Genomic DNA, 144179 nt, shown 5'->3' with positions numbered 1-144179 from the left:
ATTTTACTCCGCTACTATTTTGCACAATGATGCAATTGCGTAGTACGCCACCAATTTTGATTTTAAGAAGTCCAACTATCACCACATAATGGTGACCAAGCTCATTTATTTTGGTGTCTGATAAGTTCATCTCATCAATGTGTGGTCCCTTGTAGAAGGCCTAAAACAATATAAATGCGAAAACATGGTATTATTGAGTATTAGCCTCGTAACAGCTATAAAGAATAATTTGGTATACCTTTTTAAGATTAAAAATGTCACGCCCGAAACTAAGGGTTGACACCGACGTTGTTTAACAATCACACAATCGAAAACAACCAGTCTCGTAGCACAGTATAAACCAAAACTAGTTTCTGTGTCATAATTTCAAACGAAATAACAATTGTTTTTACAGCCTCAAGAAACCCAAAAACGAGATAGTCTAATGCGGAAACGTTACAACTGAAAAATGATAAACTTGAACTTAAATATAAAATCTTGATAGTTCATCAGCCCCAAAACTGGTCCGACTCCTCATCCTCGAGTTCTTCCTCAGGTTTATCTGAGAAAGGGTTGTAAGGAGGGGTGAGTATTTTGAGAATACTCAGCAAGTGGGGACGTATGGAGCACAATATCACAACATGCATAATCTTCGAAACATGTGACTTTCATATATAATGCATCACACATGCATAACATTACTAGGCACTGAGATCATCTACTTTATATGGTTTACTGAACCACGGAAGAGATATGTGTAGCAACTCCTTGTTACGCGTTTTAAAGCCGTGAAGCCTCGGGCCAAAGCGGACAATATCACAAGTGGGCTGAGCCGTGACATTTGGTATCAGAGCCAGTGTGTGTGTGTGTGTGTGTGAAAGCCGCACGTAGTGTCGCGCCGTGAGGCCTCGGGCTAAAGCGGACATTATCTCAAGTGGGCTGAGCCGTGACATTTGGTATCAGAACGACTCCAGGTGAGTTTGGGATGGTGGGGGCAAATCTCAGCGAGGACGCTGAGTCCCGAAAGGGGGGGGTGAAGGCCCTTAGGTGAAATCTCACACCGCTAAACGACGAGAGAGATGCTGGGCATTTAAATGAGCGTGTAGCAACCCTTTGTGACGCGTTTTAAAGCCATGAGGCATCGGGCCAAAGCGGACAATATCACAGGTGGGCTAGGCCGTGACATTTCGTATCAGAGCGACTACGCGTCGGTTTGGGATGGTGGGGCAAACCTCAGCGAAGCCGCTGAGTCCCGGAAGGTGGGGGAAGTGAAGGCTCACCTCCAACACTGCTGAGCATAATATACAAGTGGGGGCGTATCGAGCACAATATCACAACATGCATAATTTTCGAAACACGTGACTTTCATATATAATTCATAACACATGCATAACATTAACAGGCACTGAAATTCATCTACTTTCTATGGTTTACTGATATCAGTCCCTAATTTTTACTCCTCTAAGGGGGCGAAGCCATATAGCGGTTATATCCCCACCGTGTACGGGTCATATCATGGTTGGGATTCCCACCTATATACAGTCGACTCCTCACGGTGCTCAAAACCGTATGACAACCAACACAAGAAAGGAGTAGGAGAAGAATTGTACTCGATGAATTTTCGTAAACAACATATGCATAATTCGAAATGTCAACTTTAAACCAAGCCCACTTATATTAGACCGGAAGAAAACGTGAAGAACTCGAAAACCATAGAATAATCGTGCAACCGACACTTCGAAAACGCAGCAGCACATCTATCGAAAAGTCAGCCGCCTTGTAAAATTCCACGCGCCTTATTGAACCGTTGGATCATGCTTATAATTTTACAGTACGTTCATAGGTACGTCAAATAATTTATGAACGGTGGAGATCGGGTTTGGAAGTTTTTGACCTGCTTATGGACAAAAAATGGTGGGTATGCTGTTCCCGCCTAAAATCTGAGCAGTTTTCTTACAAATGTATAAATGAAAACTAACAGTTGGATTTAGCTGAAATTTGGATATGTTATTTGAACATATGAAGTCATATTATGAACGGTGGAGATCGAATTCTAAGCACCTGACCGAGAGAAAAGAATTTCTGAACCTGGACAGAATTTTGATGACTCGTGCAGAATTTTTTTGGGAGAAAATTTCGAAAATATGAAGAGAATACGCGAAAATTGAGTTGTGAAATTTAAATGGGAGGGTTCTCATAGGGGTGATGTGAAAATCTTACCATAATTCGATTGATACCTTTCCATAATTTGGAGATGCTCATTCTATAATTATTGATATGCTTCCTTCTTGAGAAAAACTGCCTTGTATGTAATATTTTCTTCCAAATTTGATTGATATCCAGCCTTATTTTACTGTGTATCTTGCACTGGATTTCGATTTCCATGTATTTATTGGCTTGAAAGATTTTCTGCACACCATATATTATTTATATTTTCCAATTTATTATAACTCGAAAATAAATTCTTATACATGTCTATATTTAATTAATTACATGCCCAAAAATTTGGGTTCTCACAAAAAAAAAAATCTACGATAAGAAACCATTCGACCGATGACAGGACGGGAACGTAAATGGTTGATTGCCTCAGTTGATGTCAAAGTCCTGAATGATTGGATTGTATGTCTTTCCTGTTAAAAACACAAAAAACAAAAGCAATTGATAAAAAATTCAACCTATGTGTACGCACATGACAATAAATTCATACCCTTGGATCAAAAAGTGAATGTAGATTCCTCTCGAGCGGGCTAGTGCATATGGTGGACGACTTTAATCTGTAAGTCTTGATATACCATAAAACGTCTGATACTTCAGCTCCTAGTTCACATATGACATCCCGTCTGAATGTTTCGACATCATCGAGGAGTGGGGGCACCGAATATCAGTTGTCATAAACGTCAACAAAATCGAAAGAATAGCAGTCTGAATTCTTGTTGATGATATTCAGAATCCTGTAATGTATTTCGACACATGCAACGACATTCACAAATGCACATGACCCAACCTTTCCTTGGAAGCCGACGGGAGATAAAAAAGTGCTTAAGATGTTGTAATCCAATATATCAGTGAAACCTTCTCGCTGAAGATGAGAGTATAATTTACGGTCGAGTGCCCTGTGAACAAAAAAATAAAACATTTAACTGTCCCTCTACTATCTATCTTGCAAAGCACACACATTTCTAACCACATTGACTTAACAATAAACTGATTAATAAAACATGAAAAGTAAACTCAAGCCATTCTTCGACATTGTGTGTATTAATAGCTAGCTAGCTAGCTAAAATCTACCGGAGTAAAATCTCATATTATGGCAATGCGTATCTTAGTGAATCTGTTGCGTTTCTGAGATATATTAGAAACCCAATCTTTGACGATACTAATCCATGAACCCACTAAATTTTAACCACAATGACGTAGCAATAAACTGACTATTAAAACATGAAACGTAAACTCAAGTCATTCTTCGACATTGTGTGTATTGGACGCTAGCTAAAATCTACCGGAGTAAAATCCTATATTATGGCAATGCGTATCTTATTGAATCTGTTGTTTTTATGAGAGACATTAAAAACTCAATCTTTAATAATAAATCTATTACTGTTATTAAGAATCTTTCTAATAGAGCAAAAAATATTAGTCTGTTTTTGGATCTTCCAACTTTGCCCTTGGTCTGTTTTTTGCTTTCCTAATTTTGCTCTCATTTGGTATCAAAATTACATTTTTTTTTATTTTTTTTTATTTCAAAAAACATTTTTGCTTTTATTTTTTTAATTACAACTATTCAAATAGCACTTTAGTCCCTCCATAATTTGTCAAATTTCACTTTAGTCTATAAATATTTATAAAAAAAACTGTACACACGCACCGCGTGTGCAAAGTACCTAGTGTTGAATTAAAATCCCAGATGCCTGATGATCAAGATGATGTTCACATGAAACAAGAACCACACGACACGAGTTTTACTTTCAGACACAAAGTAGAACCACAAATCAACAGCGATATGAACTCAAATGTAGAATCAATCCGAAATGTAAAGAACACAAGGTTTACGTGGTTCGATCAAAAATGATCACGTCCACGGGAAGCGATCTCATTAGAATTGATCAACTCAGAGTACAAAGAATATTGAAAACAAGATGTTACTGCAAAAAAAAAAAAAAAACCCTACAACACACACTTGTTCTTATCTTATGCATTTCAAAAGAACTCTATCTGGTCTCTGTAGGCAGATGAGGTTGTTTATTATTTGAATGCCACATCCTTTGATTTTCTTTCAGCTTGATATTATATATCTTGATCAAATAAGAAGGAATCCCCTCTAATGCCTCTTGATCACCAAAAAGCCTTGGACTAATTCCATTCTCATCTCAACCAACTAACTAACTGTAGTTTCTTGACTCAAGATGCTTTTAATTTTCTTTGACTTTACTCCTTTAATTGTTGACACTGGAACTACAGATACTAATCCCATAAACCCACTAAATCTTAACCACATCGACTTAGCAATAAACTGAATAATAAAACATGAAACGTAAACTCAAGCCATTTTTCGACATTGTGTGTATTGGAAGCTAGCTTAAATCTACCGAAGTAAAATCTCATATTATGGCAATGCGTACCTTAGTAAATATGTTGTGATACTCACGGGAAATTTAGGGTCCGATTCCAGCAAATGTCACTAATCCAGACGCAGGTTCCAAAATTATCATGAGCCTGAAATCACAAATAAGATCGTTAGGAGGGGGCCAGGAGGGTGTCCTGGCGTAGCCCCTCTGACGCTCAAGTTAGAGACTGAGGATATATGGGAGGGAGCAGCTAAAGGTGCTGCTGAAAACCATATAATGAATCTATAATCATACGCTCAAACTTGGTATTTATAGGAGAATACCTGGGCTTGTCATGGGCCATTCACCTGGGCCATAGAGATGGGCCGGGAATTTGGGCCGGATCTTGATGGGTTCATCCATGGGGTATCACCAGTCTCCCCCTCCCGAGTCGAACTGAATCGTAGGTTCAAAGTTCGATTAATTGCGTTGTTCTAGGTTTACAACATGTGAGTTGTGTGTCCTTCTCGTCATCTGTTAGTCTCCAAAAATTTGGAAACAAATAAAATCGCAATCCTGCAGCGTCGCCCCCTCCCCACGCTCGCCGCTCACCCCTGCCGCGCACAACGCCCCAGCTGCACGCCACTCGCCCTGTCGACGCTCGCCGCCAGCGCACAATTCGCCAGCCTAGCCTCGCCAAGCGCCGCCCTCGCCTAGCCACACCACCCTACCCTCGCCGAGTCTACGTCCAGCCCTTACGCTCGCCTGCTCCGCCCTCGCCTGCCTATACACCTGCCGAGCTCGCCCCTCACCAGCCGCCAAGATGCTCGCCCTCGCCTGCCCATACACCTGCCTAGCTCGCCCCTCACCAGCCCTGCCAGCTCGCCCATCACCGCCTAGCCAGCTCGCCCAACCCCTCATCTCGCCTGTCACGCTCGCCCATCACCGAACAGCCAGCTCGCCCGGCCCCTCAACTCACCCCGACAGCACGCCCACACGCTCGCCCTCGCCTGGCCATACACCTGCCAAGCTCGCCCCTCGCGGCGTGATTGCCCACGCCGTGCCACGCTCGCCCCTCCCCACGCGAGCGTGTGGGCGTGTGTTTCGTTTTTCTATTTGAGCTCTCCAACTTTCAGATAATATTTGTAAACTGTTTACTGACTTTAGCGTCAGATTATCTATATTAGTAAACTTTCACACCTCTAATATTTGTTTGTGACATGTGTGAATAAAGTTTACTGCTTACTGGTCTAGGGCAACAAGGATCCATTTGCGCTACACCTACGCTACTCACTTTCGCTACTCCCTGCGCTATTCACTCATGCTAATCGCATACGCAGTCGTCTACGACTACTTGGACCCGTTTACGAGTCAGTCGGAGTAAAGATCTATGGCTACTTGAACCCATTTACGAGCAGGTAAGAGAGTAAGAACAATTACATTTTGTGGCTACATCAATGTTAAAAACAAAATCCAAGATATCCAACAACTTCCATATCACGATTTTGAACCAACAGTATTGCTTCAATTATCTTCATTTAATAGAACAGTTTACAACTTACAAGGGACAAAGCCTGTATGAGTCGCTGATTCAAATTGCATAAATTATTGCTTCAAGTCATCGAAAATAAAATAAAATAAAGAACCCCTCAATTTCAACAAAAATTTATGACATTTGTTATTTATCGTTGTATATAATTAAATTTTAAAATATTAAGTCGCATTTGGATAAATGTGTTTAAAGTTTGAGATTTCAAAATTTACTGGTATGTTTTGCAAAATCCATTTGATAATAAGTTTTAAATTCTAACTAATTATTTTTTAATCATTGTGATTGATTTCAAATTCGTTTAAATATATAATCATTTTAATTCATCTATTCAAATGTATAGACATTCCAAAACCTTTCATCATATTTCATTTCTTGGCGTATAAACATAGTTTACAAATTTCACTTTGCCTGTCCTAAAACGATTTCCCAATATTACACTCCACATTACGCATACTAATTTACGTAGTAACATGATTTTTCTTTAATATTCCAGTGGTAGACGTAAGATCTTTCGCCCCATACTTTGAGATGCTCGATCCCGCGATCAAGGACGTCCGGGCATTGATCCTTTTTAGTGTAAATAGAAAGGCGCGGAGTTGCTCCAGTTACGAATATAGGGGTGGTAACTCGACCGAACAAGAGGGTCAGCCATTGGGTTTAGGCGCACAACGCTTTTCACGACTTATTGCTCTTACGGTATATTGTCAAGGATGATACAAAAGATATGTGCTTGTTTATGGAGTACAATGATATTTTCAAGAAAATTGAACCGAAAATAGACAGAGGTAAAATGAAGAGCGTGCATTACAAAAGATGCAAGCCAGGTCTTGAAGAAAGTAAAAGGCTTTCTATCCAAAGGGAACAAGAAAATTTCACGAAATGCATTAGCAGAAGTACTGTCACGTCCTTTATTTCTCCATTTCTCATGAAATATAACTATCTTTTGGGATGTAAATAAACAAGAGAATAGATAAATCAAACGAGATTGCGGAATGAAGCAATTCAAATTACAGAGAAAGATCAGCCAAGTCAAAAGTTCTTGAAATTGCCTTGCACCAAGAATCCACCTTCTTCTTCCTCAATTCCTCATCCATGATGGGAACAAACTTGGTGTCTTTTTTTGCCTTCTCGCCCGAAGAAAATATTTCGTCTTCAGTCCAAACACCAACAGCTAATCCAGCAGCATAAGCCGCCCCAAGAGCAGTTGTCTCTATATCACCTGGTCTCACAACTGGGTTTCCTATCAAGTCCGCCTGTACATTTCAAAACCAGACTTCTAGGAATTGATTTCATAACTGTGTCCTAAAGAAACCGTTAGGAATAGCAAGAAAGTAATACCTGAATTTGCATCAGTAAATTGTTGACAGTGGCACCACCATCCACTCTAAGTAAAAACTCCCCTTTCTCATTCTCAGCCTTGCCCTTCTCTCCAGCGTCCTTGTTCATCGAATCCAAAACATCTTTCACTTGAAAACACATGCTCTCCAGCACGGCTCGAGCAATGTGGGATTTGTTTGTAAACCTAGTGATTCCTATACAAACCCCACGAGCATCATCACGCCACCATGGCGCAAATAAACCATTAAATGCAGGTACAAAATATACCCCCCCAGATGAGTCAACCTGCAAAGCCAACTCCTCAATCTCACTAGCAGTTTTGATTATGCCTAGACTGTCCCTAAGCCATTGAACTGCCGCACCAGCTATGGCAATCGAGCCCTCTAGTGCATAGTTAATAGGGGCATTTGGCCCGAGTTTATAAGCCAAGGTGGTCAGAAGCCCATGTTTCGACTGTACTATCTCTTCCCCGGTATTAAGAAGTATAAAAGCCCCGGTCCCATATGTGCTTTTAGCTTCACCTTTTCGGCATGCTTGCCCCACCATTGCTGCATGCTGATCACCGAGACATCCAGAAATCGGGATGCCAGGTATCGGCCATCCTTTGCTTATATCCCCGATTATCTCAGCATTACTGATAATTTTAGGCAAGATCTCAGCTGGGATCCCCAGAGTATTCAAAGTTTGTTTATCCCAATCTAGTGTTTTGAGGTTCATTAACATGGTTCTGGAAGCATTTGACACGTCAGTGACATGCAAACCATTTTCTTTTCCTCCTGTCAAATTCCAAATCAACCATGTATCTATGGTGCCAAACAATGCATCTCCTCGCTTCACCGCCTCCTTTACGGCTTCCACATTTTCCAACAACCACAACAGCTTCAAAGCACTGAAATAAGTGCTTATCGGCAAACCACATGTCTCTACAAAATGAGTTCTTCCACCTGGTAACTCTTTCTCCAATTTTCTAGAAGAAAAATACAAAAAAGAAATCCCACACCAGTGTCAGAAATGGAAATCTATTTGACACGAAAATATAAAAATATTTGACAAATCACACATGAACTTTTTCTTCAGGGTCACTTTCACGAGTCATGACCAGCCTCTTTGCACTCGGTTGTGCTTCATGATACAAAGTCCGCATATTGTAATTACTCAAATAAATGCTAGTGATGGAAATTTATGCTTTTTTCCCAATAAACGCTTCAGAACACAACTTCTCAACACCGAGATGACAGAAGTAATCATAGCCCAATTCGGATACAATCACTAAACAACAAAAGAGCACCAGGTAGGCTAAAAGTAGTTATGTCTTTGATCCAAAATTGAAGAATTACCTGCAGATAGAACTGGTACGTGCATCCATCCAAACAATAGCATTGTGGAGAGGGGAGCCGGTGGATTTGCTCCAAACAACAGTTGTTTCTCTCTGATTCGTAAGACCGATGGCTTTCAATCCACTGTCAACATTATAGCCTGCAGCTGTGGCTTTATCAACAGCCTTTGCAATACAGAGTCTCACGCTTTCGAGAATCTCCATTGGATCATGCTCAACCCATCTACAAAATACTCAAAATCAACCAAAATGGTACTTCCTACTCAAACAACACGGGTTCATTAATTTATTTTTAAATTTATATTAAACATATACTCTTACTAACAGGCCCCTGAAACTGGATTTGTTAGCTTAAAATACATCAGTTACCAAAACTGTTTAGTCATTGTGATAAATAATACACATATAAACCGAAAGAATCTTTTTTCTTTGGAAATTTAGACGAAAAATATATATGCTCTGAAAATAAATCAGTGTTCAGACAGTGAAAAACCCAAAGATAATCCAAAGAAGATTCAACCTTTTTGTTGATTCAAAGAAAAACACATACAACCCAGAAAACAAAACAGCTATAAACCACGAGAAAATAAAACTATATATGCAATCTTCAAACAGTTTAAAGTTTTTTTGTTTTTTTTTTAAAAAAAAGTTTACCCAGATTGAGGATAGAACTGGGTGAACTCGACTTGGTGAGATCCAATGGGCTGCGCGGCCCGATCATAAATGATGAATCTTGTGCTGGTGGTGCCTTGATCGATCGAACCCACGAATACATCTTCCCCGGACATTTTGGTAGCGGGTTCAGTTTCTTGGGAATGGCGATGGTGTGGAATGTTGATCCAAGGATTTGTCGAATAAATTTGCGCGATGATTTGATATCAATTATCAATGATTATTTAAAGATTGAATATTTGAACATCTGGATCTTCGTTGATTCCAATTTTCCATTTATATGGATTTTATCAGATTTTTGGGTTGACTTTGTAGAAGCATGACGTTCTGTTTGTTAAACAGTGGTTGGCTGAAATTAATATTCCTGTTATCCACCATTATGTATAAATCTATTAGAGGTTTTTTTTAAATGAGTAAGTATGTTGCGAGAGGTTTCAAGAATCTTTATCTGTGAGACGAATTAACTTTATCGATATTCATAATAAAAAGTAATACTCTTAGCATAAAAAGTAATATTTTTCATGAATGATCAAAATAAAATATATATCTCACAAAATACGACACGTGAAAATATTAGAGATATATTCATTCAAAAATTTTAAAAAAAAATAAATATTAAATTTAAAAATAAAAAATATATATAATAGATAATTATTAAGTTATTTGCATTTGCATTCTGACAGTTATATTCATTATCAAATATAAAAATTATAACATGTCAAAAATGATTATTGTCAGATATATAAAACATAAAGAAGGTAAACGAAAATTACTCGATAAATATTTATCACCTTGGAGGATCTTTAAAGGGTTTTTTTATTAATATTTTCACGTAATTAATATGAAAAAACAAAGGCTTATATTTTTTAATTTCGAGGAATCATAATTTTCGTGATCTTTTGGAGGAGATCACGCGAGGCCCGTGAATCCAATTTTCTGTATTTTTGGGGGAAAAAGTGCAAAAATCCACGATATTTTTTGTTTCTACTAATGATGACGTCATAAATATTTGGACTACTTATTAATTGTTTAATGTTGTGGTTGACTCGATTGTTCAAACTTACCTAATCCGATTTTGTGATACCAATTAATTTTTACGAAAATATTTTATTCATTTATAATATTAATATTTTTCATATAATTTACTGATAACTAGATCTATTAATGATCGTTATTCATATACATAATAATAAGAGTGAGTCTCATGTGAGATCGTCTCACAGATTAGTCTCACGGATCCTAATCTCTGAGACGGGTCAACCCTACCGATATTCACGATAGAAAGTAATACTCTTAGCATAAAAAGTAATACTTTTTCATGGATGACTCAAATAAGAGAGCTGTCTCACAAATACGACCCGTGAAACCGTCTCACACAAATTTTTGTCTTTTGTCTAATAATAATTATTTTGTTGTTTGCTAGTAGTTTTAATTCATATATATTGTATATAAAGATTGATAGTCTTGGTGGTTTGGCTTTATGCCCCTAATTAGTTTTTAAGAAAATAACTTATTTCATTTAGATAAGTAATATTTTCATATAATTTCCTTGTAACTATAATACATAATTCATTTTAAAAATTCACATGCTATTTTTACAAATCATCTATATTATCTATACTATATTATTAAGTGTGAGATCCTTAGAGTAACTATCTTAGAAGACACCAAAATATTTAATTTCAAAATTACTCTTCTTACCGTACAAAAACTTCCTTAAGTCATCCTATATTTTACACATCCTCAAGTCACTCCATATTTTATATAGAAATAAACAAAAATTCTCTTCTAAATCGAACAACTCTTCTAAATTGAAAATAATTTTGTATTAATTGTTTAGTATTATTTGATCAAATTAAAAATAATAATAACACATGCAACACATGTGTATCTTTTACTAGTATATATAATGATTGCATTATCTTCATGCAAATAATAATTAAAAACTATAACAAAATTTTATGAATTAACTCGATATATTAATAATAATAATAATTATTATTATCATCATGATTCATTACATATATTATTTTACATAGGCATTATATGTCGTTCACTAGTATTAATTAATGGTCCGTAGATATATATGATAATTAAATTTACGTAGATACTAAAATATATATTCACAATTAGATTTTATTTTCCTAAAGAGATATTTATATATGAAAGAGAAGATAAATTTCTCTATCATTGGGCCCTGACAGCGGGATCTTTTGATATGGTCGGGAAATCGGCTACAACCCATAAATCCAAATCAATTGGGCCCTCACATCGAGCCCTAGGTAGGTCAATCGTGGGGTTGGGTCGGGTTTCGGGTCAACCCGCGAAATTTTTTTTATTTTTTTTTCAACCCGAACCCGAAGCAACCCGAAAACCCCCAACCCGAACACGAACCCGTATAACCCAATTCAACCCTGCCTAACCCGAATTTTATTAATTTTTTGTAAATTTTTTAAAAAAATTAATGAAAAAAATCAAAAAAATAAAAAATAATAATAATATTTTAATTTAAACACATAATAACAAAATTTTCGATTTAAATTTGAAAGTTTAATCGGAGAAAATTAAAAGTATATTTACTAAATCAAATAAAAAATTGTTAAAAAATAAAAATATGCAAAATAAATATCAAATGATGAAAATTTAGCACATAAATATACAATAAATTTTGTTCAAACATACAATATATAAAAATATAGGTAATATTTTAAAAAAAAAAGTTTGTGGGTCAACCCGCGACCCAACCCGAAACCCGCCTAACATGACACTAACCCGAATCCACCCAACCCGAACCCAACCCGAACCTGATTTTTTTCGTGTTGGGTCGTGTCGGGTTGATGAGTCGTGTCGCATTTTGACACCCCTATCGAGCCCTATTTAATCGAAATTGTTTACAAACTTTGAACTTTTTTGTAACAACATTTATTTGAAGGGCAAGCAAACATATATAATTTATGTTAGTAAAAATGAAGATAATAATTATATTATATATTTTATATGCAAAGCAAAAGAAAAAAACATTTGGTGAAAGTAATTAACTTGAAATCATCTCTTCATTTTTAAAAAAGAAATAATAACCAAATTATGGTAAATTATTTTAATATAATTATTTATCTAATAAATCTTGCATAACCTTTTGTGAAATTATCTTCTTATATCTCAATTAAACTAGTGCACCAACGCACTTGTTACGTACTTGTAAAATAATTTTTATAATTCATTTGGTTTATATTCAAATAAAAATCAAAATATAATTATATAAAATAGTGAAAGACTACATTATAATTTTGATATATGAATTAAAAAATAAATTAAAAAAAAATAAAAAAAGACCAAATTAAGAATTGAACCTACTTGATGGGTGATGCCTAAAAAACAAAAAATCATATTCGCTGAACTACATGTGACTTACGTTAAAGTTTTAACACTTTATTAATATATATAATTATTTAAAAAAACTATGACATCAAAAGTTAATTACTTTAATTGTATCTAACTTAATTAATCAGTTTCATTGATATCTTACGTGTTTATTTATTTTTGTTTCATTTTTAATAATATAACAATATTTATTTTAAAAATATAAATACATATGGATCAATTTTTATTATTATTATAATTAGATTTCAAACACATAAAATCCGAATCTCTTCCCAACTTGAAATTTGGTGTTAACCACCTATAAATCACTATCATTGCGAGTCTCGTTGTTTTGAGTTTTCTTTCATTGTATATGATGTAACACACCAACAACACTTTCCCAATAAATGTGCATCCATATATTTAATAAAAATAATAATAATAATAATAATAATAATAATAATAATAATAATAATAATAATAATAATAATAATAATAAAAAATAAATAAATAAATAAATAAATAAGCAAATTGTACATCTCGCGTGAAAAAAATTTATGAATCAATTTCATTTCCCAGTAAATGAGTCATTGACATCAACATTTATAATTTACTTGGACATAGAAATACAATTTATTAAAATGTTTGGGGGTTATTTATAACGGGAACAAAAATAATCACGTATAAAATATATTTTTCTATTTAGTACCAGTAAAACATGTTTTAAACTTTGTAACTTATTCATAATTATCATATCTTATCCATCTTTTATTAAATTTCAAATTTATACATTCATATTAAATATATTTATATTATTCATAATTATCATATCTTATCCATCTTTTATTAAATTTCAAATTTATACATTCATATTAAATATATTAAATATATTTATATTATTATTTTTCTTAAAAAAACACACATTATCCAAAAATAATTATAAATTATAAAGAAATAATCACGAATATTTATGATATAATTATATGTGATTTCTAATAAAAACCAACTAAACTAAAAATACTATATCAACTATCTAAAAGAACCAACTGTATAAGCACGCTACACAACGAGTGATACTGATAGTAATAATTTTTAGAGATGCACGCTTAATCTTAGAGTTTTTATGTGAGGAACTATCAAAAAGAAGACGCACTTTTTTGATATGAGTAGTACCTATCAAATCTTTTAAGTCATTTTCAACTGCACAGTCTCATACATTAATAGTTTTGGAATCCGTCTCCTTCCGGTGTAAGATCCGTTCATTCATATTCTCTTCACTTAGAAGTCTACCAGGAGCCGCTCATTGTCAATGCAACCTCATGACATTGGCGATCATCCCCCACTCTCTTCGGCCCCAGGTCTCTCATGGCCACAGGTTTCGATTGGTTCGTCCCCGAACCACACTGTACTAGGAGAAGTCGACTCCGATACCAACTATAACACCACAGGTTCGACGATAGTCCCTACTGTATCAAGATGAGTCTTTCCAGCTTCCTTATGTCCTCATTCACACGCACTTTAGTAAACTTCCTTGGGGGTCACCTATCCCAGAATTGCCCCAAGTCAAGCACGCTTAACCTCGGAGTTTTTATGTGATGAACTACCGAAAAGAAGATGCACCTTCTTGATATGAGCAGTACATACTTAAGCCTCCATTCTATATACGAACACACACCTTCACCATTATACATATAGGCATAGACAATGTAAAGCTTATTTAAAACTCTAACTTAAAATCAACTATAATACATATATGCGGAAGCCATGATAGTAGTATGTCCTGGTTCTTGTCGAGATAAGACACTTCACAAGCATCCATTGGTAAACCGACATCTTACTCACCTTCATTACCTGATCATGTAATACATGAGCTACGTGAGTTTATAAAACTCAACAAGTTGTCACTTATACATATCAATATGCATAGAAGGAACATACATACCAAAATCGTGATCAACAATGAATTCTTAAATCATTTCATATCATAATTTCATTCATAACATGTAAACATGTTCTTTTTTGTACTTGAGCCCCATTAGTTGACATTTACTACCGTACTTGATTTATTATATAGCTACTATTGTGATGCCCGTCCGGGTGCCTTGTAACAACTCCACTATCCATGAATATATATTGGCCAATAGGGTTGGTGGACTTAAAACCACCCATGATGTCAACGAGCTCATATATCATATAATAACTTTTTGCATTCATTTTGTACCATTTTCATGTTCATGACATAGCACATCTCTTGAGCATTTCTCTTGAGCATTCATGATCTTTCATCTATAATACATAACAATGGCATATGGTGTTATGTTTTCATCAATAAACGTACTAAGAAAGTACTTATTAACAATAATCAATAGGAAACATTTGAAACCCATAATATTACTCACGTATTACTTCAAGAATATGCCAACTTACTTTCCAAGCGTAAGAACACTGGTGTAATAAAGTTCATCGGTCCTAAGCTGCAAAATACCTCGATAATTCAATCAATACCTTTATACTTGAGCAAATGGTTGAAAGTCACCCTATATGGTCCTCTACATATGAAAACAAACATTCAGTATGGGAATACTTACAACCCTAAGATGTTTTTGTGGTGGAAAATTCAATTATAGCTTCAATTTGAGGGAAAAAAAGAGGTGGAGGATCAATTGAAGGAAAAACTTGGCAAACCCTTGTTTTCTCCCTTGTTCCTGCCTTGATTTTTGAAGGTGAAATGATGAAAATGACTGAAAAAATCGATCATTATCCATTTAAATCACAAAAATCATGTTTCTAACTCATACGTTCGCACAAGGGCGCTAGGGCGGTTGAAAAAGACCGCCCAGCATAAGCATTTCTGTTAAAACATTTAAACTTTGGTACATGGGCACTAGGGCGGTTAAACTCGACCGCTGTGGCACGCCCTAAATGCAGCCTCATTAGTGTTTGCTAAAATCAAACATCTTCCTTTCATTATTTGAAAAAGTGGTCAACATAAAGTTGTAACCATATGTCTTAACTTGCATCTCCAATTGGCCTCATGTCATTTTAATATTTGAGTAAATAGTTATGCTCATTCTACCAAAATGTGTTAGTATAGGAATGACGATATATACGACACTCTTAGGGGTGATTTTGGCTTGTCTTCCACAATGATTTGGACAAAAACTCAAAACATAAAAGTTGTATCTCTACTCCTTGGCTTTCTAATGAAGTTGGCATCTTATCAATGTGATTCATATTCAGATAATTATGAGAAAAACCGTAATAACTACCATATCTTTCATCTCATTTCCTGCATTTCAATACCAACTTTTATTACACTACTTTATCTACATATCTTACTATCACTATTTAGACGCATATTCATTCTCAATACACCATGGACAATATATAAACCATATTCAATCTCAATATCAATCTATCAATCGATGTCAATAGATCCATATGCATAATACAAGGAGCACTAGCGGCATCATTCACGTAAATCATAATGAATCAGGTGAGTGCGGTTCGTTCGAGAAATTCCTACCTCGCGCATAACAAACGACATAAACATATTAATCATTTGTATGAGTAACCAGACATTATAATTCTCCCTTCCTTCAATGAATTTCGTCCTCGAAATTTGATGTACCATATAATTCAGGATATTTCTATTGGATTTCGTCTTCTTTTTTCGAGGTCTAGGGTTAATTATGGAAAATTATGCGTCTAGGGTAAAATGGTCATTTTACACCTAAAAATTGTTAGACGTCCTGGCAGTGCCCTGAATGCTGTAAATAAGGTTAAAACATTTATTTCAAATGTTTATGGAATTTTTATGATGAAACGTTAATGCTAAAAGATATGTTGCATGCTTGGTTTAAAAGAAAAATGATGTATATGTGCATGAATTTTTATAAGTGATGGAAATATAAAAATTTGAAGGAGGTGAATTGATTGTGACTAATACAATGATACGATAATATGTAAGGCCAATGCTCAGTTGATGGGTGAGAATGTCGCTGATGTCCTCGCCGTCCGGTACCGTGGTAATACGTAGATGGATCTATCGACCTACAGCTAATATAATAGTCACAATTGAGGATTTGAATTCAATAAAAAGGGAAACATATACGTATATGATGAAAAAAAAAGATAATATGATATGTCGAAAGAAAAATGTTAAAGTTTATATTCATTAAAAGCTATTTTAAGTAAAAATATTTTCACAGTTGCTTGTGAATATATATGTATTACTTGCTATCATGGTTAATGCTTGCTGAGTCAATAAATCACTAGGTATGATCGATGCAGGTGAACATGATATTGATGTTAATGGAGGTCTTGATGGTTGATCTTGCTAGACTGAATGTGCACACAATCCGATGACCGTCGCTAGTTTTTCACAATTAAAATAAGTTTATGATTTGTGATTACTTAAAGATTTTTATGACTTATGATGTTTTTGAGAGGTTTTTGAGAGAATGTTGGAGTTAAGTTATTTTTGAAATAATGTTATTTTAGGTTGCTTAACGTTTACGATTTTATGCTTTGAATTACTTTCTTTTGGTTTTTCAAAGAATAGTTGGTCAGTTTATTTTTAAAATATATTTATGTATAATGGTCGGGCGAAAGGAATGGATTAAAAAGGAAAAAAAATTAAAATATTTTAAAAAAACAAATAATAGACGTTTCACATATAATCATTCAAGCCCATGATATCTTAATAAATTAGAAGCTACATTTGCTGATACTAGCATTTTGGTATGTGCGATAATTTGCCGGCTATGGTCAATGGGTTTAGGGAGTTGGCATTTGTTCGTGCATTCACATTGAAAATATATGAAATAATATTACAAAAATGATAAGTTTATTTCAAGTTATTCGTAATTTTCTACAAATGTAGTACTAGTTTTTATTGCCAATTCCATGTCGTTTTAATTTAATATTATGAATTCGTTTGGAGTTGCAATCCATAGATATTACAAAAATGAAGTGATTGTTCGATAATAATACGATTGAATCTAGAAGTAAGTCTCTTTTAAGAATTATATATCATAGTACATATTTTAATATGATCATGTGTCACAATTGCCATATTTGATATTACACACATATATTATTTATTATTATTGTTGTATACACTATATATAAATGCTGATGTTCTTAGTGGCCCGACTTTTTGTCAACGATTATTTTTTACGAAAAATATCATATTCGTAAATAAGTAATATTTTTCATATAATTTACTCATAACTACATTATCTAATAATATACTTTAAATATTCACAATTTCACATATTATTTTTATAAAACTATAAAAAAAATTATAAATCAACTACAATGATTTAGTTATTATTTATTGTGACTCATGCTTTGATGTGAGCAAAAAGTTGTGTCACCCTTTTTCTATGGCATTCAAAAAATAACTTATTTATTTGTTGATCCACCAATCGAGAAGTTATCATTAAATTGGAGTCAAGATCCTGCATACTTTAATAATAATAATATTGTATAACTAAAGTCAAATATCTCTATAATATGATATTATTTAATTTTTTTTATCTAAATTCACATGAATATTTTTTGAACTCTATCCGATAGACTTCATATTAATGAAGATATAATTTCATCTTATTAATTATGATATTTTTCGTATATTTCTAATGTGAGACTTTGGTTGAACTCCAAATAATCATCTCTTCAAGCGAAGGACCACCACCATTCTTCTTAGTTCATCATCTCCACAATCCCATTTGTCCATCTTCAAGGCTAGTCCTCTCCAATGCGTTGGAAGCACACGTCTTACGTGAAACACTTGGTGCACCATTTCCTTCGTTTGAGTATCCGATGATTTCATTCACATGCATCGATCTTGACCATGACTCTGTATCACTTGTTGTACAATAGAAATCAAGTATCTACACAATGATATGATATTATCTACTTTGGACCTAAATCATCATACATTTACTTTTAGACTTTATTCAAAAAGTCTCATATCTTTCATTTTATTAACTCATTATTTTCATATGTATTTCGAAGAGAATTTGGTTGAATTCTTAACAAATAATAATAATAATAATAATAATTTACTTGGATCTACAACTAACAAAAATCAAATTAATTATTTTGAAATTTATATGATTGGGGGAACTTTATTATATTATTGAGAAATAACTAATGCGTTTGATTTCTTGTGTTGGAGATAAAACTCTTACTATAAATATCAAATCATAAAAAAAATTGCTGATCCTAATATTTTAAAACATTTAAAGATAGGCAGATCAGAGCATGCAATTATTATTATTATTATTATTGAAACAGAAAAATGTATGCTCATTAGATAAATCAAGAGAACCTACGTCCATTAATCAAGATTAGTAAATATCTTCGCCCCAAGTAAACGGTGAAGGATAAGACAAAGCAAAATTTGCTAAATAATGAGCGACTTCGTTCGAACTTCTACTAACATAACGAATTCTCATAAAATAAGCTGACTGGAGAATTAAAACTAGAAAAATTGCTGGCTTCAGTAGAAAGCAAAAAAAAGTAGAAATGGGAACTCCTGGACGTATTATATACATGGAACATAGTCCAATGTGAGTGTGCAAAGTTTAAACTTTTAGCCAGCTAAGCATTTCCTTTAACCTGGAAAACACTTTCACTGTTACTGTACATATCAATTTCTTTTAAGTCACCTGGTGGAAAAGCTAACCTTCTTTGTCTTCACGCAAACCCAGAGGCGGAGCTATGTAGCACGGTAGCCCAAAATTTTTCAAATTTTTATGTATTAATTTTATATTAGCCCGGGTATTTAAAACATTAAACAATTTCAGAGTTTAAAATTCCTCTCCGTGTAGCATAAAATTTATGGCTCCGCCACTCCGCAAACTTGTGTGGATGAAACCAATTTTTTTATCACCCATAAGGGCATGCAAAAATATTTCCATTCCTGGTCCGCATCAATTATTTGTGGATTTCTGTCTTTATTTTCCAAATTTGGACTATGTTCCATGTAAACCAGCCATAGGTATATGTAAACCAGGATCAGTGTTGGAGACAGAGCTCTCGGCTATTCATTTTGGTTTGATACTTGTTGTGAGAGGTAACTTTTCTGATGTTTGGGTCTTCTCGGACTCCTGTAATGCTGTTAAAGAGGCGACAGTCAAAGTTTGAGGCTCGCAACCATCAAGGACTGTTAGTCTTGAACATATTAAATATCTTAACTTCTGGTAGATTTAAAAAGTTAGATAATATTAGTAGAAATGCAAACAAATTAACACACTGTTTAACGTATTTTGCTTTAATAAAATGGATCCGATATGAGTAATTTTTTCTAATAAACAATCAATAAATTTTACCGTCTCATGAATTTAATCCCATCACGGCATTGAATTCTTGTTTTGTGTACGTGCCACTTCATTAGTGATATTTGTATTATTTTATCTCCTAATTATGAAAAATAATTTGTTTTACTATATTTTCCATGGATTTTGGGTCCCAATTAGTGCAATCTACCAACTAACGTGTCAAGAAACCATATTAACTAATAAATATAATATTTTGGAACGGATTATGTGAGGATAAGGGGTTTTTATTTTAGGAGAACTTTTAATTTTATTTTTTTATAAACATTTCGATCAAAATCCGATCGGTCGAATCCGTTAACTTCGTATATCGGATCATAATATATTTGACTTTATATTTGAATAGATCGAAATATGTATATATGTTTCATAATTTTTCGAATTGAATCTCCAATTTCGACAAACTTTGCTTATAGTCATCCCTATTTATATTTATTTATTTATTTTGATATCCTAGGGATAACTCCATCCAAATTGAGTTCACACTAGATCATGGGTCTCGACCCATCTCTAGCCAAGGTAGAAGGTCCATGATATGCCCATGTATTCTCTTATAAATATCAAGTTTGAGCATTCAATCAATTCATTCAATATATTTTTTCGACAACACCCTTAGCTGCTCTGATTTAAACGTCGGAAGTGTTATGCCGGGACACCTTCTTGGCCCCCTTCTAACTGTGTTATTTGTGATTTCAGGTTCAGTGCAATTTCAAACCTGCGTCTGGACTAGTGACATTTCCTGGAATCGGACACTAAATTTTTCGTGAGTATCATATATATTCAAACAATTATATATATATATATATATATATATATATATATGTTTAAACATTACGTTTTACAATATTCCAAAAACTTTTTAAAATATTTCTACAAAAAAACAATTTTAAAATATTTGCCATGGACTCGCACGCATGCTAAGATTCCTCGTTTCCTATAAATATTCCCTGGTCCGTCATTTCAGAACCTCCCCGAAGTCGTGACTCTCTGTGTTCCTTCATCTATACTCTCTCACTCTGCAATTATATATTTTTCGGTTTCTGGTGACTGTGGTTATTGCGGCGGTGAGAATGGTATCTTCGGCGTTGCTACCAGATCTGGGGACGGAGATATTTATTCCGGTTTGTGCTGTCATCGGCATAGCATTCTCGCTCATTCAGTGGGTCCTCGTGTCGCGTGTGAAGCTGTCCACTGAACGCGGCGGCGCGTCTGCTGCGAACAACGGGAAGAATGGGTATAATGACTACTTGATAGAGGAGGAGGACGGGATGAGCGACCAAAGCGTCGTAGCTAAGTGCGCCGAAATCCAGAGCGCCATCTCGGAGGGTCAGAATAGTTTTTCAGTGTTCCTGTGCAGCAAGATCTAATTTTAGTTATTTTGATATAAGTTTTCTATGTGTGCTTGTCAAGTTTCTTGCTCTTGTTATTGCTGATTGATTTTATCGCGACTTGACTGTGAAGAGCTGAAAAATTAAAGATTTAGAAAGGAACTTTTGAGTTCTTGATATAGATGATCATTAAAATTATAAGCTCGTCTTTGGTTATCAAGAAGCCTCCTTAAGCTTTTTGCTTGGCAGAGGTGATTCTGGGTAGCAGGATGACAGCTCTAGCTTTTATCTTTTTGTGTTTCAAATTTTGATTCTTGGAATCGTCATACTCCCTAAATTCCAAATCGAACTTTTTCAATATGAATAAATTGTCAAATGTATAGGTCTAGCAGTTTTATTAATTTACACAGTTTGTCAGAACGATCTTAAACTAATATAGTATTGCACTATTAGTGCCCTGCGGAGTAAGGATTAAGATATATTGTATAATACGCTTTTGGATTCAAAGAAATAATATTTCTTCAGGTTCTTTTATGTTCTCATAAGTTCTTAATCACATAAAATATGATGGATAAAATTTGTTTTTTTGGATTTTCTGGATGATGAGTTTTCAGTGTAATAGGGTTTAATTAGAAGGTTGGTGCAATGTGGTTGGAGTTGAATAATGTTATTGATTAGCTGGCACTGAGTAATGGTGAATAATTTGATTTTATTATGTTTCCTTCTAAGTGGCCTCATTCTTTAATTGCTAGTTGGTTTGTTTACCAAGGTTTTGGAAAGTGTATGATATTTTACTGACTATGCTACTTATTCAAGGAGAAACAACTGGGTTTGATGATTATTCAAATTATTTAGTTAGTTTATTAATGGCAGTATTATACTATATCTCTATATCGTAATCGTAATCGTAAATGATCAATGAGTAAGAATATCTTACTGCCCTGCCCCGCATGTGTACAAGATATGGTGCTGTGTGACGTCTCGTCCAACGAATTTGTTGTGTAGCTTTTTCTTTATTGCTACTAGTTTTTGTAGAAGACAGAATCACGTGACGTGGGTGTATTAAGTGCTTGCAGTTGGACATTAACTATTACAACATTTTTATATATCTGATTACGCCAAAATTATGTTTTTACTGTCCTCGACAGAAATGTTGGTTGGACTGGCATGAAGTTTTACATGAAAATTGAAAAGTAAATTATTTAAAATTCTTATATTTTGCCATTCAAGAGTGATTGCTAATCCATGGTGTTGCATCATTAATTACTAATTAATAAATTCTAAAATATGTGGAAAAAGAACATCATGTGAACTAATGAAAACATAAATAAGTGCATTTAAAAGGTTGCAGCTTTAGTAATTAGATAATTAAATGCTATGAAAATTGAGCATCTAGATAATATTGATTGTGAATGTCTTCTCTGGTAAAATTGATGTTGTTGCTGTGTCAATATTCTTTTTGAGGTATTTAAAGATGCTATATAATTCAAATATTTTATGCTGCTAATTTGGGATTACACTTGATTTGCATATAGATGTTATGAATTCCTGCTATTTGTTTCTATATGTCCTCACTCTTTAATTGCATTTTTATATGTTTACTAAGGTTTTGGAAATTGTATAGTATTTTATTGACTGTGCTACTTATTCAAGGAGAAACGACTGGATTTGTTGGTTTTTCAACTTATGCTTAGTGTGAGAAGTATTGTTAATACATTACTATACATCATATATGAATAATAATATTTTACTGTACTGCATGTGAACACGACCAGATATGGTGCTGTGTGACGTCTTATCCATCGGCTTTGTTATGTAGCTTTCTCTATATCGCGTCTACTTTTTCTGGAAGATGGAATCATATGACGTTGGTGTATTAAGTGCTTGCAGTTAAGCATTAACTATTTCAATATTTTTTGTGTATCTGATTACGCAAAAATTATAATTTTGTTGTCCCTAATAGAAATGCTTGTTGGATTGGCATGGAGTTTTACATTCGGCTTTGTTATGTAGCTTTCTCTATATCGCGTCTACTTTATTTGGATGATGGAATCATATGACGTTGGTGTATTAAGTGCTTGCAGTTAAGCATTAACTATTTCAATATTTTTTGTGTATCTGATTACGCAAAAATTATAATTTTGTGGTCCCTAATAGAAATGCTAGTTGGATTGGCATGGAGTTTTACACGAGACTCGAAAAGTTAATGATTTGAGTTCTTATATTTTGACATACAAGAGTGTTTGCAAGTCCATGGTGGTGCATCATAATTTCCAAATTCATATGAACTTAAAAACACTATTTAATCCTCTGAACATAAATAATTGCATTTAAAAGGGAGAAACTTTAGTAATTAAATAAATGTATGCTATAACAAAAGGCGAACTAGAGAACATAGTTGTGGATTACTTTTCTGGTAGCTGTGCTGTCACTGCCATATCTACTTTCTATATTGAAGTAGTTAAGATGCTATATGGTTAAATTTTTTGACACTACTAATTTGGGATCATACTTGATTTGCTTGCCATATACTTTTTATTTAATATTTGGACCTATATTCTCGTATGAGATTTTGTTGTTCATAATTGTTCACATTGTTTTGCATTTGATGTCATTGTCCTATTTAACATATTGCTTGTTATAGCTGAGATAGATATTATTCTTGTTTAACAGGTGCAACATCTTTCCTCTTTACCGAGTATCGATATGTCGGAATTTTCATGGTTGCTTTTGCAATCCTCATTTTCCTCTTCCTGGGCTCAGTTGAGGGCTTCAGCACAAAGAGCCAGTCTTGCACTTATGACAAGGAGAAGTTATGCAAGCCAGCTCTTGCAACCGCTGTCTTCAGTACTGTATCCTTCTTGCTTGGCGCTCTTACCTCCATCGCTTCTGGTTTTCTTGGGATGAAGATTGCAACCTATGCAAATGCGAGGACAACATTGGAAGCTAGGAAAGGCGTTGGGAAAGCTTTTATTGTGGCATTTAGATCTGGTGCAGTTATGGGTTTTCTCCTTGCTGCAAATGGCTTATTGGTTCTTTATATTGCTATAAATATTTTCAAGCTCTACTACGGGGATGATTGGGAAGGCCTTTTTGAGGCAATTACTGGATATGGTCTTGGAGGATCCTCCATGGCTTTGTTTGGGCGAGTTGGAGGTGGTATCTACACAAAGGCTGCTGATGTTGGTGCTGATCTAGTCGGAAAGGTTGAAAGGAACATACCTGAAGATGACCCCAGAAATCCTGCTGTAAGTTACTGTATTTATTCGAAATTACTATTTCAAAAGCAACATGTTGTGAACAGCTTAATTTTCCTTTGTCAGGTGATTGCTGATAATGTTGGTGATAATGTTGGAGATATTGCTGGAATGGGATCTGATCTTTTTGGTTCATATGCTGAATCATCATGTGCTGCTCTTGTTGTGGCCTCAATATCCTCCTTTGGAATAACTCATGACTTCACTGCAATGTGCTATCCTTTGCTTATAAGTTCCATGGGAATCCTTGTTTGCTTAATCACAACCCTTTTTGCTACTGACTTTTTTGAAATCAAGGCTGTCGAGGAAATCGAACCAGCACTGAAGAAGCAGCTTATCATCTCCACTGTTCTTATGACTGTGGGAATTGCAGTTATCACCTGGACTTGCCTGCCGTCATCCTTCACAATCTTCAACTTTGGTGCCCAAAAAGTAGTGAAGAACTGGTAAGGACTGATTCAGCTGTTGAAAAAAGGAAACTAGTAATACTTCTATCTTCAAATTTTCACTTGAATGAGCAATCTTGTATGGGTGTTTAATGGACATGGAATCCCTTTCTCCTTCATAGTTACAAATTTTCTTTTTGTTGCAATTAAATTGGGGGTCCATTTAGTTTCCTAGAATGTCAAAACATGTTTGAAGAACGTGATTTTGTCCCATCATATCTACTGATGGATCTGGTACTTTGTTTATCTTCACTTTGATAATCATATGCTGTGATTCAAATTTTTCTGACGTTACATTGCATTTTTTCCAGGCAACTGTTCCTCTGTGTTTGCGTTGGGCTATGGGCTGGACTTATTATTGGGTTTGTGACTGAATATTACACCAGCAATGCTTACAGGTGCACATAGGAATTCCTTTCCTTTTACATGTTTGACATATAGCAGATTGATAATTATTTTTCATCTTACTGGTTGGTTCTTTTATTTTTATAACTTGGTTTTCTAAATATATTTTTCAGTCCTGTGCAAGATGTTGCTGATTCCTGTAGAACTGGTGCTGCCACCAATGTTATATTTGGCCTTGCCTTGGGATACAAATCGGTTATAATTCCCATTTTTGCGATTGCTATAAGTATATTTGTAAGTTTCACGTTTGCTGCGATGTATGGTATTGCGGTAGCTGCCCTGGGAATGCTGAGCACAATTGCCACGGGGTTGGCCATTGATGCTTATGGTCCGATCAGTGATAATGCTGGAGGAATAGCTGAGATGGCTGGCATGAGCCATAGAATACGTGAGAGAACTGATGCCCTTGATGCTGCTGGTAACACCACTGCTGCAATCGGAAAGGTATTTATATCTTTCTTTTGTTGCTATATTGGATTGCACGATTTAATCCATTTATCAAGTATATTTCTGTGTGTAAAAACTGTACACACCCAGAATTTTTATGTTCAAGAGCGGCGAGAGATTGCTTTGTATTTATCAGTTGATTGATTTCAATGCTTCCTACTTCATTTTAAACATTCTCAGGTCTCAAGATATTTAAATATTTAATTAATATAATAGTAAACATTTTTTTTCTGTTAACTAATAGATTACTCATAAAAGTAGAATATCTTTCAGTTTATTTTAAAATCTCTCTAATCACTTCCTAAACTGACCATTATTCGGTCTCGTCTGGCTACTGCTATGTGGGGGAAAAAACTATCTGCCTTTTTTGTCAACTCACATAGATTCAGGTTTTCTGTGTTATACCCTGAGACATGAATTTATTGGCCATTTTAACTTTAATCAAACTTGATGCCTTTGTTCTCAGGGGTTTGCCATTGGATCAGCTGCACTTGTTTCATTGGCACTTTTTGGTGCATTTGTGAGCCGGGCTGAAATTACTACTGTCGATGTTTTGACGCCTAAAGTTTTCATTGGTTTAATAGTGGGTGCCATGCTTCCGTACTGGTTCTCTGCCATGACCATGAAGAGTGTTGGCAGTGCTGCTTTGAAGATGGTTGAGGAAGTTCGTAGGCAGTTTAACGAAATTCCTGGTATCATGGAGGGTCGTGTCAAGCCCGATTACGCTACTTGTGTTAAGATTTCCACTGATGCATCTATTAAGGAGATGATACCCCCTGGTGCTCTCGTCATGCTCACCCCTTTGATCGTTGGAATTTTTTTTGGTGTTGAGACCCTTTCTGGCATTCTTGCTGGTTCTCTTGTTTCTGGTGTCCAGGTATGATTTTCCAATTCTTGTCAAAACTCAGTTATTTAGATGCGTATGGAGCTTGCACGTCCTTTTGCCTTGTTATAAAGCTAGGTGCAAACGTTATCAGAGTGAGTTAGACCAAGTCATAATATTTGTAAACTCTAGGTATACGGAAGGAATTCTGTTACAGTATTGCATATTTACTTTTCAACTAATGAATGACAATGGAGAATAAATTACATTTGCATTGATGGCAAGCTTAAAGCACTAACGCATTTGAGGCATGCCCTTTTCTAAAGTGCAGCGGCACCTTGCGGCTGGGCATGTGCCTTAAGGGATTATATTTACTCTGTTAAACTAATGTTTTCGATTGTCAACTACCAACAGTTTTACAAACCCCTATTTGTATCCTTACAGATTGCGATATCTGCATCTAACACCGGCGGCGCATGGGACAATGCTAAGAAATACATTGAAGTAAGCGTAAATGGCTTTATTCGTACCAGTATAACATTTTATTGATTTCTTACCTCCACACATTCTACAGGCTGGTGCTTCGGAGCATGCCAGAACCCTTGGTCCCAAAGGATCAGAACCACACAAGGCAGCTGTCATTGGTGACACGATCGGAGACCCTCTAAAAGACACTTCAGGGCCCTCACTCAACATCCTTATCAAACTCATGGCTGTTGAGTCACTCGTGTTTGCTCCCTTCTTTGCCGCTCATGGTGGTCTCCTATTTAAGATATGAAGTACAGATGAATAGGCAAAGGAGTGTCTTGGCATCATCCGTTTTCGTCGTTGCAGCCTGTACCCGTTTCTCTTGTATTTCACCACTTTATTTATTGAAGGTTTTAATTTAGCTCATATCTGTCGAGTTCTTTTTTATATGATAATTATTACTATGACTGTGAGGGTAAGGATGATGATGAAAATCCATGTTTTTGCCATGGTACTCTCGAAATTGGATGATGTAGATTTTGTTTTTATCCATTTTACAAACAGCTAGTTCCCTAGTTTTCATTTTGACTTTTGGTTTTCTGATAAAACAAGGATCCGCTGGGGTTCTTGATCTTATTCTTTGTTAGATATCTCAACCATATTGCTTCTTGGAGAAGGTTGGAATTATGATGATATGGTCTCTCTTTAGGCTTCTGTCTATCTTGATATGATACTTGGCGCATGCTTTGGTCTTGGCTCAAAGACGTTGGTTTTTTGGACGGCTATGGAGTACTAGGATTCCATTTCTTTTATTTTTGTTAATTGTTAAAATAAAGGATCCATATGAAACCAATAAATAAATACCAGAGAGAATAAAATTATTCAAAATGACACTCTCCATGTCTGATAACGTATCGAGAATAACTCAGATATTATCAATTTTAACTACATCCCACGAAGCCACGGGGATCACTTTAGATCCTATATATCGGTACAATAATAAAAAGTTCGGAGTTTCTTTAATTCACTTAGTCATCTCCAACCCAAAATTCTATTTTAAAGCAACTCTATTTTAAAATAGTGCAATTTCTGCACCAAATATTATATTCATCTCCAACCCATCTACTTCAAATCTTACTCTAAAAAGAATATTCTTAGAATATTTTTTTTAAAAAATATATTTAAATTATTTCTTATTAATTGTTAAATATATATTTCTAGTTTTATTAATATAATTATAAATATCGTTTAATATTTATTTAAATTATTTAATGATTATTTAAATTGTTTAATATTTATTTAAATTGTTTAATAATTATTAAAAATTTATTTAATTGTTCAATATTATACGAATTGAAACATAAATTATTTAAATTGATAAAATATAATAATGCATGACATTGAATTAAAAAAAACATAGTACAAATACATGACATTAAATTAAAAAATACAATTTCAAATATTTGAATGACCATATTCATCCCATAAATGATCAATCAAAGTATTCGTAATGCAAAGTGGGCGTCTTTGTCTTTTATTTTTTTATATTATTAATACTAAAAAATATTGTTTATTTAATATATTAATTAAATGCTTTTAAATCATTTAAAATATATTAAAGAATTCATATATTATTAAATATATAGTTTATTAAATTAATCATAATTTAAAAATAATAAAAAAGTAAATAAAAAATTCTGAAAAAAATACAACACCCTGCGTCAAATTTTGACGCAGGGTGCCTCATGCGTCAAATTTGACGCAGGAGGTGGTGGGCGCTATTTTGGAATGGTTGGAGGGCATAGGACAGCTAAATAGCGTGAAATGCTATTTTGCTGTCCCGGTTGGAGATGCCCTATAGCAGCCTCTGAAGAATGACTTGCAAGTATTAATATTGAATGATTGACCAGTGAAAAGAAAATAAACAAATCCTTAGAAGGGTGAAATATTGAGCATTAATCGTCTTCTTGAAGAATTTCGGGAACTTTCCTCGACCTTAGTTCAGAATGAGCATGTTGTAGATTCAGAGAAATGATGAATTAACAGGACTTGTATGATCATCAGACTATTCGATAAATTAAAGTTCGTTTTGTCTGAAGAACACGCAAGCACTTCTGTGAACCTGCAATGCAAAGGCAGAAATAAAGTGCACATTTGATTAATGTTTACTAATTCACAGGAGCAGACTATTTTCCTGGTGTGTTACATCACACCTATCGAATATTAACAACCAAGATCAATAGAAACTTCGCATACTTGTGTCAAAAAGAACTATTACTTGCTGTCTAAATGATTACTTGAAACATCATCTACAAAATCAGAATAAAACGAACTTGAAGGCATGGTTTCTCAAGTTCTGTCGGTCCTCTTGTATTATTCGCTAGCCGATACCAAACGAGAAGGGTTGCATTCTAACACCTCAAGAGTTTGATGCGTTGCACCGAAGGGATCCCGTCCAATACGCGTGCCTAATCACAATAGCGAAATGCATCCATTCATATGTAATAAATAAACAGGCCCTATGGCTACTTTGTGTTTCCTGGAGCTGGAATGTCCCCTATACAATTTGAGAGTGGAAAACCCTGCTTTTTATTCACATTTTTATAGTTGTAACAGATTATTGGACAAAAAAGTATGCTTTTCCTTTAGTGGTATAATTTATAAATTTATATTATGATATCATTGTGTAAAATATTTCAGTATGTCTGAACTCTGAAGATGTGGAATTGTAATTTGAATAGAAGTTATATTTATATAAAGCAAGTGGATTCAAATAATTAAGCTATCGAGGAAGCAGTAAAGGGCATAAAAGTAGCCTAGGATCCAATACTGAAAGAACAAAGGTATAAAATATAAACGAGATAGGAGAAAATGGATGACACAATCAAGATAAGTAAAAAAGAGTAGAAGTCAAATCTCCCTTCGATAACCCCCTGATCCGAAATAGTCCTTTCTTGAACTGGCAATTTGCATGCTCTTTTGATGCTCCGACTTGAGGCAATCACGGATACGATGACCAAGCCCACCGCAGTAAGCACAACCCTTCACTCCACTTGCATTAGCTATCTCTTCCACATCTTCCACTGGATGGTTAAGCTCAGCAAGAACAGACGGTATCCTCTGCTTTGCTTCTTGTAAGAGGTGCTTCAAATCCAGAAGGGTTGTTTCGATTTGGTTCTTGATAATAAACGTTGTGGCAATTCCTGTTTTCCCACATCTGCCCGTTCTTCTGATTCTATGGACATATTTTTATATTTCTCCAGGCATATCATAGTTGATGATGTGCTAAATGTCGGGAAAATCGAGACCTTTGGAAGCCACATCCGTGGCTACTAAAACATCCTTCTTGCCAGATTTAAAGGCCACGAAGGCGTATCCTCTCTTCCTGATCCTTCCCTCCATGAAATGCAATAGCTTCTACTCCCTTTAGAAGAAGATACTCAAGAATGTCATCCACATCCGCTTTGTTCTCACAAAACACCAAAACAGGCGGCGGTGGGGTACGTTGCAAGCATTCAAGACACTACAAGAAAAACGCAGATTAGAGACCGCTAAATCGGTCTCTAATCCGTCTCTACAGAAAAATAGAGACCGATTACCGACCGAATTGGTTGGTATCAATAACCTTGGTCGCTAATTGTGAGAGACCGATAAAATTAGTCGGTCTCTAAATTAGAGACCACATTTACGTTATCGGTCTCTATATTAGAGACCGATATTATATATGTGGTTTCTAATTTAGAGACCGACTGAGTAAAGACAGTCTCTAATATAGAGACCGATTCATTATTCAGTCTCTAGTCGAGAGACCGATACAACACAATCAGTCTCTAACTTAGATACTGAATTTAAGAAATCGGTCTCTAAATTAGATATTGTTTTTCTCCAAAGGTTCTGTTATTTACACCAATCCAAACACCAAACAATATGCATAATCAATCAATACAACCATCCAAAAAACACAACACAGTATTAACATCAATACAACTATTCCAAGCCACAACTTATCAACACCAAAATCAACACAAATATTTATACTAACTATTCAAGTGTCAAATATCCAAAATAAATGTCAATTCATTCTCCAAAACGTTCAACCACTTCCAAACATTTACATGTCAATCTAATCGAAACTCAAACTTTAACTACTAGGACGGTGTCTAAGGAGCTTGAGTCTCATCAGAATCTACAAAACGAGCCATGAATTCACGCATCTTTTCCTCCAATTCATTAACTCGAGTCTTCAAATCTGCATTCTCTGCCCTCAACTCTTGTATCTCAACACATGAGTTACTTGGATGAACCCTTCCTGTAGAAGTAGACGTCGCATGAGGAAAGGCAACTTTTGCTTGGGAGCCAAGTCCATAAATGCATCTTTTCTTCATCCCTCCAACAACCTCATAATATATGTCATTTATGGCATCATGTGATGGAGTATGTGGCTCCTCCCCCTCTGTAGTAGCTTGAGATATCTCGGAAATTCTTGTGGTCATATTATCCTATGTTAAAGAAAAAAATTTCAGCAAGTATAATTAAATCCAACATAAAAAAGATGAGTTTTTAGCACTCAAGCATTGAATAAATGGTGGAACTATATTATTAACTAATAACTTTTTAATACTTACATCTATTGCTTGAGATCGTGCATCGACAAATGTTCCATCCTTGTGATGATGTGTGATTCGAAACACCTCCCAACAATCAATTTTTCGCTTTAAATCGGCTTCCTGCACAAACAAGTTCAAATATGCTAAGTTTGTAATATTAAGTTTCTAATATGAACGAATGAAATATATTATTTTAAACTCACCAATTTCAAAGTATGCTCAATTATAGAGCGTGATCCGGCCGTGTGCTTAGTAACTCCAGTGCCTGTGCCAGCCACCTCACTATTTCTGATTTTTTTTTTTCCATTTTACCCCGCTCCAAACAATCTGCCATGCATTCCATATATTAATAGGAACTTGTGTTGGCGGATGAATCTTTTTTCTCCATTTGTGCAACAGTTTTTTGTATAGTTGTTGACAATACAAATTCCATGTTGACTTAAATTGTTCCTCTTTCCCAGGTTGCCATGTATATATCTTCTGCAATGTTTAAACCAACATAAACAAAAAAATAATAATTATTGTTTCTAATATTATTATTAGTATTTAACTTCTTACCAAAAACTCTTTGTAGTAAAAATCTTTTCCATCTTCATCTAAATGTCCCCATGTATGGCCAGATGCATACTGTCGTAGTTTGAACTTAGAAGTGATATATGCAGAAACCCTATGTCCATGAGGAACAAAACTGCAATGAAAAATTCATCAATGTTTAAAACAGGAATAAAATTGAAAATTGATTGAATATTGTAGAAATTAAAGATAATAACATGCTTATTGCTTATTAAAAAAGATACTTACTTATTACCCACTACTCTGAGCTCAATCCGATCACCAACTTCTCCTTCTGCAATGTCAACCATGATGATGTCTGCAAAATCAAATCGTAACACCAACAATTTTGAAATATTACTCAATCACATAAAAAAATATATATATCATGGCCTTTTAATATGAAAGTTGTTAGATATCATAGTTCTCAATCATACAATTCAATCTTCATCATAATCTGTATCATAATCATCACTAATTTCCAAGTTATAATTGTCCGACTCTATTACTACATCAATCTCATCATCGGTAGATATCTCTTCATCATCTAATTCCTCATAAGTAATGTTTACATCTACAAGTAACTGTGATGTAGTTTGAACTTGTGAATCAAGTGAATGTCCCTCCGCTTCCTCATTCTGAAAGGCATCGTGGTCCGCAGGCGTGAGGGAAGTTGGCATTTCTATGGTTGATCGAGCCTTCATTCTACAAACTGCTATCCATTCACTAGGTCCTCTTCTTATCGTGGGATATTTAGCATAGAACACTTGACCCGCTTGTACCGCAAAAATGAAAGGTTCAAATTTATTGAATCTTCTATTTGCATAGACTTCAACTAACTTGTAGTTTGAATGTACTCTCGTACCAATCCTGGGCGTCGGATCATACCATGAACATTTGAATAATACTATCCTCTTTATAGGTAAAGCTGGATATTCCACCTCGATAATTTCATCAAGCATACCATAGTAATCAAGTTCATCAGTTAAGTTGCTAGATCCTTTCACATAAACACCGGAATTACTAGTCAATGTGGTTGAATTTCGCCGTGTCACATGGAATTTGAAACCATTAACGTAGTAACCCGAGTACACTCTCGTGTTACGAAGAGGTCCGCTCGCAAAATCCTTCATCATATCATCATGTACATTTGAATTTGGTTCCTTCACCTGAAAAGTAAGATCTCACATAAAGTAAATAAGCTTAACATAAACCAACAAAATTGTATTACATCAACACTTACATGGCTTTCAAACCACGATGCAAAATTGGTATCCAACATTTTGTCCACTTCATCAGGTCGAAGTGCTGGATTTTCTTTTCGCAATTCTTCTTCGTACATACTACAAATGAAAATTTTAAGCAACAATGATACATAAAAAAAAATCAGAAAAATAAATATTTGATGAAGTAAAATATAACTTACTTTATGAAAGGTTTCACCTCATCACAGTTGAGGAGAATGTATGTCCTTGCTGCATGGTATTCTTTGTCATCTAACCATCTAAAAATATATGCACCAATCGGTCTACCAGGGAATTTGAAAATCGAAAACATGTTTGAGTCTATCGGTCGAGGATCATCAGAATTTCGGGGACACTTACGATGTCTAGTCTTCACACTGTCAGCAAAATAATATTCACAGAAAGAAGATGCTTCTTCAACCAAATAAGCATTACATATTGACCCCTCAACCTTTGCTTTATTACGAATATTATTTTTTAGCCTCCTCAAAAAACGTTCAAATGGGTACATCCATCTATACTGAACAGGACCAGCTAGTCGTGTCCTCATAAGCTAAATGAACTGGGAGATGCTCCATTGAATCAAAAAAGCTCGGTGGAAATATGCGCTCAAGTTTACAAAGTATAAGAGGAATGATTGTCTCTAAGCGAACCATGTCAGCTGTTGTAATGACCCTCGACGTCAAATCTCTGAAGAACATACTCAATTCAGTAAGTGCCTGCCAAACATTATTGGGAAGTAGGTCATGAAAGGCTATTGGAATAAGTCTTTGCATGAATACATGACAATCATGACTCTTCATTCCAAATATTTTCAATTTGTTCATATCCACACATCGAGCCATATTTGAGGCATATCCATCAGGGAATTTAATGTCTTTCAACCAACTACATAATGCCTATTTACTTTCTTTTCCCAATGTATAACATGCCTTTGGAAATTTTTTGGATGTTTCATCCTGGTGCAACTCTGGTCTGCAACACAATTCTTTCAATTCCTCACGGGACTTTGATGTGTCTTTCGTTCTTCCCGACACATTCATCACAGTATTGAAAATGTTATCAAAAAAATTCTTTTCAATATGCATCACGTCCAAATTATGTCTAATGAGCAGATCCTTCCAATATGGCAATTCCCAGAATATGCTTCTTTTCCTCCAACCACATTTGCACATCTTGACAATTTTTTTATTTAATTCATCAGAACCAATTTCAGTTACTAATAACAACCCATAGCTCTCTATTTCCTCAATTATTTCCTCTCCTGCACTTCATTCGCGGTGGATGTTTTGTCACCTCCCGATTCTTTGTGAAAGATTTTTTATTTCTTCTAAAAGGATGGTCATCAGATAAAAACTTACTATGATTATCAAACCAAGATGTCTTTCCACTTCGAGGTAATGTAAATGCATCAGACTCGTCCATGCAATGTGGACATGCTAACTTACCAGCCGTGCTCCATCCTGACAACATTGAGTATGCGGGAAAATCACTAATTGTCCATAACAAGGCCGCGTGCAATTTAAAATTGGTTTTACTAGAAATATCATAAGTCTCCACCCCTATACTCCATAGGTCCTTAAGCTCAGCAATCAAAGGTTGCAAAAAGACATCTATCTTCTCTTTCGGGTTTTTTGGACCTGGTACAAGCACAGTAAGAAACATATATTGGTCTTTCATGCACATCCAAGGGGGTAAGTTATATGGCGTTAATATGACAGGCCATGAAGAATATTGCTTTCCTGATTGACCAAATGGTTGGAATCCATCGGCCGAAAGTCCCACCTATTTTAGAGACCACCTTAATATTTCGGTCTCAAATTAGTAACCGACAATGAAATCGGTCTCAAAATAGAGACCGATTAAATATATCGGTCTCCGATTAGAGACCTCAATAAAAATTCGGTCTTCAATTTGTGAGTAGAATAAGAAGTCGTGATACAAAATTAATATTAAATAAAAAAACGTGACGAAAATAAATTTAGTGATCGATATTACAAGCATCGGTCTCAAATTAGAGACCAATAGATTATATCAGTCTCTAATTTGAAACCGATAAACTATAGCGGTCTCAACTCAGAGACCGATACATATAATCGGTCTGAAATTAGAGACCGACACAATATATCGGTCTCTAATTTGATTAGCGACCTATATTTCAAACATCGGTCTCAAAATAGAGACCGACATTATTATCGGTCTCTAATGCGGTTACAAATCTCCGTTTTTTTTGTAGTGAGAAGGTAAACGATCTTTGCTTCTTTCTTCACATACTCCACTTCTTGAATCACATCAAGATCAGCTGCTTCGGCCCTTCCAACGTTCACAGTTACAGGCTTCACTAGTGCACTCCTAGAAAAATTTTGAATCTTCGTGGGCATTGTAGCTGAAAATAGCAGGGTTTTTGTCTTTGCGCTTTGAAGTGATCAAAGACTTCTCTTTATGTCATCTTCAAAGCCCAAGTCAACTAAGTGATCTGCCTCATTCAAAGTTAGATATCTGCAGAATACTGTGCGGTCAGTTCAGATCTATTTCCATATTTGTGTAATCAAGAACACAAATTTTTAAAGGAAAAATGTACTTAGAATCATTCAAACAGGAGTTAAAAAAGAAAAGTATATGCATTATACATTATCAATTATCAGCTTCAACTGTAACAATCTAATTGCTTGAACGTTTTCAAAGTTACAAGCACAAGGCTTGGATAAGCCCAGCCAATCTACCGTTTTTACTTAACAAATCTTGATAATGTAGCAAGTAAAATGCTAAATTCTCATCGTGCTAGTAATATACCAAAGTAAATGCAACTATATCCAAAAACAAATACGTTCACAACCAAGATTTCCTTTTAATTGATTTCACAATCATGCAGCATGCACCCATGACCCAACCATGTGATTTGTGAACTTACGTTTTGGTTATGGTTCCTATAAAGAAGGAACCAAGCAAGAAACACGAGGAACCGTAACTCTAAATTCATTTATTTACAAGACAACATTTTGAGTTCACCTACATATACTAGTTTATGTAATTTAAACTATAGTTATTCAAGTTAAATTCAAAATCTATTTTCATTTCTAATGATAAAATCCATATTTACAGTTAAAAGTAATAATTTTAACATAATTTTTTTTTTCAAATTCAGGTCGGTTGAGATCCATCTCACAAAATCTTCACTGCTAGATTTTTAGGTGCCACCACTAGAAAGTAGGTTGGTAACAAAAATAGGATGGTAGATAACATAATTTTTGGTTGTTAAAACGGGCATATCTAAAAGACAAAAGTGTTGAAAATTTTGTTTTATATTCAAAATTTTCTTAGGTGTCGTATGAATTAAAATCATTCATAAAATTTTTAGATTTGATTTATTTTTATGTTTTTAATGTCGGCTCCAACTATCCCGATTTTTAGACAGTAATAGCTTTTCTTGTAAATCTTTACGAACGTTCTTCAACATTCTATTTAGATCCACAATCAGAAACTTTGTTCCTGTAACGCCCCGAAAATTTAAGGTCCACGCAAACCATGTACATGCAAGTATTAAATTCTTTTGTATTTTTAATTAAATGTTTTAATTGCATGAATTATTTATGTGGTGTATTTTGACATGTTTAAAATATATTTTCTGCATGGTTGCATTAAACTGCATTTTTAAAGGATATTCAAGTGACGATCGAGGAACGGAGACCAAGGGCGGAAAAAATGTAAAATGTTTTATTAATTAATTAATTTTAATTATTTAATTTAAGGGTGATGGTTTTCTCATATTTTTTGAAATCAAAGAATTTTGAGGTGATTTTATACGCCGGGACTAATTTTTATCGGTGTTGGATTTTCAACTAAAATTCGATCTTTTAAGCAGTCCGGCTACTTAATTCACTAATTATTTTTTTTTTCGAAAATGTTTTTTTAAAGTTTATTCAAAGTCTAGCTTGTACTAGTGGGCTTAATTAAAGTTAATTAGGCCTTGAGTCTAATTAATGAAATTGTCTAGCATATAAAAAACAAACTAAAACCCTAAGCTAGACACCTACGGCCGCTCTCAGTATTTTTCAAAGAAACAACAAAACTCTTCCCTCTGCTAGCAGCTCTCGGCCGTGAAGATTTCCGAGTCTTCTTCCAAGTTTTGAAGTAAAACAGCTTCGGTTCTCTCCGCTCTTCGTCGTCATCGGTATTTCGTGCGTTGCGACGCAAAGGCACGCCATATATCTCCTTTTCTCATCCATCATGTCATACTATGTTTTAAAAGTTTTTTTTTGTATGACAGCATGAAGGCCGAATTTGCTGTTCTCGTTTTTTTTCATGTACATGATTTATGTGCCACTTGTTTTATTCCGTGACTCATGTTTTTACTCCTAAGGGGCTGCCATGATGTCTAAGTATGTTTAAGTAAAGCTTTGGTATGAATTGAAGTCCCACACACCCACACAATCACCCAACTCACGGCTGAAACAAAATGAATCAAGAACAACCGAAAATTTTCTGTCATGGGGTAAGGTGATCGGGTTCCATGGTTAAGGGGTGAGCTTGGTCTTGGCTTGGGCCAGGGCTCGGCTAGGGGCTGTCATGGGTCAGGGTGAGAGTCCTAGCCAAGCTAGGACTCGAGTTAAGGGCTGGGGAAAGAGTCCTAGCCATGCTAGGACTCCACCCGAGAGAGGTGATCAAGTTGCGCAGGTTGGCAGCAAATTGTGCAGCGGCTGTGGCTCGGCCAGGGGCTTTGGGGCTGGGCTATGTTAGGTCCTTAGGGTCCTAAGAAGGGGCACAAGGGGCTGGTTCAAGGTCTGGTGTGGTTGGTTAGGTCCTAGCAACAGAAACGTAGGGTCCTTGTACATGTGGGTTTCTCGGCTGCTTCAAGTTGCTGAGATGTGGCTTCGGTTTTGGAGCTTGGGGCTGAGTCCTACGGGGTCTAAGGGTGCAGGAGGGTCCCTAGAGGGGCTGGTCATGAGTTGGTGCAGGGTGACTCGATGGGGCTCGAGCCAAACACAAAAACGAGAGGTAGAAGCTCTTGGCAGCAAGTATGCGTGAGGTAGCTGTCATGCTTCAGTGGGTTGCTGCTCGCGTCCAGGGGCTTGGGTTGGTCTGGGTATGGTCTGGGCGTGGTCCAGGGTCAGTTAGGGTCAGGTCGGCTCGATGGTTAAGGGTTGGGAGGAGTCCTAGCCTAGATAGGAGTTCAATGGTTCAAGGGAACACACGCACACACACCTGCAGAATGTTGGGTTCGGTCCAGCAAGTTTTGAGCGGGCCAGGGCCGGGTTGTTCAGGCTGGGCTTGGTCACTAGGGTCCCTAGATGGGTTGGCTAGGTTTTGGCTCGAAGCGGCTCGGGCGTGACTCGAGTAAATTGGGAGATGGCTCGGTGTGTTCGTCGAAGGGTCAAAAACGAGAATTAAAGAACTAAAAAATTGATCCAAGGGTCCACGGGGGTGGCTAATGACTTGGAAGGGTATAATAAATACTAAAAATGTTATGTTTAAAGTTTGGGATCAAAATAATGAGTTTTGGTATTTTTCGGGATTTAATCGCCGCACGAAACGCTAATTAACGAGTTAATTGAAACGCCTAGTTTTAAGCTTTATAAAATTATGAAAAATTATATTTATGCTTAAATAATTATTATAAGTCCAAATTTCTAATTTGGGAATTTTATGCTAAGGTTTGGTTTAATTCGGGATTTAAACGCATTAATAAGTTGCGTTTCAAGATTAAATTAAAAAGTCCTCGATTTAAGCTAAATAAAAATATGAGAAAATTCATGTAAGCTTAAATAATTATTTGGGACATGTTGAAGTCAAGAAATCAAGAAAAAAATCAGAAACGTAAAAATGTCACGATTAGGGGTAAAACGGTCTTTTTACACCCAAAATTAGTAAAGGTCATGGCAGTGCCCTAAATGCTGTTTTTGTGATATTATGTTCATGTTCAAATGTTTATGAAATGTTCATGATTTATTTATGATTTATTTTAAATGTCCATGAAATTTTATGATTAAAATTGATATTTAAAATACATGGTGCACGCTTGGTTTCAAAAGAAAATACATTCATGAATGATTTTATAAGGTGATGAAAACATGAAAATATTGATGAAGGTGAAGTAATTGTGACTACGAGGATTTGAGGTTACGATCAAGAATAGGCCAAGGCTCAGTTGACGATCTTGTGTCGCTGATGTCCCCGCCGCCCAGTACTGTGGTTTCATGTAGATGGTACCATCGTCATGTCATGTCATGTCAGGAATTGAGGATTTGAGGTTACGATCAAGAATAGGCCAAGGCTCAGTTGACGATCTTGTGTCGCTGATGTCTCCGCCGCCCAGTACTGTGGTTTCATGTAGATGGTATCATCGTCATGTCATGTCATGTCACGTCAGGAAAGTCACAATTAACGATCTGAATTCAATCAAGAGAAAGATAATGTTATGATCATGAAAAGAATCACGTCATGTTATCACGTCATGTTATTATGTCATGTTATGATTGAGGAAAAGGTAAAGGTTCAGGTTCATGTTATGCATCATGAAAATATTTACGAAAATTTTCATGCTCAAGTTTATGCATTTTCATGAAATGATATTTTAAGTACAAGTATTTTCACTGTTGCATGTGATTTTATATCTGTTACTCGTTACAAAGATTTGGTGTATTGAGTCTTTAGACTCACTAGGTGTGATGGATGCAGGTGAGGTTGAGGGAGGACTTGACGCATGAGATGACTGGACTGAAGGTGCACACAACCCGAGGACCAGCGCTTCTACTTTTTCCGCACTCACGATCATGATTACGTTTTTACGTTAAAAGATTTTTAAAACCATTTATTTATGCTTTAGAGTGGTTTTGGAGAGGAAAATACGTTTCACGATTATTGCTTTCTAGGTTTGGTAACTCATGCGATTATTTTATTTTATGACGTTTGCAATTGATTTTTAAATGCTAGCTAGCGAATGTTCGAGGTCATGGACAAAAATATTTTATTAAAATATTTTTACAAGGACCGAAATTTAAAAAAAAAAAAAAAATTTTCTAGTACATTTTAAACGCAAGAACATGGGACGTTTCAGTTGGTATCAGAGCCTTGGTCCTGTAAAGGGTTGTGCCACCATCAACACCGGGAAGATCAGTCGTCAAGCCTCAAATTTGTAAGTTTACATGCTTTATATGATTTCATGATATTACCTGCATAAGTACATGGATTAATTGTTTGTGTCACATGTTTAATAAGTTTATGAGGATATATGAATTATATGTTTTCGTAACATGTTTATTAGCTCTATGATGATACATGATTTATATGCTTTATAATTTTTATTTGTGTTGCGATATGAAATGGAAATTCATTTGATTTCAACGCATGTTGATTTTGTGGTGGAATTGGACTATGTTGATTTTGGGTTTTAGTATTGATGTTATATTTTTGGGCTATAAGTTAATCGTAAATATTATGAATGCTTTTTGGGACACTTAGATTTTCTAAGAAAATTATTTATGCTTCATGGTTACTAGTCGAATTAATTTTTGGAAATTAGACATAAGGAATAATTATTCGAGGATTGCAACGACTTTGGGGAATAAGAAAATATATAGATTGGGATTTCAAGTTTGATGAAAAGTAAGATTTTTTATAGGAATTGATTTTTGGGTAAATAAGTTTAAAATTTTTGAAATTATGTTATGGGAATCATGTAGAAGGAAATTAAGAATGCCAAAAACTTATGGATTAATCGTTGGATTTTTGAAATTAAGGACCAATTAGGATAATTTTTGAGGAAATTAAGAATTTATTATGCAATTTTGAGGAATTTGATGATTAGTTTAGCAATAAGTGCGAATTGAATGGGTTAAATGATAAGAATTTTGAGGATTTAGACTTTTAAGAATATTCAGAACCTTGGGATATCTTGGTTTTAGTATTATAAGAAATTTTAATCAAATATTTTTAAGGATGAATCGATATTAAGCTAGAAAATCTAAGCGTTAGTGGATGTGTTTGAGATTTTAAGATTTAAATTTAATTGGTTGATGAATATTTTGGGGTATAAAATAAGAAAATAGTATACGATAAATATGGTCATCCATATTTTAATATTGGGGATTTTAAGAAAAAATTAAAATTCGAGGTCAAAATAATAAAGCACTAAGTAATTATGGGTCTTTTTAAGTTACAATTTGCAAATAAGGATTTAGAAGGAAAATTAATTGGGATCAAGAAGACGTAAAGACATTCTAGAAATTAAGCTTATCAGAGTAAGCGCAGCGGAAGCGTGGATTTTTGGGATACTAGAACTAAGTCTAAACTTTGGGTTATTAAGGATAAGAGAATTTCGAGGACGAAATTCAATTTAAGGGGGGAAGATTGTAACGCCCCGAAAATTTAAGGTCCACGCAAACCATGTACATGCAAGTATTAAATTCTTTTGTATTTTTAATTAAATGTTTTAATTGCATGAATTATTTATGTGGTGCATTTTGACATGTTTAAAATATATTTTCTGCATGGTTGCATTAAACTGCATTTTTAAAGGATATTCAAGTGACGATCGAGGAACGGAGACCAAGGGCGGAAAAAATGTAAAATGTTTTATTAATTAATTAATTTTAATTATTTAATTTAAGGGTGATGGTTTTCTCATATTTTTTGAAATCAAAGAATTTTGAGGTGATTTTATACGCCGGGACTAATTTTTATCGGTGTTGGATTTTCAACTAAAATTCGATCTTTTAAGCAGTCCGGCTACTTAATTCACTAATTATTTTTTTTTTTCGAAAATGTTTTTTTAAAGTTTATTCAAAGTCTAGCTTGTACTAGTGGGCTTAATTAAAGTTAATTAGGCCTTGAGTCTAATTAATGAAATTGTCTAGCATATAAAAAACAAACTAAAACCCTAAGCTAGACACCTACGGCCGCTCTCAGTATTTTTCAAAGAAACAACAAAACTCTTCCCTCTGCTAGCAGCTCTCGGCCGTGAAGATTTCCGAGTCTTCTTCCAAGTTTTGAAGTAAAACAGCTTCGGTTCTCTCCGCTCTTCGTCGTCATCGGTATTTCGTGCGTTGCGACGCAAAGGCACGCCATATATCTCCTTTTCTCATCCATCATGTCATACTATGTTTTAAAAGTTTTTTTTTGTATGACAGCATGAAGGCCGAATTTGCTGTTCTCGTTTTTTTTCATGTACATGATTTATGTGCCACTTGTTTTATTCCGTGACTCATGTTTTTACTCCTAAGGGGCTGCCATGATGTCTAAGTATGTTTAAGTAAAGCTTTGGTATGAATTGAAGTCCCACACACCCACACAATCACCCAACTCACGGCTGAAACAAAATGAATCAAGAACAACCGAAAATTTTCTGTCATGGGGTAAGGTGATCGGGTTCCATGGTTAAGGGGTGAGCTTGGTCTTGGCTTGGGCCAGGGCTCGGCTAGGGGCTGTCATGGGTCAGGGTGAGAGTCCTAGCCAAGCTAGGACTCGAGTTAAGGGCTGGGGAAAGAGTCCTAGCCATGCTAGGACTCCACCCGAGAGAGGTGATCAAGTTGCGCAGGTTGGCAGCAAATTGTGCAGCGGCTGTGGCTCGGCCAGGGGCTTTGGGGCTGGGCTATGTTAGGTCCTTAGGGTCCTAAGAAGGGGCACAAGGGGCTGGTTCAAGGTCTGGTGTGGTTGGTTAGGTCCTAGCAACAGAAACGTAGGGTCCTTGTACATGTGGGTTTCTCGGCTGCTTCAAGTTGCTGAGATGTGGCTTCGGTTTTGGAGCTTGGGGCTGAGTCCTACGGGGTCTAAGGGTGCAGGAGGGTCCCTAGAGGGGCTGGTCATGAGTTGGTGCAGGGTGACTCGATGGGGCTCGAGCCAAACACAAAAACGAGAGGTAGAAGCTCTTGGCAGCAAGTATGCGTGAGGTAGCTGTCATGCTTCAGTGGGTTGCTGCTCGCGTCCAGGGGCTTGGGTTGGTCTGGGTATGGTCTGGGCGTGGTCCAGGGTCAGTTAGGGTCAGGTCGGCTCGATGGTTAAGGGTTGGGAGGAGTCCTAGCCTAGATAGGAGTTCAATGGTTCAAGGGAACACACGCACACACACCTGCAGAATGTTGGGTTCGGTCCAGCAAGTTTTGAGCGGGCCAGGGCCGGGTTGTTCAGGCTGGGCTTGGTCACTAGGGTCCCTAGATGGGTTGGCTAGGTTTTGGCTCGAAGCGGCTCGGGCGTGACTCGAGTAAATTGGGAGATGGCTCGGTGTGTTCGTCGAAGGGTCAAAAACGAGAATTAAAGAACTAAAAAATTGATCCAAGGGTCCACGGGGGTGGCTAATGACTTGGAAGGGTATAATAAATACTAAAAATGTTATGTTTAAAGTTTGGGATCAAAATAATGAGTTTTGGTATTTTTCGGGATTTAATCGCCGCACGAAACGCTAATTAACGAGTTAATTGAAACGCCTAGTTTTAAGCTTTATAAAATTATGAAAAATTATATTTATGCTTAAATAATTATTATAAGTCCAAATTTCTAATTTGGGAATTTTATGCTAAGGTTTGGTTTAATTCGGGATTTAAACGCATTAATAAGTTGCGTTTCAAGATTAAATTAAAAAGTCCTCGATTTAAGCTAAATAAAAATATGAGAAAATTCATGTAAGCTTAAATAATTATTTGGGACATGTTGAAGTCAAGAAATCAAGAAAAAAATCAGAAACGTAAAAATGTCACGATTAGGGGTAAAACGATCTTTTTACACCCAAAATTAGTAAAGGTCATGGCAGTGCCCTAAATGCTGTTTTTGTGATATTATGTTCATGTTCAAATGTTTATGAAATGTTCATGATTTATTTATGATTTATTTTAAATGTCCATGAAATTTTATGATTAAAATTGACATTTAAAATACATGGTGCACGCTTGGTTTCAAAAGAAAATACATTCATGAATGATTTTATAAGGTGATGAAAACATGAAAATATTGATGAAGGTGAAGTAATTGTGACTACGAGGATTTGAGGTTACGATCAAGAATAGGCCAAGGATCAGTTGACGATCTTGTGTCGCTGATGTCCCCGCCGCCCAGTACTGTGGTTTCATGTAGATGGTACCATCGTCATGTCATGTCATGTCAGGAATTGAGGATTTGAGGTTACGATCAAGAATAGGCCAAGGCTCAGTTGACGATCTTGTGTCGCTGATGTCCCCGCCGCCCAGTACTGTGGTTTCATGTAGATGGTATCATCGTCATGTCATGTCATGTCACGTCAGGAAAGTCACAATTAACGATCTGAATTCAATCAAGAGAAAGATAATGTTATGATCATGAAAAGAATCACGTCATGTTATCACGTCATGTTATTATGTCATGTTATGATTGAGGAAAAGGTAAAGGTTCAGGTTCATGTTATGCATCATGAAAATATTTACGAAAATTTTCATGCTCAAGTTTATGCATTTTCATGAAATGATATTTTAAGTACAAGTATTTTCACTGTTGCATGTGATTTTATATCTGTTACTCGTTACAAAGATTTGGTGTATTGAGTCTTTAGACTCACTAGGTGTGATGGATGCAGGTGAGGTTGAGGGAGGATTTGACGCATGAGATGACTGGACTGAAGGTGCACACAACCCGAGGACCAGCGCTTCTACTTTTTCCGCACTCACGATCATGATTACGTTTTTACGTTAAAAGATTTTTAAAACTATTTATTTATGCTTTAGAGTGGTTTTGGAGAGGAAAATACGTTTCACGATTATTGCTTTCTAGGTTTGGTAACTCATGCGATTATTTTATTTTATGACGTTTGCAATTTATTTTTAAATGCTAGCTAGCGAATGTTCGAGGTCATGGACAAAAATATTTTATTAAAATATTTTTACAAGGACCGAAATTTAAAAAAAAAAAAAAAAAATTTCTAGTACATTTTAAACGCAAGAACATGGGACGTTTCAGTTCCTCTCCTAGATTGCACTAGAAAACTAGGATAAATTTGTGTCGAGATTGAATTGCCGGAATTGAACTGCTCAGGCAGCGGTTCAGGGTGGCGACAACGTTGGCTCAATGTATACATATATATGTATGTATCATGTATTATCAAGAGTTGACCATGCATGATATTTTCAAAAATAGAAAATAACATATAATAATTTTAAATAATGAAAATATAGAATTATGATGAGGTAAGAATCTTTGTAGTATTGTTTTATATATATATATATATATATATATATATATATATATATATATATATATATATATATATATATATATAAACACATATATATAAACATATCTAAATTAAATAATCATTAATTAATTAATTAATTCAAGACTCGTCTAGAATATTTTTTGAAAATCTTATATTTAGTAGTCATAACTACTAATTTATTATTTAAAGTTTACTAAATAAATAATTGTGAACTCATTATAATCTCGATCGACTATCAGACAGAACCGATATATCGATAGTATAAATCTTGTTAATATAATGAAAAATGAAAATTTCGACTATTGATCCATTTTTTGCAGTTGTTAATTTTGTTAACTTCTTAGTTAAACTATCTTCAACGGGAACACAGAATTTCAACGGGAACACAGAATTGAGTACTTGTGTGACCTCAATGGTTCAAGGATACAGCGACCAAGAGTTCACAACTTCATGTGATTCACAACAACATTTGTTCTTATTCATACTTATCCTAATTGATCTCATTTTTTTCATCAATCTATTGGTCAAGAAAGTCAGAACTCAAGTCTCATAATGGTAAAAGTGTCTAGTAGTACGTGCACTATTACCCCCTAAGTATCACTGATAGCACCAGCAATAATCAGTAAGTTATAATTAGCGTACATTATGGTCTCTTCAACTCATATATCCTAATCGAATTTGCAATCATTGGTACATCGAGAGTTGCAAATAATTTTGATAACGATGCAATTTATCTTTGAGAAATAATAGTGACATCATATGTACAACTAGAAAAGTACATTTTCCAAAAGCGCATGTTTTGCTCTAGCCAGAGACTCCTTGCACTATTAATTTATTAGATCATATAGGATATATTCACATGTGAACGAGCGGTGAATACCTGATGACGCTCAATGGAGTCGGTAAACGTAACTAAGTTCATGCTAGTATATAAAATCTTCATGTTGTCCCGAGTCAAAAGACTAACCGTGCAAAACCATAACTGTAGACTATTCCGCTCGATAAATGATAACCACTTGGACATCTTCATGTTTTGCTCTAGCCAGAAACGCCATGTTCAGTGATAAGATGGAAAACAAAACCATAAAGTATGATCGAGTTGTTAACGAGTTACTTGTCGGTGGCTCGTCTCGCCTGCACCCCTAGATGTATTTGGTTGCGCTGTCTCTAACTATGTGCTAAGAATACTTTTATTGTATAGGCTTGTTATGAAAATGCATATTTCAGTAATTTGAATACAACAAAAGTAGGCCACCACAGATTAGAAGACAAGCAATGTGAAGTTGAGAAGAAGAAACTCAGAATCCATTCGAATAGGTTCTCATATTCATCTTCCAATTCATCATCGTCTTCTTTGTGTTGTTCGACCTCGCGACGAGCATCACTGACAGTTTAAGCAGAAGCCGGAGCCCTTTGCCCGAGTCTTCTCCTTCGAGTATTGAATCTAAAACAAACTGGAGGTTTTGAATCTTGAAATGAACTAAGTTTCATTCATTCTTTTGTCGTATGATCTTATATGCTAATAGGGTATGAAGTGGGGCCTTGCAAATTTGTACATGGATTTCCTTTCCCCTTTTGCATGAGGGATATTTAACATGGTATTTGTTGTTAACAATTTTTTTGGCGTCAAAATCTTATAAACATGGTAGGTATCATAATTTCTATCACCATATTGAGGGAAAAAATGATTTATTTTTCATTTTCTAAATTCTTATTCTTACGTCTACCAACATAAACATTATTCTTAATTAAAAAATTTTCTTTTTTGTAAAGTATCCAATTAAGTATTATATTATACATTATGATTGGTTTAATGAATTTAAAATTCACACGAGCTGGTCTATAAATTATAATGAAATATTTTCTAAAATAAAACATAACATATGCTTAAATTCCCATATATGGCTCACAACGTACAAAAAATATCCGAAAATATCAAAAATAAAACCAACACCCTCTATAATTTATATTTATAATCTATTCTATTTTATTAAGGTTGAGGGCATGATAGTAACCACCTAGGAAATACGCCAATTTTTGATGTAGCTAGTCAAGTTTGCTTGGTCTCCAGAAGTAAAATAGAGATTCCCAAAGGTTCTTATATTAGAAGATTATTATACTGAAAATGTTTAATTAATCAACAAATATTTGAGATAAGGAAAAATAGCAAAAATTCTCCTTTGAGTTTGCATAGGTTTAGGGGTCTCCTAACTGTTCAAATTTGGGTTATGTTTTAGCTAGAGATGTCAATGGGGCGGGTATGGGGCGGGTTTGGCTAAACCCAATACCCTTTCCATGAAAAAAACTTTGACCCATTATCCGCCCCACCTCGGTTAAATATTCTTCGGGCTCACCCCACCTCGAATACGAAACGGGGCCGGGTAGACCCGTGAAACCCGTGAGACCCGAATTTTTTTTAATAAAAAAGTAATCTTTCTTCTCACATGACTGAATTATGAAACAGACAAACATCTAAATATAACATTGTGAAAAATTAATTTATGTATTCGATCACACTTAATAATAGCAAACAAAGTATTTTTACGACATAAAGAACTACATAAAAAAAGTTACTAGCTCTCCAAAAAAAATCTTGACATCTCCAAAAATAAGTCATAACATAATTTAAACAGATCAATATAAAATCAGCGAGTAGGCAATATTTCAGACACATTCTTCGGGATCATTTTCCTCTTCATCAAGAATGGTGGGACAAGTCCGTAAACTACTTGAAGAATTAACTACAAAATTAAATAGAGAAAGTACATTTTAAAAAAAATTGTAATTTTAAATTGTTAAAAAATGTAATTTAAAGAGAGAAATTACATTAAAAAAATTAAAATGAAAGTACAATAACAAAATAAAATTATGATTTATTTACTTTTCACCTCATCCCACAACCATTTTCGCGAGCACATCAAGAATGGAATGATATCTCCATTGGTATGAGGCCTTTTGGATGGTTCCAAAAACAAAACCATGAGGATTAAAACCCAAAGTGGACAATATCATACCAGTGTGGAGATATCTGGATTCCATTGGTCCTAACAATATTAAATTTAGCGACGGTTTTTCTTGACCGTCGCTATTTTAGCGACAATTTATCATAAAACCGTCGCTCATATTGCGACTGTTCGAACAAATCCGTCGCCATGTTTTGCGACGATTTCCTCACCGTTGCCTTTGGCGACATTTATATTTAAGTCCGTCGCCATATTAGGCGACAGATTTTTTACCTGTCGCCATATGCGACAATGGTTTTAGACGACCGTCGCTATTGACGACGGTTTTTTTAACCGTCGCTAATAGCGGTTATTGAAAAACAGTCGCCAATCTAGATCTGCGACGATTAGTCAAAAACTGTCGCTATTGCGACGATAGAACTCAAAACCGTTGCTACTGGCGACGAGTTTTGCAATAACCGTCGCTATGGTCTATATATGCCAAGGTTTGCGAGTTATCATTAAAAAATATCTACATATCATTTAAAATTCTTACATAAATTAGAAAAATGCTGACGTATAGCTGTCATATAAAAATTATACCAAAATAAACGAAAATTAAAATTTAATATATCAAAACAAAACTTCGAAAATTTGGGTCACGAAAACAAAAAAATTAGACAAGTTATTAATTGAACCAATAATATTATTTTTTTCTTAAACAATTTCATTTATTATGGGGGTAACACAAATTGGGGACAATATTTTTTTGTTTCTTGTTGTACATTTTATAATCCAATTGTGAGTATAAAATATATTATTAGTAAACTACCAAAAGACACCAAGCTAGTGTAATAGAGAGCATTTATTTCACATTTCTTTTTCATTAAAAAAATATTAAAGAGTGTAAACCATAGTTTCTTGTTTGTAGATAAGCAAATATTTTAGAATCTTTTTCATGATACACATAATGTATCGATTAAGCAAATTGGGTGGGAGTACTTCAATAATCAAGTTTAGTGAAAAGAGCTTTCGATTGGGATAAATTTGAGATGTTGATATCAGAAACATCAGTTAATTATTGGTATTTATAATTAATGATTTAAAATACTTGAGTTGAACAGTGATCCATTAAATATAATTTTGAAAAAAAGGTAAAAACTCGGTCCTAAAGCAATAATAAAAATTAAGATATATAAACATTTTTAATAACAAACTATTGTTCACGTCAGTGCATAAAAATGGTTGGATTAGCGACAGTAGAATAAACCGTCGCTAATATAGCGACGGTTGCTATTAAATCGTCGCTACATTAGCAACGAGTTTTGCTAAACCGTCGCTAAATTAGCGACAGTTTATGAAAACCATGTCTCTAACCTTCGCCGATCATTTTTAAAAACCTCGCTTTTGGCGACGGATGTAATCAACATCGTCACTAATGGCGATGGTTAAGACATAACCCGTCGCTATGATTCTATATATGCCGTAGTTCGCGGACATTTTCCTCACGCGATTTTCGCCTTTCTTCTCTGGTAGTAAGTAGCGCAACTCTATCAATTTTTTCGCAATTTCGGTTTTTTTTATTTGTACTAACATTTTTTCGTATTAATTTCGTAGATTTGCTCGTTGGTGTAATCTTCCAGCGTTACGTGGATTTGCATATCTTCGTGCACATAAGGTTTTTAAAGTGTTTTCTTTACAGAAAATTATCTTCGCGCACGTAAGGTTTTTAAAGTGTTTTCTTTACAGAAAATTTAATATTTAATTTTTGGATAGTAATTTATTTATGAATTTTAGTATAGTAGATTATTAATTTTGTAAATCATGAACGAGTTTTTTTATTAGATAGATTAAAAAAAGTAGCTTCATTACGCTACGTTTTTTTCAAAAAATCTTCGCTTAATATAGCGACGGTTTTTCAAAAAACGTCGTTATATATAGCGACGGTATTGTCAAAAACCGTCGCTGTATATAGCGACGGGTTTTTAAAGCAACGGATGAGATAAGCCGTCGCTTGAATTAGCGACTGTGTGTATAAGACCATCGCTTAAATTAGCGACGGTCTGTATGTGATCGTCGCTTAAAGAACCGTCGCTAAATAACGATGGTCTTGTTCAAAATAACCGTCGCTAATTTGTAACGGTTATTGAAAAACCGTCGATATATGAAGGCGACGCGACCTCCGGTTACGGACCAACAAACCGTCGCTAGTCCCGTTTTTTTTGTAGTGATTATTGGGTGACTGTCAACAAAAAATCATTAATGTGAACGGTTGGTGGCAGAAATATTTTTGGCTGAAGGAATTTTGACAAAAGAAACACGGTTTCACATTTAGGATGAGCTCTATAAATAGGGTTCTCGCTGCCTCGGTTTTATTGCACCAACAAAGCTTTTCGACATTGTAAATTAGAGAACGAAACAAAGAAAAAACGATAGTGTTGATTGTTCTATTGCGTGAGTTAAAGAAATTATTTTCTTAGTTATACTCGGTTGAATGTTGTGAAATATTGAGTATATTGTAGTATACACTTGTAATTTTCTCCCTATAATAAAGATTTGCAGTAACTCTTTGGTTGCTTCTTTGTCTGATCTTTCACATTAGAAATGATTTTTTAGATTTTTTGCTAAGACTAGAGAAATGATGACCGGAGATAATGGATTTGGACTGGTAATTTTTTCGACGACTAAACACATTAATGAATTTAACATGATTGTTTCTCAGCTAACATCAGTTCAAATTAATATTGATGCTGAGATTCGTGCACTTATTCTTTTGACATATCATATATTGAGTAAATCACGTAAATCATTATATTCTTGTTGATTTTAATTTCGCATTTTTAATATTATATTATCGTCATGATCGTCATTACTTTGATGTGATCCACAACACCGAGGTCGTCCTTCCCCAGTCGACTACATTTAGACGATCAGAAGATAAAGATATTTGATTAGATCTACTCTTTCTTGAAAATCAAATTGCCTTTTTTTTTTATACACATTTTTTTAATTAAAAAAACGAAGGCGGCTAGGAACTCCATCTCCCTTGGACGGCCCAATTTAACCACACAAAAGCCCATGGAACAAAACATGGAGCGTTAATGGATCAAAGCTAGTGACCTCGGAGGGAAGGAGATAAACGCTAGCACGCGATTCCGCCGTTGCCTATGTTCTCTGTAAACCTTATCTTTACATCTCTCCGCCACTCGCTCTCTTTCGATTTCTTTGTTTCTTGTTTTTCCGATATCTAAATTTTCATTTCTCTGTGTATGTGCGGTACACATTTCCTCCACATAAGGAATCTCTGTTTTCTGCAGTTCTTCTTGTTTTGATTTCTATTTCGTTGTTGTTTCAGTTTCATCAAGTTTTTTCTCAGGTTGTTTTTCAATTTGACCTTCATTTTGCTGATTGATTTATAAATTTTAGTCCTTTATGATTTTATGTTCATTTGCGAGTCTCTGATGATTTTCAATTTCACCAATTTTGTTTGAATGATTTATCTCGTTGTGCTTGCGATTGTCCGAGGAAGTGTAACGGTGTAATAGTTGAAGCTTCTGGTTATTTCATGGAATTTTTGTATAGTTGTGGTATGATATTAATCGGGAAGCTATGATCTATTCTTTAATATGGTTTAGCCTCGTGCATGTAATTTATAGTAAAGCTCTTGCTGTGTTATTTATTCCTGTGTATTAGAGCGTGTATATTTTTATATAAACTAACTATAGCGCTTAGGAGCTTTCCATGAAGAAGAATCCTCTGCTCGATCTTTCGCCGCTCAGTGGAAGTCGATTCGATTGAACGGGGTCCTAATTTTGCAGGCTTTATTACAATGAGAGATATACCGGAGGGGATGCTGTGTATGGTATGTTGTTCCTTGCTTTCTTTTCCAATGGATTCAATAATCTAGGAAAGAAGAGTCTGCCTCAAACTTCTTACTACATTATTATTGGGATTAATACTCTCTATTATATCAAATGTACATACATCATGTTTAGGCATGACCTTCGAACAATAAACATTGTTTAAATTTGTTGACAGATGTGCGATAAATATCAAACTGTACGTGACTCTAAGTACGTTACATGGGTGACATTGCTTGATGAATATAATACGAAAGACGTAAGCAATTTGGCGGAACTAGCCTTAGACTCCTACAATCAGAGAGAAGTTAGACAAATTATTTGATATTATTAACCGTTTTGTTTATTGAATAGTTGAAATAATTTTGTTTTGCATATTTTTGGGTTGGTTGCAGCAAAAGAATTTCAAACTCGAGAAAGTTTGCAAGCTAAACTTCAGAAATGTATTTTCCTGCATGACATTCAGGGCAAGAAATGCTGAAACTGACGAGTGCCGTCTTTTTCGAGGTGTTTTCTGATTTCATGATGTACTGCTTTGTGAGATCAGGGTACATGCACCATTTTTCCCTATTCCATTTTTTGTTACTGTTTTAGTGGAGTTCTATGCTATCATTGTTCACGGTTTATCCGAATGTTTAATGGTACATGTTTTGCTGATGGTGATACCTAACAAAATATCTTAGTTCACAATCTTGAACACTTCATCTTAGTATGAGTGCTAAGTGTGGAGATTAAAACCAAATCAAAATCAAATAAAATCCTTAAGTCTGTCTGTTCATCACGAAAGTTGGATACACCGGGTCCTTTCATCTTTCAAACTAGGGATGGTCGGCTTCTTTTAATGGAATGTTAGCTATGTGATTATATCTCTAATTCAGTTGCCGTCTCATAGTCAATAACCATAAGATATGGGATGGATATAGGTAAGATAAAATACGAAGCAAAGATATGTTTCACTCTGGTCGACAAGTTCTGGATGTAGGGAGCAGGGTGTTTTCAAGTAAATCACTAAATCCTTGAAGATTATTTGGGGTGTGCGTTGGTGCTATGTCATGCTAGAGTGAGGCTACACTTGAGCATGAGTCGAACCCTCTACCAAGCATGAAGCAAATATCAAATTCATAATTTGGAATATAGTTTTAAATAGGTGAATGAGGAGTACAACTGCACCATCAAAGCTATACCATGTAGCATTGTTCATCTTTTTGTTGGCATATGAATAAGAAAATTGGAAGCTGATTTTTGTTTGAAGTTTTTTAGGATGGTGATACGATTCAGGGTGTTGGAAATCATGTTGCCGCATCATTTCAAAGCAAGGAAGCTCACTACCCTCGCACGCGGTACAATGCATCCACATAATCGTACATTGACATGTTTCATGCTTTATTCATTGGTCATTCATTGAGTGTTTGTTATGTGTAGCTTTAAGATTTTGTTAGGTTTGAAAGGCATTCGTCCTATTTATTACCGGGTTATATGATTAATCAGATCATGAACGTGTTATGTGATTAATTGGATTCTGATAATCTTAAAAGTTATACGTTATTTGTTGGTAAATTTGAGTGATGGGGATCGTGATTGGATGGTTGGGATGTCGATTGTGCTGCTGATGTTAATTTAGTGACTTGCCTCAACAAAACCAGCTAATGAACTTTTTATTTTCGACGTAAATGGTTTCTTTCATTTCTATTATAAATCTGTGATTTTTGGGAGTCTTTTTATGCTTGTGCAGTAAGCTTGCAAGGAGGAGGATCTGACTGTTGTTAATGACAACAGTGGTGGCTCTTCCCGCTAAGAATTGTTATCATCTTCATCCCCCAGCATCTCGAACATGAAAGCAGTACGCTACCTGAAATTGTTACCATAGGTGGATTTATATGGAATCCAGAGCTAAATAGGCCAGGCCCAAAAATCGTCGAGGTATGAGCCCATAAAAACAATCAGGCCCATTCCAATGAAATTAAGTCTTGTGAACTATTCGAACTTTTAATGAAAAAATAACAGCGGAGCGCTCCTGAGGTGCTGCCCGATGTGGTAAGATAGACTAGCACTTGCATAATTGTTATGAGTTTAATTTTTTCTATTAATGTATTTTTATGAGCATGTCACACAGAGTTTGCTTAATACGATTTAGTTTGTTAGCTTTGTTTACAGGATGTTGTGTTAGAATGAAAGTTTATTCGGTGTGTATCGAAAGAGAACGACTGCAGGTTCCATCACTAAAAAAAAAAAAACAACACCACAAATTTTCACTCGGGTCAACGCTCAATTCTCGTCAGTTACATTATATCTTTGTAGTTTTGAATAATATCATACTTATACTCTCTACAAAAAATTATGAAAATTACTTAAGGTGTCATAATCAATGTGCTAGGCTTCTTTTTTTTTTTTTAAGGAAAAAAAAAACTCTCTCGTTTAACTTATTAAGTAGGTAATTCTTACTACTCCATGAATCCAGTTTTGAAATTTGAAAATCCTATGTTTTTATGGTTAGTAAGAGTCAAAATCATCTCAATAATTTCAAATTTTAAAAATATATCCTTTAAATAAAAATAAAACTGTAATAAAGTTTATTTTAATCTTATTCAAATTTATCAGCAGGAATATTTGTCCTTTAATCGTCTAAGACTTGACATCAAAATTCAAATTTATTCCATTTTTGAAACCTCGTGTTCCGCATCATTTCAAATTCATCATGTTTCTACAAGGCTTTCAATTTCAAATAATGGTTAATTTACTTCATTATTTATATACATATTATTTATACACATACATGATATGTCATATGCCAGAACAATTTATATCTAGTTAAAAAATTGTATTTTCGTCAATTATTTGTAGTATATCTATTATCAAGATCTCAAATTAGGGACGAAGTCTCTTGTTCGAGACGATTGTATAAAAAAATGCATTTCAACTCAAAAATAAATAAATTTACGTCATAACAAATAAAAATATTATTAATTCAGCCACATCTTTTTGCTACGCATTATATTTCTTTTACAATTTCTCTCTTTTTTTAATAATAAAGTTTCTTGTGAAACGGTTTCACGGATTTATATCTGTGAGACGGTTGATCTGATCCATATTTACAGTTAAAAGTAATATTTTTAACAAATTTTTTTTTTTTCAAATTCAGGTCGCTTAAGATTCATCTCACAAAATCTTGAGTGCTAGATTTTTAGGTGCCACCAGTAGAAAGTAGATTGGTAACAAAAATAGGATGGTAGATAACATAATTTTTGGTTGTTAAAACGGGCATATCTAAAGGACAAAAGTGTTGCAAATTTTGTTTTATGTTCAAATTTTTCTTAGGTGTCAATATGAATTAAAACCATTCATAAGATTTTTAGATTTGATTTATTTTTGTATATTTAATGTCGGCTCCAAATATCCTGGTTTTTAGACACTAATAGCTCTTCTTGTAAATCTTTACGAACGTTCTTCAACATTCTAATTAGATCCACAATCAGAAACGTTGTTCCTCTCTTAAATTGCACTAAAAAACTAGGATAAGTTTGTGTCGAGATTGGATTGCCGTAATTGGACTGCTCTGGCAGTGGTTCAGGGCGGCAACAACGTTGGCTCAATGGCCGTGCACAGGGAAGGATGTTCCGCCATGACCCTTGCAAAACATGGGCCGATTTTTGTGATGAGAAAGAGAGATTTGATATTCAAGTTATGATATATATATATATATATAATATATATATATATATATATATATATATATATATATATATATATATATATATATATATATATATATGATGTATTATTAAGAGTTAACCAAGCATGATAGTTTCAAAAATAGAAAATAACATATAATAATTTTAAATAATGAAAATATAGAATCCTGATAAGGTAAGAATCTTTGTGGTCTTGTATTTATTTTATATATATATAAACACTAACACAAACACACACACATATATATAGACATATCTAAAATTAAATATTTATTAATTAATTAATCCAAGACTCATCTAGAATATTTTTTGAGAATCTTATATTTAGTAGTCATAACTACTAATTATTTATTATTTAAAGTTTACTAAATAAATAATTGTGAACTCATTATAATCTCGATCGACTATCAGACAGAGCCGATATATCGATAGTATAAATCTTGTTCATATAATGAAAAATGAAAATTTCGACTATTGATCCATTTTTTGCAGTTGTTAAACTATCTTCATTTAATTAACAGTTAAATTAAATTTCACAACTTCCTATAATGGAATCTTCTTATAAATCCTTCATAAGAAATATGTTTGATCTTCATCAAACTACAGTCGTCAAATTCAACTCCTTGAGTTTGACTATTTCAACGGGAACATAGAATTCAGTACTCGTGTGACCTCAATGGTTCGAGGATACAGCGAGCAAGAGTTCACAACTTCATGTGATTCATAACAACATTTGTTTTTATTCATACTTATCCTAATTAATCTCATTATTTTCATCAATCTCTTGGTCAAGAAAGTCAGAACTCAAGTCTCATGATGGTAAAAGTGTCTAGTAGTACGTGCACTATGACCCCCTAAGTATCACTTACAGTACCAGCAATAATCAGTAAGTTATAATTAGCGTACAATATGGTCTCTTCCACTCATATATCCTAATCGAATTTGCAATCATTGGTACATCGAGAGTTGCAAATAATTTTGATAACGATGTAATGTATCTTTGAGAAATAATAGTGACATCATATGTACAACTAGAAAAGTACATTTTCCAAAAGCGCGTGTTTTGCTCTAGCCAGAGACTCCTTGCACTATTAATTTATTAGATCATATAAGATATATTCACATGTGAACGAGCGGTGAATACCTGATTACACTCAATGGAGTCGGTAAACGTAACTAAGTTCATGCTAGTATATAAAATCTTCATGTTGTCCCGAGTCAAAAGACTAACCGTGCAAAACCATAACTGTAGACTATTCCACTCGATAAATGATAACCACTTGGACATCTTCATGTTTTGCTCTAGCCAGAAACGCCATGTTCAGTGATAACATGGAAAACAAAACCATAGAGTATGATCGAGTTGTTAACGAGTTACTTGTCGGTGGCTCGTCTCGCCTGCACCCCTAGATGTATTTGGTTGCGCTGTCTCTAACTATGTGCTAAGAATACTTTTATTGTATAGGCTTGTTATGAAAATGCATATTTCAGTAATTTGAATACAACAAAAGTAGGCCACCACAGATTAGAAGACAAGCAATGTGAAGTTGAGAAGAAGAAACTCAGAATCCATTCGAATAGGTTCTCATATTCATCTTCCAATTCATCATCGTCTTCTTTGTGTTGTTCGACCTCGTGACGAGCATCACTGACAGTTTAAGCAGAAGCCGGAGCCCTTCGCCCGAGTCTTCTCCTTCGAGTATTGAATCTAAAACAAACTGGAGGTTTTGAATCTTGAAATGAACCAAGTTTCATTCATTCTTTTGTCGTATGATCTTATATGCTAATATGGTATGAAGTTGGGCCTTGCAAATTTGTACATGGATTTCCTTTCCCCTTTTGCATGAGGGATATTTAACATGCTATTTGTTGCTAACAATTTTTTTGACGTCAAACTCTTAATATGGTATCATAATTTCTATTACTATATTGAGGGAAAAAATGGTTTCTTGAAAAAAAATACTTCATTTTCTAAATTCTTATTCTTACGTCTACCAGCATAAATCTTAATTAAAATTTTATATTTTTGTAAAAGCATCCAATTAAGTATTATATTATACATTATGATTGGTTTGATGAATTTAAAATCTACACGAGCTTGGTCTATAATGAAATATTTTCTAAAATAAAACAGAACATATGCTTAAATTCCCATATATTAAGCTAGTTTACTGTAACATTATCCAATATTATAATAAAGCTAGTTTACTATATAAAAAAAAATATTCATGCACAAAAAGCATCAATTAATTGTCCTGTAATACCACAAGGTCTTAACACATTTGGATTTTGGAGTTACAAAATCACGTGGAAATGCTCACATTGGCAAAAGCTTGACTTTGTTGTTGCAGAAGATCCACCAAAGAATGGCTGTGCAAAACTTGTTTGCCTAAAGTGTAGAACCCTTTCACATTTGCCATCACTTGTATTGTTTTCCCATTGCATATTTTTATCTGCAACCACATCGTAATATCATCAACTGTAACATTCAAGTATTATTTCAGATATAATGCTCGATCCACCTCAAGCTCCACATAGACTCCAAAATTGCATACTAAAACAAATAATGTAAGTAGACTCCAAAATTGCATACTAAAACAAATAATGTAAGTACGCAACAGCCACAAGGAAAGCTGAACTAGGGAGCGAAAAAGTATTTTGATCAGAAAGTTGCACTTTTCTATGATAACCGAAAATAGTACCACAGTCTGCAAAAAAAAGCTTCAAATAACCAGAGTTTCTCCATTACCTTCAAATCTGTAAGACAGGTGAGAGAACGAGGCTCCATCGCCACCGGCCTTAGGTTTTCTGAAAAGATACAGCCACAAGGAAAGCTGCAAAAAAAAGCTTCAAATAACCCGAGTTTCTCCATTACCTTCAAATCTGTAAGACAGGTGAGAGAACGAGGCTCCATCGCCACCGGCCTTAGGTTTTCTGAATAGATACAGCCACAAGGAAAGCTGCAAAAAAAAGCTTCAAATAACCAGAGTTTCTCCATTACCTTCAAATCTGTAAGACAGGTGAGAGAACGAGGCTCCATCGCCACCGGCCTTAGGTTTTCTGAATAGATACAGCCACAAGGAAAGCTGCAAAAAAAAAGATTCAAATAACCAGAGTTTCTCCATTACCTTCAAATCTGTAAGACAGGTGAGAGAACGAGGCTCCATCGCCACCGGCCTTAGGTTTTCTGAATAGATACAGCCACAAGGAAAGCTGGAGCGAAAAAGTATTTTGATCAGAAGAGAACGAGGCTCCATCGCCACCGGCCTTAGGTTTTCTGAATAGATACAGCCACAAGGAAAGCTGCAAAAAAAAGCTTCAAATAACCAGAGTTTCTCCATTACCTTCAAATCTGTAAGACAGGTGAGAGAACGAGGCTCCATCGCCACCGGCCTTAGGTTTTCTGAATTGATACAGCCACAAGGAAAGCTGGAGCGAAAAAGTATTTTGATCAGAAGAGAACGAGGCTCCATCGCCACTGGCCTTAGGTTTTCTGAATAGATACAGCCACAAGGAAAGCTGCAAAAAAAAGCTTCAAATAACCAGAGTTTCTCCATTACCTTCAAATCTATAAGACAGCTGAGAGAACGAGGCTCCATCGCCACCGGCCTTAGGTTTTCTGAATAGATACAGCCACAAGGAAAGCTGCAAAAAAAAGCTTCAAATAACCCGAGTTTCTCCATTACCTTCAAATCTGTAAGACAGGTGAGAGAACGAGGCTCCATCGCCACCGGCCTTAGGTTTTCTGAATAGATACAGCCACAAGGAAAGCTGCAAAAAAAAGCTTCAAATAACCAGAGTTTCTCCATTACCTTCAAATCTGTAAGACAGGTAAGAGAACGAGGCTCCATCGCCACCGGCCTTAGGTTTTCTGAATAGATACAGCCACAAGGAAAGCTGGAGCGAAAAAGTATTTTGATCAGAAGAGAACGAGGCTCCATCGCCACCGGCCTTAGGTTTTCTGAATAGATACAGCCACAAGGAAAGCTGCAAAAAAAAGCTTCAAATAACCAGAGTTTCTCCATTACCTTCAAATCTGTAAGACAGGTGAGAGAACGAGGCTCCATCGCCACCGGCCTTAGGTTTTCTGAATAGATACAGCCACAAGGAAAGCTGGAGCGAAAAAGTATTTTGATCAGAAGAGAACGAGGCTCCATCGCCACCGGCCTTAGGTTTTCTGAATAGATACAGCCACAAGGAAAGTTGCAAAAAAAAAGCTTCAAATAACCAGAGTTTCTCCATTACCTTCAAATCTGTAAGACAGGTGAGAGAACGAGGCTCCATCGCCACCGGCCTTAGGTTTTCTGAATAGCGTCCGGACGTTGCAGTGACAGTGGTATTGCCCCAAGCTGAGAAGATTTTATATTTTTGTAAAAGCATCCAATTAAGTATTATATTATACATTATGATTGGTTTGATGAATTTAAAATTCACACGAGCTGGTCTATAAATTATAATGAAATATTTTCTAAAATAAAACATAACATATGCTTAAATTCCCATATACGGCTAACAACTCGTACTGTATTTTACAAAAAAATATCCGCAAATATCAAAAATAAAACCAACACCCTCTATATTTTATATTCATAATCTATTCTATTTTATTAAGGTTGAGGGCATGATAGTAACCACCTAGGAAAGACACCAATTTTTTCTTTCAACTTTACCCTTATATTATACTAATATTACATTTTTGTTTTAAAAAAAAAATTGCAACACACTTTTTTATTTAAAAAATCAAATATCAATTTAGATCCTCCATAATTTGTCAAATTTCACTTTAGTTCATCGATAATAATAAAAAAGATTGTACACACGCATCGCGTGTGCAGAATAATTAGTATGTAATAACAACAAGCATGTTTCAAAAGAAGATTTCATGACAAAAACGACTTGAGATTGAGTCGACGTGTTTTATCTAATTTCCTAAAACAAGATCTTATTCCACGAAATTATAAAATCCACAATTCTCTCTTTTTCAAAAGTCGAGGTTTTTTCATGCGTGAACTTCCTAATCCTGTAAATTATTAACGTATCATTTCAGTAATGTTATTTTTTTTTTCGTTTATCTCAAATATATAGACGTATATCATATTTAGCAATATTTTTTCTACTCTTTTACTAATATATTCTTATTAACTATGTCTTGAAAATGATTTTCTTTTTGTTTTTCGAATAATTTTCTTAATCTATGTGAAAAGTGAACAAAAATATATTGTGTGTATATATAGTATCGATAATAAAAAAATATGATTATTATTAAATTTATAGCTTAAAACATATATATGATATTATTTTTAATATTAAAAAGTGATTTTATTACGCTTCAGTATAAAAAAAATATTAAATTCAAGATATGAAAATATTGGTTGTCATCAACATTGTTATACAATGAGAATATTTTTATATGATAAAAAAAAATAAAAAAAAATTTGTTAAAATTTTAAAGTAATTATACAGTACATATTGTGTGCATATAGATAGCATCGATAATAAAAAAAATTCTATCAAAAATGCTATCTTCGATCTTTCTATTTTTTTTCTATATCCAAAATTTATTCTTCCATGTTTCAAAATTTTTACAAAAAAAAAACACACACACACATCCTTCCAATTTTAATATAAAAATACCCAAGTTCAATTTGTGGTATTTATAATAATTTTTGGATGAGGCGAGATGTAGCAATTTAAATAACTTAAGAAATCGAAAATAGTTTTATATTTTAGTAAATTTACGATAATTGGATTTTTTAAAATATCTAACATTAAATAACATAAGATTAAATTTAAAAAAAAAAAACGCACCACAACATCGAAGTTAGTATAAAAGTTCAAACACTGAAGCTTCCAACCATAACCTCAGCTGGGATGTGAGTCGGATAGTTTGAAACATTCTGCAATAGATCGAATGTTCGTCATATACTCATGCACTAATTGCAGATTTGCCTATGACTACACGACGAACGCCAAACCATTGTAGCAAATGTCGTAATACCAAATAACAAACCCAGATATGTAAATATGAATGTTCCTAATCGAAACATAAAGAAACTACATAAAGATTCTCACTTTTTCTTCTTAGAAGGTGGTTCATTTTCCTCATCGTCACTATCGTCGTCGTCGTCGTCCTCATCATCGTCATCGTCATTGTCGTCGTCGTCCTCATCATCATCATTTCCTCCATCGCCATTGGCACCTGCCTTGCCATCAGAATCTCCATCGTCGTCGCTGTCTTCTCCAGAATAGTCATCGTCATCATCATCGTCGTCGTCATCACCATCATCATCGCTGTCGTCGTCGTCATTATCTTCCTCGCCATCATCACTTTCACCAGCATCTTTGTTTTCCTCTGACCCCGCCTCTTTCTCAATATTGCTGAATGGGAATCTACATGTGGCATAGGAATTTAATACAAACTATTCTCCCTTTTTGGATCTAGAGACAAGCACCAAAAACATACCGTTCTTTGGTAGTTAAGTGATGTGGAACCACATTGACATCAAGAAGAAAAGCTCCACTCTGAAAAAATCCCAATTATATAACGTTAATTTGATAAAAAGGAAATGCTTAGAAACTGAGTTAACGACTTTTTCTAACAAGTCAGGCACCAGGAGAAAGATTCATGCCACTAGCTGATAAATAGATCCTAATTGCTTCTAGGTTGTTTTTTAATTTTGGATTCAGCTAAATGTCCAAAATCTGAACCCTGCATCAGTTTCTCACTAGGAATAAGAAATTCTCTCTTCGGTTAATGAAACACCCAATTAAGCAGCATACTTGTTCCAAGCAAAGATAAGAATGTTGATATGAAGTTTTGAATGTCTTTCACATGATTGGATTTTCTCCAATACAGAAAAAATAAATTTCAATAGATCCTTCAAAGAGGGCAAATATCCACGGAAAACAGACATCTACGAAAAGACCTAGAAACAGGCATCACATTCTTTTTTATGCGTCTGTATCTATTTCTCTACACTCCGTGTTATGATTTCGGCCAAGATTTTTAACCTTATCAAGTGATTGACACTTATATAACGAACCAAAAAAAAAATCAACTTCAAACACTTACATCTATAACAAAAAGGAAAGTCGTACTATTGTTCAATTTATTATCTTACATCTTTCATATGCTATAAATAGACTAGCAATAAGACCTAGAGATAAACAAGGAAGCTACGGCTTATCATCACACTTCAATATAATGGATTTATAAGACTCCATCGAACATAACGACGATATGATTTAAAATGTAAATATATTGTGAGGTCATACTGAATAGAATTTTCCAAACACCAAGAGGCTCTTACTAAAACTATGACTATATCTTAATCCAGCAAGTGTGTACAGATTTAACGTGCATGCAAATATGCTGTCACGTGATGTTATACTCGTAAACAAAACCTGAGGTCCCATGCCGAATGGGCACGGGGAAGCCATAGCGAGATACGAACTGTCTGCTAATGTTTTAGACATCTTTAATTAGCTCTACACAGATAATCACTTCAATTCAATTTCCATTTTGCTTCCCAGTTTTCCATCAAAACAACCAACAAGCGTAACAAGTCACAAATCCAAGACAAAAACAATGTAATGTTTATCTACAAGAATGAATCCAATAACTTTTATCCAAAAGCAAGAATGAATCCCAAAGCAAGACGAATTACAGAAGAGAAGATGTATCTGTTCAACACAGGAATCATTAATTCGTCATAGATCTCATATCCGAATCCCATTGATGAACAAACAAAAATGTAAATCCAAATTTTGAAAAGAACAACTCGACCTCCAGCACCTGAATGAAGAAACTTAACAAAACACAAAGAAAGCAAAGATCACAAAGTATACCAGAAAAATAAGCAAAAGCATAGATCTTTGAGCAGTGACAAGTGCCTGAAGAACAGAAAACCAAATCATCTTCTTCGAAACAATAGAAGCAGGGCAAAAATTTTCCACTTCCATTGTTTTTCCTTCGTCTTCTTCAACTGTAAATGAACTAACAATTAGAGAGGAAAACGAAAGGTAGAATGAGAGAAATACTGAGAGGAAGGGGAAAAATCCCGACTTTATACTGTTGCTGGCAATGGAGGGAACCTACACAAATTTAGGGTTTTGGTGTTTAGGGTATTTTGTTTGAAATTATTTGGGTCAAAATAGCAAAAGGGGAAAGATCCTACCTGGATCACGATTCCGTGTCAAATATATATCTTGCTTAAATATTTTTAGTATAAAAATTATAATTATATAATATAAAAGAGACGAATGCCAAAAACATAACGACATAAACTTATGTGAAACGGTCTCACGGGTCGTATTTGTGAGACGGATCTCTTATTTGGGTCATCTATTAAAGAGTATTATTTTTTATGCTAAGAGTATTACTTTTTGTTGTGAATATGAGTAGGATTGACTCATCTCACATATTAAGATCATGAGACGGTCTCACATAAGACCCACTCAAACATAAAATATAGGGGAGGTGAGTGTAAATCACCCAATTAAAATATAACATTGATCAAATGGTTTTTTTTTTTTTTTAAAAAGACTTTCATCTATCGTAAATATTATATTTTCTTCAAAGATATATTTAGCTCCAACGTCACGGTACGAATGGATAAATTAAAAAACCAAATTAATCAAATGGTTTTTTTGTTTTTTTGAAAAAGACTTCCGTCCGACAGAAGTATTGTATTTTCTCGAAAGATATATTTAGCTTACACGTCACGATACGGGGGAATAATTTTAAAAAATAACATTAATCTAACATTTTTTAAAAAACATTTTTTAAAAATGACTTCCACTCATAAAAAAAATACCATATCAAACATTATTTCCGGAAACGACTTCTGTTGACCAAAAAAAACATTTTTCAACGGGTTTCATCAAGTGTTTTCAGTTACAAAGATTATAAAAATAATTCTAATTGTAACTAACTGATATTTGTCCCATTCCTTTGGATTTTACAAGTGAAAGAATAAAGTGAGTTTATATTATATTTGAATAATTCTCTTCCTATTTCAATATTATTGAATCACGTTAATCTCACGTATTAATAAAAGTTGACATCGCGTGATTATGATACAAGATCTAAAATTACTCCAAACAGAGAATAGGAAAATCCAGACAAAAGGGCAGCACGAATTCAATACAATTTAAGAATGGGATCCATTTGTTAAGCAAACCATTAAATGTATGCGAGGGAAGAGGGAACAGTGAGCATCCCTTAACCATTATGGCGCAGCCCATATCTATCAGTCCAGTGAATGAATCCGTTATAACTTCTTTTTTCTGAGATATGGGGAAGGGGGAGACTCGAACTCGAATCACTCTCGTTATAGTTTTGTTTTCATTATTTCATTCGAGTGGACAACATATATTCGGTTTATTTCATTCTACCTATGTGGACATTGTCCTCATTATATGATGGATGACGAAGATTTGCCCATACATATATAGGACTCACTTTTTTTTTTGAAATTGTATGTGTGGCAAGATCTTTACCTTTTGAAATGAAGTGCGAGTAGTGTCCACATAGGTAGGATCTCATTAACCCATATATTGTGTGGCTGAATGATTCACAAATGAGCACAGCTGAAAGCTGAGCAAAAAGCTTGGAAACTCATTAAACACAAGACCATTATTGCAGCCATCAAACTCAGAGACTGCCATGAACTATAAACATTTTGTGCCAAGAATTTTCTGATCTTGACCCTGAAACTCTGATTATAACACATATTCAGATCTTCAATGACTTTGTCTAAGAAAGGCACTTTTGTCAGTTGAATAGATTTGGTCATGCCATTCCACAAGTTAGCCACATCTTCATCACTTTTCGAATGGTTCAAAATGACGCCTTTTTCTCTAAGAAACTTTGCATCCTCTTCTGTATCTATAATCCCGTTTATTAACTCCGCGTATCGTGTCAAAACCAACCGCCCTGATGCGGTGCAGGATTCGTAGGCGATCAAGTTTCTTATGACTGCTTCTGTGTTGATGTCTAAAACAAATGTTGGAAGATGAAATGTTGCTGATTTGACGTCGAATCGGATACTTGAAATCCCTTCATCTGTGGCTGAGAACTTTACACCAGCTTTGGAGAGTTCTGTGACAGATGGGATTGTTATTTCCTCCATCAATGGAGGCATATTAATGTTGTTTCTGTTTTCGAGGCTGTTTCTTTCTTGGTATTGAGTGAAGCAAATATATTCTAGCTGCCTTAGAATTATAACTCCTGGAAGATTGGAAATAATTTTCCAAGGAAGTTTGAAAAGGAAGTGAGCAGGTTTTGAAACCAATAATCTTTTAATCAATCTCATGAGGCCTGACTTCGATTTCGAAATAGTTCTCCAGAGATTGTTTTCGCCACCTTCTTCGTTTTGTTGCTCCTCGATATCTAGCTTTATTTCAGATGATGTTTCCTCAGATTTTGGCACAATTAGATGGTACAATAAATCCAGCAAGTGGTCACAACCCATAACCTGATGAACTTCAGGCAATTCTTGGATCATCTTGAAAGGAGAAAGTTCTTTGCAAAAGTTCATTAACATTGCATAAAGCTTATTATCTGCTTCAAAAGTTAACGATCCTAACTGAAATTCCAACACTTTCCTTAAACAAAACAATGGGATTTGGTTCTCAAGCATAATCATGTCTCTAACAATAGCATTGTCATGACTTGCCGATTGTCGGCCCAGCGATACAACAAAACGCGACACTCTTGATGAGGCTCTAGTGAGAATCCTACCTCCTTTGACAGCAAACACCTGAAGAAACTCCAGCAAGAAGCAAGAGTCCACCACCATCATCCATGCTAGAGTTTCGCCGTCGAAATTCAGATAATTTTGGTAACAAGCCCGAAACATAGTCTCTAACTTGATCAAATGGTAAAGAAGATGCTGAAATCTGAGGGCTTGTAGCTGCTTTTTCGATCTTTTTGCAGCATAAATCTTGTTCCTTTCCATTTCATACAACTCAGGACGCCAATTGTGATACGGCCCAATCGCAACTCGTTGCGGGATGTAACAATCGGGGCTGCTTAGCGAAAGGGTCTTGGGGACATTGAAAATGGAGACTGGGATATCAGATTCTTCTTCAAGATCTTCATCTTGATCAAGGGCACGACGGATCTGGTTAATCCAGCTTTGTTCGTCGAAATTTCGATCCGAATTCGGGTGCAGAGAGAACATGCTTTGGTTCTTCCTTCGTTTCTTGATTCTTTTTGGATGTTACATTTCCGCATTCTCAAGTTGAAATTAATTTATTGATATTGACTGAGAGGAATTACAAATTAATCTTGAGGTTTAAAGAGGTTCCGTTACCTTCTTTGGGGAAAAAACTTGAACTTGCTATAAATACAAACTATAACGATATTAATTATATAACAACCAATGGGTCTCATGTAAGACCGTCTCACGGAACATAATTTGTGAGACGGGTAATATTCACAATAAAAAATAATACTCTTAGCATAAAAAGTAATACTTTTTTATGGATGATCCAAATAAGAGATCCGTCTCACAAATACGAACCGTGAGACCGTATCACACAAGTTTTTGTCTATAACAACTCTATTCATATTTACAATAATATGAAATACTTTGACATAAAAAATAATAATTTTTCATAAACGACCAAAATAAAATATATGTCTCATAAAACTAACTCGTGAGACCGTCTCACATAATTTTTTTGTAATAATTTATATAATATTAAGATCTCAAGTTCAAAAATAAATTTAAATCCAATTGTAACCGTTACACACCTCCAAAATTTTATATTTTTTAAGGCAAATGTTGGGCCTGAATTGAGTAATAAATTTTGCCACCCTAACAAAATGCCATTGGGGTTTATAGTTTATTGATTATCATATAGTTATAAAATTGTGACGTCAATACTATTTATTTTATTAGTATAAAACTTTTTACATTCTTAGAGAAATTTTAATTAGAATATTACCTTTAAAAAAATTGACACTCTAACAATATACCAAATTTTCTCGCTCTCAAACTTAAAATAAAATGATACATTAATATTTTTTAATAATATCATATTTTTCTTGAAATCCATGTAATTATTATAATAAATTAATAATTAACATCTTATTTTGAATCTATCTTTAGCTTTTCTTATTAAAAAAAATTACATCTTAAGATAGACATTTGCTTGCTGTTTTTTCTTATTGTGCTATATGGTATATTTGATTGTAAATATCTTAAAATATAATGTTTTTTTTCTAGATTATTCTGATTTAGTAGATAAGTAATTCAGATAATTCGATAACATGGTAATGGATCCAACACATATTAAGCTATTAAAATGATGAAATACACATCTATTTTTCTTAATTTTCATTGAAAGTTTGAAGTCTTATAAGCATTTCAACCTTTAATTTTATAGACGTCGCAGATAGATATGTGGTTTTGTTCTTAAAGAAGTGTGTGTTTAGGGACCTAGCTAAAACGTTTTTGTCGAATTCAAATCGTTGTATCCATCTGGGTTCCATCATTAGACTAAAAGTGATAAAAAGAAGTTGTATCTTTATGCAAATATAGTTACTTATAATAAATTCCTCACAAAAAAGTATCGGTTATACGATAATTAGTCGTAGCTAGTGAAGTTTGCTTGGTCTCCAAAAGTAAAATAGAGATTCCCAAAGGTTCTTATATTAGAAGATTATTATATTGAAAATGTTTAATTAATCAACAAATATTTGAGATAAGGGAAAATAGCAAAAATTCTCCTTTGAGTTTGCATATGTTTAGGGGTCTCCTAAGTGTTCAAATTTGGGTTATGTTTTAGCTAGAGATGTCAATGAGGCGGGTTTAGTTAAATCCAAGACCCTCTCTATGAAAAAAACTTTGACCCATTACTTGTCCCACATCAGTTAAATATTCTTCGGACCCACCCCACCTCGAATACGAAACGGGGCCGGGTAGACCGTGAAACCCGTGAGACCCGAAACTTTTTTAAATAAAAAAGTAATCTTTCTTCTCACATGACTGAATTATGAAACAGACAAACATCTAAATATAACATTGTGAAAAATTAATTCATGTCTTCGATCACACTTAATAATAACAAACAAAGTATTTTCACGACATAAAGAACTACATAAAAAAAAAGTTACTAGCTCTCCAAAAAAATCTTGACACTTCCAAAAATAAGTCATAACATAATTTAAACAGATCAATATAAAATCAGCGAGTAGACAATATTTCAGACACATTCTTCGGGATCATTTTCCTCTTCATCAAGAATGATGGGACAAGTCCGTAAACTACTTGAAGAATTAACTACAAAACTAAATAGAGAAAGTACATTGAAAAAACAAAATTGTAATTTCAAATTGTAAAAAAATGTAATTTAAAGAGAGAAATTAAATTAAAAAAATTAAAATGAAAGTACAATAACAAAATAAAACTATGATTTATTTACCTTTCACCTCATCCCACAACCATCTTCGCGAGCATATAAATGCCTCCAAAGTCGTTGGATTAAAGTCTACTAAGATGAGAACCAACTATTCTTCCACTATTGCTAAAAGCAGATTAAAATGCAATTGTTGACATAGGAATAACTAATAACGTTATGGTTGAAGCGATCTACTAAAAAAATGAAAATTAATAAAACTAAAACCTTAGAATATTTATATCTACATATATGGGACGGGTATTATAGGACCCATGACCCGCCCCATATCCGGACGGGTCTGAAAAATTGGACGCGAGACCCGCCCCATTACTCATTTAGTATGCCCAAATCTACCTCATACACGCGGATCCATTGAGGATCTGGGTAAAACCCTGACCCATTGACATCCCTAAATTTAGCGTTTAGTTTCTATTTTTTACCAAAATGTGGACGAGATACTGAAATGCTGACATGGTCAACGCCATGTCAACCTTAGTCGAGTAACAAATGGAAATAGAGGATCACGTCAGCAAGATTGGCACGTAGACACATACTCACACATGTGTCGGATTTTAGATGAGTATATGGATAGAATTTGACTGCAACAGAATAACAAATTCTTGTTTTCATTATTTGTTTTATTCATTGATAATCTTTATAAATAGAAGGTAGAATGTATTATTTTAATCAATGAAATAAATGCAATTTGACGCAAATTAAAGTATCTAATATTTTATATTCTTGACTACAGTCTGTTAAAAACCAAAACACAACCTAATTTATAAGACCAAAACACAACCTAATTCACAGTACCAAAATTCCAAAACCGCAAACCTAAAAGAACAAAACGCAAAATAGGCATATTAGAGGACTATTTTTCCAATTATATCCATGAAGTAAAAGTTGAAATGCAATTTGCACAACACTACGAAATGGTCATAGATCCTAATATTTCATTACATTATTTGTGCATCTACACTTTGGTTTCTTTTTTCATGTCTCTTTCTCTAACCCCAAAGTCAAGAAAACCCCATTTCCCCTATCATCTCTCAGTCCAAAGAGTGCTTGTTTTCTTGGGAAGCTCCTCTTTTTCTCCTTTGTTTTTTTCAAGGTTTTTTCGAAATCCCTTCTTCAAGAAAACAATGGAAAGCCACACTTCCCAATGCGATACATCCACAAGTTTCATTTTGTCCGACATTCCCTTTTGTTCCTTTGCAAATGTTACTTAAAATATTGCAAGTTGGAAGGTTTCATTTGACATTGCTACATTGGGAATGTGCCCCAAAGAGGACACAGACACAGATCAAGAAAGGGAAACTTGTAGCTAACTTGTAGTTGTGGTCGACAAATCTTTAACTTGATTAACTCATGATTCACTTCCTAAAAGAATAGTTTGTTGTTATGATAAAAAATTATTATTATTACTATTATTTAATGATAATTTATTTTTGAAAATAAATATTTTATTACTATGTAAGTTGATTAATATTTATTTCTGTGCTTTTAACTTTAACAAGTATATATGCATTAATTTGTAATATTATTAAGACGATGTAGCTTACAATAAAGTTCAACCTACCTTTTAATTAATATATAATATATATATATATATATATGTGTGTGTGTGTGTATGTGTGTATTTTGTACTTTCTCTTAGTTCAATATACCGTATAACGTCTTAAAGCCATCTCCAATCCATAAATCTATTTTGGTGCAGTTTCTACACCAAAATAGTGCGTGCAAATAGTGCAGTTTCTGCACCAAAATAGGACAGTTTTTGCACCAAATATAACATTCATCTCCAACCCATTTACTTCAAATCTTACATCAAAAAAAATATTCTCTAAATATTCTTTTTATTTTACATATATTAATCATTATATTTCATTTAAAATATTTATAATTATGACTAAGATTTTATTATTAATAAACTTAAATAATAATATTTAAGTTTATAATTATTAAACATTTGTATTTATAATTATATGTATTATATATCATTAAATCAAATTAGTCCTTAATTAATAATAATTAACATAAATAAATATTTTAAAAATCAATAATTATTAATTTTAAATTTATATAATTAAATATTTAATTATTAAATTTATAAAATAAATATTATACTATTATTTAAATAATATTTATAATTTTTAATACATTATTTATAATAAATACAAAAAAAAAATCAAAAAAAAAAAAAAAGAGCGCAGAGGAGTGGTCGTTGGAAGAAGAAAAGCTGCACCATTTAGCGTTGGAGAGGCCCTCAAGAAATATTTTCATTTTACAAATGTTAATAGTACAATTGATTCCAAATCCATATAAATTAATATTTGAAATTCAAATTATATATAAATATCCCAGAAAATTTCAAATCTTTTTACTCAAGCACAATGTTAAATATTTTGAGTTCCTCTAAAAAATTAGTGGACTTATATTAAAATTTACAGTTCCAATTCTATAAATACAAATACGTGTCGATTATCGACGGGTTAACAAATTAACTCTTAATTAGCCCAACCTATTCTAATTGAGCATCTTAAAATACATTAATTAACTCTCATATTCATTCGAACTTCTACTTTTTCTAAAATCTTATGAAATAATTCTCCACATATCTCAATATCATTAAATAATACGAGTTTTCACATATTAATAAAAATTCGTTATATGTTTTCATCATATCATAGAAAGAAACACTCTTTATATAAGATTGAAAATTCTGGTTGCATAAGCGTCAAACTTTAATATTATAAATATGACACATGGGTTATAAAAATATATCTTTTTAATAAATACCAGATTTTACGAAATTAAAGAGTTCGTTAATTTATATTTATTTTTTAAACAAGAAAAACAGTATTTTCAATAGAAAGATTTGGGTTCCCAACTAACACAAGCAAACGTGAACATCATACTGTTAAATTCCCCCAAACTTTTACTTAAAAAATGCCCCGAAACTTTAAGTTAATTAAAGAATATCATTTTTTTATATATTTTTTATATTCTATAATTATAACAGAATAAATATTTATATTAAAAAATACAATTAATAATTTTTTTATAATTTTAATAAGCAATATATATATATAGACACACAATAAGACAAAAAAATAGTTGTCTTCGGTTTGGTCGATGCTGGGTGTGGGGGCAGTGCCCCCACACCCAATCAACGGTCCAGATCATTTCATGGGGGGGAGAAATTTAAAAAAAAAAAAAAAACCAAGGGCCAGAAAAATTCTGGCCCTTGGATCTGTCCCTGCAGGCAGTGCCTGCAGGGGCAGGGTCGAATTTTCCATTCAAAGCTAATTAATATCTGTTAAGTACTTGATTGATGTGATTTATAAAATCCCTTCAATTTCCCATGAACCTAAACTGTATTTCACTCAATCCCAAACCCTAAAAATTGCCATCTTCTCAGAAAACCCTATTTTACCCTGCGGGTTTGTAGGAGGTTAAATCCATGCACGTAAAGTTATCCCTGGTTAAAAGGGGTAATCACGGGCCATGCATCAGTCAAAACTATCTTTTCTATTTGATAGCAACTCTCATTCTTACAAGTCACGTAATCCAACGGCCATAAGGCTTCACGATTTTTATTTCATATTCTCTTACTCTATAATATTTATACATTAAAAAAAAAACAGTTTTTAGTGTCAACGATCGATCATACATCATTTGATTAAATATATTTATCTCATTTAACGTATGATTATATCGATTTATCATGGTGGAATTGAATTTGATCCATTTTTTATTCCATCTTAAATTTTTTTGACAAAAATTTGTGTGAGATAGTCTCACAGATCGTATTTTGTAAGACGGATCTCTTATTTGGGTCATCCATGAAAAACTATTACCTTTTATGCTAAGAGTATTATTTTTTTATTATGAATATTGGTAGGTTTACTCGTCTCACAGATAAAGATTCGTGAGATCGTCTCATAAGAGACTTGCTCAATTTATTTTCGGAAGTACGATGTGTAATAATATCGACCATAATTAAATGATTTCATATTAAAAAGGATGAGTAGACTTGTAATGCTAGAAGAAAATAGAAAATTGTTGTTGTAAGAAATCTATTTATATTTTTTTTAAAATGAAAAAATCTAATAACCCTGTCGTTTTTTTTTAAAAAAAAAATAATACGTTGATTACGTGGATTAGGAGCCAAACGTGACTTGGGGAAGAGATGATGACGTCATCCTAGGAAAAAGGGAGAGGAGAGGACAGTATATCCCCTCTGCCAAGCAAAGGACGAGTGTGTAAGTAAGTAAATGTGGTCTTGTCCAAATTGACACCAATATCTTGAGCTAGATTTTCAAATTAAAAAAAAAAGGTAATTAAGTTATTCCTCAACTAACTAATTTAATAGGTCCATATGAATTATATGTCATGAAATAAAATTTAGTTAATGTACACTACTTGGCATTGAATAATATATGCACTCAAATTTGAAAAACCAAATTATATCATTATTTAGCTAATTTTGCAATTTATTTGTGTGAGGTCACAAACTGTCACATCCCGAGCTCGAGCTCGCGCCTGCATGACTGTACAATGAGTTCTTATAGCAACTACTTCGTATTTGTCATCACTTTACGAAAATGATTAACCTAAATTGATGTAAAAGTCCATTGTAACTAATTATAAAATCATTTTAAAATTTTAATTTTTATCATATGGAACCAGAAGTATCATGCAAACAAATACGAACTTGTTCAAACAGCCATACTCTTGAACGAGCAAGCATTAGCACGATAATTGTTATATTTATGATCTAGCTATAATTTTTGTAAAAGCCGATGAATATTTGATTTTACGTTAGTTTGATTTGACAATAATAAATAACTTTTCTTTATCAGCTTTTTGATACTTGAAAGTGGATACTTGAAAGTGAATCTGCAAACCAAAGTTAACAATTAAATACGAATTAAAATGATAACAATTTTTTTAAAAAAATTAGGGGCTGAAATGAAATGAATCCAAATTTATTTGGCCAAGCATCAATATGCAATCATTCCCACTGACTATAAATTTGGGAACTGCGAGTTAAATCTCATGACTACATTTTTTTCTGCCTGTCTCTGTAGCCAGTGCCAAGAAAACTGAGCCATCGTTAGGAACATCAACAATTTCCTAATGTTGCGAAACGTCACTTTCCCTGAACTGGGACTGTTTGACCCACTTCAAATGTTGCAACAGTGGAATCAATTCGATTCTGAACCTGGTTTTCTACCTTGTTTTTCATCATTCTCTCCAGTTCAAGTTCCTGAAGTGGCTGATGATTCAAACAGGAATCGTGTTTCAGGTGGGTTTTCGTGTGGTTACTCTTCTTCGGTTTCTGAAGAGGAGAATCGAAGGGATTCTGATGAAAACCACTCAGTTCTTGAAGGGATTGCAGCTGTTGTCGGGGAGCGTGTTCTCTTTGGAAGCCGCGGCGTAGACGTGAACAAGGATAGTTTTTTTAACAGCGGCGAAGAGAGATTTTTTCAAAACATTTCTGTTGATGAGACGAGGAAAGAGGATGATCATGGAGTTGGGGTGAAAAAAAGCTATCGTGGTGTGAGGAAGAGGCCGTGGGGGAGGTGGTCCGCGGAGATACGCGACCGTATAGGGCGGTGCCGCCACTGGCTCGGCACCTTCGATACGGCTGAGGAGGCTGCGCGCGCCTACGACGCGGCCGCGAGGCGGTTGAGGGGTTCCAAAGCCCGGACTAACTTTCAGATACCTCCTGTTTTGCCTCTCCTCTCTCTTAATTCTTGTTCACCATCTTCCGAGACAAAGAAGTCGAGGGCTAATGCAAAATCTGGGAAAGTGCAAAACGTGAGCAAGAAGTGCTGTGTTGTAACTTCTGCTGCGCAACTTTTTAGCTCAGATTCTGCGGTCGAGAGCAGGAGGGGTGTTAATCTGGAGCTTGGTTTGAAGTTTAATGGAGGATTTAGTGAGGCAAAAGGGCTTCTTCGTTGATGGCTTAGGTCTATGCATGTTTGCCTTGATAATAGTTTCTTGTTTTGACATATATATTCTGGGTTAGCTTTTGAACGTTTAGGGTTTGCACCTAGCTCTTTAGTCGATTTCACGGCCTTTTTCCTCATATTGGTGCATTTTACATGGATAAATCTTAAAGGCCGTGGTCTGTAATTGATTTATATGACGTGAAGCTGGTTCTTGATTATATTTCAGTTTTGAAATAGATTTTGCGTTATATATATGTGTGACTGTGTGAGGTTCACCAGTTATATCGAGAGAGAATATTCAAACTAACTTTTGTAATCCAAGAGTCAAGAACTACGACTAGATATGGCGGCCCGAATTTATTTTGCGAAGAAAAACAATAATCCAAGAACTATACAACAAGATAAATCTTCAGAAACTCGTGAAATTTAAGCAAAATTCTACTGTTGAGTCAGAGGCAAATCCAAGATTTTGCGGAAATATGATCAGAGGGCCGCCAAGAGCCGAGCCTCCCACGAAAGGCGGGCTACTGGCGCGGCCGGGTGTGAGGATATGGTGTACTGCGTGAGTACCACATCGCGACAATCGATCCATCCGAAGTGGAAACGATAACGAAGATTACAGTACAGAGAGGTGAGAATTGGAGATATTAATGTGCGAGTAATTGATTACTTGCATGCATGATGCATGATTCATGCTTTGCAGAAAGACACAGCTCTTACAGGTTTATTTCATCTTATCCATATGAGTATTGTTTCTATGATAGGATGAATGATTAAGATTTGTCCATGCATATATAGGGACCATTTTTTTTTGAAATTGTATGTGTGACAAGATCTTATCCGTTGAAATGAGGTAATGATAGTGTCCACATAGATAAGATCTCATCTACCCTCTTCTCTTACGATATGATGCTCCGGTCACACATTTCAAACTATCTTTTAACTTCAAATACTCGATCAACCCTAACCATGTATTTACCATTGAGTAGGTCTCATGTGAGACCGTCTCACGGATCACAATTTGTGAGACGGATCAACCCTACCCATATTCACAATAAAAAGTAATACTCTTAGCCTAAAAAATAATATTTTTTCATAGATTATCCAAATAAAAATCCGTCTCACAAAATACGACCCGTGAGACCGTCTCACACAAGTTTTTGCCTTTAACATTTACCCAAAAATCCCAATTTTGGTTTTATTTATTTTAAATTTTTGTCAAATTTCAGTATTTTATCGTATTTCTGGGTTTTAAAATAGGGTAAAATTATGTAAGCGGGCGTGAGTTTATTTCGTTTTAAATATTAATCCACCTTACTAGTCCCAACTTTTATCGCCAACTTGAGCCAGTCCAACACATACGAAACACACATTAAATAGCATAACGAAAAACAATTTTTTGTGTCTATTTGGGATTTGGTTAACAAAGTTTTCAATATTTTAATTTTTATATATTAATTTTGATTTTATTGACTTTCATTTCTATTTCATTGAAGTATTGACGTGACGTTGAAAAATATTGATATATCCGATATAATGTCATTAACTAAATCAAAATAATTGAAAACTAAAAATAAGAATGCAAAACTAAATTTCGAAAATTTAACCAACTAATAACCAAATTTGGATAAGCAAGTTAATAAAAAAAAATTATTTTCTTATAATATAATTATCACAAAAAATCTTATGAGACCATATCGACTTGTCTTATATAAACCCGAGAGTCAGATCTCACACGAACCTCAATAATTATTATAATAATCACATGTTAATTACACAATTATAGCTCAAATACCGTTAACGATGTAATCACATCATGATTCGATTTTTAACTTTGAAGATATTAATATTAAAATAAAAGGATTGTTTTTGTTGGCATTACGCACCGAAGATGCCCAGAGGAAATTAATATCGCACAAAAAATACGCGAAAAAACATTAAGAAAAATAGTATCTCATTTCAAGAACAAGCATGTATTCATCTAAAATCCCCAAAAAAAAAATTTGAAAAAAAATCCCATAAAAATAATACACTTAGACTCCAAAAAAAATATGGCTCCTAAATCTAACCATCTGCACCTTCATTTATAAGTATCCTAACCATTCCAGTGATACATTTGCTACTGCATAGAGTTATAACTATATATAGGCTAAAAGTTTAATTTGACATAACCTAAATTCAAGGTTAGAACTTACTTAGTATAGTGTCATTTGTTATATTTGGTCAGGTTTATTTAACGCCACGATCCGCCGACTAGCTGGCTCCACAAACCAGATCGGAGCTCGGAAATTCGTCGAACGGGATATTTAGATCGGGAAGAATAGGTAGAGATGTTAGTTCTCTTTCTTGAATTGGTGGCAAGTCAAGCTGCAAATTCAGCACAAGATTATTGAATGCAAGTTTTTAAGGCGTCTTGTGTCTTGAAAAATTTAGGTGTCAAACACACAAATAAAATTAGAATGGGTGAAGAAAATGGCAGCACTTCACCTTCATTCTCTTCAATCTTTCATTCACAGACCTTTGATTCTCCAGATTCGCGCGTAAGGCAGCTATTTCCTGCATCGCGAAAGGGTTATAATTTAAGGTCGTATAAGTATATATGATCTGGAAATTAGAGGCATTATCGGAAGAAGTAGAATACCCTTTTAAGATCTCTTCTTTCCTTAATTAGGGAATTTTCTTCTTCCTTCAGTTCAGCCAAGTTCTGGAGATGTATAAGCACCAAATGAGGAACAGCAGTAACAAAACTGAATGTGACTATCATTAATATTAACTATCACATGCTCGGCATGATCAACTTTCGCTAGTGACTATTTCGCATATTATGCAGAAATAGTCCAACCGGGGCCAAAGATGAGGTGTGTGTCGTTTTTGGATCAATATATGCCTAATAGAAACTAGAATGATTTATCGCACCTTCTTCTTTCTTGACCTCTTGGAGCTTGACTTCTGAGTGCTACTATTAACCTGCGAAAATCAAAGACCGAACACAATCATCAGCATATCATGTTATGCTATATGTTCGAGCTTGTCCAAAAGTTTGCTTGCATAGAACAATTACAATCTAGTCTATGACTTCGTTGAAGAATTATGTGATTATAACATCGCATTATCGATAGAAAAACTACGACTGATCACGAGACTTGAACAGATAGTCGACAAAAAGGTATTGTATCTAAACCACACAACTCAATGTTTAGAGTGTCAAATAAATCCAAGAAAATTTACACTGAGATCATCTGCAGTGATGGCTAAAGCTTTGAGCACTCGAAAACGGACATGCCTACCCTTCTTTTGGTGGGACAGATTCATTGATTGACCTTGTTTCATCTGGTTTACTTGGAATAGGCCATAAAAGGAAGATATAGAACGAAACCGAAAAGAAAATAAGGAAATTAAGAAGGGTATCATACAAGGAACCTAATTGTTAGTTGAAGACGATAATTAAACAATATGTTATCAACTTTCAACAAATAAGTTGGTGACAACTAAAAAAATGGTCCCCTCCACTTCAACCACATCCATACCATTCAATTTCTCACACATTTTGCGCCAAATCACACACTTTACATGATGGCTATCTGAAACCCTTCATGTAAACCATAGTCCCAAATTAATAAATTTGAACCATATAAATTTATAGCCTATATTGCACGTGTCTGAAAGAGAGAAAATAGTTAGCTCTAACCACTAAAAAGTCCTCGATAACTTCATGCCACCATATACACCTTACACACACATACACAGAGTTAGAAACCACTTCTCCCCCAAAAATCGAATTCATGGGAGATGGCAAAAATAATAGCCGACACACACAAGCCGGAAACCTGGAACAGACATCCGAAATCGACATTAAAGAGTTGTAAGTCTAAGTTGATCAGTCGATTATTTGGAATACGGTGAATGTGAAAGTTGTATCGTCCGATACCATATCGACACCATTTTTCCAAGAAACTCAATATCATAAGAAGTTACCCAAATAATCGTTTTATAATTTAACATACAGCTTATACTATATACATACTCAAAGTTCAGACAACTTGATTCCAGCCCAACAGTTACACTTAACCTCGTCAGCAAAAAAAAAAACACCGTTATCAATCATTTATTCCACAATTTCATTCATTTCATGTTTTAGAAGAATCCCATTTTTCAGTACTTACACTAATCGATACAACATAGGACAAAAAAACTTGGCCTGGTTGTGTGGTGCCTTGAAGTGTTCACCGTATATTGTGTACAAATGGCATTTGTTGGATTCAAGAAAACGACAAGCAAAAGACACATATCACCAATAGATAACGAAGTGGCTGGCAATCAACTTTAAAGATTATGAATTTTAGTGAATTTTTATTACATCTGGCCCCAACTCATTGCTGTCATATTGGAAACTTCATCTAATACCACGAACTCAGCATACAATTCTTCAATACACATTAAACTATAAATACACACATATATATACACATACGTATGTATTTATGTATGTATAAAAATATAATAAAATTAACATATAAAGAGCTCACAACCGCTAACAACACTCCACCAAACCAACGCAGACCTAATTGGCTAATTGCCACGAAAACACGCCACCGATTAACCAGGGCTCCACCACCCCCCACCCCCCGCATAAATTGACCAAAATACCCCTCCCTTCGAAAGAACATTTATCATGATTCTTTACCAACTTCTAAGCAAAGCCCTATATCTATTTTCTACACAATTCCCCATAAGTTTGAAGGTGGAGATAGCTCCATCTCATACAACTTTGACTTATAAATTATTTTATTTAATTTAATATCAATTGCTCACTAAATTTTTTACTAATCTATCCAGAAAAATGGATCTCCGAAAAAAAATTATTATTTAATAATTTGTTGATTATAATTATAATATTGGATTTAAATGAAGAACTAATTTATTTATTAAATATAAACATGCTGCTGACCATTAACATGAACTTTCTTGTGGTAAATTGACGAGAGTACCCTCGCATTTAATTATTGGCGTCAAAAAGAAGGGGAAAGGGCTAGGATGGCTGAATCTGACTTCTTCCATACGCGTGTCGCTAGGACAGTAAATATCCATGTTTTCGGGGGTATTTTGGTAAATGACCAGACACTCCAATCGAATGAAAACTGACACGAGACACTGACGATTGACGAAGAAACATGAAAGAAACACAGTAGTCCTAGGATAAAGAAGAGGAGAACCCCCGCCGCTGCCGCCTCGCCGAAGGCCGGAGGATTGGGAACATATGTGTACAACGATTAGGAGACGAGAATTTCTAGTGTTGAGCGTTTTCGAGTACGAACCTCAGATCTTCTTGCGTGGCATAACTTGGAGAGAGGTGGGAGGCTGGACTCTTCACATCCGCCGCCAGATCCCCCGCTGAGCGAGGTGGCGCCGCTCAATGACAAGGCCGTCGTGGGGCTGTCCCTGTGGCCTGACTTCTTCGGGGCGTTGTTGGGATACAGAGGCTTTGACCTGCGTTGACGCACGCTCCACTCCAGTGGCACGACGGTTGGGTGGAGCGGGAGCGGCGTGGACGCGTGGTGGAGGCGCACCAGGAGCTCCACCACCATGGCGTCGTCTGTCATGGCGGCAGCCACCCATTCCTCGTCGGCGCACGTCATGGCTGGGATCCGCAGGGGGTTGGTTGGAGGCTGTGAATTGGACTGGAGAGATGCGAAAAGTGGAAATGGGAATTGTGGGATGGTGGCAAAGAAAAATGTGGTGTGAAGAATCAATTAATATTTATATTTTCACAGTGATGATAATAATATTAAATAAGACACACATGATGAGGCGTTTTGTGTGTGTATGTGTGTGCGCGGGCGCTCACGTATATATACATGTGTGTGTATATATATATATATATATATATATATATATATTTGAGTAGATCTCATGTGAGATGCTCTCACGAATCTTTAAATGTGAGACGAGTCAATTTACTGATATTCACAATAAAAAATAATAATATTAACATAACGATAGACACCGTCAAGCAAATTTTAAAATTTGAGTCTGAAATATTATATTCGATAGTTCGTGAACTGAAAGCTCGATCCTGAATTCGAGCATTTGGTATATAAAATGCTGAAAATAGGTTTGGTCTGTACAACTCTAGCTCGAATCCAACCATCAAGACAAGCGATGATTTATTTTTCAACATTCATGTCAGAGTTTTGAACATTGAAAAAATTGAGCTTGAATATGATGAATGACAGAGTTTCTTATATTAATTGACTTTGATCTTTTCCTCTGTCCTTTTTATACAAAATATTATAATTTATTGAAAATGTTACTATAATATATAGATTTGATAAATTAAATACTAATTTTTAATTATACTACATTACACATAGATTGAATAATATCGATGTACCGGAAGTCAATATTGACTTATATGAAAATAATACAGTAAAAGTCAAATAAATAATATAATATACAAGTTAAAATCATCATTTAAATTGAATAAAATTCTTATTTTACATTTGACAATTTTTATTTATTAATTAATTAAATTTTCATCTTCATATTTGGGCCAAAAATTAAACCACCAACTTGGCCCACTTGATAGTTTTAATAAATGCCATTTTAGCCCAAATTTGGTAGCTATTCTATCAGTAGTAGTCCAACATGTGAATATTCACAAAAAGTAATTAAACACGTTATTTTATTTTACCAAATAATAAATAGACAAATATGTGGTGTTAAATTTCAAGTATAATCCACATAATATTTGTAGGAGATTTTCAGGAAAATTTATTGCATATTCATAATTTATATATATTTTTTAAAAAATATATGTATTTTATCATTCTTCAAAATTTAATATTTAGTAAAATAAAATAACTTATATATATATATATATATATATATAATTCAGTCATTCAAAGGAGCTCATATTAACAATATAATATATATATATAATAATTTGAATTTTGTTGTATCATTGGATTCAAGTAACATTTAGTTTATTATTGGTATGAAATTATAAATATCGGTTTTTTTTATATTAATTATTGCTCGATAAAATTATATTACACAATCAAAGAAGTGATAAATACTCCGAGAATACTCATAGTCTCATATGGATATAATCTCTAAATAGTAGGTCTCTTGTGAGACGGTATAATGAGACGGGTCAATTCTATCAATATTCACAAAAAAAGATAATATTCTTAACATAAAAATTAATATTTTTTTCATGGATGACCCAAATAAGAAACATGTCTCACTAAATACGACATATAAGACTGTCTCACATAAATTTTTGTCATCTTTAAATTAGATGATCAAAGATCCATCCTATATTAGAAAAATAAATTTATAAATTATGGATTATTTTGAATAATTAAAATAATATTTCTTTCAAGTGTTCATTTACCTATCAAGTGCGATGCCCATTAAGGTAACGTGTTCTATCATCATAAATAAAAAAAATAAAAAAATTAGTACTAAAGTCATGAAAAAAACTGAAAATGGAAAATTTTAAACTATGCGCACCAACCCCTCCATCTTCTCGTTTCGGTCCACGCTGTTGTTCTCGAATCGTGGCTCCATAAAGATTGCTTCTTTTAACGCTGTAAGAAAGGAGCAACACTGCCACTTTGTTCTTTTTCTGAAATACAAAAAGAGAATCATTGCGCTTTTTTTCTGACATTATTTTGTCACCTTCCATTAAAGAAATTAAAAAACTGGAATTGACTGGAAAGAACTAGATGCACATAAGACATACTTGAGAAAGTCTATCACATTCTCAAAATATTCAAATTTGGATTGCCTTAAATATCAGATAAGGCAAATCCCATTCTAGAAACAAGATTTTGAGAGAAGGAATGGGTTTGAAGCTTTTGCTTTTGATCCTGGTACCCACTTGGGTTTTTAGCTCCCCTTTGTTCTCGGCTCCCCTAGATGTGAGGGCAGATCCCCCTGTGTCTGACCCTGTTCTTCCTAAGGAAAAAGAACCCGTTTTCAAGAATTCTTCTGATTTGATTGCGCCGCCTCCAGGTAACACAAGAATGTTTACTGCATTTAGTTCAGTAGTTGCGACTGGGCTTTGAGGTTTTTGAGTGAGGTTGTCATTTTCTCTGTTTGTTTGGCTTGGCCCTATTTGTTGTATTCTCGAAAATGTTGATCACACGTAGATTGTATTAATCTTGTACTTCGATTTTTTTCCTTGTATTTGCTTTTGGCACTGATTATCTGTAAAAAAGAAAGGTGCTTGGGGAAATAATAATGCGATATTACTTTAAGTTGATTGTGTCATTGGCTTTGTTTGTTTTGAAGTTGGAGAGGTTAAGGTTGTGCACAGCAAGGACTTGAACAAGAAAATACTTATCGCTTTTGTTGTTGCTTCAACTCTTCTGGGAGGAATTTTGCTGCTTCTGTCTTGTTTCTTAATCTGCAGGCTGAAAATTTTGAAGAAATGTAATGCAAGAGGTGATTTGAATTCAGGTATATCTTTTTGAAAGTAGATATCCTGTTTCCCTTTTAACTTTCGTTCTTGTTATTTATTAACTCTGCATATGTAGATGCTGCTAAAGGAATGTCATTGAGTACGAGTTTGGATAAATTTTCTTCTTTAAAGAGTGGTGGCAACAAGGGTTGTCCTATTGCTGCAATTGAGTACCAATCGCTAGTATCTGCTACAAAAGATTTTGATGAAGGGAATGTTGTAGGAGAAGATGGATTCGGGCGTGTGTATAAAGCTCGTTTCAATGAGAACATTCTCGCGGCTGTGAAAAAAGTATATGCTGGTGGGCAGGAAGCTGAAAGAGGATTTGAGGTGAAGTGAGGGCTAATTTTGATTATAGCCAGGAAATGTTTGTGTTAGTTTTACGGATATTTGTTATGCTCGATTTTGTTTGGATTTGCAGAATGAGGTCGAATTGCTTGGTAAAATACAACATCAAAACATTGTTTCTCTTTTAGGATATTGTATTCATGGCAAAGCACGGTTCTTGGTTTATGAATTGATGGAGAACGGGTCATTGGAATCCCACTTGCATGGTAAATTTCAAATTTTCACGATTTTTGGTTATGTCGCAAGATTAATCAATGATAGTTTTGTATTTCTTACATGAATGAATTCATTTTAGAACGTAATCGTGGATCGACTTTGAATTGGCATCTAAGAATGAAAGTCGCCCTTGATGTTGCAAGGTACCCCTTTTTAGTGAACTTTTTGTTTTTATCATTGGTTTCCCAGCCTTAGTACCTTACCAAACACTTTTTACCTCTAACCAGAGGATTAGAACACTTGCATGAAGTTTGTGACCCACCTTTGATACATAGAGATCTGAAATCATCGAATATTCTTCTTGATTCCAAGTTCAATGCCAAGGTAATATTACAGAAAAAATCTTCTGTTTTCTCACGTAACTTTGATTCTACGTCAATATTACGAGATAGCTGATTCAATTAGTCTTTTGGTTCAAGCTCTCTGACTTTGGCCTTGCAATCTCTGGAGGGAAACTGAACGCGAACAACCATAAGTTTTCTGGAACCTTGGGCTATTTAGCTCCCGAGTACTTGCTAGATGGTAAAGACTATTCCTTGTACTTGTCTGCACAGAAAATGGCTTATTACATTCCGCACTGTTTTTCGAGGAAGCAACAATTGCCCGGATATGATCAAAACATCGTACTTGGATTTTTAATTGTTATACTGTTTAAAATAGTTGAAAATAATGGAAACTAAATTCTCCTTCTACAGTTATTTTTTGCACAATGATAGTCATTCAACTCTGAATTTATTAGCAACAAATTCTTGAACAATTTATAGGTAAACTTACAGACAAAAGTGATGTGTATGCGTTTGGCGTGGTTCTTCTTGAGCTTTTGATGGGAAGACGTCCTGTAGAAAGATTGGCTGATGCACAGTGCCAATCTATAGTTACCTGGGCGACGCCTCATCTTATGGATAGATCAAAGCTTCCAAACATTGTCGATCAAGCCATCAGAAATACAATGGATTTGAAGCATTTGTATCAAGTGTGTTTTTTTTTTTTACAAAATACCAACCACTCTTGTGCTCGAGTATTTTCGAAAACTAGTTTTTTAACTCAATTTGATGGTATCCATTTTCCTGATCAGGTGGCAGCAATAGCTGTGCTATGCGTACAACCAGAGCCGAGTTATAGACCACTCATAACTGATGTCTTGCATTCTTTCATCCCCCTTGTGCCTCTTGAGCTCGGAGGATCCCTTAGAGTAATCGATTCTGCTCCCTGAATATACACTAGTACTACTACTTTTGTTCATCTGTTAGCATTTCTATACCAAATGCCCGTTTCTATGTTCTTGATCTTAGACTGCATAAACTCTTCTGCCAGAAAACTACGCAGATTTTTTTTTTTTGCTCTTAAAGTTAAGAACAAGAAAGGTTTTGTTGTTTTGTCATTGTACCCTGCAGCTGGCAAAGAATATGTCAAGCCGCCTATCGGACAGGCTCCTATTTTATCAATTTTACGGCTTTTCCCGTTCATGCCCATCTAAGGGGTACGAGTCAAAAAAAGTTCACTCGAGTTCCAAGGATCATAGTAATTCAGAAACCGGAAACATTTGATCATGGTAACTCGGAAACCGGAAACAGTTGAACTAATGCAGGCTACTTCTCACACAGGGGCACCTGAATTCTCATCTCATGTGAATTTGAAATGTCTAAGACACTGACAGTGACATGTTCGATTGCATGAAATCTACGTTTCTTTGAGATTATTCCGTGGACCAAAAACGAGCATATAAACGTCGGTGGACATTGTGCCTAGTTAATGCTTCTGATGTTTAGATCAATAATATGTTCTTTTTTCAATCTTAGATCTTCTGTACAAAATAGCGACCAATTTTGTTTTTCACGAATACAAGTGAATTATACATCAGCAGTATATAATTTTTCTTGAAGAATATGTATCATATATCAAATGCATGCTACATAAAGTGGAACACCAATTTATGTCTGAAGAATCTAGAATTCTTTTTCTGCTACTGGTCGATGTAAATCGGCATGTTGTAGTCTACAAATTCTCTTCAATTAACAGCAAACAATCTGTGGTTCATCAAACTTTCCAAATCCTTTTAACTTTGTCTGTAACCAAAACAAGGTAAAAATGCTCTGTCTCTATCTTACAATCAGATAATACAAAGAACAAAACGATTTTCTCTGCAAAACCAAAGTTCCACAGAAAAACAATCCGAGAACAAGAATCTTGGTATGAACCATTAATGCTAAAGCAACAGCCAGTACAAAACTAGTCTCCCTCCTATATAAACCTCAAAACTTCCAAGGAAACGAAAAAAGGAAAAACGGTTATGAGTTCAATTTCCATCTGGTTTTGTAGTAACAGCAGCAAGAATCTGTTTGTAAAGATAGTTCATCCAGGTGGTCACGTGGAGCTACACGACCGCCCAATTCTAGCTTCAGAGCTACTCAACCGTAACCCAAATGCTGTGTCGCACACCCCACAATATTCCAGCAGCCATATGACATAATTTCTCCAGATACCTTGCTAAATCTTGGCCAAAAATAATATGTTGTTCCCATTATTACTGTCAAGAAACTTCAACTCCATGGTTCACCTTTTATGCTTGAAGGGAACCAGCAAGCTAGCAATCGAGATACTGAAATTGATGAAACTTTTGATATACAAGGGACCATTTGTTGTACAATCATTGTTGACCCATATAATGTGGCAAAGTTCATATATGAAAGTCGTGTTTTAGCTTTAGGAAATAAATACGTTTCTTTCTCTATATATAGAATCTTGTACGAACATTTTATTCAATTCAGTTAGACAATATACAACTTCTTCAATTCCTTTCCGATGGCGGTTATTTGTTTAACATGGTATCAGAGCAGCTGGATTTAGATTCGCGAGATTCCTCTCTTCCGCCAATAATCTTCGCACGCAGCTGATTTTGGACTCAGTCGATTGAGATCGTTGAGCATTTTTTTTACAGCTTCGAGTTGTTCAATTCATGGCAAACCCCACCAATTTCAACGATCCCTTGTTCTTACACATGTCGGATGCTCCAGGTATGACTATTGTTAGTGAACAGTTGACAGGGGTTGAGGATTATGGCATTTGGAGTCGTGTGATGTTAATCGCACTTCGGGCAAAAAATAAGACGGCGTTCATTGACGGAACGTGTGTACGACCTGCGGTAGGAAGTACTACGTTAAATCAGTGGGAGAGATGCAATGCATTAGTGTTATCATGGATTATGAATTCTGTTTCAAAAAATATTTTCAGTGGAATTGTATATTCGAGTGATGCTTCTACAGTATGGTCAGACTTGAAAGATCAATTTGATAAGGTTAATGGCTCGAGAATTTTCTTGATTCACCGAGAACTTGGGAGATTAACTCAAGGAAACACCACAATTTCAGTGTATTTTTGTAAGCTGAAGCAGCTTTGGGATCAATATAGTTCATTGGTCACCTTGCCGTCGTGTGAGTGTGCTGCAGTGAGGAAGTATGTTGAATATGACCAGCAACATCGTTTATTGCAATTTTTGATGGGCCTTAATGACAGCATATGCATGTTCGAAGCCAAATATTGATGATGACGCCTTTGCCAATGGTTAGCCAGGCTTTTTCACTGCTTTCTCAAGAGGAGTCTCATCGTATGTTGTCCTCGGTTGATCAACCTACTTCAATCTTCTATGCGAGACAAGGACGGGGCGATGAGCGAAGAAAAGAGGTTCTTACGTGTGAGCATTGTGGTTGGAATGGACATGTTAAAGCTCATTGTTTTAAGTTGATAGGGTACCCTCCAGGCCACAAGTTGTACAAACCACAACACCAACAAGGCAGAGGCACTCCTACACGATTTAATCGAGAGTTTGACAAACCTAAGATGAAGAATATGGCTCACAATGTTGCTATGATGGACAATGAGGTGTCACCAAAGACCACTACAGGGGCTGGATCTAGTTTCACCCCAGCTCAATATGCTGAGATATTGCAACTATTAGGAGATACCATTTTACAGTCATCGAATAATAATGATGCTAAAACGTTGCAGGCACCAGACGCCAATGCTGTTGTAAACATGGCTGGACAGATTCATGGAAGTGCTCCTACAGATTGGATCATAGACACCGGAGCCAATGAGCATATGACGGGTAACTATTCGTTGCTGTGTGATCCTAAATCTTTGCGTTCTTCCCCTAGTTCCGTGAGATTGCCGAATGGTGTTCAACTCTTAGTTAATGCTAAAGGGTCTGTCAATGTCTTAGATACCACCATCGTTCACGATGTGTTGTATATTCCTCACTTTCACTTCAACCTCCTCTCAGTTTCTAAGTTCACTAAATCTCATGACTGTTATGTCACATTTTACCCTCATTGTTGTACATTTCAGGACCGCAACAGTGGGAAGATAATTTGGATTGGTAGGGCTCACCATGGACTTTACTACTTAGCACCAGCACCATTTCGACCCTCTCATGTTTCACACCAGATAACCTCTAGTACACCTCAATGTAATACTTTCATTTCATGTGCTTCTGTTACTCATGACTTGTGGCATCGAAGATCAGGGCATATGTCCCTCACTAGAATGCAATTGTTGCCTTTTTTTATCAAAGAACATCATTCTTTCACTACAAAAAAAACAATGTATTAAGACCGGTCTTCCAGGAGCGTTTGCGTACCCGCTCCTAATAAGTGTATCAGCAAGAGCGGTGTGAAGGAACCGTTTGTCCTAAATCAAACAAACAAGATTGAGTTTTCCTATAGTTAGCTTATCAAAAACTTCTTCTTTGTTTGAACTCGTGCATATGGATATTTGGGGTCCATTTCGAACACCCACATATAATGGAGAAAAATATTTCTTGACGATTATCGATGATTTCTCTAGAGGCACGTGGACATTTCTTATGCAATCCAAGTTGGACATCCTAAGACTTCTAAACTAGTTTTTTTTTATCATGGTTGCCACTCAATTCTCATTGAAAGTCAAAGCAATTCGAACCGATAATGCTTCTGATTTTTTTAAACTCGAGTGTGGATCGCTATTTACATCACTCGGAATTTTGCATCAAAGTTCTTGTCCATATACTCCTCAACAAAATGGAGTGGTTGAAAGGAAACATCGCCACATCCTTGACTTGGCTAGAGCCTTATACTTTCAATCGTCTATTCCTCTCCATTTCTGGGGAGATTGTGTTCTCACTGCCGTATATCTCGTAAACTGTACTCTCAGTCCTCTTCTTGCCAATAAAACTCGGCCTTTTGAAATCATGTTCGGCAAGACTCCTTCATATACACATCTAAAAGTCTTTGGTTGTCTTTGTTATGCCTCATCTTTACATGTCACCCATAAATTCTCCTCTAGAGCCAAGGCTTTTGTATTTTTGGGTTATTCCATTCTTCAAAAGGATACAAAGTGATGGATCTTGAGACCAAGAGAATCTTTATTTCAAGAGATGTTGTCTTTCATGAATCTAACTATCTGTTGCTGAAAAGTCAATGCCTGAACCAATGTTTCTTGACTCCAACTCATTCTTCGATTCTTCCCCACTGGAAGACGATGGTCCTGATTTGTCCAGTGATCTCCACTCCCCATCTGCTCAAGGGACAGACAATGATGATGCCCCTTCACTTCCCTTAAGAAGATCATCTCGAAGTGTACAACCACCCATTTGGACAAAAGATTTTTCTTGTCCCACATTGTCTCATGCCTCTGCCACTCCTTGATGCTATCCGATTTATAATCATATCCAGTACTCAAATTTTTCTCAATCCTATCAAAGTTTTTTAACTACATTTTCATCCTTTTCTGAGCCACGATCTTATCATGAAGCTATCACGGATCCTAGGTGGAATCATGCAATGGATTTGGAACTAGCAGCTCTAGACTCCAACCACACATGGGATATAGTTGATTTACCGTCCTATGCCAAGCCGATAGGGTGCCGATGGTTTTATAAGCTAAAATTCCTACCCAATGGAAGTGTTGATAAATTCAAAGCGCGGTTGGTTGCGAAGGGATACACACAACAGGCTGGAGATGATTTCCATGACACGTTTTCTCCTACGGCCAAAATCACCACCATACGTTGTTTTTTCAGCATAGCAGCTGTCCGAGGCTAGAGTTTATTTCAGATGGATGTTACCAATGCGTTTCTCCAAGGTGACTTAGATGAAGAAATCTTTATGCAACTGCCCCTCGGCTATCATGTTCAAGACCACAATAAAGTTTGTCGACTTCGCAAATCTTTGTATGGGCTTAAACAAGCTTCTCGACAATGGAATCAAAAGTTTGCAACTGTGATGATTGATGCTGGTTTTACGCAGTCCCAACATGATCATTCCTTGTTTACTCGTCATGATGCTCACATCACTACCCTTCTAGTGGTTTATGTCGATGATATTGTCATCACTGGTAATGATATGGCTGCCATTGATGATTTAAAGAAATTCTTGCACTCTCGACTTGAGCTTCGAGACCTTGGTCTTTTGAAGTATTTTTTAGGGATTGAAATAGCCCGATCCACCAGTGGCATTCTTTTAAATCAACGAAAGTATGCTCTGGATCTTCTTGCGGATGCTGGATTCCTTGGGGCCAAACCGTTTGATACCCCTACTGAACAACATCAGAAGCTCACCTCCCATGATTTTGATCGCTTGTTTCCTACTACATCAGCTTATGCCTCCGATAATTTTCTTGCTGATTCAGATTCGTATAAACGATTAGTTGGCAAATTAATATATCTCACCATTACTAGACCTGATATATGTTATGCAGTTCAACGGTTGAGTCAGTTTATGCACTCTCCTAAACGTGCTCATATGGATGCTGCCATGCAAGTTGTCAAATATCTCAAGGGCTCCCCTGGGATGGGCATTTTTCTGCCTTCTCACAGCGCCTTGAAGTTATCTGCCTATTGTGACTCAGATTGGGCCTCTTGTCCCATGACTCGTCGATCTCTCACAGGTTTCTGCATTAAATTGGGAGATTCACTTATATCTTAGCGCACAAAAAAACAGAACATCGTCTCAAGATCTTCGGTCGAAGCAGAGTATCGCGCCATGGCTACGACTTCCTGTGAGTTAGTTTGGATCCAAGGGCTGTTGTCTAATATGGGGTTGGTGTTTACCGAACCTGCTACACTGTACTGTGATAACCATGCAGCTTTGCATATTGCTGCCAATCCCATGTTTCACGAGCGTACAAAGCACATCGATATTGATTGTCACCTTATTCGTGATAAGATTAAAGCGGGTTGTTTTCGGACTGCCTATGTGTCTTCCTCGAATCAACTTGCTGAACTCTTCACCAAAGGGTTGGGTACTGATTAACATCGTTTTCTATTAATCAAGCTTGGTGTTCTAGGTCTGTTCCAAGCTTGAAGGGGGCGTGTTGATATACGATGGACCATTTGCTGTACAATCATTTTTGACTCATATAATGTGGCAAAGTTCATATATGAAAGTCGTGTTTTAGCTTTAGGAAATAAATACGTTTCTTTCTCTATATATAGAATCTTGTACGAACATTTTATTCAATTCATTTAGACAATATACAACTTCTTCAATTCCTTTCCGATGGCGGTTATTTGTTTAACAGAAACGAGCTCGTTTTGTTGGTCGTTTAGGAACAGCAAGTATGGAGCAGAGACCAAAAATGGAAAAAATGGAGGGATGAAGTTTAAATCCAGCGATAGTGAGATTTCCAAAGAGGAGTTGATGAACTATTATGGGAAGAAAAGAGGTTACAGGAATAGGGAGGATTCTGATATTTCAACAGGCAGCCTGTCTCCAGGGAGATTATCACTTGCATCTTATGATAGTTGGCAGCCTGATTTCAAAAGCGTTACAGCAAAATGATATCCTTCAAGAATTTGTATGGGAAGAGAAGTAATTTCTTATACAAAATATGTCCAACAATCCAAAGTGATATTCATGTTTTGGTTTAGAGTAGGAAGACATACTCGGTATAAACAACACAACAAGTATAGTTTCGTTCAGAAACAGAAATACTGCCTCTAAAATACATCAAATGCTTCCCTCCACTCCATTTTCGGATCCATCTCCGCTATTTTTGATCTCATAAGTTGGTGAATCCATCTCGAACTATTACGATTCTCGATGTCAGTTTCACAAGAATATGTGTAAAGGCTAACAAATGATGGTATTCTGAATAATGTACAGCAACGAATAACAGTAAGTCAAGGCGAGGATGTATCCTCTGTTCGCAAGACGAATTGTCCGTATACTAGTGCTTTACGTTGACGGTAATCGTCTCTAAGATACAACGACTTAATCCAGAAAGTGTGGTTCTATGCCAAAGGACATGCGCATGAGACGCATTGGTTTGGACATGGGACGCAACGAACACAGCCTAGCTGCTGTGAAGTGCAAGCTAAGGACACACTGTTTGGTCTAAGAGACATTTTTTCGAACATAAAAAATTATGACAATTATGTCTAAGAGACATTCACCGAGACCTGGCCTATCAGCGTCTTCTTCCTTTTCAAAAAATTCTGGTGCCCCTGAGCCCAAACCTTTAACTCAAACTTTGAGCTAATAAAGAAGAATTTATTTGGCATATTTCCCAATGTGGGACAGGATTGTCATGACACATTATTCAAAGTTAATTCACCTCTTATCTAACGACAAATTCCAAGGTTCTCTCGTGCAGAACATTAATGTGGAGAGTTTGACAAGTTTGGAAGCTCTCTCGCCTAGAACACCAGTTATTTGTATTTGAACACTCTTCTCAAAAATATGTGGTCTACAAGTGTTTCTCTTGAGAATTGATCAACAAACTTATATTAGAATACACCCACCAGTAAAAAAAAAACAAAAAGTTCTACAAAAATGGTCTCGGAGAGATATTTTTTATAATTGTGTTTTGAATCCGAGACCTCGTCCCAAATTTGAAACCTTGATCAAAGATGAACTACGAGCCATCAACAATTACTATTCTTGTTTGAATACGATCGAGTGATTACTTCAACCTTGTGCAATAATCAGTGTGATTCAAATTTGCCAGCGATTTATAAGTTGTTAAGCAAGATTCATTATGACACTGATTGATGCTCATTAGCAACACGCTTTCTAATGGACAATCAAAGCTTGAATAGAAATTGGATTCATCATTTGACTCGATCAGCTTCATTTATTTCTATATGTATTATATTATATTATATTATGGCTTGTAATACTGAAGGAATCATAACAACTTGTTTACTCACATATGGTTGCTCAGCCACTATCTCAGTAATTTAATGACATAAAAATCTCCGTGAGTTCAAAAACCTATACCAAAAAACTCGCAACTCTCGACTCGCACGCCGATTTCAATGACTAATAAGTTTACAAAATTCTCACATACACTGACTCGAGTTTATTCGCGATTAAAATATGACATATTTTTCGAATTCTAGGACTCCGACTCGCCATTATGGTTCGTGTTAAATTTGGCAAACCGGGTCACAATACTGACAACACAACCAATCTATTTTATGTGGTTGGTCGAGATGCTTCGACTGACTTGACCCGTTTTGATAGATGTGTCGGTGTCTGTTATACATAAACAAGATATATATTATAAATTTATAATACATGTCAGAAAAACCAAACAGAAGTCATGTAAAATATATTTATTAGACATAGGTGATGGAATTGAAATTTTTTTAAATTAATTCTACTCAAGATTTTGATACTATTAATCCTCTACACTGAGATTGAGGAGCGGAGAAAATGCATGCAAGTTGATGGAAGGCATGTGGAGGTAGTCGTGGGAAATGGGCCCACTTAGATTGAATGGTTTGGTTGTGGACAAATGAAATATTGCATTCAAAGTATGTAAGTAACAATGGCACATGCAATGGTGATGTCTGTGGAAGAGGATTGATAAGGATTGTTGTTGAAAATATTCATGTACTAGGAAAGTAGCGAATTTAGATACGTTATACTTGATGCGGCATAGAAACTATATTTCATCGAGATTGAACAAACATATTTTCTACTGTCGGGTGTGTTATACCCAGGGGCGGAGGGAGAGCTTGCTATAACCCGGATGGTCCAAAAAATTTATATGTAAATTTTTTTATAATTTTGGATAAATATGATATTAGTTTGGGTAGATCAATTTAAAATATTAAATGATATTAGAGTTTAAAATTCTAGCCTGGGTAGGATTGGATTTCTGCTCCGCCCCTGGTTATACCTGATATGACATAGAAGCTGTTGTACTCGATAATAGACATAGTTTTTTGAGAGTATACATGGCATGTAGACAACTTGCATAAAAATTTCGATAATTGTAGCAAAAGTCGTGAAATTTGAAAATTAGGATGTTATGGCATGGAAAAATCGTGGAATTTTTTGGATGTAAAATTTTTCTTAGAAATGTTCACCAATTAATTAAAAGAATTAACTGGGAAGACAACTTTTTTACCAATGGACATTCATTTTGAAAGTCTTTATTAGATTGTGATTTTGTGAATGAATGCGCGTGGACTTTGATGTTGAAATGTTTTTGGACAGTATAAAACATAGAGATTGGACACTGTCCCTAATTAAAATAACACAATTTATTTATTTATTTATATATAATTTTAAAAAATGGTTCAAAAAGACAAAACAAAAAGCAGAACTTTGAATCAATTGTATGACTCCAAATTCCATACTAGTGTGCAGCAGCTGTTATATGTGGTGATCACACAAAAATAAAGTGAATGAGAAAACATTCTGGACTGTGTTTCTCCTTAAATGAACATCAATTATTAGCCCTATTTTTCCCAAACCTTTTTCACATGATGTTATAAGAACAAATAGTAAGGAGAAAGAAAACATGTTATTCCGAGAGTGTTACTCCTCGTGAACATATCCTAACATGATATACGATAAACCTATATAATCTAATGATATTTTGGGGTATCGGGATATCTTATACCCGACGCATCAATTTAATATAATTTATTGACTTTCTATTTTCAATTTCTGGTTTTTAAATAGGCAGAAACAATTGAATTTTGTCCATCTCTCTATATTTTTTTTAAAAAAAAAACTATATATCCAAAGAGTCACATGAAAACTATCGAGTACCAACTTTCAAGACTAACATGGAGTGGAGAAAAAACTTCCAAAAGCATTAAATGCTTTAATGGAGGCCAAAAAACACCCATGGAGTCTCAGGCTACATTTATTACATCATATGATGTCTAGTTTTTTGGATGATATTTAAATATGCTCTTCTATACTTTTTTTCTCTCCTAAATACTATTTGGAAAGAAGAAAAAGAAAAAAGACCTTTTAGTTTTAATATTTTAACAATGTACGAATATACATGTACATTATTGAAGGATAAGGATTAAAATCCCAAGAATGTGTATGAGTGAGTCTCATGTGAGACCGTCTCACAGATTATAATCTGCGGATCAACTCTACTCATATTCACAATAAAAAGTAATACTCTTAGCATAAAAAGTAATATTTTTTCATGAGTGACCCAAATAAGAGATCTGTCTCACAAATACAACCCGTAAGATCGTCTCACACAAGTTTTTGCCTTTGTATTATGTTTTAATAAAAATTTATTGATTCTTAAATTCACATTGACTTTCATCCCATGATGATAGGAATATTTGTCACAATATAGATGCATAAAAAATGTTGAAGAAATGCCACTTAGACGTCACTGGTTGATATCGGCGTCGGCGTCGGCTCGAGCCTAACCTCCCTTCCCTCATGTGCCCGCCACCAAATTGTAACTCGGGAAAAAAGATTGTTGAAGAAATAGACTCAAGTGAAAGGGAAAGAAACAACACTAAAATCTCTCCACTAGACCACTACATTGTTGAATTTCCCATAACAGAAGAAAGCTCAAGTGAACCATAATCAAGTAGCTCCTGAATCATCTGCTCAATGTGATCATCTTCAAGAGATTCAAATTTCTGCCCATTATCTCCTACTGGGATTTCGCAATTATTAACACCCTTTTGATCATTCTTTAAATCAATGGCATTCCCTCTGTCAAAACATGGAAAATGATCTGCTTCGTTTAGCTTATTATTAACTACTGGTTTCTTGACCATTTGGAGGGAAGCCATGTGGCATTTATGTAGCTTAGCCATTAGTGTGGCTGAAAGAAGCTTCGCTGACGATGATCGTGGCTCGTTCGGGTTGTGGGAGAAGTTTGTGCGCGCTCTAGGCCCGGACATGATACGTGCAGCCTCGTCGTACGCCTTGGCAGCATCCTCTGCTGTCTCGAATGTGCCTAGCCATACTCTTGTCTTTCTGCATGAACAAGATAAAAAGTAGTCATTAACATAGCCATTATGGTCAGCAAAATACAACAAATATTTTGTAAGAACCATATTCGAACAAAACCACAGTATACAGAGAGGACTACATGCTCGTTAAATCCAAGCAACGGAATAAACTTGTTCGTTTCAAGAAACAATGAACCAGACACTTAAATTGATGGGTAGTTTGTTGTCTTGAAATTAATGCTGAAATTCATTAATGCAGCCCCACCCTTTGTGGATACATCAAACATCCCCACAGACAGAAAACTAGAAGTCGAGTCCACAAATACATGAAGAAAACATGGGAGCTTACAGTAAAGGGTGGCGAATTTCGGAAACCCAGGATCCCCAATGTCGCTGCCGTACGCCGCGGTACCGTTGTTGCTGTCTGGCCATGGAGGTAGCTGGTGGGAAAATCGAAGTTCTGCAAGCAGTTGTATCTCGTAGGAGCAAATTTAGGAAAAGTGTTTGTGATAATGTCTCCAAGAGAGATGACAGTGGCTACGTAGGGGGGGTTTATGTAAGCGTACTTTGCGGCTTTCAGCTGGCAATCAAAGCATGAGATTGGACCCCACAAGACTTTTCTATGCCCTTTCATCTCCCATTCCCATTATCTTGTTTTTTGTATCGCGAGACGTGCCAGCCGAAACCCTTTACGGCTGACATATATAGGAGAAGATTAAAGATACTATCGACACCAAAAAACTCAGTCGAGATAGATCTCGAGTTCTAAACTCATGTAAATCTATTAATGGATGAAAATAGAAAGTCGAAAAATCATTTGGATTTGATTCGATTTGACTATGATGATGACGGGGTGAATTGAGTATGAGTTTGATGGACAATTACATCGAATCGGGTTGATTTATGTCCTGGTTTGTCGAAATTCCGGGGCAACTACCTGGGCTTGAAGTATTTGCATACTTAAGAAAGTAGGGAACGTTATTGGGCGTCGGAAGATTATCCGGCGTAGCTACTCCAACACTCAAGTTAGTTAAGTACTTTATATCAAGAGAATGTGCAGGGAGTATGCGTATTTTTTGCAAGAATACATGAATGCATGATTATTGAGGAAATCTTGTATTTATAAGATAAAAGTCGATGATGATTTTGTTTTCAATGTCCAGCTGCTACTCATAGCGAGATGGACGCTCATATTCTTCTTTCTGACACTGTCAAATACGATAGCCTATACTACCTTCAGTCTAGTCACATCACTTCTACGCGCTGAAAGACCTGCCAATGATTATCGAGACATGGCGTCCCATACTTATCAACTTGGAGATGACATATGTACCAAGGTGCTCGGGTGGATGAACGTGACGTGAAGTACTGCCTATTAATTACACTACCCGAGCTTTCATTTCCCGGGCTCAGCTGAGAGTTCGGCTCCTTCTGAACACTTGTCGATTTGCTTGACTTTACTGGCTTCCTGACTACCCGAAACCCAGACTCAAGATGACACACGTGCCTCTTGGATGACCCGGATATCTCCGGGGTATGATAAAATTATATTTGTATGAATTGATATATTTGAAATCCATTGATTTTGATTATTTTTTTTATTGTTAACAATGAAATACTTATTTATTTACACATCAGTTACACAAAGTATCATGAATTTCAAATGAGTATTATTGGGTTAACTTGAAATTCATCGTAATTAACATATAACATTATATAAACATGGATGATCTTGAAATTCATCGTAATTAACATATAACATTATATAAACATGGATGATGCATATTTAAAGTTTATGATCTTGTTAATCTAAAACTACAAAAATACATTTAAATATATTTTGAAATTCATGAATCGCATGAATTTCAAATGTATTCAAATGTAAATTTGTTGTTTTGGAGAATCAAGATCATGAACTTAAAATTCACTCTTTTTATATTTATATAGTGTTTCATACTAATTAGAATGAATTTCAAATTTACCAAATAATGATGTCATTTAAAACTCATTTTATTTTGTATGACTAATGTGTAAATAAAATTTGAATTTTTCTATTGTTTCATTGCTTACAATACAATCATAATCGAAATTGATTCATTTTAAATCCATCTCTACATGCAAACATTCTAAATGGGCAAATCACGGTGAATTTCAAATCCACTCAATATCAAGTTATTCAATTTCAATAGTAAATGTCGTAGAATTCAAATACACAAGAGATTCATGCCATTTGAATTTCAATTCTCAAACCCCCCCGAGATCCTCTTAAAACAAAATTTATCAATCTAAACGCAATCAAAGAAATACGAATAAAAATGGTATTATTGTTATTATTACTTTTATAAATAAATATATTTTTTGGTTATAGGGAGTGCTTAATATTATTAATATTATTTTGAGGAGATGGGAGTGCTTATTTTAATAGAAGGGCGTACATGAATTTTAGCAACAGTAGCAGATGAAATGTATCTTTCGCAAGATTATGGCCTCCTAACGTGGAGGAATGGTATTATCCATTTATTATTATTATTATTATTTTTTAATTCATTTTTAAAAAGTATTTTTTTAGTGATAATAATGGAATTTTTTATTAACGAATTATAATAGACATACCATATGTGGCTGATATCACATTATATATATTACATATTTGCTAAACATAGGAAAACCTGTCCATGTGCCTCGCAGTATTTAATCACAAACAAAACATGATAAATTTAGCACATAATTGTACTCTCTCCCTCGTGACTTTGTAGCTGCAACGTTTCTGCAGATACATTCACTCTTAAATTAGAGTCTCGATCTCATACCTCGTTATTATTTACTAACTAAGATAAGTTTGGTTGGAGACTTGGAGTGATACTTCAACAAAATAATGTTTTATTTTATATATAAATTTAGATAAATTCGATATCGGCTGATGAATATGTTGCATCTGACCAGGGACGGATCCAGGAATAAGAGTTGGGGTGGGCTTGAACTCAATATGATAAATTATATATTATTAAAAAAAAATACATTATATCGTTCAACGAAGTTGTGCCTTACGGGATTTTAAAACATAAAATTCATCAATAATAGAATTTACATCAATATGTTTAGCTAAATCTCGTTCAATATAGAGTGTCAAACAATCGGCAAGAAAGTCATCCTCCATTTTATTGCGAAGTGCCATCTTCACATGCTTCATTGCTGAAAAAGCCCGTTCAATAGTGGCAGTAGACACAGATAATGTCAAAACAAGATGAATCAATTTAGTCAACATAACATAAACACTTGACCGTCCACTCTCGGTCAATTGCTGACACAACTCAACAAGTGTAGAAACTTTTAAATTCTGCATCACATCGAGTTTATAAATGTATCAATGCATACTTCAAAACAACAATTTCTTGATCTGTGAAATCTCCAGGATAAAACTTCTTCGCAAGCTTGCAAATATCATCACTGTTAAATGAGTCAAATGAATTTTTAGGATCTAAAGCTATACTAAGAGAAAGAAGTTTCACCGATGACTCATTGAACCGAGTATTTAACTCCATCAAAATGAAATCTATTGCTGCATTAAAAACATCAAAGTGGTAATGATGTTCTATTGAATAAATCGTCGCTAATTAAAACCACCGATCCACCTTTTTTTTATTTTTTAATAATTTAGCGACGGTTTTATCAATAATCGTCGCTAATATTTGCGACGGCTTTTGATAAAACCGTCGTCGATCCACATCGGCGACGGTTTACTACAACCGTCGCAAAACCGTCGCTAAAACCGTCGCTAAATAAAAAAAATTGGGCTGGGCTACAGCCCAGTATAGCCCTAGCGTAAATCCGTCTCTGCATCTGACGGTCCATGTGTTTACGATTTTCACATTAGACTGATCAACGTTGATCAGACGAATGTGAAAACACATGGGCTGTGGACGTTGGCATTCGAGTAGTGCAACGAAATTTTCAGTAAACTATATTTATATATGTTTTTTTATATATAAGATGGTAGATTATATATAGATGTTGAGAAAGAGTTTGCACCTAGGGGGTCAATCGTGTCGGGTGGGGGTCAATCGTGTCGGGTGGGTCGGGTTTCAGGTCAACCCGCGAATTTTTTTGTTTTTTTTTTTCAACCCGAACCCGAAGCAACCCGAAAACCCCCGACCCGAACACGAACCCCTCTAACTCGACTCAACCCGTCTAACCCGAATTTAATTTATTTTTTTTAAAAAAAATAATGAAAAAAATTCGAAAAAATAATAATAATATTTTAATTTAAACACATAATAACAAAATTTTCGATTTAAATTTGAAAGTTTAATCGTAGAAAATTAAAAATATATTTATTCAATCAAATAAACAATTATTAAAAAAAATATACAAAATAAATATTAAATGATAAAGAGTTATCATATAAATATACAATAAATTTTGTTTAAATATACAATATATAAAAATATAGGTAATATTTTCAAAAAAAAAAAACGGGTCAACCCGTGACCCAACCCGACCCAAGCCGAAACATGTCTAACAATATCTCGAACCCACCCAACCTGAATCCAACCCGAACCCGAAAAATCTCAATTCGAACCTGATTTTTTTCGTGTTGGATAGTGTTGTATTTTGACACCTTATTTGCACCCTTTAGTCACTCCTTAGATTGTGTTGCTCCCACATGCTCTTAAAAAATTATTTGAATCTGGAAAAATGTTTACCAATTGAGATATATATATATATATATATATATATATATATATATATATATATATAATTACTATACTTGACAATTAAACATCTGGGACTGGTCGATAACAGAAAAGAATCAAGGCAACAAGGCAAATGATAAAAATATGCGTCGATTTCTCCAAAATATTGCAGGTCAATTATGAACCAACTTGCCAATTTTAAGAAAAAGCAAATACATTCATTATTATTGAATAATATATATATGGAATATGTGAACATTTCGAAAAAGTTGGCGTCTGATCACAAGCAAAAATTCTGTTGATGATTATGGATTTCATGACTTTTCAGGATCCAAACAAATTTTTTTTCCATGTGGTTTATTTTGTTTGTCTGGAAAAAAAGTGTGCCAAAATTATGAGATTTTTTTGCATCATTGTTATCTGCTAATTCAAACACCTTTTAATATTGTAAAAACAAACAGTAATTATCTCCTCAAGTGCTTTATTTTGTACTAGCATGTACAATTAATAGAAAAATAATAATTATAATTATTACATAAAGGCTTCATAATAGATATGCATCAATAATTAACTCCACCGTAGGCTGTTCTTGCCAAATGCAATTTTTATCCATATAATATTTAAAATGACAAATAGTAATTCGTAGAGATGTAAAATAATTTGTTTCTTTCTTCCATCTTTGAATCATGATGATCACACGAATTCGTTGTGTCACACTCCGCTTAGTGCGAAAGATGTGATTCGATATTTTTACATCATCTCATAATTATCATAAAAATTTGAGTCGAGAACGTTAGATGAAACAAAGACGTCAACATTATTATTATTATTGTAATTATAGATGTATAAAATAGTTATATTATATTTTATCTATCAATTTATCGTTTTATCCTGGACCATTTCATCCTTAAATGATTTTGAATATTGTATTTTCGTGTTTAAAACTTGGCAGCTGCTATCTTTCGTTTAAAATTTAATTATCGGTGCTACTATCGAGGTAACTCGGGTAGAAAGTCATCACTTGGGAGCTTTTCTGGAAATCCGGGCTTCTGGTAGCCCAGAGAGATAATGTCTCGAGCATATATTTGTCCGGCTATTTGTCGGATTGTTCAAAAACTTTTCATAACCTGATCCATGACCTGGACCTCTCAGAGATATCAAAAGGTGTAATTATCGGAAACTTCCATTGAGAAATTAATTATTAAACTATCCATTATAAGGTAAAACATAAAGAATAAGTCTTTTGTGAGACGGTCTCACGAATCTTATCTGTGAGACGGGTCAATCTTACCGATATTCACAATAAAAAGTAATATTTTTTATTGATGACTTAAATAAAAGATCCGTCTAACAAAATACGACATGTAAAACCGTCTCACATAAATAATGTGAGTCGAATGTGATGGCAACGAAAAGGGAGTTTGCGCGTGCTTTGGGATCGCAAAAGAAATAGATGAAAAGATAAGACGTGAAAATTAATTAATTTTGGGGTTCCTTTCTTCACATTTACTCAATCACCTACGCATAGGGGGTATCCTCCCCTTGGTAGTTGGTTTTTTGGGTCATTTTTAGTTCCACCTTTTTTATAATATAATAAATTAATTTGTGTCGATCAAGAAATAACGTCGTCAAAATTTCACTATATATTGAATATAAAATTTCACGCACGATATAATAGTTGTAAATATCTCTGTAACCATATATTGGTTGTACTTTTTAAACTATTCTTGATATATATATATATATATATATATATATATATATATATATATTATTATCTTATATGAGAAATATATGGATATTTTGTTATGATTGGTATCGAATTTGAAATTTCGTTCTAAATTTATCGTTAGATATACTATAAATTATTTGCGACTGTGAGACATATTACGTGTGATACGATGGTAACACATTTGAAGGATAATACGAAGATCGTCATGTAAGATTCTTTGTGATTTTAAAATTAGAGTGAGTCTCATGTGAGACCGTCTCACGGATCATAATCTGTGAGACGGGTCAACAATACTCATATTCACAATAAAAAATAGTACTCTTAGCATAAAAAGTAATACTCTTTTATGGGTGACCCAAATAAGAGATCCGTCTCACAAATAATACGCGTGAGACCGTCTCACATAAGTTTTTGCCTTAAAATTAATATTAAAAATTCATACATGCTTCGGTAATAAACAAAAATATATATTATATTTCGTATTTTCGTAATTTTTTTTACTTATATATATGAAATAACAATTGGATTTGGGCCTTGGCAACGCTTTAGTGGACTTTGCTAAATATGTATATGGGCCAAAAACCGAACCATACAAAGGCATGCCCAGCCCAGTGGTGGAAGTTTAGCTTAACTAGTATTTAACCCGTGCGATGCACGGGATGATATTATTAAAATTAGTGAAAATGAATAGATATTTAAATTGAAAAAATAATATAATTATAAAATATAAAAAAAAAAACTATTTTTCGCTGATTTTAAAAAATTTTCTTAAATACAATGCATGTCGATTAATTTTTTTGGTTAATAATCAATATCATATCTCAAAATTTTAGATTGTGTTAGCCTAAGATAATGATATGATGCTTATCGTATTTAGTGTATTGATGTCGGCCACAACTTTAATACATATTTAATTCTTTAATTTTCAAAAAGCTATATATTATTATTTTTTAAAATGTGATAAAAAAATATTTTTAAATCACATTCAATAAAATTAATGAGAAATATTTTTTAAAAAATTCAAAAATTCGTCAATATCCACATTCACAAATAATTTTGTGACATGTCACGTGTTTGACACATTTGAATAATAACAATAATTGTTTCATCAATATCTTTATCCAAATGGGTTGTGATTTAATTTACAAAATTTATTCAAAATATGGACAACAGCCTATTATTCCGAAAGAAAAATGAAACATGTGATCATAAGTAAATTATGTATAAATCAGAAAAGTTATTTAATTAATATTTATTACGTGTATTCCAAAATAATGTCAATAAATTTTATAAGGTGTCGTCTAATAAGATGCTTACTTTTTTAAAAATTGGTTTAATCACTTCCATTACGGGAAATTTTATATTATCATGTATTTGTGAACTTTGTAATATAGAAAAAAATTATCACATTAATAATACATAATAATTAAAATTTTGTATAAATAGATGAATAATATTTTTTACTTCTCGATCATGAAAGATAGACTTTAAAGTGTCTTGTTGTTCTCGTTGTTTCCATATGTAGGTAGTTCATAATAACGAACAAATCTAAATTTAAACGAACATTATATCTTGGAAGGATTCAACTCATATATGGTTCTGAAAAGAGGGGTCATTTCATAATGCAATTTTGGAGTAGATAAATTTAGCAAGATAAATAAAATAAAATTGGTTTCTAATATAGTATGCAATATTGCATTATTTATAATTTCAAATTCAAAGACATCCCAAGATACAAAAATTATACATTGGATGCTTTTGGCAGAATTATATCATACATTAACTCTTTCAAATTATGGAAATCTCGAATTGCATGTATTGAGTGTCAAATATTTCTTATTACTGAGGGTAATATACACGTTTGTTGAGAGTAATTTAATGTCCATTTGAAACTCTATCTCTTTTAAATTTTTTGTGCTCTCTTATTTGAATTTTTAAGAAGACAATTCAAGATATATACAATATACATATGGTTTTGGAAGAAAACTATAACGCATTAATTCTTTCAAATTAAGGTAATTTCGAAATAATATGTATTTGAGATAAAAAAAAAATTATGATTAATAAATGGTAAATTAATGTTCATTGGAAAACTTTAGTGATAACTTTTAACACTCAACCATTTGAGTAAAAAAACAAAATAGAGTTTAGTTTTAATTTGAGTAAAAAAAACAAAATAAATCATATAATACATAAATTACATTTGAATTAATATAAAAATTACTTAAATTCAAAATTGAATTAAATGAATTGATATAATCAATGCAAACAATAATTGAAGTCATCATTTATTGCATTACACACACACACACATATATATGAGTGATGCTGAACATTGCAATCATTTGTATTTGAACTTTATTTATACAGTTTGCAATAAAAATTAAATAACTCATAGTAACACAAAATCATATCACAAATTAAATTGATTGATACAATCAATGCAAAAATTTCAATATTCATAATATATATTTCCTTTTTTAGAAATGACATTTTGGCGGGAAATTACTATTTTTGGCAAAAACTCTGCTTTTATATATATATATATAGATTTTATTTACTCAACACGTTTAGAACAATGGGGTTGAACTTGATAATACAATAATGATTTATTTTTTTTACAATCTGCAACCACTATTTTTGGTGCAGTTTGGGTAAACTCATATGGTCAATATAATAGTCTGAAAACCAAGCTGATCAAAGTAAATTATACTGGACAAGTCATGTATGACAGACTCACACTCTGAGAAAAGATCACTAAAGAATTGAACATCTGACCTCTTAGATTATTTTGTATCATATAAATTTTTATTTTATTTTTTTTAAGATACAAAGATGCTCTGTGTAGCAGACTCAAACGGAGAAGATAGATGCAGTGAAAATTGAACACATGACCTTTTAGATTATTTTGTACCATATCAGTTTTTATTTTTTAAGACACAAATCATCTTTTCTTGCGTCTACTTTGCGCACATATCTATTACTATTAAAAGTTATAGCTTTATTAATAGTAATAGATATGTGCGCAAAGTAGACGCAAGAAAAGATGATTTGTGTCTTAAAAAATAAAAACTGATATGGTACAAAATAATCTAAAAGGTCATGTGTTCAATTTTCACTGCATCTATCTTCTCCGTTTGAGTCTGCTACACAGAGCATCTTTGTATCTTAAAAAAAATAAAATAAAAATTTATATGATACAAAATAATCTAAGAGGTCAGATGTTCAATTCTTTAGTGATCTTTTCTCAGAGTGTGAGTCTGTCATACATGACTTGTCCAGTATAATTTACTTTGATCAGCTTGGTTTTCAGACTATTATATTGACCATATGAGTTTACCCAAACTGCACCAAAAATAGTGGTTGCAGATTGTAAAAAAAATAAATCATTATTGTATTATCAAGTTCAACCCCATTGTTCTAAACGTGTTGAGTAAATAAAATCTATATATATATATATAAAAGCAGAGTTTTTGCCAAAAATAGTAATTTCCCGCCAAAATGTCATTTCTAAAAAAGGAAATATATATTATGAATATTGAAATATGTGTACTTCAATAAATGATCATTTCAATTATTGTTTGCATTGATTATATCAATTCATTTAATTCAATTTTGAATTTAATTAATTTTTATATTAGTTTAAATGTAATTTATGTATTATATTAAAATTTTTGCATTGATTGTATCAATCAATTTAATTTGTGATATGATTTTGTGTTACTATGAGTTATTTAATTTTTATTGCAAACTGTATAAATAAAGTTCAAATACAAATGATTGCAATGTTCAGCATCACTCATATATATGTGTGTGTGTGTGTAATGCAATAAATGATGACTTCAATTATTGTTTGCATTGATTATATCAATTCATTTAATTCAATTTTGAATTTAAGTAATTTTTATATTAATTCAAATGTAATTTATGTATTATATGATTTATTTTGTTTTTTTTACTCAAATTAAAACTAAACTCTATTTTGTTTTTTTACTCAAATGGTTGAGTGTTAAAAGTTATCACTAAAGTTTTCCAATGAACATTAATTTACCATTTATTAATCATAATTTTTTTTTTTATCTCAAATACATATTATTTCGAAATTACCTTAATTTGAAAGAATTAATGCGTTATAGTTTTCTTCCAAAACCATATGTATATTGTATATATCTTGAATTGTCTTCTTAAAAATTCAAATAAGAGAGCACAAAAAATTTAAAAGAGATAGAGTTTCAAATGGACATTAAATTACTCTCAACAAACGTGTATATTACCCTCAGTAATAAGAAATATTTGACACTCAATACATGCAATTCGAGATTTCCATAATTTGAAAGAGTTAATGTATGATATAATTCTGCCAAAAGCATCCAATGTATAATTTTTGTATCTTGGGATGTCTTTGAATTTGAAATTATAAATAATGCAATATTGCATACTATATTAGAAACCAATTTTATTTTATTTATCTTGCTAAATTTATCTACTCCAAAATTGCATTATGAAATGACCCCTCTTTTCAGAACCATATATGAGTTGAATCCTTCCAAGATATAATGTTCGTTTAAATTTAGATTTGTTCGTTATTATGAACTACCTACATATGGAAACAACGAGAACAACAAGACACTTTAAAGTCTATCTTTCATGATCGAGAAGTAAAAAATATTATTCATCTATTTATACAAAATTTTAATTATTATGTATTATTAATGTGATAATTTTTTTCTATATTACAAAGTTCACAAATACATGATAATATAAAATTTCCCGTAATGGAAGTGATTAAACCAATTTTTAAAAAAGTAAGCATCTTATTAGACGACACCTTATAAAATTTATTGACATTATTTTGGAATACACGTAATAAATATTAATTAAATAACTTTTCTGATTTATACATAATTTACTTATGATCACATGTTTCATTTTTCTTTCGGAATAATAGGCTGTTGTCCATATTTTGAATAAATTTTGTAAATTAAATCACAACCCATTTGGATAAAGATATTGATGAAACAATTATTGTTATTATTCAAATGTGTCAAACACGTGACATGTCACAAAATTAATAAAGCTATAACTTTTAATAGTAATTGTCTTTGGTGAAATCAAAGATATAATCCCAAAATTGCATTTTCTTGTTAAATGAATATGTTACAGTTTTTTCAATCTACTTCTCTACATTCAGCGAGTATTAACATTTTTGCATAATCTGGCATCAAATTCTCAAATTAGAAACAAAATTTCAGATTCGAGATTCAATCATAATAAACTTCGTCCAACTCAATTTTTTTTATATAAAACACTTAAATGTTCGTATAAAATTATTAAAAATATTGAATTTCACATTTGTGTTTCAAAACAATAAAATTTCCTAGAAATATATCAGGGAGTGAAAAGTTTACAAGTTATTAATAAATCAATTAATGATTTTTTAGTTAAATAAATATAATATGTACAAATCCAGATTAGGAAATTTTGGAATTTTCAAGCCACCTGGCAGCATTCCACTGGAGGAGCACAATAATTTCCCGTGCACATGAGCACATTTGATCTGGGCTAAATTTCCCACGTGCATTTTCTTTCATAGTGTGTCATTATTTTGGTTTGGGCATCCTATTCTCGTTTCAGCGCACTGCGCACGCCCCCGCTTTCGTACGCGCGTTCCTGTCGTGGAAGCGCGAAACGCGCGTACTCAATCACGCATCCTATTTACTTTTTGCAATTCAACGAAAACCCTCTCCCCTTTTCTTCCCGGGGAAGAAAGGATTAATTGCTGGATTCTTCTTACAGAAGATGCCTCGGAATTCTTCCAGAAAAGCCACCGAAATCTCACCCTCCGGCAATTCATCCGACATGCTTCGCGCCGGTTGGTTATCTCTCTTTTATTTATTTCTGTTTGAATTGAAATTGCTTTTGACCTCTGGTCAATTTTTGTGTTTGATGTCGACGTTATGAGGCTTGATTATTTCTCGATCGCTGTTGATGAAGTCAAATTTACGATCTTTGTTGTTCGTATTGATGAATTTACTTGAAAACACATGTTCAGTTTGTATTGCTTTTGTTTACTGTGTGAAGATTGATCTGATTAGCTAGGAACATCTGATCGAATGGATTTTATTCTTCGGAACTGGGAGGAAAGCTGTGGATAGTTCATAAATTTGGATGTAGTGTTTCTGTGAATATCACTCAAAGCCTATTTGAATGTCCTTGTTCTTTTTATTTGTTGGTTTTTTAGGTCGAATATGAAATATGATGTTATTTGTCAACCTTAGATTTTCTGAGATTTTTATTGGAGAACTGAGTTAGATGAGGTGCTTGTATTATTTCTTCTACAACAAATAGTTTGATTGGTCGTTGAGATCCCACCGTGCGTGGTTCTTTGTTTTTTGTTCCAGTTAAAAGGCTTCCTTTATCATAGCATCAAAAGATATCTATGCACTAATGAGACTACTGATTTGGCTGAGAATTCTAAAAGGTTATTGTTTTTTTTTAATTATGTGAAATCGATATCACTAATTTAGCAAGAGATCTCCAATTCCATTTTTTTAAACTATCTCATTTCCTTCCTCAAAGGAAGAAAGTCTCATCCCCAAATATGACATTGACCACAAGCTCCCCCCCCCCCCAAACCCAACACACGCGCGCGCGCGCTTTGTTCTAACTGTCGTGGTTTATCTGCTACTAAGCTACTCAGTAATGCACATGATTCACTCCTGCCCAGGGACTGGTGTCTATAAGATGGATCATTTGTTTGGTATCTCATAATTTGTTATCTATAGTTCTAGTAAGTTTATGATGCAATAAGTAATGGTTGCTCCATATCAAATTTTGATGTGCTGATAATTAGTTTTATTCTCGACCAGATATTACATTCAAAACTTACATACCTGCATCATATTTTTTGAGTATTCTTTAAAAGTGCTCTTGTAGTGCTTCACTGAGTAGAATGCCTTTTCCCACAGCTTCTGGTAAGGCAGCAACCAAAGAGCTGGAGCGAATTGATCATCTCTTCTACTCATATGCCAGCAATTCCTCTGGTTTGATTGAGTAAGCGTCACCTTTTGTAGTTATGATAAAATCTTATAGTGGGCTTTATATGCTCTGCTATTCTTTTTTATCCGGAGAGAAGTTTATGGTTCAAGTCCAGTATACAGAAAATATGTGCTACCGTGTCGGTCCAATCTTGAAACTGCATGAAGAAAATGTCAAGGAATTTTTTTCTTACTTTTACTTTGATGTGATATGTTTGTTGATGTGATATGTTTGGTGCATTCACTTGATGTGTTGTGAATCGTTATGCTTGAATTACAGTGCAGTTTTTTCTTTTTCTTTTTAGTTTTGTTTTTGAGTTTTTCTAATGTACATGAAAGTTTCTCGGCTTTGTCGAATTTCATTGTGTAGTCCAGAGGGAATTGAGTTACTCTGCTCAGATTTGGAAGTTGATCATACGGATGTGCGAATTTTGATGCTTGCTTGGTGAGTTCCATTGTATTATTTTTTGTCATCCTCTATACTTTAAAATGACTACTGTGCTCATGGTCCTAGGAAAATGCAAGCGGAGAAACAAGGATACTTCACCTTGGTAAGAATGCATATTTACTTAAGCATCCTTAGTACAGGAAGTAATATGCTTCTAATTAGTTACATGATCTGAGGATATTTCAACTTTAATTATTCAATGTTCTTTGAGATGAAACAAACTATTTTTGGGGTTCAGGGTTGCTGCTTTTTAATCTGCTGTTTAGTTGTTTTTCATTTTCGTCTTTTTTGTCAGTTTTGTCGTGTGAGCGTAAGGACTTGGGGGTGGGGGAAGATGGGAGTATTTGAAGTCGTTCGGACTCATGAAAAAATGTCATTCTTTTCTTGTAGCTGCTCTTACTTCTGTATGTTTCTCATCCAAATATGTCATCTTTTTTTAAAAAAATTACCCGCTTGAAAATGTCTCCCCACGGAACATCTTCTTTAGGATGAGTGGCGAAGAGGCCTTAAAGCTTTGAGAGCTGACACGACAATTAAATTGAAGAAGGCGCTACTGGATCTTGAGAGAGAGGTATGATCTCTTTGTTGTTGGAACTTCCAGCATGTTAAAAGAACATTTGAGTTCCAGTGTGGCTTTTGACACTGGGTCCTTGTTGATCTGATGTTTAAATTGCCTACTTGTGTCTTGAACTGAGAAATTGTGTTTTTCTTGCCAAAAGGTTAAACGGCCAGCAAACTTCGTGGATTTCTACTCCTTTGCTTTTAGATATTGCTTGACTGGTAGGTTTACATGGACTTTAATTCATGGCATTGATTCTTTTGGAAGCTTTAGTTTTTGTCTCATCCCCTTATTAGTTTGCATTCTATGTTCTTCCAGAGGAAAAGCAGAAAAGCATTGACATCGAAAGTATTTGTGTACTGTTGGATCTTGTCATAGGACCACATTTTCCGCCTCAAGTCGATGCGCTTATTCAATATCTAAAGGTTCAGAGCTTTGATGTTTTGCACTTCTGATTGAACAACGCATAAATCTATTATCCCTGAAGTTAATGCAAATTAGGTTTCTAAGAAGCATGTAGGTACAACAATCACTGGGAAGAGCTGTTTGTTGGGTAATTTACCCTCAAAGTGATGCCAACCACGATGATAATATAGTGCCGAAAAATTGCGGAATAAAACAACCAACAAGAACACAAAGATTTACGTGGTTCACCCAATATAGGCTACGTCCACGGAGCTACTGCAGATCTTTTATAACAGGAGAAATATTACAACAAGTGTATATAACAATACACTAAATATCTCACACTCCCAACCCGAGTATAACCGAAAAAATATTTTCTCTAACTCACACAAGAGAACACTCAACACTCAAATGCTCTCTCTATTCTTCCAAGCTTTGTTAATGCTTCTGTTTTTGGGATGATTTTGAAGTGCAAATGATGCACTTATTTATAGCTGCAATCCTCCCGTGTGAACAAAGCGAATGAATTGCTGCCGTGTGAACAAAGCGAATGAATTTCTTCTTTTGCCGGCCACCAATCAATCCTTTCAAATTGACACGTTTATTTGACAATTCCATGTGCAGACTAATAAAGACAAAGGTGACCCACTCACCTAACATTTCTCCCACTTGAAGACTTGATTTTAATCACGTCTTCACATCATCATTGCAGCAGCTCATGTATCCCTTTTATACTTGCAGTCCAACTGAAGTTGAACACAACTTCAGTTTGTCCATTGTTACCGTCTTTGTGAGCATATCAGCTGGATTTTTGCTTCCAGGAATCTTCTCAAGCATCAAGACTTCATTTTCCAGTACTGATCTGATGAAATGGTACCTAACCTGTATATGCTTTGTCCTAGCATGATAAACAGGATTTTTTGCTAAATGAATAGCACTCTGACTGTCACAGTGTAACGTGCTATCTTCAAGCTTCTGACCCAATTCTTCCAGAAAGGATCTCAACCATATCATCTCCTTGCTAGCTTCTGTAATTGCAACATACTCAGCCTCAGTAGTCGAAAGCGCAACAATCTTTTGCAGCTTAGACACCCAGCTTACAACCGTACCACCTAATGTGAATACATATCCAGTAGTACTTTTCCTGCCATCCAGGTCACCACCCATATCGGCATCGACAAAACCCTGTAAGCCCAATTTTGACCTCCTGAAGCATAAAGAACAACTAGCAGTACCTTTCAAATACCTGAGAATCCACTTAACTGCTTCCCAGTGTTGCTTTCCTGGATTACTCATAAACCTGCTCACGACTCCCACTGCATGTGCTATGTCTGGTCTTGTACACACCATTGCATACATGAGGCTTCCGACAGCAGAAGCATAAGGAACCTTATTCATATAAGCCTGCTCCTGCTCCGTCGATGGTGATTGTGCTTTGGTTAGTTTGAAATGACTAGCCAAAGGAGTACTCACAGATTTAGCTTCATCCATATTAAATCTGCTAACCACCTTTTTCACGTACTCTTCTTGAGATAACTTCAAGATTCCATTCACCCGGTCTCTAAAGATCCTCATTCCAAGGATTTGCTTTGCAGCACCCAAATCCTTCATGGCAAATTCCTTTGATAAATCTTTCTTGAGTTTATCAATTTCTTCCAGACAAGCTCCAGCTATCAGCATATCATCTACATATAGCAGTAGTATGATATAAGAACCGTCAAACTTTTTCACATAACAGCAGTGATCAGCTTGACACCTTAGGAAACCATTTTCACTCATGAATCCATCAAACTTCTTGTACCACTGTCTTGGAGCTTGTTTGAGACCGTACAAGCTCTTCTGAAGTTTGCACACCATTCTCTCTTTTCCCCGTACTTCAAAACCCTGTGGCTGCTTCATATAAATTTCTTCATCCAGGTCACCATGAAGAAACGCAGTCTTTACATCCAACTGCTCCAAATGTAAGTCTTCCTTCGCCACTAGTCCAAGTACCGTCCTGATAGTGGTTAATTTAACCACCGGAGAGAAAATCTCGGTGTAATCAATTCCTTCCCGTTGTTGGAAGCCTTTTACAACAAGTCTTGCCTTGTACCGCTTGCTACCATCATGCTCTTCTTTTAACCGGTACACCCACTTGTTATGTAACGCCTTGTTGCCTTGTGGAAGTTCTGTCAACTCCCACGTCTGATTGGATGACAGTGAATCCATCTCATCCTCCATGGCCAACTCCCACTTGGTTGAATCATCATTTTGCATTGCCTCTTCATAGGTCTCCGGTTCACCTTTGTCTGTCAGCAAAATATAGTGAAGAGCAGGGGAGTATCTTTCAGGTGGTCTAATGGTTCTCAAAGATCTCCTGAGTTCAATCACCGGAGTTTGTGGGTCATCATCTTGTGCAGTTTCTTCTTCATTTTCATGGTTACTGCTTTTCGATTCATTCACAGGAATATGTGTCAATGGCACTTCATCAGTCTTCTTGACTTCAGGACATTCATCTCCAGCTCCAATGTCTGACTTATCCTTGTACAAAAGTTTCTCATTAAATATTACATCCCTGCTCCGAATGATCTTCCGATTTTGGTCATCCCAGAAACGATAACCAAACTCATTATCTCCATAACCAATAAAGAAGCACTTCTTTGATTTCGGATCAAGTTTTGTTCTGCTTGCTGAATCAATATGAACATAGGATAGACATCCAAACACTTTCAAGAAAGAAAGGTTTATTTCTTTGCCGCTCCATACCTCTTCGGGTATTCTGCAGTGAAGCGGTATCGAAGGTCCTCTGTTGATCAGATATGCTGCAGTGTTAACAGCATCAGCCCAGAATGATTTTGGCAATCCAGAATGCAATCTCATGCTCCTTGCGCGTTCATTCAGGGTCCTGTTCATCCTTTCAGCTACACCATTCTGTTGAGGTGTACCAGGAATGGTTTTCTCCATCTTGATCCCGTTCTGTGCACAATATTTCTTGAACTCGTCATCTTCATATTCTCCACCATTGTCAGACCGTAAGCACTTCACCTTCAAGTTGGTCTCATTTTCCACCATGGCTTTCCACCTTTTAAAGGTCTCGTAAACATCGGATTTATTTTTCAGAAAATAAACCCAAACTTTTCTACTCGAATCGTCAATGAATGTGACATAGTATCTCGAGCCTCCAAGGGATGTGACAGGAGATGGTCCCCATACATCAGTATGAACCAGCTCCAACTTTGCTGCTTTTGGTTCTCTACCGCCTTTTGAAAAACTCACCTTCTTCTGCTTTCCAAAGATACAGCTCTCACATAGTTGGTGTTCAACAGTCTTTAATTCTGGTAGCTTTCCTTTTGACACCAACATCTTCATTCTCTTCTCACTCATATGTCCAAGTCTATAATGCCATAGACTTGAATTGGCTCCAGCATCCACAGCTGCTAATGTATCTCTGCAACTGGAAGTCATATACAGTGTTCCAGTTTTCTTTCCTCGAGCAACGATCATGGCTCCTTTGTTTACTTTCCAGGAACCATCACCGAAGGTCACATTGTGGCCTTCATCATCGAGCTGTCCCACCGAGATCAGATTGCGTGTCAATTTTGGTACATGCCTGACTTTGTTTATTTTCCAGACAGATCCATTTGACATCTTCATACGTACATCACCCATACCAACAATTTCCAAGGGTTTTCCATCAGCCAGGAAAACTTTTCCGTAATCGCCAGCGATGTAATTGTCAAACACATCGCGATCACCAGTGGTATGAAACGAAGCTCCCGAGTCCATAACCCAAGAATCAACAGGGCTTTCCATGGATAATAGCAGAGCATCATGTACTTCCTCAGTGACTGCATTGGCATTATTCTTTGTTGATCTGCAGTTCTTTTTCAGGTGACCAGTCTCACCACAGCTCCAGCACTTCAAATTCTTTTCAAAGTTACTTTTGTCTTTTCCATTTCTTGACTTGGACCTACCGCGCCATCGGTTAGAATTCTTTTCGCTACTCCTGCCCCTTTCTCTGTTCTCGAGATTTAGAGCAGATCTCGATGATGTTCCTTCACCCGAATCCATCCTGCGAACTTCTTCAGCAAGAATTTGATCCCTGACATCATTGAATTGTAGCTTTCTTTTTCCAACAGAGTTGCTAACCGCTGCCCGCATTGGTTCCCAAATATTTGGTAAAGACGCCAAAAGAATAAGTGCACGAATCTCATCATCAAAATTAATTTCAACCGATGTTAGTTGAGAAACAATCGTGTTGAATTCATTGATGTGTTTAGCCACCGAAGCACCTTCTCCCATCTTCAAGTTGAATAACTTCTTCATGAGATGCACTTTGTTGTTAGCTGATGGCTTCTCGTACATGTCCGATAAAATGGACATCATCTCTTCCGTGGTTTTGGCCTCCGCCACGTTATGTGCCACATTCTTTGTTAGGGTCAATCGTATGACACCTAAAACCTGTCGGTCAAGGAGCTCCCAATCATCATCCTCCATCTTTTCCGGTTTCTTTCCTGATAGAGGTTGATGCAGCTTCTTACTGTACAGATAATCTCTTATCTGTAACCGCCAGAACGAAAAATCTGTTCCGTCGAACTTGTTGATTCCCGGTCCAGATCCATCATCTCCGGCCATCACTTCTTTAACCTTAGCAAAAAATCTAAAAAATCTTTTCTGATGTGGAAGATCAGACAAAGCTGCAACCACAGAGCATACTCAGAATTTTTAAGAATTTTCACAACAAGGCTCTGATACCAGTTGTTGGGTAATTTACCCTCAAAGTGATGCCAACCACGATGATAATATAGTGCCGAAAAATTGCGGAATAAAACAACCAACAAGAACACAAAGATTTACGTGGTTCACCCAATATAGGCTACGTCCACGGAGCTACTGCAGATCTTTTATAACAGGAGAAATATTACAACAAGTGTATATAACAATACACTAAATATCTCACACTCCCAACCCGAGTATAACCGAAAAAATATTTTCTCTAACTCACACAAGAGAACACTCAACACTCAAATGCTCTCTCTATTCTTCCAAGCTTTGTTAATGCTTCTGTTTTTGGGATGATTTTGAAGTGCAAATGATGCACTTATTTATAGCTGCAATCCTCCCGTGTGAACAAAGCGAATGAATTGCTGCCGTGTGAACAAAGCGAATGAATTTCTTCTTTTGCCGGCCACCAATCAATCCTTTCAAATTGACACGTTTATTTGACAATTCCATGTGCAGACTAATAAAGACAAAGGTGACCCACTCACCTAACACTGTTGTGTCTTATGTGCTACATACTCAGCTATTGTTAGAATTTGCACATTTACCCCGCCTGAAATTCAGGAATAACAGTTGACGGATAAAGAAACTAGACATAGGTTGTAGTGAAACTGCAATTATTGCTTCTGGTGCTCCTTCCCCCAGGAAACAACGCACAAAATGAGGGTAAAATTAATAAAGACGAATACTGTTTAAGATTAATAAAAAAAATTGTAATGATCTGTGCATGATGAGAGTAAACAGAACATAAACATAAACATTTGTTAGCAGTGTGGTTTTTTCTTAAATAAAAATGTAGATGACAATACATTAAACATGTGATTTCATTATCACATATACAAGAGATACTTATTCTATAAGTCTGCTTATGATTAATTCCAGGTACAAATTGACTACAAGGTTATCAACATGGATCAATGGATGGGGTTCTATCGGTTTTGCAATGAGGTAATTGTGCTTCTCTTTAATAGGATAACAAATATACAACCTCTTTATATAAATAATAAAATTTTATTGACCCCCCTTAAAATTCCGTCGTCGTCTTTATATAATCGATTCTAATCTGCAACTAGTTCGTGATTTGCCTTCTTGTAAACATTTTAGCCCCTATGCCCTCAGTAGCCGTATGTCATTTGTGTACGAGACTTCACTGATGCATGACACTCATCATTGGGATCTTTTGACAGATCAGCTTCCCAGATCTTGACAATTATGATCCAGAACTGGCATGGCCCTTGATCCTGGACAATTTTGTCGAATGGATGGGATCCAATGTTAGCTGAGTCGAGGTCGAGTCTGTTTCCTGCAGCCATACTCGTAATCAAGAAACCATCATCCTCTTACAGTGTCCTTGATGCATACATGTTACAGCATTACGGTGTTCACTCGTGGTAAGAACGATTAAATAACTGGAGTCTTTAATGGATGTGTTTAGAGGCACCTTCATTTATTCAGTTATTTAATTTGCTATTTCTTCCTTTTCGCTATGTCATTAATTATAAGTACGAAGTACTTTTAATGTGTCTAAATTCATCTCCCCGTCTCCCGATATTGAGGGACATTCTTGACTTGTATCTATATAATTATTTGAATTTAATGTGTTTCACCAAGAATTCACCACGTCTTCTCAATGTTCTTACTGTTGCTTACCCTTTTTTCAAGTTAAACGTGAGATTATATACACAGAATATATATATATATATATATATATATATATATATATATATATATATATATATATATATATATATATATGTCATATCATCTTATATTCGAGTAAGCGTCGATTACATGCTATATCTGGTGAATTCACTCGATGTAGCTGACCTTTGAATTTGTGTGGGATCCTTACAAAATGTGTGTCTCACTCCAACGGAGTGTGGGTAGCCGGTGTGGCGTATCCGTTCCCGAATAAGAGTCACTTGGTGAAACTTTCTTTTTCAGGTGAGACACTTTGAACCCCCTAAAACATTACCCCTTGACCCTTGTACAATAGATAAAAATTTGTGTGAGACGGTCTCATAGGTCGTATTTGTGAAACAGATCTCTTATTTGGTCATCCATGAAAAATTATTATTTTTTATGCTAAAATTATTAATTTTTATTGTGAATATGGGTAGAGTTGACTTGTCTCACAGATTAAAATCCGTGAGACGGTCTCATGAGACCCACTATTTACAATATATCAATGTTTATTTTCTTGATATGTTTATATATATATATATATATATATATATATATATATATATATATATATATATATATATATATATATATATTACATTCTAAAGCAATATTTATTTATTTTCTCCGATATCAGTGTGAATCTTGAAATCAATATTGTTTTATTATGTCTTTGAGGTGTTTTATGTATTATCGAAAATACCTCTCAACCTTTAATGTTCCTCGGAGATTATTTTTTTGATATCTTGGGTTTGGAATTGGATCGTTGTATTCCTAAAATAGTAAAATACCACTCCCCTTATTTAATATATTAATGTATTGATTGGTCTAATGTTTTCATCTATATGGAGAGCACTAAAATTTTAATTTAATGGCTTTTAATCTTTCTAATCAGCTAAAATACACGTTCATTTTTTTATTAACAATATAGTATATTAAAATTTGATATATTTTATAACATAGGTGGCAATGTTGAATTTTTCCGTAAAAAAAAAAAAAAAAACAGAACGACAATTTACAGATGAGATTCGGCAATGGTGAAGGAGTGGATATGATTGAGTGCAACACCTTTTTCTTTTTAAAGAGAAAAGTTTGTAGACAAAATGAATCCATCGTTGTTAAATCAAGAAAAACTAGGGGAAAGCATATGTGTGATTTTTTTTATATGTACCTGATATTGTTTTAAAAACAAATCACATGGTTTGATTTCAAGAATTTGTAACAAAGTTGATATTACATGCTTCCTCTGATTTGTCATAATATATAGTTTATTTGTATTTTTTTCACACATATTGAAAAAAACTATTGGAAAAAAAAAAGTTTACGAATAAATTTTTGATTCATTAAAAAATTACAGCGCTATGTTAGTAAAATGGTATGTAAATAGTTTGCACGAAAAAACCTCGAATTTTGAAAAAGTTACAATTGTGGGTGGAATTTAACATCTCGTGGAATAAGATATCGTTTTAGGAAATTAGATAAATTATGTCGGCTCAATCTCAGGTTGTTTTTGTCGTGAAATCTTCATTGGTCATTGTTACTATTTTAGGCGGATTTGAAGCATGCTTGTCGTTGTTACATATTGTACATATAAAATATAGAAGGTGTTTGGTTTATTTTGATATTTTCGGATTTTTTTATTTTATTTTTTGTAAAAAATAATACGAATGATCGGTATTATTCTCGTAGTCTGGATCTCCCCTCAAGTTGATACTCATTATCTCCACTTGGAGGATCATACATTCCAATCGATGTCAGTTTTCTCTACAGCATTAGAAGCGCATGTCTTATGTGAAATATTTAAAGTACCACCTGTCTTGATCTCAACGCGGATTTACTAAGAGCCTTCACCCCATTCGTTTAAGTATACAAGGATTCACCCATTTGGCTCAATCTAGACCATAACTCTGATACTACTTGTTATCAATGAAACACATATATCTTCATAGTGATATGATATTGTTCACTTTGGCTATAAATCTTAATGAATCTGTTTTGGACTTTACCCAAAAGATATCGTATCAATGAAAATATCATTTCATCTTATTAACTCGTGATTTTCTCGTGTTTTTTCAATGTGAGACTTTGGTTGAACTCTCAATACAATTCATTATACCAATCATAATGTATAATATAATACTCAATTGGATACTTTTACAAAAAGATAAAATTTTAATTAAAATAATGTTTATGTTGGTAGAAGTAAGAATAAAATTTTAGAAAATGAAGTGTTTTTTTTCAAGAAATCATATTTTCCCTAAATATATTGATAGAAAGATACCATATTAAGAGTTTGACATCAAAAAAATTGTTAACAACAAATACCATGTTAAATATACCTCGTTCAAAAGGGGAAAAGAAATCCATGTACAAATTTGCAAGGCCCAACTTGAAAGCATACAAGATCACTCGACAAAAGAATGAATGAAACTTATTTCATTTCAAGATTCAAAACCTCTAGTTTGTTTTAGATTCAATACTCGAAGGCGAAGACTTTGGCAAAGGGCTCCGGCTTTTGCTTAAACTGTCAGTGATGCTCGTCGCGAGGGGCGGAGAACACGAAGAAGATGATGATGAATTGGAAGATGAATTTGAGAACCTATTAGAATGGCTTCTGAGTTTCTTCTTCTCAACTTCACATTGCTTGTCTTCTATTCTGTGGTGGCTTACTTTTGTTGTATTCAAGTTTACTGGAATTATGCATTGGCATAACAAACCTATACAGTAAAAAGTATTCTTAGCACATAGTTAGAGACAGCGCAACCAAATACATCTAGGGGTGCAGGCGAGACGAGCCACCAACGAGTCAGACTCTATCGTTTTTCTTTTCTTGTTATCCAAATCAATAACACATCCTGTCTTTCAGATATGCCCGTTTAACAACCAAAAATTATGTTATCCGCCATCCTATCTTTGTTACCAACCTACTTTCTAGTGGTGGCACCTAAAAATCTAGCACTCAAGATCATGAAGTATAATTCTAGTGGAATCACTAATCAGATGAAACCAGCGTAACATAAGCTCTCACCCCTTTCAACCAAACATAAAGAGAGCTGAAGTTATCGAATTTATAATTACCAATTCGGGCGAGGCGATTTATCCAACTTGGGATGGGATTCCCAGTGAGTTTGATGCAAGCATCATTGCAGAAATGGTTGCAATTCTTGGTGATCAAGTTGTATGCATCTCCTCTGTATTTTTGCGCAAGCTTCTCCATAATTCCCCTCACTTGCACCTCATTCAAATCAGTCCATCCTATCAGAATAGATTTCCTAAATGTGAATCCATCGCAGCTTCTTGGCTCTCCTTCGAATATCCCAGTCGTGGGATACTCATGGGCTCCAAATGCATACTCGTATCCATTAACTACAAATTCGATCAAATTGCAAAAATTAAATAAATAAATCCCATTTCAAGAATTTGAACAAACCATTCGAAACTTGCCTTTTTGTCGAATTATATTATATAAAGTTAAAATTTTCGTTTAATAATAAACACATCCGCATAAAGTGAAGTGGAATCGAGGAAGCAACGGATCAAATCTTGACTTTCTTTTATATCTTTTTGAAGAATAACTCAAACGTAGAACTGATTCATCACCACACTAGAACACTCAAGAACACTCAAAATTCAAAACTTGGAACAAAAAACATTCAAATATTTTTAAAAAAACCAACCTTCAACACCAGAATGGTAAGCCCCCAGCCCAAGCCAATAAGCATAGCCATTGATAGAGGTAAGATCATACACATTCAAATGCACCGGCACCGATCCTACGCCACTTTTAACCGAACTTTTCCGGCATAACATCGCGATACCGAACAAATTTCCGACTCTGAATTCTAATGATCGACAACCCTTTCGATATCGATCCTTCAATATCAAGATATCAATCAAAACCAGGACTGGAAATCTTGAGACTTGGCCAGCTGCGGCATGTCCAGTCACAGATTCAGCTTGTTGAAAAAGATCCGTGATTTGTAGAAAAGGAAAGGAAACAGACGGCCCCAAAGTTTTGATGAAAAATTAGTTAAAAAGGGCTCAAAGATTGGTTGGAATGTGAGCTGGTTTGGTTCAAGTATTTTAAAATTTTGAAAAAAATTTATTCTGGGGGAAAGTAACGTACACTCATAATGAGGAGCAGTAGCCCATGGAATATTAGTGTGATGAGATTTTATTGGTCCATTTGATTATACCACAAGCATAATGGAATTATGATCTGTAATTAATTTTTAAAAAACACGGAAATTTCGATGAGACGATCTTAATGATCAATTTTTTAATAAAGATATCAACTTGATTTGAATCATGAAAAATATTATTTTTGTGTTAAAAGTATCCCAGATTTCTCACTTATATAAATTGTTAAAAATATAATGTACAACAAAAAGAAGTGGCTTAATTAATAATATATTTATTTGTTATTCTCTAAATTTATTTATTTTTTGAGTTTGGGGAGCGTTTTTGTTACAATCGTCTAGAACCAGATACCTCCGACCTAATTTGGGATTTTTGATGTCATATGTGTTGCAAATAATTGACGAAAATACAAATTTTTAACTATTTATAAGTTGTTCTGACACGTGATGTTTCATGTATATGTATCATGTATGTATATAACTAATGAAATAAATTAACCATTATTTGAAATTGAAAGCAGAAATATGAACCATTTGAAATGATACTCGAAAATGAGGTTTCAAAAATGGAATAAACACGAATTTTGATGGCAAGTGTATTACTATTTAGACGATTAAAGAACAAATATTCTGGCTGATAAATTTTAATAGGATTAAAATAAACATTTTTACAGTTTTATTTGTATTTAAAGGATATATTTTCAAAATTTGATAAGATTGAGATAATTTTGACTCTTACTAACCGTAATAATATGGGATTTTCAAATTTCAAAACTGGATTCATGGAGTAGGAATTACCTACTTAATAAGTTAAACGGGAGAGAATTTTTTTTTAATGAAAAAACTTGGACATTGATTATGATACCTCCTTGTATTATTTGGAATAAAAATTTCATAATTTTTTGTACATATAATATGATTATATTAGAAATGATTTTTTTTTTAAATTTTAAATTGGAAATAGTAAAAATCAAAACAGCAAAAGAGGAAGCTATCTAGAGCTTAAGTAGATAACTAGATGCTAATAATTGGCATTTGGAAAGAAAAAAAAACGGATAATTCACAAGTGACCGTTATATTTGGTATCAGAGCGGTTTCTTGTTAATTGAGATGGTGTCACAAATCTCGGCGAGGACTATAAATCATGAAAGAAGGGTGGGACGATACTTAGGTGAAATCTCATATTGTCAAATCACATAAGATTTCGAACATTTAAATAACGTGTGACACAACTCTTTGTGACACGTTAAAAGTCGTGAAACAATGAGTCAAACAAACAATAACAGCAGTGAGTTGGATTGCTACATATACACTTCAAAAATTATATAATTTTTGATTTCAAATTTATTGGATATTTTTACGAATTATTTATCTAAAATATTAATTTGAAAAACAAAGTGTAAGTACTTATAAAATATAATTTTAAAGATCTGAAAAATATATAATTATATTTAAGATATACTTAGGGAAAACCAACCTTAAGTGCAAATAGTAGGTCTATTGTGAGAAGGTTTCACGAATCTTTATCTTTGAGACGCGTCAACCCTACCGATATTTACAATAAAAATTAATACTTTTAGCATAAAAAATAATACTTTTTAATAGATGATCCAAATAAGAGATCTGTCTCATAAAATACGATTCGTGAGACAGTCTCACACAAATTTTTGTCAAGTACAAAATAATTTATAAGTTGTGTTTTTTGATGATGATAGATCCTGCAAATCAAGACTCATCTAAAAAGCATTAATAGAAGAAATTAAACTCATAATAATTATTCAAGTGCTAGTCTATCTCCGTTGATCTTTTTCCATTAATAAAGTCTAAATTTCCTTCAAGTTGGGCCTGATTGTTATTTTGGGCTCGTACCTCGACGATTTGTGGGTCTGGCCCATTTAGCTCTGGATTCCGTATGAGTGCACATATGGTAACAATTTCAGGTAGTTTACCGCTTTTTTGTCCGAAATGCCGGGGGATGAAGATGATAACAATTCTTAGCGGGAAGAATATTTTGAATCGGATCACATCTTCCAGCCAGCCGTTTTGCTTCTCCGCCGGCTGAAACAAATCCACCGAGAAAAGCGGCGGCAGCAGTGACGATGGGTCTTCCTATTCTTTGAGCATGTACGATGAGCAATACAAAGCTCTAAATAACCTCGACTTTATGACGGCCGCCGAAATTCTCTTCACTGATCCTCCAAAAACGAAGAAGTTCGGGTATGCTGTTGTGTCGGCATTTTGTTTTACGGCAAGTGTTCCAATTTCAAAGACTTTGGTCACGCATTTTGTCGAACAGTTTGGTTTCACACAGTTGGAATTTCTGCGCTATTTTGATTGCTTCAATTGTTGTGTGTTTGGAGTTGATTAAAAGTTTTGTTTTTAATCTGATGTCATCTCGTGCAGCTTTTCTTTGTCTGCTTGCCGTCATTGGGTACCTTATTTTACACTGCCTAAAGTATCCTTTTTGACCATGTATGTTACGAAATTTTATGTTGGAATTCACTTTTTTTTCCCAGATTTCGTTTTCATATATCAGCTGTGTATGTTGTGGCACAATATGCGCTCATTGAAATGAAGAAAATGGACGCTGTAATGTTTATGCAATGATAAAATTCTTGATAGCAAGCCGCGATTAAGCTGTCCCTTGTCAAAATTCTTATCTTGAAAGTAATTTCAACCCAAGGAAACTCATAGATTGAATATATAATGTTCAAACATAACCATTTACTTGAGTGAAATTGGGAAAAAAAATCTTATTATGGATGTGCATTCTGAGATGAGTTTGCATGTCTCGTGCCATTATTAAAGGGTTAAATTGAAGTGTTCAGTGCATGATATTCAATCTGTTGGCTGGAAAGTGGAGTTTGAGTTGCTATAAATTTTTAGTATTACTATAAATTAGATTGTTAGAACTTTTTGCGCTACATATGGTTGGTCCGACTACCCAATATTGAAGTCGAGAATATTGTATTATTTGGCTGCCAAACACTAACATGATATTGATATTTGAGTTGCACTACACTACAAGATTTAAGATTCATATGACAGATCCTCTGTCCTTTCCCAGGAGCTATCAAAAGCTTAATGATGCATTAATTTTGTAGACGGAAGAACTTGTAATATGACATGTGGTCTACGTTTTGATTTGGGTTTCATATGAATATGTAGTGAGGTGTTTCATCCTCATGGGAGATTCCTGGATTATGTTGTTAGGAACTAGAGCTAAAGAAATAAGCCGAGTTTGAAGCTAAAGCAAAAGAAATGGAGCTTAATTAAGGCTGCCGAAGAAAAGGCAGCAGCAGCAGCATCTGATCCAAGCTCTTGGAGGTAAAAGAGAGACTAGCTAGGCTAGAAGAGAGAGTGAAGGAAATTGCAGCGGGATCAAAGAGACAATCCAGTGATCCAGTAAAAGAAGGCCAGGGAGACCTTAATGAGCAAACGCGAACTGTTTAGATCAAACCAGACAACATCCAACATGGTTCGGAAGGCAAGGTTTCAGAAGAAAGCACAACACCCTCAAGTAAAAAGAAAAAAAAAATGGGATCGCACCAGTTACCCAAGCCTTTCAGGATGATAAGAAGACTGCATAAACAGATAGACATCCGAGGATGCCGAGAACCGAAAAGACCGGCCATTCAGTGCCTTTTGTGTTTTGGCTAAACCCCGGTTTCTGCAGCCTTGTCTGCCCCATACATTTCTTTTTCACACCATTTTGAATGGTACTTGCATTCCTAAAGAATTCATTAGATCCAAACGGCACTCAGATTCAATATCCCAAGTTTTGCCGGCAATTATGGCTTTTACGGCTTTTAGAGTTCAGAGGAGCTCCGCATTTTAAACGGGCTCTGCATTTTCAAATATAATGTTCAAATAGATTTGAATGTGTGTGTTGGAGGGTGATTTAATATGCCGTGACAAAATGTTGCGAATATATATATATAGCGAAATGTGAAATGGTTGTTATTTGTAAAAATAATTCACCTTTTTTAAATAAACTTATATTCTATAGAAATCTCAACGCTTATAATTGCTTGAGTTCTTTAAAAAAATTGCATAAACTCGCGAGTGGAATCGAGTTATGAATGTGTAGTGTTTAAGCATGGTGTAGTGTTTAAGCTTGGTATGTCGTATTGTAACGAAAAATACATACAATAATTATCGAAAAATCAAGGTATTGAAAATACTTATGTTGATACTATATCACCGAAATGTCATGGTATACCAATATTTCGGTACGATATCGATATATATCATTATATACCGAAAAATATGTTAGATTTTTTAAAATTTGTGATTTTATTATTTAAAATTATTATATATTTTTTAATTTACATATATTATTTTGGTATTTTTGTTTATACAATTTTCAAATTCCATATTGCACCAAAACTTTCTCAATCGATAACATATAGTACTAAAAATTTCGATATCGATATTTTTCGACTTAATATACCGAAAATATGATATTTTTTTCCACGTCTGTTTGTGTCCCACATTATCTATCATGATATCTTTTGACCAACCTGCATGGGATCATAAAAACACTAGGTGAACACATTTTCCAAGTCTCCCTATAATTAGTGTGGCTTGCTCCCATGATATCAATTATCAACCCCACTTATCACCAATTCCCAACCATTTTTAGTCTAAAAAATTTAAAAGTTCCAAAATGCATACCATTACATACAAAGAGGTATTCCTTATAAATATGGGTAGATCTCTTGTGAGACGATCTCACGAATCTTTATCTATGAGACATATTAATCCTATCGATATTCATAATAAAAAGTAATACTTTTAGCATAAAAACTAATATTTTTTCATGGATGACCTAAATAAGATATCCGTCTCACAAAATACGATCCGTGAGACCGTTTCACACAAATTTTTGTTTATAAACACATACATAGGAAATGTTCCATAAAACTAAGGTCCTTTTGTTATCCTACATATTTATATATGACAAGTTTTCCGCCTTTTGTTTCGTTGGTGTTTTCAGAGTTCGGGTTGATGATTGTTGAAAGTGTGGCATGAGGAGGCAATAAATATATTTGAATAAAATGAGTTTCGGACTCAATGTAATAAGCCACCGATTGATTCAGACCTCTCCGTAGATGGTCTATTTCTTGAAGTGCAAGTGGGGTCATAAAATGAGTCATAATGGGCAATTTCAACAACATATTATTACATTGTGTACATATACATTGAATGATAAATTCTTTAATATTAAGTCGGACGAATGGGTGGATGACTTTAAACTAAATCCAAAACATCATAAGATTCTAATATCTGTCTGAAAACAAATTTATCATAAAGACCAAGTGGAGAGCTAGGGTCCATTTCATGTTTGGAATTGTTTTTGGACTTAGACAGGTATTTAAAATTCACTATTCACCATGAAATCATCATATTAATTAAACATTACCATGATTTTATAATTTATAGAATTGATTGTGTGATATCTAGTGAAGTGTACATGTAATAAAATTATGTTGTTTAAGAATAAACTAATCATAAATTACAACAAGAAAAGTGTGTAAAAAAAGTAATTTTCTTGTGAGACGGTCTCACGAATCTTTATCTGTGAGACGGATCAATCCTACCGATATTCACAATAAAAAGTAATACTCTTAGCATAAAAAATAATATTTTTCATGGATGGCCTAAATAAGAGATCCGTTTCACAAAATACGACATGTGAGATCGTCTCACACATGTTTTTACCGTAAAAGAAATAATTGTCACATTCTTATTGGGTTAATTTGACTATGGGTAGTATGATTCCAAATGTTGATTCAATGGCTACAAAGCACGCTAGATATACATATGACTCTTGTATATATCATAAGATCAATCATTAGATTAAATTTCTCTATTTTACTTTTTACTAAATGAAAAAATGTAAATTTATGATGTAGTTGCACAAACTTCTCTAATTTTATTTTAAAGAAATGAATATAAAATATTACTCGAAGAGAAATACAAAATTGTACCAAGCAAATATGAAATAAGGTAAAAGAAAAAAAAATAACTTCAGAGTTTAAGAGATAAGTCCAAAATTTTCATGTCTTCTAGATTACCACGACTTTTCAGCTGAGAATTACCATCATCGCTTCTGAATCCTCCAGTTGCATCCACCGCCACCGGATAAAATCTTCGACCACCGTCAAACATCGCCGCCCCACCCCCGGACGACTGCCTCATTTGATGATTCTCCCCCGCCAGCCGCCCTATCGACGGGTGCTGATCCAGCGGCTTCCTAAACCAAGCCTGGTTGAACGGGGACGAGGCTAAAGCACTCGGTTTATGTATCATCGAATGAGCCTGGATCCCAAGAGACCTGTTGAATGATCCATGCAGAGGGAGAGAAGCCATGCTCGGGTACCGGAGCTCCGCCATGTCGCGGTGGTGGAAGTACAGGCGCCGGCAGTAGCGCTGCTCCCTCTTCTCTATCGTTCTCTCGCGTTTGTGGGCGTTCTGGTGGCCCCCAAGAGCCTGCGAGCTGTAGAACTTCCTGCTGCAGTAGTTGCATGAGAACACTCTGGGCTCCGATTCATGCAACATCGAATCATGAGGTTGAATACTTGTTCGGAAAAGGGAGAGTTCTGGATACGAAGTTTGATCCGAGGTGGAGATATTCAGATCAAATTCAAGATCAGGATTCTCGTTCTCTTTCTGTTCTTGAATTTGTTCCTCCATTTTTCTTGTTTCTTTTCAAGTTCCAATGGGGTTCGAGCTGAGTCGTAGTAGTATATTTGGAGACTTGAATCTTTGTGCCTCCATTTTGTTTGAAGTTTGTCCTTTAGGTCTTTTGTTTTTAACAATTTGGAGGATGAGGAAATATTTTTTATTTTTGCTTCAATCATATTCTCTACAAAGTGGATCCCGCTCTAATATTTTTTGTGGGGACCCGGACGCTAATTTATTCCTTAATCATTCTTAGGAATCATTGAATCAATCATAATAAATAGGGTCTAAATTTTTTTTTTAAATACAAAGCGGAAACGTAATGTAATTTACTTCAAATTACATAATAAACATAAACATACAAATGTTGTGTTATCTACAAGAATTCAACTAGGTTCAACTATATACCAGTGCTGAATCCTAAGTTGCTTCAGAGCCCGAATCTCCACTCTATCTAGTCCAGCCTTGTTCTCTTCTTGACCCTGAACCTGTCCCACCTGTTGCCATGCACACATTCTCAGTATAAATCATGTATACATGCAATCATATAATCAATATAAACGTATATAACAGGCATTCATAACATGTATCCAAATCAGAACATAAATCCATATGAAGAATAAACCCTATTCTAAACATGTACCATCATGAGGAACATAAATCGACATGTACCATATTCAAGAACATAACCAACATAAATCATTATAAACTGTCAATTAGACTCGTGACTCCACATTTTAGACTAGACTCAATCATAGCCTAGGGATCTCGGTTTCCGGACGTTGGCATTCCATATCGATCACCAGTAATAGAAGAAACTCCGATTCTATCCACATCGATATGGTATCGATCACAAGTAATAGAAGAAACTCCGATTCTATCCACATCGATAGCCAATCATCCGGTGACAGACTTTGGCACTATCGCCAATACACAATCATGTGACATCGTGCAATGTGCCCGTGCCGATCCCGCCACTATCAGGCACCTCTGTCCCAAGATTGCTACACTATCTTGTGACATCGTGCGATGTGCCCGTGGCGATCTCGCCACTATCAGGCACTTCTGTCACAAGATTAAATACCTGCTATCTATCAATCAAGAAAACAAGCATTTTTAATAAATTCATTGCAATTATCCATGCAATACAATAAAGTATGTGATTTAGGGAAACTCGAGCCAAACCTCACTCGAGTTGTGCAATCCCAACTCAACATTAATTTATACATTTATCTTCTCGGTCTGACAAAGACGAAGTCCCGAATTCAACTCTGTCCATACCCAATCTGATAATGACAATCGAATAGATACAATATCAATATATAATTCAGTTCAAAATATGTTCTGATCAATACTCAAATCAAAACATAATCTGATCAATACCAATCGATATATGGTACCACAATACAAACTCAACCAATACCGAATCTGATCAATATCAATTTACGGATGTTTCGACGGCATAATAATACAATCTCGATAACCCTGTCAGTCCCAACATCACAGATATAGTACCAGAACTCATAATCAATATCGGTACGAATCATAATCTCAACGATAATACAAATCTGATATCGATTCTCAATCAAATCGACTCCGAAAAATCATAATAATTACATAAACTGTCTGTTCTTCATTCTGACTTCAATTATACGATGTCTACTGTATCAGAAACATCATATCTGATTCTTATTCAATTCTAACAATATCATAATTTCAAATCGCGTCTAAACGTAACAAAACTTACGTCCAGTTGTAGTCTGCGTTGATAAGAACACAGTACTGAAGTCGGATTCAAATTATGACGGATGGATTTCTCATAAATCACAAATCTTCCACGTCGAAGAAAACTTAACCCTTTTCTCTCAATTCTTTCGATTTCCTACGACACGTCTCGCGCATATGTGCGAATATCATCGGCGCATATGCGCGAGACACTAAGTCTCCGCGCGTGTCTTCACGATGGCTCTCGCGCATATGCACGTTCTATCGCGGCACATATGCGCCCAAGGTTCTGGACACCCCGCGCATGTGCGCGCAAGGTTCTGCCTACCTCGCGCATGTGCGTCCGTCCACGTCGCGCATATGCGCGAGGACTATTCCTCACAAAAAATGTCAAAACTTCTTTCGGCTCTCTCGGTCTGATCCGTTCCGTCTATAAACACCTCTCAATTACGAATACATTATAATAATTATCGTCAGATCATTTTAGATTAACATGATAAATTTCTCGTGTCTTACATTTTCGAATAAATTAAATATGTGCATTAATATACGAAGAGTTGGTTAAATATATTTCTCGAAATAACTTAATCATTTTTCGATAAAAACTGCGTAAATATTGCAATGATCAAATTATTATATAATTTAATTAATTAAACGTCCAAGTATGAATACCGTGTCCCTAATTAATAATCAAATATATTAAGTAAATTTATTAATATATATGTTTGGATAATCGATTTGTTACAACTTGTTGCATTTTGAGATATCCAAGACAAGAATTAAGAGAAAATAAATTAAAATATTGTTCTTTTCTTATAAAATATATAACTAGCTAAAGTGATATAAGAAGTGTAAGTTTTGGGAAAATTTTGGTGTATTTTAGAGCATAAAGATAATTATTTTAGGGACTAAGATCCTCTGCTGTGGCATCCCTAAATAGGCGATGTGTGCCACAAAGTTTTTTTTAAAGCTTTTATATATTTTTTAATTTTTTTTTTCATTTTTTTGGATTTTTTTGTTTTAATCTTTCTTTTACTTTCACTCAAAAATTTCATTTTTAAATATTTTTTTGCTCTTTTTAAAATATATTATAGTTCTTATTCCTTTTTTCTTTTTTTTTCTTTTTTTTCTATTTTTGATTTTTTTTTGACATTTTGTTTACCTTGATTGTTTTGAAAGTAATCCGGATCCCATTTACAGTAGGAGATAGCAAGATGCTATGTACAGTAGGTGATCCGGGTCTCACTTAGAGTAGTGAGTTTGGACAGACTTAACTTTACCCAAAAAAATATAATAATAAATATTTGTTTGGATAGAGAAGCTGTAAGGGCCAAGATCTTGATTCTGTTAATCTGAGATTTTGATTTTATTAATCTAAGATTATGGAATTTGAACTAATGTGATTATAGTCGGGCCATTACGAGACCAATCGGACCAAGCATATGAATTACATAACTTGGGGACAGAGAGTCTGGCGCCCGAGCGGTAGTTTTTGGCCGCCCGAGCGCCAATGTTCATTAAATATATGTCGCGGGCAGAAGAGGTGGCGCCCAGGCGGTAGTTTTTGACCGCCCGAGCGCCAAGGTGCAACTCGGAAATTCTTGGACAGAGACTGCCGCGCCCGAGCGGTAGTTTAGCACCGCTCGAGCGCCGACCTAATTTCAAGAAAAGAAGACACGTTGCTTGTTACATGCAAGTTTTGATATATATAACGCTACCTTCAGAAATGGAGAAGAACAAAGAAAAGAGAACGAGAAATCCTCCGAAAATCCTTACGCCTTTATATTTCAATCCGTCCGTCTAAATTTAAATCCGAGTACGGCACCATGTTCCTAGCAATGATAGCTACTACAGGACGTAAGTTTTGTTACGTTTTGTTAAGATTTGAAATTATGCTATGTCCAGAATCAGATACGATTCATATATAGTGTTCTTGACATAGTAGAGATCATAGAATCGAAGTCAGATTAAGAAACGGACTGAATATGGAATTATTATGAATTTCAGAATGAAATTAACTAGAATTGATATCAGATTTGTACGGTGGTTGATTGTAAATTATTGGAATTAGTAGATACTGGTTTGGTATCACAGATATCACAAGATTGTACTGTTGTATCGTCAGAATTTGATGAAACAGAGATGTTGTGATTTGATTAGAATATTGATACAGTACATTGATATTGTCATTGCCAGATTGAACAGTGACAGACTTTGAATCAAGACTTCGATTGTATCAAAACGACAGCAAGAAAGGTATAAATAAATGTTGATTCGGGATTGCACAACTCGAGTTAGGTTTGACTTGAGTTTCCCTAAATCACATACTTTACTTTATTGTATTGATATTTGCAGATTATCAGATTGATATGTTAATCTATTGACTTAGAGCAGAGTCAGAGTGTGAGTCTAGGGCAGATCAGCCTAGCTAGGGCAGAACCGCCGAGTCTTTGTCAGAACCGCTAAGACTCTAGACTTACGGTGTATCGATGAGCTTAGATGTAGATCGACTTCTATTGTAGACATTCGATACAGCATGCCGGAGTCTAAATTAGATCGGGATCCCTAGATTAGAAATAAGCTGAGATAAGATAACAAGACATTGTTTTAAATACAGATTCGTATTAATTCATGTAGTCAGATTGGATACATGTTTTTAATGATTATTTATACTTTTATACTGATATGTATAGGAGTTTGATTCCATTACCTTCCGTATTTTTTTTAAAAAAATTTAGACCCTGTTTATTATAGTTGATTAATTAGTCCAAATCACGATTAAGAAGATGATTAGATATTCAGAAAAAAATTCAAAAATTGGGATTTTTTCCCCTTCATTATGTTGGTATTCTTGCGATTTTAGTGTGCTATATAATCAAATTGCGATATTATTCATGTTTGTTTGTTTGTTTTTTTTTTAGGCAATTTTGATCCGAATTTGGCTGAAAAAGAACTACTCGCCAAAGTTTGATTATTTGACGTTGTAGCTTCTTATATGACATAAAATTTAGGATCTTTCAAATTGTGATCAAGAACGAATGCTTGAAGGATACCCAATTTTTATGTCATATATGCATGTACCAACGCCATAAATCGATCATCGAACTTCATCGAGCAGGGTTTTGCCAAAAATTGAATATATATGACTAAAATTCAATTTGACTATATAACATATTAAAATTGCAAAATGACAAAAATAAGGAACTAAAAAAAATAGTTTTTCAATAAAATATTTTTCCAGTTATCATCTAGATTTTTATTCAAATATCTTATGAGACAGTCTCACGGATATTTATTCATGAGACACGTCGTCAACCATGCTCATATTTTAGGGCAAAAATTAATATTTTTTTACATAAAAAATAACACTTTTTCATGGTTGACCCCAATAGAATATTTGTATCACAAAATTGACATGTGAGACCGTCTCACATGAGTTTTGCGTTCTTACAATAACTGCTAGTATCTCTTAATTAGCACACAATCCATAGATCCATATAAACTATTATTATTATTATTATTATTATTATTATTATTATTATTATTATTATTATTATTATTATTATTATTATTATTATATAGTAAAATACATTTATATTAAAAAAGTATCTATTCAATGATAATCAATACAAAAATAGTCCATGCTTAATTTTATGCAGTACATGAATTATATTATAATTTGTTTTAAATAGCAAAAACATAAATTTACTTTATAAAACTACCTTAGGTCTAAATTAAGTAAAATAACTTTATATTATATAGCATGGACTCCAAGGGGGAGATATGCATGTGTTACTCGGATATATATATATATATATATATATATATATATATATATATATATATATATATATATATATATATATATATATAAAGAATTGTTGTACATGAAATAAATATATTTGTGTATATCAGAAGTTAGTGTTGTGCACGGTGTTGTCAACACGGCACACAACACGGCAGCGAAAATTAATTATCGACACACAAATATAACTTTAATAAATTAACTCCAGATTTAAATTATGCACAAGTACGAATACTTGTGCGATGCCTCATGGCAAAAAAAATTCACTAGAAAAATTATGTAAATCGTTTACACCAAAACAATACTAGTGAGAAAACAAAACCAAATTCCTTGACACTCCAAGGAATTATAAATGCATCAAAAAAAATCACATAAAAACTAGATGCATAAAATAAAGAAGCGTGTTGCTTAAAACCAAACGACGACACTCTTCGATCAACACTCTGCGTCAGTGTTGTTCTTGAGTTTTGACAACACCAATCGGCAACACGGAATGTCTGTGACTCAATCACACAAAATCTTCAACATTAAAAATATTCTTCAGTAATATCTGTGAAAGGACTATGCACTAAGTCCACGAAAAACCACGCAGAGATCACACACGAGAAAGCTCACGAAAACACAAAAGAACACTCTTCAAAAATCTTCTCTCTCTAAGCCTCTGCCACTCAAGCCTTTTCTCTCTCTACAATCCCACTTATCTCTCAAAAGCTTTTTTCTCTCTGCACCACACTTCTCTCTACCAATTCTCTGAAAAGTCTTGGGAATCACACAAATCTTTTCTCTCTCTTCTCCACAAAAAAACCTGCGGTTGTGAAGTTCTTCATTTATATCACCTTTACTTGACCTAAAATTCATCCCTTAAAATAGTCCTAGAAAATATAGAAATAATATTTTCATTAGAGATAACACTCTTTTAAACATGGATAAAATATCTTGGAGATAAAAATCATATTAAAACCAAATCATATAATATCTAGATATAAATCAATCAAGTTATTATCATCTAGAATTAAATCAAGAAGATCTCATAATCTATAAATAAGTAAACCAAGATAATATCATTTAGACTTAAATCAAGCAAGATTTGATAATCTAGAAAGGCAGAATCATAAATTGATAATATCAATTTAGCAAAATAATAAAGGAATAAAATATTCCTTTCAATCTCCCTCTTTTTGCCTTTCTGGACAAAACATTCAAAAATGATAATCTTGGTAAGCATCGCAGTCAGTTAAGCTCCCCCTGTGTTAGAGTGTGTTTCCCCCTGAGCCAAAGTTCATCATCTCCCCCTGAATTAAACATGTTAGAGCACTGGTGTTGTTGACAGTATTGTCAACACCATCATTAGAACACCTGAAAACATAAGAAGACATACGAATGAGAAATTCATTAATCACGCAAAGCAACCCAAAAACAGCATTAAAGACAGATTATAAGCATTCATTCAATCTCATCAACTCCAAATACTTCAGCATCATTCTTTTGTATTTTTGGTCCTCCTAGTCCTCCTTTTTGGCCAGAATGTAAGCCAACTTCCAAAAGCAGAATATAACAAAACATATATGCTCTTACTCTGACAAAAAAAATACACCGATTCAATTCTTCAGCTCCAAAAAAAAATCCGCATGGTAAAGGTAAGATTTCCGAAATTTACTCAAAACACTAATTACGGTTCTATCCCAAAATCATACAGTAAAATTGATTCAAACTCGTGTTACGACGATTTCAAAAGAATATCCAGTAAAACCCACGTCGATTATAACTCCACTGACACAAGTATACACATAAATCCAAAATCTAGGTAATCAAGGTTTCATTAAATGAAACAATAATATTCAAAGAATAAATATTATCGTATCTTAATAAAGAACCAACACCAACTAATTTTGAATCAAGAAACAAACTGAATATTTCATTTCCAAATGACAAGAATAACCATATTTGTCTAATGCAGAAATGAAAATCAAATTTTATTTAAAGATGACACAACAAATGCTTCATAAAGATCTAAATATATTCCACTATTTAATGATAATCTAAATTTCTTATTTTCTCAACTTCAAATTTATTACTGACGTAGATGAATCTTTCAGCATCACTTAGTTTTTGGTAATCCAGGCAACCTGCATAAACACATTGATATGAGTTGTTGCACCAGAATTTATCCACCACATGCATCTAGAAAATGAGTTAAATTAACCTCGTAATAAACCATATTCAGAAACAAACATTTCTTAGTATGCCGAGCGTGATAAATGGTTCATTAATTCTTCATATGCCCATCATTGTCATAGAAGAAATAACCAGAACATTGAGAATCACTAATATTCTTCTGTAGTTTCTCAGAGGATATCTATCTGCAGCTTCATTATCCTTCATTTTCTTTACTTTATCCTTCGAGGTAGAAGCATAATGAGCAATTTCATCCTTATATTGCTTTAACGTTTCCTCTTCTTGAAAACAGTGCGATATGAACACATTCAGAGACCAAGTCTTCAATATCCCAATTTCCCTAATTTCATTTATATTGAGTTAAAATGATTATGATGTTGATATGTTGTATACTTGGATTAACTGAGTATATTATGGAAATCATAATTTAGAAAAAAAGTTATGGTGTTACGTGATTATGTTGGCTAAATTCTTTATTTCATGTTCACTTGGTTGTTTGTTTGTGTAAGTCGAATATTGAATTTTTGATGTAAATATAATAATTTAGATGAGAGAAAATGAACTGGGGTAAGGGTAAGTGTAATTGGAATTTTCATGCGCAGAAATGATATGGAAGTCCGGGCACGGTTACGGGTTTTAGCATAATAATTTGGATATTGATACAAATGATGTCAGATTACTACCATTAGAAAGCTAAGATATACGTCTACAACTTTTTATGTTTTGGATTGTGTTCAAATCTATGTGGAAGACAAGCCAAAAACGTCCAAAATGTGTCGTGTGTATCGTCGTTCCTGCATTGACACATTTTGGTAGAATGAGCATAACTTTCACTCAAATATTAAAATGACATGAAGCTAATTGTAGATGCAAGAAAGGACATAGGGATATAACTTTCATGTTGAACACTTTCGCAAATTCAGAAGGAAGAGATGAGTTTTTTGGCAAAGAAAGTGGCGCTCTAACTGTAAGATTTGACCATCCTAGCGCCACTGAAGTGTTTCTTTATGCTAGGGCATTATGGTCCGCACGCGAGTGATAAAATGTTATTGTTCGACACACATATTAAAAGCGTGTTTTGAGGTTCGAATAAGCATAAATATGTATTTGGAGAGTGTTTTGTCTCATTTCTCTCTTTCATTTTCCCACCCCATTGGTTAGAAGCTAGGGTTATTCAATTTTTATTATTCTCCTCCTAACATTCCTTGATTTACTCCTTCAATCCAAGTTGGTATCTTCATCTAAGCTAATATAGGAATCAAGGTAAGCTATTACTACGTCTTGTTCTTGGATTCCTTGAGTTGTAAGCTTGTATTGGTAAGTTTTAGACTTATGGGAAATTGAAAGCCTAAGAAAGTGATATTAATTGATTCAATTATGGTTTTATCTTGTAGAATCATCACCAAGTGCCAAGACTAGTGTATCTTTATTTGGTTGTAAGTGGGAGTTCTTAAATGGCTGCTGACATGAACTATGATATATATTGTAATGTTTTCAAAGTATAGCTTCTTTCTAAAGTGATGTTATTGATGTTTAAAGCTATGTTATGTATAATATGAAAGAAAGAAAAGGTTTGATGTAGCTTGTATTGAAAAGAAGCTATATAAAATTTGTTTACAAGGTATTTGTCTAAATGTTACAATGAAAATAAATGAATGTTTTGGCTTGCTAATGAGTGGAATATAAATGACGGGTTTACCACGAAGTTCAGGTAACTCGCAATGTCGTTATTGTTCAATTAACTATGAATATGTACATATCATACTGATTTGTATATTGTACATATTTGACTGGACTGGACAGAAAGACTCAACTATCAAAGTCATTAATGAAAATGACAAAGAATCAATCATGCTTATATTGTTATTTTTACTTGATTGAAAGATGGTTTCAAAGAAATGTCGAGATTACTTGATTGAAAGATGGTTTCAAAGAAATGTTGAGATTACTTGATTTTAAAATGATTTGATATATTTAAATATGTGGCCAGTAAATAAATTTCTACTAGTTGAGTTTTAGCTTTTCTCCTGGATCGTCAAAGTAGAAGGAAGCATATGCATAGTATGAAGGAAAGAAAGAAGAATATGTTTTGTTAATTTTACAAGAACAATATATTTTACTCATATTGTACATGAATAGTAATAGAAGTATGTGGTAAGTTTTTGAAAAAAAACTTCCTTATTTTGATAATTAATAGTTGGGTTTGAATGTTTAACTTTTCAATAGTATCGTTACATGTGGTAAGTTTTAATTGTAAGGAAACTTTACCGAAATTTTAATATTTTATCTCCTCTATTTGAGGTAAACGTTTCCGCAACTACTATATGTTTTTAAGTGAGGGTGTCACAAAGTCTCTTTATAAAAGTTACGGCTTATCTTGAACTAGTTAAAATGAGATTGAAGAGATACCAAAACCAGATGCACCAGCAAATCCTCAGAGAGGTCAAGCTTCATTGCTTTCAACCATAAAGCGATATGAGATATTTACATATTGTACTCCCTTATATTGCCCTTAACCATGTACTTCATTGAAACTAGGCTTGCCAAAAGTGTACTAATTTCATATTTTTCATGTAACGCCTCGAAAATTCGAAGGACCACACGAACCGCATGCATACAAGTTATTAAATTTCTTATGTATTTCAATTAATTTTTTTTATTGCACAAGTTAATTATGTGGTTCATGTTGACATGTTTAAAATAAATTTTTCTACATGGTTGCATTAAAATGTATTTTTAAAGGTTATTCGAGTTGCGATCGAGGAACAGAGACTGGGGGCTGAAAATTAGAAAATGTTTTTATTAAATAATTTTTTTAATTATTTAAAATAAGAGTGATGTTTCTTCTTATTTTTGAAAATAAAGGGGTTTGAAGTGATTTTATACGCCGGGATGTAAATTTTATCGTGTTGGTTTTTCAACAAAAATACAAACGTTTTGGCAACCTGACTAATAAATTCACAAACTTTATTAAACAAAATAATTTTTATTATTTTAATTAAGTAATAATGGGCCTAAATTACATACTTGTTGGGCCTAAGCCTTATTAATAACTTAATTAAGTATTTAATGTTCAAAACTCACCACAAACCCTCATAACCCACGCCCCACGCTCCTATCAAACTACAAACTCTCCCCTCCCCTCATAACACACACACACACGAGCAATTCAGCAAAGCGAGGCCACAGTTTCTTAAGGATTTCAGCCTAGGGTTTTCTTCACCGCCGTTCTTCGCATCGCCATCGAATATTCGTGCGTTAAAAATGCAAAGGCACGCCATACATCTCATTTTCTCGTCTATCACATCATATTAATGTTTGAAATTACGTTTGTATGAAACACATGACATCCTTATGAATATTTTCGTATTATTTCACACATGTGATAAACCCATGAATTTATGTCCCAAAACATGTTATATTGTTGCACAAAGTGGCTGCCATCCTAGGACATCAATAAGGGTCGAGTTTTACACGGTTAAGGGTCCTAGACACAACCATACACGCTGCAAAAATGAAGGACAGAAGCTGGAAACCGAAATCATGCACTTGAGGATCAAAGAGCTCGGTTAAGGAAGAAACTTGGGGTGTATCTTGGCGGGCTAGACCGGGGCTAGCCAGAGTCATGTATGAGTCGAGGGATGAGTCCTTGCCACGATAGGACTCAAGCACCAGGGCCGGGAAGGAGTCCTAGTTCGTGAGCCCATGGAAGTCGCGCAGGCTGTTGCAGCGACGCGCAGTTTTAAGGGACTCGGCCAGGGGGTTGGGCTGGGCAAGGTTCGGTCTTTAGGGTCCTAGGAGGGTGCATAAGTGTCTGGTTCAAGGGTTGGCTCGTTGGGCCAGGGCTAAGCAAGAAACTAGAGCCCTAACGCTACTAGGTGTTCTCGGCCAAGCATGTATCGAGTGAGGTGCTTTGTTTTCGAGTTAGGGTTAGTTTCCTTTGTGTCTTAGGGTCCAGTAGGGTCTGTAGGAGGTGTGGCTCGAAGTTGGTCCAGCATGGCTCGAGCTTGGCTCGATGAAAAATCAATATAGCTCGAGGAAGGCTTGGATCGTAGGTCTAGGGTTTTGTTTTAAAAAAATTAAATCGAAACATGACTCACGGGGGTCGTGTCCTTTTTTGTGAGGGATGAAACAGTATAAAAAGTTTAAGTTTTGAATTTAAGAATTTTATATTAAAGTTTAAAATTATTCGAGATTAAAACGTCTTAAAAACGAATAATTAAATATTAATTTAAAAGCATAGTATTTAAGCTAAATAAAATTATGATAAAATTCATGTAAGCTTAAAAACGAATAATTAAATATTAATTTAAAAGCATAGTATTTAAGCTAAATAAAATTATGAGAAAATTCATGTAAGCTTAAATAATTATTTTAGGACATATTAGACTCAATTAAAGTAAGAAAAATTAAAAAACTTGAAATTTTACGTCTAGGGGTAAAACAGTAATTTTACACCCGAAAATTAGTAAACGTCATGGCAGTGTCCTCAACGCTGTTTTATATGCTGATATGATTATTTTCAATGATTATGGATGTTTATGAATTTTTATATGTTAAAATGTCAATTTTAAATGTTTATAGATTTTTACGATGTTAAAAGATTAATGTTCATGGATCTTATGATTTTATGATGTCAAAAATTTTACATGTTTATGATTTAAATGTTTATGATGTTAAAATGTTTATTCTAAATGTTTAAAGATTTTTATACGTTAAAACGTTCATGGATTTTTATGATTAAACGAAAACGTTAAAAATATGTTGCATGCTTGTTTTTAAAAGAAAAATGATATTAAGTGCATGATTTTTATAAAGTGATGAAAATGTAAAACATTGGAGGAGGTGAAGTAATTGTGACTATTGAGGATATGAATGAGGATATCGTGAGGGAAAATGCCTCAGAGGGAACCCATTTACAGGAGAAAGTCCCGAGGTAGCCCATTTGTGGGAAAAAGCCCCAGAGGGAGCCCGAAAATCGTATTTTTATATTATGAGTGTGGGGACCCGGGCTCTAACTCAATTCTTTTGGGATTTATTGGATCTTTGCTCGAAAATGTGGGTCAAAATTTTTGCATTTAACATTAATTCAAATGTATAATTAAAACATAATCTGTCTTTATAATAATTAAACAACATCATGTACATACAAGTCTGTTTAGTACAATCATACACTAGTGTTCAAATCCCAACTACAAACACAAGTAGTACAAATCTAATAGGAAACCACTAGAAATCTTCAACGCCCGAGATCTCCACGCTATCATCAATCTCTCATCTAGCTCGAGACCCAGATCCTGCCCTACCTGTTGCCATGCACACATACAGACACGACAACAGCTGGATAACTCCGGTGAGAACAAATCCCAGTATAAAACATGGATGCATGCAATGTAATTAAATCAAGTACAAAAGCATAGCATATATCAATTAACATGAATTATACTCTAGACATGTAAAGGAAAACAAATCTGTATTCAACCTCTAATTCTTGACTCGATTCATTTCTACTCTAGGGATCCCGGTGTGAATAATACGGTCTGTCACCTACCCAACCACTCGGGGTGACGGTACGTCTTATTCCTAGACTTCGGTCAACTCTGTATCGAGGGTCTACACATAGAGTAAATCTGCTCCTATGCGTCGATACACCGAAACGTCTAGTTTTGGCCAATCTGCCAATATCTCCTATCTCAGGACTCGAATACAAATCAATAGATAAGACATTACATAATCAAGTGTAATAACAATCTAGTATGTGATTTAGGGAAACTCGTATCAAATCTGAATCGAGTTGTGCAATCCCGTGACCACATGAATTATACCTTTCTTGTCGAATAGTCGGTGTCGTAATCGAAATCTCGAACTCAAATGGCCAATACAAATCTGAAATGGCAATGTGTAGACACATTCTATCACAATACATCTCAATCAACTCAATGTACAAATTTGTTATTGATTTCAATACAATTCAACGGCGTAACGGCGTGATTCCTCGATACCGATAAGTTAATCTCATCATAACAATATTATAATCAATCCCAATAACTCATACTCTCATCTAACACAAATATGTATACTGAAATCTGTATAATCCTCACATAATACATGCTGAAATTTCGAAACAGTAACATACGGCGTCTGAAAATCGATCCGTTTACGTTTCTACGATGCTCATAATCTCAAGAACACATATTATACATCATATCACAAGTTCCTCAACATTTAAACTTCAAAACATGTTGAAATCTAACCAAACTTACATCCTCTTGTAGCTTTGGTTGATAGGAGCACAAATCTGAACTCGGATTCAAGTTTGGATGGCTAAATCTTGCACAAGCTAAATTTCAAGATGAAAGAAGCCTTGCACTTTCTCTGAATTCCTTCTGCTCGTTCTTGTTCTGAATAGCTGAATGGAAGACAACACACCTATATTGCATGCTCAAGGGACACATGGTTTATTTTTCAAGTTACACGCATGACCGCGGGTGCGCTATGCTCTCGGCAGTCCTATCATTTTCAGAAATTCATCGACCGCGGGTGCGGTATGGGTTCGGTACAAATTTCACAAATCTGATATAAAGACCGCGGGCGCGGTCATGTTCTTACTGCGGGTGCGGTCTTGCTTCGAATAAAATTTGCCAATTTTTGCCTCTACACCGCGGGTGCGGTGTTTCCTAGCACCGTGGGTGCGGTGTGGCTTCGATCTGCCTTTAAAAATTCTCATTTTGAGGTCATGCATTCTCATATCTTCAAATCTAACATCAATGACCATTAATAATTTTCGAGCCTTACATTTCTCCCCCTCTAAGAAATGATTTCGCCCTCGAAATCGCACATCATTCTATCAATGCAAGCATCAAAAGTAATAACATCAAAGCTAGATCAATACTTACATTATTGAAATAACTCGGGGTGTTTCTGGCGCATGTCGGCCTCTGTCTCCCATGTCGCTTCTTCAGCACCGTGACAACTCCATTGGACTTTCACTAGAGGAATAGTCTTCGTTCTGAGCTTCTTTTCCTTCCGATCAAGAATCTGTATCGGTTGTTCAATATAGCTCAATGTCTGATCAAGCTCAGCTTCGTCAGGCTGAATGACATGAGAAATATCTGGCATGTATCTACGCAACATCGATACATGAAAAACATCATGTATACCAGATAGAGAAGAAGGAAGAGCAATTCTGCAAGCTCGATCGCCAATCTTCTCAAGAATCTCATACGGACCAACGTATCTAGGAGACAACTTCCCACGTTTGCCAAATCTGACAACGCCTCTGAAAGGTGAAATCTTCAAAAATACGCTGTCTCCCTGCTCAAATACCAACGGTCTGCGTCTGACATTGGCGTA

At 34.5% G+C, this 144179-nt stretch overlaps 14 protein-coding genes, 1 long non-coding RNA gene and 1 pseudogene across 28 annotated transcripts; 6 read left to right on the top strand and 10 right to left on the bottom strand.

Moving 5' to 3' along the window:
• Window positions 1–6861: 6861 nt before the first annotated feature.
• Window positions 6862–9720, bottom strand: LOC140803442 (glycerol kinase-like). The gene is made up of 4 exons (XM_073159320.1): window positions 9404–9720; window positions 8751–8972; window positions 7414–8380; window positions 6862–7328 (listed from the first exon to the last, which is right to left on the bottom strand). The coding sequence occupies exons 1-4, from the start codon at window positions 9535–9537 to the stop codon at window positions 7083–7085; spliced, it is 1569 nt and encodes a 522-aa protein (XP_073015421.1). The 5' UTR covers window positions 9538–9720; the 3' UTR covers window positions 6862–7082.
• An 11362-nt stretch (window positions 9721–21082) lies between these two features.
• Window positions 21083–27852, top strand: LOC140803441 (pyrophosphate-energized vacuolar membrane proton pump 1-like). The gene is made up of 8 exons (XM_073159319.1): window positions 21083–21456; window positions 24132–24706; window positions 24782–25161; window positions 25473–25559; window positions 25680–26010; window positions 26480–26890; window positions 27281–27340; window positions 27411–27852. The coding sequence occupies exons 1-8, from the start codon at window positions 21201–21203 to the stop codon at window positions 27612–27614; spliced, it is 2304 nt and encodes a 767-aa protein (XP_073015420.1). The 5' UTR covers window positions 21083–21200; the 3' UTR covers window positions 27615–27852.
• A 2362-nt stretch (window positions 27853–30214) lies between these two features.
• Window positions 30215–49122, bottom strand: LOC140802908 (DEAD-box ATP-dependent RNA helicase 35-like; annotated as a pseudogene).
• LOC140803620 (uncharacterized) lies at window positions 31465–32774 on the bottom strand. The gene is made up of 6 exons (XM_073159522.1): window positions 32713–32774; window positions 32470–32599; window positions 32336–32391; window positions 32115–32199; window positions 31930–32031; window positions 31465–31803 (listed from the first exon to the last, which is right to left on the bottom strand). Exons 1-6 carry the CDS (start codon window positions 32772–32774, stop codon window positions 31465–31467), a joined length of 774 nt encoding a protein of 257 aa, XP_073015623.1.
• LOC140803950 (uncharacterized) lies at window positions 32199–35003 on the bottom strand. 3 transcript variants are annotated; one of them, XM_073159793.1, is made up of 5 exons: window positions 33890–35003; window positions 33707–33806; window positions 32713–33632; window positions 32470–32599; window positions 32199–32391 (listed from the first exon to the last, which is right to left on the bottom strand). In XM_073159793.1, the coding sequence occupies exons 1-3, from the start codon at window positions 34255–34257 to the stop codon at window positions 32904–32906; spliced, it is 1197 nt and encodes a 398-aa protein (XP_073015894.1). In that variant the 5' UTR covers window positions 34258–35003; the 3' UTR covers window positions 32199–32391; window positions 32470–32599; window positions 32713–32903. The 3 variants fall into 3 exon arrangements, with proteins under 3 accessions (XP_073015894.1, XP_073015895.1, XP_073015896.1); XM_073159794.1 differs by having other exon boundaries at window positions 32199–32388; XM_073159795.1 differs by having other exon boundaries at window positions 33907–35003.
• A 2690-nt stretch (window positions 49123–51812) lies between the features above and the next one.
• Window positions 51813–54866, top strand: LOC140803439 (uncharacterized). 9 transcript variants are annotated; one of them, XR_012111879.1, is made up of 7 exons: window positions 51843–51994; window positions 52136–52194; window positions 52598–52680; window positions 52857–52985; window positions 53074–53226; window positions 53939–54039; window positions 54411–54866. XR_012111879.1 is itself a non-coding variant. In XM_073159316.1 (5 exons), the coding sequence occupies exons 2-5, from the start codon at window positions 52384–52386 to the stop codon at window positions 53194–53196; spliced, it is 318 nt and encodes a 105-aa protein (XP_073015417.1). In that variant the 5' UTR covers window positions 51853–51994; window positions 52136–52383; the 3' UTR covers window positions 53197–53199. The 9 variants fall into 9 exon arrangements, 3 of the variants coding, with proteins under 3 accessions (XP_073015419.1, XP_073015418.1, XP_073015417.1); XR_012111880.1 differs by having other exon boundaries at window positions 51844–51994; window positions 52637–52680; window positions 54411–54865; XR_012111877.1 differs by lacking the exon at window positions 52136–52194 and having other exon boundaries at window positions 51813–51994; window positions 52637–52680; window positions 54411–54859.
• A 7343-nt stretch (window positions 54867–62209) lies between these two features.
• On the bottom strand, window positions 62210–64555 carry LOC140803438 (uncharacterized). Its single transcript, XM_073159315.1, has 4 exons — window positions 64433–64555; window positions 64216–64352; window positions 62831–62889; window positions 62210–62757 (listed from the first exon to the last, which is right to left on the bottom strand). The coding sequence occupies exons 2-4, from the start codon at window positions 64327–64329 to the stop codon at window positions 62436–62438; spliced, it is 495 nt and encodes a 164-aa protein (XP_073015416.1). The 5' UTR covers window positions 64330–64352; window positions 64433–64555; the 3' UTR covers window positions 62210–62435.
• A 1387-nt stretch (window positions 64556–65942) lies between these two features.
• LOC140802907 (putative UPF0481 protein At3g02645) lies at window positions 65943–67553 on the bottom strand. Its single transcript, XM_073158522.1, has one exon. It carries the CDS (start codon window positions 67551–67553, stop codon window positions 65943–65945), a length of 1611 nt encoding a protein of 536 aa, XP_073014623.1.
• Window positions 67554–77674: 10121 nt separating this feature from the next.
• LOC140803437 (uncharacterized) lies at window positions 77675–81516 on the bottom strand. Its single transcript, XM_073159314.1, has 5 exons — window positions 81053–81516; window positions 78654–78704; window positions 78379–78441; window positions 78225–78293; window positions 77675–78104 (listed from the first exon to the last, which is right to left on the bottom strand). Exons 1-5 carry the CDS (start codon window positions 81371–81373, stop codon window positions 77991–77993), a joined length of 618 nt encoding a protein of 205 aa, XP_073015415.1. The 5' UTR covers window positions 81374–81516; the 3' UTR covers window positions 77675–77990.
• A 1746-nt stretch (window positions 81517–83262) lies between these two features.
• LOC140803436 (probable receptor-like protein kinase At1g80640) lies at window positions 83263–86648 on the top strand. 3 transcript variants are annotated; one of them, XM_073159311.1, is made up of 11 exons: window positions 83263–83756; window positions 84036–84203; window positions 84281–84534; window positions 84626–84758; window positions 84848–84911; window positions 84996–85092; window positions 85188–85290; window positions 85533–85741; window positions 85844–85960; window positions 86163–86289; window positions 86373–86648. In XM_073159311.1, the coding sequence occupies exons 1-11, from the start codon at window positions 83585–83587 to the stop codon at window positions 86420–86422; spliced, it is 1494 nt and encodes a 497-aa protein (XP_073015412.1). In that variant the 5' UTR covers window positions 83263–83584; the 3' UTR covers window positions 86423–86648. The 3 variants fall into 3 exon arrangements, with proteins under 3 accessions (XP_073015412.1, XP_073015414.1, XP_073015413.1); XM_073159313.1 differs by lacking the exon at window positions 86373–86648 and having other exon boundaries at window positions 83266–83756; window positions 85844–85991; window positions 86163–86296; XM_073159312.1 differs by lacking the exon at window positions 86373–86648 and having other exon boundaries at window positions 83267–83756; window positions 85844–86013; window positions 86163–86302.
• A 1076-nt stretch (window positions 86649–87724) lies between these two features.
• Window positions 87725–88309, top strand: LOC140802906 (uncharacterized). Its single transcript, XM_073158521.1, has 2 exons — window positions 87725–87894; window positions 88000–88309. The coding sequence occupies exons 1-2, from the start codon at window positions 87725–87727 to the stop codon at window positions 88307–88309; spliced, it is 480 nt and encodes a 159-aa protein (XP_073014622.1).
• Window positions 88310–96280: 7971 nt separating this feature from the next.
• LOC140803949 (ethylene-responsive transcription factor ERF003-like) lies at window positions 96281–97682 on the bottom strand. The gene is made up of 2 exons (XM_073159792.1): window positions 97326–97682; window positions 96281–97001 (listed from the first exon to the last, which is right to left on the bottom strand). Exons 1-2 carry the CDS (start codon window positions 97406–97408, stop codon window positions 96554–96556), a joined length of 531 nt encoding a protein of 176 aa, XP_073015893.1. The 5' UTR covers window positions 97409–97682; the 3' UTR covers window positions 96281–96553.
• An 11344-nt stretch (window positions 97683–109026) lies between these two features.
• On the top strand, window positions 109027–118237 carry LOC140803435 (uncharacterized). 2 transcript variants are annotated; one of them, XM_073159310.1, is made up of 9 exons: window positions 109027–109274; window positions 110371–110455; window positions 110810–110884; window positions 110954–110990; window positions 111375–111458; window positions 111607–111667; window positions 111765–111871; window positions 117495–117560; window positions 117800–118237. In XM_073159310.1, exons 1-9 carry the CDS (start codon window positions 109202–109204, stop codon window positions 117893–117895), a joined length of 684 nt encoding a protein of 227 aa, XP_073015411.1. In that variant the 5' UTR covers window positions 109027–109201; the 3' UTR covers window positions 117896–118237. The 2 variants fall into 2 exon arrangements, 1 of the variants encoding a protein (XP_073015411.1); XR_012111874.1 differs by lacking the exon at window positions 117800–118237 and having other exon boundaries at window positions 111765–111966; window positions 117088–117560.
• Window positions 118238–120611: 2374 nt separating this feature from the next.
• LOC140803948 (deSI-like protein At4g17486) lies at window positions 120612–122413 on the bottom strand. Its single transcript, XM_073159791.1, has 3 exons — window positions 121973–122413; window positions 121374–121661; window positions 120612–121012 (listed from the first exon to the last, which is right to left on the bottom strand). Exons 1-3 carry the CDS (start codon window positions 122103–122105, stop codon window positions 120753–120755), a joined length of 681 nt encoding a protein of 226 aa, XP_073015892.1. The 5' UTR covers window positions 122106–122413; the 3' UTR covers window positions 120612–120752.
• Window positions 122414–124351: 1938 nt separating this feature from the next.
• On the top strand, window positions 124352–126364 carry LOC140803947 (uncharacterized). The gene is made up of 3 exons (XR_012111990.1): window positions 124352–124663; window positions 124806–124865; window positions 125603–126364. It is a non-coding gene; the product is annotated as an uncharacterized lncRNA (long non-coding RNA).
• A 2010-nt stretch (window positions 126365–128374) lies between these two features.
• On the bottom strand, window positions 128375–129303 carry LOC140803946 (zinc finger protein 1-like). Its single transcript, XM_073159790.1, has one exon. It carries the CDS (start codon window positions 129131–129133, stop codon window positions 128468–128470), a length of 666 nt encoding a protein of 221 aa, XP_073015891.1. The 5' UTR covers window positions 129134–129303; the 3' UTR covers window positions 128375–128467.
• Between the last annotated feature and the right edge of the window lie 14876 nt (window positions 129304–144179).

The sequence above is a fragment of the Primulina eburnea genome, chromosome 10 (assembly GCF_022965805.1).
Source record: "Primulina eburnea isolate SZY01 chromosome 10, ASM2296580v1, whole genome shotgun sequence".
Lineage (NCBI taxonomy): Eukaryota > Viridiplantae > Streptophyta > Magnoliopsida > Lamiales > Gesneriaceae > Primulina > Primulina eburnea.
This window is presented reverse-complemented; position numbering and strand designations above follow the sequence as displayed.

Bases quoted from the DNA above. Each gene is read 5' to 3' on its own strand.
- LOC140803437 (XM_073159314.1), bottom strand. From the start codon at position 81,373: ATGACGTGCGCCGACGAGGAATGGGTGGCTGCCGCCATGACAGACGAC. The intron at 78,705-81,052 runs GTTCGTACTCGA...TGATTTTCGCAG, and splicing joins GCCACGCAAGAAGATCTGAG to GTTAATAGTAGCACTCAGAA. The intron at 78,105-78,224 runs GTGAAGTGCTGC...CTGAATTTGCAG, and splicing joins AAAGATTGAAGAGAATGAAG to CTTGACTTGCCACCAATTCA.
- LOC140803442 (XM_073159320.1), bottom strand. From the start codon at position 9,537: ATGTCCGGGGAAGATGTATTCGTGGGTTCGATCGATCAAGGCACCACC. The intron at 8,381-8,750 runs GTAATTCTTCAA...TTTTTCTTCTAG, and splicing joins CGTACCAGTTCTATCTGCAG to AAAATTGGAGAAAGAGTTAC. The intron at 7,329-7,413 runs GTATTACTTTCT...TGAAATGTACAG, and splicing joins ATTTACTGATGCAAATTCAG to GCGGACTTGATAGGAAACCC.
- LOC140803439 (XM_073159317.1), top strand. From the start codon at position 52,384: ATGGAATTTTTGTATAGTTGTG. The intron at 52,406-52,636 runs GTATGATATTAA...CTAATTTTGCAG, and splicing joins GGAATTTTTGTATAGTTGTG to GCTTTATTACAATGAGAGAT. The intron at 52,681-52,856 runs GTATGTTGTTCC...ATTTGTTGACAG, and splicing joins CGGAGGGGATGCTGTGTATG to ATGTGCGATAAATATCAAAC.
- LOC140803950 (XM_073159793.1), bottom strand. From the start codon at position 34,257: ATGAGGACACGACTAGCTGGTCCTGTTCAGTATAGATGGATGTACCCA. The intron at 33,807-33,889 runs GTAAGTTATATT...TTTCATTTGTAG, and splicing joins GAGGTGAAACCTTTCATAAA to TATGTACGAAGAAGAATTGC. The intron at 33,633-33,706 runs GTAAGTGTTGAT...CTTACTTTTCAG, and splicing joins CATCGTGGTTTGAAAGCCAT to GTGAAGGAACCAAATTCAAA.
- LOC140803436 (XM_073159311.1), top strand. From the start codon at position 83,585: ATGGGTTTGAAGCTTTTGCTTTTGATCCTGGTACCCACTTGGGTTTTT. The intron at 84,759-84,847 runs GTAAATTTCAAA...AATTCATTTTAG, and splicing joins ATTGGAATCCCACTTGCATG to AACGTAATCGTGGATCGACT. The intron at 85,742-85,843 runs GTGTGTTTTTTT...TTTCCTGATCAG, and splicing joins ATTTGAAGCATTTGTATCAA to GTGGCAGCAATAGCTGTGCT.
- LOC140802906 (XM_073158521.1), top strand. From the start codon at position 87,725: ATGGCAAACCCCACCAATTTCAACGATCCCTTGTTCTTACACATGTCG. The intron at 87,895-87,999 runs GTGTGTACGACC...AAATATTTTCAG, and splicing joins ACGGCGTTCATTGACGGAAC to TGGAATTGTATATTCGAGTG.
- LOC140803946 (XM_073159790.1), bottom strand. From the start codon at position 129,133: ATGGAGGAACAAATTCAAGAACAGAAAGAGAACGAGAATCCTGATCTT.
- LOC140803438 (XM_073159315.1), bottom strand. From the start codon at position 64,329: ATGGAAGTGGAAAATTTTTGCCCTGCTTCTATTGTTTCGAAGAAGATG. The intron at 62,890-64,215 runs GTATACTTTGTG...GGATTTTTTCAG, and splicing joins TGCTTTTGCTTATTTTTCTG to AGTGGAGCTTTTCTTCTTGA. The intron at 62,758-62,830 runs GTATGTTTTTGG...TGCCACATGTAG, and splicing joins CACTTAACTACCAAAGAACG to ATTCCCATTCAGCAATATTG.
- LOC140803620 (XM_073159522.1), bottom strand. From the start codon at position 32,774: ATGGTTGACATTGCAGAAGGAGAAGTTGGTGATCGGATTGAGCTCAGA. The intron at 32,392-32,469 runs GTAAGAAGTTAA...TAAACATTGCAG, and splicing joins TTTACTACAAAGAGTTTTTG to AAGATATATACATGGCAACC. The intron at 31,804-31,929 runs GTAAGTATTAAA...TCTTTAACATAG, and splicing joins CACGATCTCAAGCAATAGAT to GATAATATGACCACAAGAAT.
- LOC140803949 (XM_073159792.1), bottom strand. From the start codon at position 97,408: ATGGCCAGACAGCAACAACGGTACCGCGGCGTACGGCAGCGACATTGG. The intron at 97,002-97,325 runs GTAAGCTCCCAT...TTGTTCATGCAG, and splicing joins GAAATTCGCCACCCTTTACT to AAAGACAAGAGTATGGCTAG.
- LOC140803948 (XM_073159791.1), bottom strand. From the start codon at position 122,105: ATGTTATGCCGGAAAAGTTCGGTTAAAAGTGGCGTAGGATCGGTGCCG. The intron at 121,662-121,972 runs GTTGGTTTTTTT...TCGAATTTGTAG, and splicing joins TTACCATTCTGGTGTTGAAG to TTAATGGATACGAGTATGCA. The intron at 121,013-121,373 runs GTAATTATAAAT...TTTACTGTATAG, and splicing joins AAATCGCCTCGCCCGAATTG to GTTTGTTATGCCAATGCATA.
- LOC140803441 (XM_073159319.1), top strand. From the start codon at position 21,201: ATGGTATCTTCGGCGTTGCTACCAGATCTGGGGACGGAGATATTTATT. The intron at 25,162-25,472 runs GTAAGGACTGAT...CATTTTTTCCAG, and splicing joins CAAAAAGTAGTGAAGAACTG to GCAACTGTTCCTCTGTGTTT. The intron at 25,560-25,679 runs GTGCACATAGGA...TATATTTTTCAG, and splicing joins TACACCAGCAATGCTTACAG to TCCTGTGCAAGATGTTGCTG.
- LOC140803435 (XM_073159310.1), top strand. From the start codon at position 109,202: ATGCCTCGGAATTCTTCCAGAAAAGCCACCGAAATCTCACCCTCCGGC. The intron at 109,275-110,370 runs GTTGGTTATCTC...CTTTTCCCACAG, and splicing joins ATCCGACATGCTTCGCGCCG to CTTCTGGTAAGGCAGCAACC. The intron at 111,668-111,764 runs GTAGGTTTACAT...ATGTTCTTCCAG, and splicing joins TTTTAGATATTGCTTGACTG to AGGAAAAGCAGAAAAGCATT.
- LOC140802907 (XM_073158522.1), bottom strand. From the start codon at position 67,553: ATGTTCTCTCTGCACCCGAATTCGGATCGAAATTTCGACGAACAAAGC.